The sequence below is a fragment of the Tachypleus tridentatus genome, chromosome 13 (genome assembly GCF_004210375.1).
Source record: "Tachypleus tridentatus isolate NWPU-2018 chromosome 13, ASM421037v1, whole genome shotgun sequence".
NCBI lineage: Eukaryota > Metazoa > Arthropoda > Merostomata > Xiphosura > Limulidae > Tachypleus > Tachypleus tridentatus.
In genome coordinates, this window is record NC_134837.1 from 186,387,069 (window position 1) to 186,528,642 (window position 141,574).

The window sequence follows — 141,574 nt, forward strand, 5'->3', positions numbered from 1 at the left end:
TAACAAAAATATCCCCTTTGCGTTTCTTTTTTTGAAGAGTATATGTACTGCTGGCTGGACATCTATCTTTGTTCTGGCTACATGTGTTCAGAATTAAAGACGGCTGCACTGTAACCTTAGAAGTTAAGAACAATTCTGCTAAGAGTGACCTCAAATTAGACAGCTATTGATGTTGACTGGGTGTCCTGTCTGTGGTCATTGATTCTGAAATACAGGTAGATAGGGAATAGACAGAGGTTAAAAACATAAACTATTTATTCATAAAACGACAAGTCATCGTTAGGTGACGTCATCATAACTCCTGAAATACTGAACGCTTAACCTATTTATGGACCGAAGAGAGAAAAGTTATTAGATATTAATTATTAGTGTGGACATATAGTTTTGCAGAAAGTTTCATTTTTGAAGCTATAGACTGTTTGTTCAAATGGAAATAATTTATTTAACGATGAATATTTTACTGAAAATAATATAATTTATTTACTCAGGTTATCTGACAACATTTAGGTAAGTATCTTATGTCAACATTATTAACAGTCTATAGAGGTCGTAAAAGTATCCACAATAACCTCACAAGACATGAAGATCAGTTTCAGGTACCTAACCCTTGAAACAGTACCTACACTCCGTTGACAAGGTGAAAACCATAAAATTCTTAAGAAATGTGTTCATTTGGCAACAACAAAAAAGAGAAACTAGGGGACCTTCTAGCAACAAGAGGCTCCATATTACTTGTATTTAACTAGAAAAAGGCCTAGCGATTAGACAACCCGTATTACCTGTACTCAGCAAGAAGAAAGCCAGCAATGAGATCACCCGTATTACATGTACTCAACTAGAAGGAAGACTAGCAATGAGATGGCCCGTATTACCTGTACTCACTCCGTAAACTCTAGAAGTAAACTTTTGAAAACAGTCGTTAAAAGCCCCAAGATTTAACTCATTTGTATTCGTGATACCCACTACAGCCAAGGTTCAGTAATTCATGAAATCCTGAACAGATAATGTTCAATGTTGGAGTTCACAGTGGAAATGGAAGATAAGAAACTGCCGTTCCTGGACATGGTGGAACGAAAACAAAGATATACTTTATGTACCACGACGTTTAGAAGAAACCAATAGACTTGGGACACTATCTCAACTATAAATCAAATTATCCAATCAGTGTAAATACAAAGGTCATAGAAACTACCTAGTTTCTAGAATGAAAAATTCTAATATTAAAAGGGCAAGTAGAAGGAAGAAATTGCATGTGAAGAAATATTCTTAACAATCGATAATCAGAATACTTGATAAATAAGAAGATAAACCAATGTAAATAACAATAATAAATAGGGGATAATTAAGGGCACATATTCCATTATTTGCCTGTTAACACACAAAGGACACATAAAAACAACACAAACAGACCACAACTTCAGACAATGGGATCACAGTCAGTATACAAAACAAATGATTCATGACAATAATAAACATATATAAGTTTGTAATACCAATAACTCACCATCATATCACAGAGGAAAATAAATACACAAATAATAGATGCAAACAAGTAAAGGAAACAAATAAAACTTAATACACTCAGTCAAACACACCTGCATACCTATCCAAAAACAAGCAGATTACTATACCATCTTCTGTGTTAACAAGACTCGGGAACGAATCCCACCCACAAATGTGATGCAAAACAATTTGCAGTTAATATACAAAACTTAATAAAAATTATGTAATTCATAATTAACCTACATATCATATTATAGACTAATAACCATGAAAACATAAGAGAGGTGTCACAAAATATGTACGCATACAGTCGGATACTAAAGAGACTGTATACACAATCACTTACTGTACACACATTCACTTACTGTATACACAATCACTTACTGTACACATGTTCACTTACTCTATTCACAATCACTTACTGTACACACATTCACTTACCCTATACACAATCACTTACTGTACACATGTTCACTTACCCTATACACAATCACTTGCTGTACACATGTTCACTTACTGTATACACAATCACTTACTGTACACATGTTCACTTACTCTATACACAATCACTTACTGTACACACATTCACTTACCCTATACACAATCACTTACTGTACACATGTTCACTTACCCTATACACAATCACTTGCTGTACACATGTTCACTTACTGTATACACAATCACTTACTGTACACATGTTCACTTACTCTATACACAATCACTTACTGTACACACATTCACTTACCCTATACACAATCACTTACTGTACACACATTCACTTACTGTATACGCATCACTTACTGTACACACATTCACTTACCCTATACACAATCACTTACTGTACACATGTTCACTTACAGTACACACAATCACTTACTGTACACATGTTCACTTACCCAATACACAATCACTTGCTGTACACATGTTCACTTACTGTATACACAATCACTTACTGTACACATGTTCACTTACTCTATACACAATCACTTACTGTACACACATTCACTTACTGTATACAATCACTTACTGTACACACATTCACTTACCCTATACACAATCACTTACTGTACACATGTTCACTTACAGTACACACAATCACTTACTGTACACATGTTCACTTACCCTATACACAATCACTTACTGTACACATGTTCACTTACAGTACACACAATCACTTACTGTACACATGTTCACTTACCCTATACACAATCACTTGCTGTACACATGTTCACTTACTGTATACACAATCACTTACTGTACACATGTTCACTTACTCTATACACAATCACTTACTGTACACACATTCACTTACCCTATACACAATCACTTACTGTACACACATTCACTTACTGTATACGCAATCACTTACTGTACACACATTCACTTACCCTATACACAATCACTTACTGTACACATGTTCACTTACAGTACACACAATCACTTACTGTACACATGTTCACTTACCCAATACACAATCACTTACTGTACACATGTTCACTTACAGTATACACAATCACTTACTGTACACATGTTCACTTACCCCATACACAATCACTTACTGTACACATGTTCACTTACCCCATACACAATCACTTACTGTACACATGTTCACTTACAGTACACACAATCACTTCCTAAAACCATCTATACTTTACAGAGGAAAACACTGTATTACACTGGTATTATACATATTGGTGTATTTTATGGTAAAGAAGACTGTATTACACTGGTTTTATACAAACTACTATTTCCTATTGTAGACAGGACTGTATTACACTGGTTGTATACAAACTACGTTTTATGGTAGACAGGACTGTATTGCACTGGTTGTATACAAACTACGTTTTATGGTAGACAGGACTGTATTGCACTGGTTGTATACAAACTACTATTTCTTATTGTAGACAGGACTGTATTACATTGGTTTTATACTAACTGCTATTTCTTATTGTAAAAAGGACTGTATTACATTGGTTTTATACTAACTATGTTTTATGGTAGACAGGACTGTATTACACCAGTTTTATACTGTGTTGTATATTAGATAGGACTGTATTACATTGGTTTTATACAAACTATGTTTTATGGTAGACAGGACTGTATTACACTGGTTTTATACAAACTACTATTTCTTATGGTAGACAGGACTGTATTATACTGGTTTCATACAAACTACTATTTCTTATTGTAGACAGGACTGTATTACACTGGTTTTATACAAACTATGTTTTATGGTAAACAGGACTGTATTACACTGGTTTTGTACAAACTGTGTTTTATGGTAGACATGGCTGTATTACACTGCTTTCATTCATAATGGCATATTTTATGGTAGAGAGGACTGTATTACACTGGTTGTATACAAACATTTATGTTTTATGGTAGACAGGACTGTATTACACTGGTTTTATACAAACTACTATTTCTTATTGTAAACAGGACTGTATTACATTGATTTTATAGTATGTTGTATGGTAGACATGACTGTATTACACTGGTTTTATTCATATTGGTGTATTTTATGGTAAAGAGGACTGTATTACACTGGTTGTATACAAACTACTATTTCTTATTGTAGACAGGACTGTATTACAATGGTTTTGTAGTAACTACGTTTTATGGCAGACAAGACTGTATTACACTGGTTTTATACAAATAATTTTGTTTTATAGTAGACAGGACTGTATTACACTGGTTGTATACAAACTGCTCTTTCTTATTGTAGACAGGACTGTATTACACTGGTTTTATACTAACTGGTTAGCTTTTTAGTAGATTGGACTGCATCGATCAAGTCAATCAGCTATATATAAATATATGTGTGTGTGTATCATATTTAGTGATGTATATTATAGTACCAAAACTGAAATATCCAATATTCACTTTCGTGATATTCAAATCCCCTTAATATTGTTTGTATCTCAAAATGTACTTGTTTTTACTAGGGCATCACATTGCTAACTCTGTCACGTAGGAGTGACGTAACCCTTGTCATGTTCACATCGCACGTGAACAATAATTGTGCCGGTATTTACTTTATGTGACGAGTGTTGGATGAGGGTTTCCGCCCCCCACATTGTTCCATCTTCAGACTTTGTTCTTGTTTTATTAACATGATATATTACCAAACCCGCAGCGCCACCATGTTGCCTCCTGTAATTGTAGTGAACCAGATGTTGCGAGGTGTCAGTGACCTCCCTTCACCTTTGCTATAACCCTTCTGTTAGGACGCTTCCAGAATGACCAATACAGTTCGTACCTGACACGTGCAGTACCAGTAGCTGTCTTTAAACAATATTAGAAAGTTATTTCAAACCCTAACCCACTTCAGAGACGCTGGGTATGTTTGTCTTCATCCCGAACACTGTGCGTGTAATACTTACATAACCAAGCGATTCTCGGTCAGGTAGGTTGTGGTTACCTAGCAACAGTTGCTTCACTAGATCGGAAGTAACCAAGGCTTCTCCTGGTATTTAAGTGGCGACCACGTGGCTTTTAACAGTCCAGAGATAGTTAGAAAGGAGTTAAAACATTGAAAGCAGAAATGGTTGAAGGAATTTCACTTTGATGTCCGCGCTATAAACCTGGTAAGTATTATAGTTTTCTTGTAGTGTTTAACAAAATAAAACAACGTATAATTTTTCCTATGTGCCGTTTTGTAAAACTGTTAATATTGAAAATCAGTGTTCAAAAAAGTTTTAAAATGATTTCCCCTAGTTTCGTTAATGCATCCCAGGTTCTCTATCTTACGGCATTCTGTATGTCAATGGACTTTCATCTTTGATCTATGAATAAACTTAACCAGAAATGGTTACACGAACAGGAAATAATAAAACCACTATCAAAGGAAACAAAAACACTTGTATTTAAGTAGTAATTTCAGCAGGAATGTTGAACGTTTTGTCTTCACCGTCTACGATAGCAACATTACAGTATAAAGTTAGGTTATTTCAACTACTTTCATAGTTTGTAGAGCATGTGTTGAACTACATTCTCCTGGACAGACTTGTTCAATCTATCTAACATTGTGATAATCTTAAAACCAACAAATTATTTTAATAATGATAAGAGATACAATGGATGATCTACATTCCGTTTATCATGTGATATCCAGCCTTGGAATTTAGTGTTGAATTTCCGCTGCCCACCCACTGAGGGCAAAACCCACAGAAATTTCAGATGTTGTTGATAAATATACTACAAGCCTTTATATTCATTTTCATTTGACTAAAAGTATTCAAATGTGAAAGTAAATGTTAGTATGCAGTGTGATAACACTGTGGTAGGCGTGGCCTTACGGTTAGCGTGCGACAAAACAAAAAACAAGCTCTGGATCAAAGAATTACAGTCATGTTCCACTAATCGATTAGTGTAGCTAGAGATGAATGCTATTTGATTAGTTGCTATCGTCTGATCTATCAATTCGTAACTAGGGACAGCTAGCGGAGGTGTTATAGCTGAGCGCGAATATATATATTTTATTTGAGGAAGGAAAACCAACAATCTTAGTACTGGAACAAACACCACTTTGTAAGATCGGGAAGCATGATGTTTGGGGAAAGTTCCGTGGTAACTTACCTGATTCACTTTTGTCACTGGTCTACACCTATGGAGAGAAAAGATACACTACAAACACATAACTAGAATATAAATATTACTTCATCTCGTACTTGTGGTTTCACTAAACTAAGGATAGTTGGGTTCTGCAAATTTATGATTTTACACAGTTACCCCACTATAGGATGTTGATATTAGTATCCGTTACTTGTGAATATCAGAGGTAAAAGAATCGGGGAGGGAGGACAATGAGGGACACGTGTCCCTAACTTTAGCATGGTAGCGAAGCATCCCTTTAATTGGGGAATAAAGATTTGTACATAATTACCACTGAAAGTCGCTATTTCACTTATGAATTAAATGGTCACTGTTACCATGGCAAATAAGGTCTTTCTAACCGGCAGTACACCCCCCTCCAATTTTGATATGCTTCATCACTTATGGTAGCTGCTAGTATCCGTTAGTTGTAGCTACTGGTGTCTGTTAGTTGTAGTTACTGATATCTGTTAATTGTAGTTATTGGTATCCGTTAGTTGTAGTTGCTAGTATCCATCAGTTGTAGTTACTAGTATTTGTCAGTTGTAGTTACTGTATCCGTTAGCTGTAGTTACTAGTATCCGTTAGTTGTAGTTACTAGTATTTGTCAGTTGTAGTTACTGTATCCGTTAGTTGTAGTTACTAGTATCCGTTTGTTGTAGTTACTGGTATCCATCAGTTGTAGTTACTAGTATTTGTCAGTTGTAGTTACTGTATCCGTTAGTTGTAGTTACTGTATCCGTTAGCTGTAGTTACTGGTATCCGTTAGTTGTAGTTACTAGTATCCGTTTGTTGTAGTTACTGTATCCATCAGTTGTAGTTACTAGTATCCGTTTGTTGTAGTTACTAGTATTTGTCAGTTGTAGTTACTGTATCCGTTAGTTGTAGTTACTAGTATCCGTTTGTTGTAGTTACTGGTATCCATCAGTTGTAGTTACTAGTATTTGTCAGTTGTAGTTGCTGTATCCGTTAGCTGTAGTTACTGGTATCCGTTAGTTGTAGTTACTGTATCCATCAGTTGTAGTTACTGTATCCGTTAGTTGTAGTTACTAGTATCCGTTTGTTGTAGTTACTGGTATACATCAGTTGTAGTTACTAGTATTTGTCAGTTGTAGTTACTGGTATCCGTTAGCTGTAGTTACTGTATCCGTTAGCTGTAGTTACTGGTATCCGTTAGTTGTAGTTACTGTATCCGTTAGTTGTAGTTACTGTATCCGTTAGTTGTAGTTACTGGTATTCGCAGAGCGACATCAAATAGCTTTTTTCTCTGTCTTTATTCGCTTTACGAAGATTTGTTAAGGTTTACATTTTTAATTGATGTCCGTTAACTGACCGATAGCTGTGAACCCTGATTCAACTTTACGTAACGTTTATCTTGTTTGAAACGCACCGCAATCTAATACATTGTCTATCTGATTATACCCCGACCCGTTTCATGACGTCACAAGTCCTATAATGGTTTTGAGTGAGTAGGTTAGCATGACGTCACAGTCCTTTACTAAAAACAATACAGGTTGAAAACCAACCATACTGAACATAATAACCCCTGAAACCCGAATTCATCTTTCTACCAAAAACGTATTTCCTCCATAATTAGAAATGAATTATCTAGATACATTCACAAAACATTTGAACAAAAGACACAAAAATACACTGTATAAACAAACTTAAAGTATGGTTAAAATATTAATAACGACCAGTCTTTAGAATACCAGTTGATTAACATATGAAAAGACTGAGAAAGGATTAATGTTATACTCATATCACAGCAGGATATTATTACCTAACAAAACGGACAACCAACAGCCACATGTCTACATTAATATTACGTCTTGGAACAATTACAAAACACATGTGTTTAGTGTTCACGAACTTCACGGCTTGTGGCTCAAAATTCCTTGCTTCGTTTTTTTGGGTCCATCGGTGCGGTGAGATTCCTTTATTTTGTCGGGCAAGAGTCCACGTTGAAGGCTGTTTACTCGCTTGCTTCCTTACTGTTATTTTAATATTAGATATTACATTAGGTTACATTATTCTAATGTGTAACATGTCCAAAGTAAACTGAACAGATGAAACGGCTTAATTTTCTAGTGGTCACTCTCTTTACGCGATAACTAAAAAAAAAAAAATCTGAAGAAAACCTCAGTATAAATTTCTAAACCTTGTGTCCTTTTCATTCAAGAAACAGTTAAAGTTCTCAGACCTGATGTTTTAAAAACTGTTTATACTTTCGACAGGAATGGAGGTAAACGGTGACTCTCAAAACACGTCTCTTACACAGTCGTTCAAAACACACTACGTGCTTGTTATCCTAGGAGCTTCACGTGTTGGGAAGACGGCTATCCTACACCAGTTTCTTTACAATACGTTCCCTGATGTCTATAAGGCCACTGTGGAAGAGTTCCATCGAAGTGAGTACAAACTGAAGGACTTTGTCTTAACCCTTGACATACTTGACACCAGCGGAAGTTACGAGTTTCCGGCGATGAAAAGATTAGCCATAAACATGGGTGATGCCTTCGTGCTGGTATATTCTATAGACGATGCCCAATCTTTCGAAGACGTGTGTAGGGAACGAGAGTACGTTCGTCAAGCAAGGTCGATAGATGTCCCTATTGTCGTCGTGGGTAACAAGTGCGACCGCGAAGACCACAGGGTAGTCGGGAAAGAACTAACCGAGAGTGTGGTGACAATGGATTGGGAGAATGGATTCGTTGAAGCATCAGCTAAGACTAATATGAATATATTTAAAATTTTTAACGAGATACTGACTCAAGCACGTGCCCCGAGCGAGCTCTCTGTCTGCATAGAACGCAGAAGGCAGAGTCTCCCCACCTTCAGTGTGACACCTAAGGTGAAATATGATCGAGACCTAAAGCGTCACAGTTGTGTGATTTCATAAATTACGTAAAAAACTTCAGAAATTTGCGATTTTATTTAAACCTTTAAAGCATGTAGTTATTATGTTTGAATAATAATATGATATATTGCTTGTTGAAGTAAATGTAATTATTTGATGAAATAAACATATTTTAATGACATCGTATAATACACACAGGTGTCCTTTGTATCAGAAACTTTCAGGATTAATTCAAAGTCCTCAAATTATGTGATAATTCACCGTTATATCATTACGTGAAAACAAATTATTCGGTTAATTTGTGAATATAACGTGTCAATATTGTCTCGATATTTCAACCATTTAAAAATATATATATCAATTTCAAACTCTATATTCACGGTTTACTAACAAACTATGAATACAGAAAACAGATAAGTACTGACAGAAACATTTATCTTCAGATTACAGGCGTTGTTTGTAAGCCAAAGAAATTATATAAAGCATATATCAAGTTTATATGTTACGCTCCGTTTAATTTCTCATAAAATACTTTAATGAACTTCAAAGATATACTAATTAACATTCCAGCAGCTACCCCTATATATTAAAAAGAGTTGTACTTAACGAATGATACGTCAATATTTTGTAATATTTTCACCGTCCATAATAGATTCTCAGCTTTATTTGACTGGAGCTGTTCTTTACAACACTCTGTGTTATCACTACTGCACTACTAGTGTGACAAAGTACAAGCCTGCCTTACCTCTCTACAATCACATCCCCCTCGCACCAAACATGCTCGCCCTTTCAGCCGTGGGGGCGTTATAATGTGATGGTAAATCCCAATATTCGTTGGTAAAAGAGTAGCCCAAGAGTTGGCGGTGGGTGGTGATGACTAGCTGCCTTCCCTCTAGTCTTACACTGCTAAATTAGGGACGGCTAGCACAGATAGCCCTCGAGTAGCTTTGTGCGAAATTCAAAAACAAAACAAACAAACAAACCTCTCTTCAAGAACAGAACTGTCACTATAGAACCATAAGACATACATTATAAACATAGGCCTGCGAATTTCAACTTTGTAAATGTCGTTTTGGTTTTAATAATGAAGTTTACATAACTTATATTTCGAAAATAATATTCTTTTTTTTTTCTATCACGTTAATATTTTTTTACAAATCAGGAAGAAAAAATCTGACTTAGATCAAATCTACCACAAACATAACCGAATATGTTTGGGTTATATATATAATCTCTTGTTGCCATAGCGAAGAATAAATAATATTGAAAGTAAAAAAATAATGTTAAAGTGCACGTACAAACAAATATGAGGCGAATATGACACGTTACGTGGCCTGTTAACTGTTTATATACTATGGGCGTGTTTCTCGTGTGTTCTAGAGCGATCGATAAGACTCACGTTACGACTGGTCTTGAGAAATCTATAGACAATGGTTGTTAAAGTTTCAAGCAAAGCAGAGTGACTCCATTTCAATAAAAATTATTCACTTAATTACATATAACGTTTTGTGATAACTCTGTACGTGATAGAGAAAACTGGATATCATCTTCGAACTCACCGTACAAGAATTATAGTACAACGTGTATAACAGTCAAGAAAATAAAACCATAGAAGGTGTGTATTATTCTTATACAGGCCTGTGTTATACAGGCTTGTGTTATCGTTATACACGACTGTGTCATTGTTATACAGGCCTGTGTTATTATTATACAGGCTTGTGTTATCGTTATACACGACTGTGTCATTGTTATACAGGCCTGTGTTATTATTATACAGGCTTGTGTTATCGTTATACACGACTGTGTCATTGTTATACAGGCCTGTGTTATTATCATACAGGCTTGTGTTATCATTATACAGGCTTGTGTTATCGTTATACACGACTGTGTCATTTATACAGGCTTGTGTTATCGTTATACACGACTGTGTCATTGTTATACAGGCCTGTGTTATTATTATACAGGCTTGTGTTATCGTTATACACGACTGTGTCATTGTTATACAGGCCTGTGTTATTATTATACAGGCTTGTGTTATCGTTATACACGACTGTGTCATTGTTATACAGGCCTGTGTTATTATTATACAGGCTTGTGTTATCGTTATACACGACTGTGTCATTGTTATACAGGCCTGTGTTATTATTATACAGGCTTGTGTTATCGTTATACACGACTGTGTCATTGTTATACAGGCCTGTGTTATTATTATACAGGCTTGTGTTATCGTTATACACGACTGTGTCATTGTAATACAGGCCTGTGTTATTATTATACAGGCTTGTGTTATAGTTATACAGGCCTGTGTCATTGTTATACAGGCTTGTGTTGTCGTTATACACGATTTGGTTATTGTTATACAAGCCTGTGTTATTGTTTAACAGGATTGTGTTGTTGTTTTAGAGATCTGTGTTATACAGGCCTGTGTTATTGTTATACACGACTGGGTTATTATTATAACGCTTGTGTTATCGTTATACACAACTGGGTTATTGTTATACAGGCTTATGTTATTATTACACAGGACTGTGCTATTGTTATACAGGCCTGTGTTATTGTTATACACGACTGCATTATTGTTATACAGGCCTGTGTTATTGTTATACACAACTGTGCTATTGTTATACAGGCCTGTGTTATTGTTATACACAACTGTGCTATTATTATACAGGCCTGTGTTATTGTTACAAATGACTGTGTTGTTGTTATACACGACTGTATTATTGTTATACAGGACTGTGTTATTGTTATACAGGCCTGTGTTATTGCTTTACAGGATTGTGTTATTGTTATACCGGGATGTGTTATTCTTATGTTTATATCTGATATTCTAAACTATCTATAGTAGAGCTGAGTTCATATCTGATATTTTACATTACCTACAGTAGAGCTGAGTTCATATCTGATATTTTACATTACCTACTGTAGAGCTGAATTCATATCTGATATTCTACATTACTTACAATAGAGCCGAGTTCATATCTGATATTTTACATTACCTACAGTAGAGCTGAATTCATATCTGATATTCTACATTACTTAGAGTAGAGCTGAGTTAATATCTGATATTTTACATTACTTACAAGAGAGCCGAGTTCATATCTGATACTTTACATTACCTACAGTAGAGCAGAGTTCATATCTGATATTCTACATTACCTACAGTAGAGCAGAGTTCATATCTGATATTCTACATTACCTACAGTAGAGCAAAATTCATATCTGATAATAATATTACTTACAGTAGAGCTGAGTTCTTATCTGATATTCTATGATATACTACCTACAGTGAATTGATACAGTAGCATATATAAATTCCTACGTATGTTCCTCAGTCAATGAGTTTGAAATCTCGTCTAAATTTTGTTACACAGATATAAATGTTGGTTCAGTCACATGAACTTAAAGTTAAGTTATTTGTGTTAGAAATTCACAGTTTGATATTTTCAACGTTTACTTATATTTCTTTCTATTACAAAAGCACACTGTTTCTCATAAAACACATGTGTAACTCAGATAGTAGTCATGTCTGCACACATGACGTAACATTTTCATTTTTTTGCTCAATCCAAATAGGAAAGTTTAAATCTAGCGACTGGTCAGCGGTTCGTATTAGATAAAACATTATTCTCGTCTGTCTGAGGCACGTGCTATTTACGCATTCGACTTCCAGAATAACAACACGGAATAATAACATCAAATACACCACGCAATGTCTAAGGTTTCTGTCTCGAAATGTTGTCTCAATAGCAGTAAACTATAAATAAGGTTAAACGAAAATATTTACATTTTACGAAGCTCGTAAGAAAAACAAATGTTAATTTCACGTGTCGACATTGAATTTGAAAACTACTAGAATTTTAGGTAATAGTTGGACAAATTGTATACTTCCACACGTCACTGATACAAACCAGTCACTTTTGGTGAAAGGGGAAAAAAATCTGTACTTAAAAACTGTCTACATAATTCTAGTTACATTTCATCATATTAGCACATTGGTGAAAAATAAACCAACATGTTTATTTCGTCAGTACCTTATATTGACACAATTCAATATTAATTGTGATTGTCCTGCTTCTGTCAGTTTGTTTGTTTGTTTTGGAATTTCGCACAAAGCTACTCGAGGGATATCGGTGCTAGCCGTCCCTAATTTAGCAGTGTAAGACTAGAGGGAAGGCAGCTAGTCATCACCACCCACCGCCAATTCTTGGGCTACTCTTTTACCAACGACTAGTGGGATTGAACGTAACATTATAACGCACCCACGGCTAAAAGGGCGAGCATGTTTGGCGCGACGGGGATGCGAACCCGCGACCCTCAGATTACGAGTCGCACGCCTTAACACGCTTGGCCATGCCGGGCCTCTTCTGTCAGACACATGTAGTTGTAACTGTCGGGACATGTTGGGTGATATGTTGTTGTAACTGTCAGGACGTGTTAGGTGATATGTGATTGTAACTGTAAAAACGTGTTAGGTGACATATAGATGTAACTGTAAGAACGTGTTAGGTGACATCAGGATGTAACTGTAAAAACGGATCAAGGGATATGTAGTTGTAACTGAAAGAACGTGTTAGGTGATATCTGGATGTAACTGTAAGAACGTGTTAGGTGATATCTGGAGGTAACTGTAAGAATGTGTTAGGTGACATGTAGATGTAACTGTAAGAACGTGTTAAGTGACATGTTCTCACTGTAAGGAAGTGTTAGGCGACATATAGTTGTAACTGTAAAAATGGGTTAGATGACATGTTGTAACTGCCAGGATGGGTCAGATGATATGTAACTATAACAATCCGTATAGAGGTACAGGTAACTTACAACTATAATGGACAGGTCGAGGGATACCACATCTGTATTTATGATGGAGGAGGCGTGATAGCTGGTTAACTTTATTTATGGTTTCAAAGCTCACTTGCATGATGTGGAACCTACTTTTCAACTGTTTCTTCTATTCTGATTTATTGCGCTGAACGTAAACATTCAACTTTCACTCTGTCCATTAATCGATGGGAAGTGTCAGCTGATCATAAACTTAATTTATAATATTTATTATTCAACAGAAATTGTGTTCGATAATTACTGTTGGTTAATTTCTGATATATGTTTGTATCTTCTAAAGATATTTAAGTTACAGAATGAAGTCATAAATCGATCGTTTTCCAGTGATTTATGGGTAAATTTGAGTCTTAAAACACTTATAAACTTGGGTTTCGATGACCGCATTCGAAGCAGATAACCTATTGCGTAACTTTGTGCTTAATAACGTACACTCTCACCAAGGAAAACAATGATCAAGTTTCTCACGTTGTATCGAATAACCCATGTTGTTGTTTTAAATACTGTTATTAAGTTTGGTATTTGTAACATTAAGTAGTTAAACTAAAAACAGACCTGGATAGTATGAAGTGAAGTAAGCTGTGTGTTAGGTATAACAAAAAATAAACAGTGGGAAAAATAGACCACGAAGGTATGAAGTGAAGTGAGCTGTGTGTTAGGTAAAACAATAAATAAACAGTGGGAAAAAATAGACCACGAAGGTATGAAGTGAAGTAAGCTGTGTGTTACGTGAACCAAAAAATAGACTAGGAAGTTGTGAAGTGAAGTGAGCTGTGTGTTAGGGAGAAAAAAAAATAACAGTGGGAAAAATAGGCCACGAAGGTATGAAGTGGAGTGAGCTGTGTGTTAGGGAAAACAAAAAACAGTGGGAAAAATAGATCAGGAAGCTATGAACATCCATAACAATATCTATCTGGAATTTTAACAAGGTATCATAATTGAGCTGAATTGGCACCTCAGTGATGTGTAAATAGAAGCTTTTATTTTCTATTTTGCCTACCGATTTAATCGTTTGAATATATAACATCTGCAAGTATCGAATACTTTTAAAATTTTTAGTATCCAAGTTTTCTCACAATTAGGTATAGAATAATGTGCACACATTTCAAGTACCACACTACAACAAAGCTTAATCATAAGTAGAGATTTGGAATAGTACAGTACAATTACTTTCAAAATAAATTGTTCAAGTGAATTTCACCTGGTACTCTTTAGTTGCTAGGGCGTTCGTCCCGCAATCTGCGGGTTCGAAATCCATAATGAAATATGCAAGTCATTTTATATGTAGTGGCATTGTAGTGTTACGGTTTGTTTGTTGCACGGCACACATGTAAATGTTGCAACTGTGTTGTGCTACCAACGATTTCGAAATCCATTTTTTAGTTTTTTAAACCTTTAGAATTTCCACTGAGCCACTGGGGATATAATGTAACGGTCTATCCCATTATTTATTGTTAAAACTTAACCTAAGAGATGGTGTTGGTTAGCTTCATTCCTTCAAAGCTATCACTTCTAAATTAGGAATGACTAACAATAAAATCAAGTGAATATCCGAGTAATTAAAGTGTAGCATCACTGAATCGGTTGACAAAAACAGTATCATTTTGGATTAAGGTTTATTGTTGTCTCTGTGAGAAAATATAGTTTACAGCTACAGTACTGTGTGGTTACAACATAGTGTTTAAAATATAGTTTACAGCTACAGTACTGTGTGGTTACAACACAGTGTTTAAAATATAGTTTACAGCTACAGTACTGTGTGGTTACAACATAGTGTTTTACTTATTTCACTATTTGTATACTGTATTCAAATAGTGTAATTATTCTGTTCTGAATTTCGCACAAACCTATACGAGGGCTGTCTGCGTCCCTAATTTAGTAGTATAAGACTGGAGAGAAGACAGCTAGTCATCACCACCCACCGCCAACTCTTGGGCAACTCTTTTACTGACGAATAGTGGGAGTTGCCGTCACATTACAACATCTCCACGACTGAAAGGGCGAGCATGATTCGAACCCGCAACCCTCGGATTACGAGTCGAGTGCCTTAACCACCTAGCCATGCAAAACGAATTCTACAAGTATGTGGCATAACACATTGTTAACACCAGATTAAATGGCCCAGCATGGCTAAGTGGTTAAGGCCATTTATTCTGGTGTTAACAATGTGTTTTGCCACATACTTGTAAAATTCTTTTTGTATGTCTATTCAATTTAACAGAGCAAATTTAAAGTGTGTTAAAAATATTAACGATAAATAGTTGTAATCATACTAAGGTTGTTAAACGTCAGTGTCTATATTTGGAAAGGAACAGTGTGATGAAAGTGTCTCCATGAAGTTAACATCGAAACGTACCAGATAATTAAAACTGCAAATACTGATACATTTTATTATCAGAAGCTGTGAATAAAAACACCAAGATCAATATGATTATAAATAAATAAATATTTTTTTACGTTTGAAAATTGTAAATTTTTGAGTCTGTGGTTCGATGAAAAGAGGTTACAGTTTTATTAAAGTTAATTATTTATGAAAAGAGTTATTAAAAACAGTAATTATTGTTTAAAATCTGTTTTACTGCATAAAATTAAAATAATGGATAATAAAATATTAAAATACAAGTATAAAAAGGAATATTTAACAAATTGACCTTCACTGTCCAATTGAACACATTTTATACTAAATTTCTTTAACTCTTTACAGGCTTTAGGCATGCTCCAAATATACAACAAAATATAAACACCCTAAAAGTGTTTTTTATACACTTGAACTTGTTAGGCCTAGAACTTTAATAATCTTCCTTCAAAGTTACTAGGCGGCGCTATTTTGAGATAATTAATAAGTTATGATTAGCGACTAGACGCTATTGTGAAGATATGTACGACACACACAAAGTTTCTTTACTTTAGCATATAGAAACCATTCTTTATAAAATAAAAATCAAATTATATAACTATAATTACAGTGTTAAACTAATCATAGCTTTTTAAGCTTAAAGGTGTCATAACTTGTAAAATTTGCTATATGTTTGTAAGCACACCCGTTTATAGTTGGATATGTTTATTACAACATTTAAAGGATTTCGAAAATGTCATAAATACGAATGACTAAAAGTCAGTAGATGAGGCATTGAAATTTTAATTTAAAAATATTAAACCTTTCTATCACGATTACACATTAATACAAGGTGAGAAACAGAAGTTCAGCGCATAAAATAAATAAATGAGCTAATATCATAATACGTAATAATAAAAAAATTGATGTAAAATATTACATTATAAGACATACTTTAATAACAAATAAATAAGTGACTTCATAATTATAGTTATGTGTATAGGAACATTTGTTGTAAATATTTACTGTTCTAAAGCAATTTAAATCCAAAAAATTTTCTTTCCCCCTCCAATTTATTTAATTATGTATATATATACAGGAACTAACCAGTAGCATTAGAAATGTAAAAAAGAGTCAACTAGCATTTAACAACTAGTCGTATGCATAATGCTGAACAAATTACTTTATAAAGAAGCCCAAAAGTATTTGCACATTTTAAAAATATAACAACAACAACAATATAGAAACTTATTTGCAATATTATAAGATCAAGCAAACAGTTGGCCACATAGCGGTGAGCAAAAGTATGTTGAAGGTAATACATAAAATTTATTCGTAATTAATAAGAAACAGGTAGCGGTGGCGTTCAACAACTAATTCTATATGTAACCCTAATAAGTCGCTTTAGAAGTAGGCCTAGAAATATTTGCACATTTTAACAACAATAAATATCCTCTATAAATACATCGATTCAATTTGAACAACATTTTCTGCTGTAGCCGTAATTCCTTTATAAAAGCATCTTCTATCACAGTTTAAGTATTTCAGGTTGTAACATTCAATATACACATTATACAGTTCGGACAATATATTTTCACTGACCTTGTTGAGCAGACAACCACAATTCTGCTATTATGTTTGAGTATAACTAAAACAATAAACACAAGATGGATATACAAATACATCAGTATAATACAATAAATCAATGAAATATACCATTCTGAAAAACAAACAACAAGAATATGTCTCTACACGTTTTAAACACTGAAATAGCTGTATAAAATATTCCTTTGTCCCGTAATTTGAATCACGTAATACCTAAGCAACCTTAACACAGATATGGAGTTACTACGTGATTTACAAACAAAGAAATTACTGGTTATCGACTGAATTTCAAAAATGGCCGTGCATTTATATAGTTGACACAACATAGTTCTCTTTAACATTATATTTAAAATATTTTATGCACTTCACCATATATTGTTTTCTTTCGCACCATAATCAAATTATTGTATACCCTTGGCCTTACAATGTTTTTCTTTACATTATAATAAAAAAATATCATAACATAGACTTTTTAAGTCAAAGATTTTTAAGGTCAACTGGACAAAAAGTACTCAGTTTAAAAAACTATTAAATTTGAAGTTTGTTTTAATTCATTTAAAATATTAATATGTTATATAAAATATTGGTACCTAATTAAATTTCACTTTACCATAATTTCAAACCATTATCTTGTTGTGCATTCTGTCCAAAAATATAATACTTAAATCGTTAGGTTTTCGATGTTAACGTATATATCACATTAGTTTATACTATGTATCCACACAAACTTAAGTTCAGAAAACTAAAATAACCAAGTCAACTTAATGTAATAATAATAATTAAACAGTCGTACTCAGTAGATCTTATGGCCAGACAATTCGTTGAAATCAAACTTTTTATATATATAATATACAATTTGTTTCAAAACATACGAAACTCTAACATTTGCTATAAAGAAAACAGTGCATAGTAAAATATCTATATTCACCAATCTTGTTTTAGTTTAAAACACGGATCTTTGTCGACTAAAATAGACAAGGTTTGAACTGTTTCCATTTTTATTTGCGTTTTTACTCGTTTTTGATATTTGATATTTATATTTTTATGATGTATATTTGTTTCTATAAAAGGCACACGGGTTAATTGTATTGAGGTTTACCACTGGTTAACTTACTGTAATAAGGCTTGCCATTGGTTGACCTCTCGTGAAGGAAATTTACAATATGATACTTGGTACAAACTTTACCGTAGTTCAATACGGTCTTACAGGCCTAACGAGTAAGTGCAGAGATGTATTGCTACGCTATTCTGTGCATAAATGTTCCATGAGAAACAAGTAAAAATGTTCGTTCAAAACTTCTGAGACCTAACTACCACTAAACACATGTGATTTATTGCAAATTCAAAATTTTATTCCGTGAAGACCATGGGCATATTTTCACACATACTATGAAAACAACTGATGACTAAGCAAATAGAAAATCTAGAATAAGCTTAGTTAAATTAAGCTTAAGGTCAGCAGATGGCGCTAAAATTCAACAGGAGCAGGTTTTGTGTTGTCGGCTCTCTCCTCAAAACTGTCCCCGTCTAGTTTCAACTCTTTTTGTTTGAGTCGTTCTCGCTGTGAAGGAAAATGCATAAATGAACAAAACTGATCGTAAAACTAATATACATAACACATATAATAATAATTAAATAATTTAATCCCTAGTTATATTTATGTGTTTATATACTATAGAAGCATTTGTTGTAAATATTTACTCTTGCAGTGTAATTTAAGTCAAATAAATGACATGGTTGCTTCTCCCTCCAGAATTATGTAATTTAAAAGGAAAAATAGACGGAAACAAAAATAAATTTACGACAAAACTTACTAATGACGAAGGAGGGCGTGGTGTCTTGCTAATTTCTGAATCTGTTGGAGGGCGATATACTGGGGTTGGGGGAACATTTCCATGCCCATCGATATCATAAACACCAACATTACTCCTAGTGGTGTAAAAGATAGATTCTTCATGCTGTTTACCACAGTAAGTAGGTTGGTTACTGGAAGCCTAAAATATGGGAAGTATTGAGAATTTCTGTATTTTATTTCGTCTAATAATATTTAATCTGAGGAAATGCATCCAGTTATTGCTTTTAGGTTCATGGTAAAATATTTTAATATACAATTTTTAAAACGGCATTTACTAATATCTCTAATACAATTGGAGGAAAATTAATATTTAGGCTAAGGTGACAATGTTATGCGCAAATAACTAGTTTAAATGAAATTAGAAATAAATTGTGATACTTGCATCTACAGGTTTTACACGACAGGTGACTCTGTTCATTTGCTTTACTATTACAGCTGTCAGGATAATAAGAACAACCATTAAGACGAAAACTCCTATTAGAATACCCATGATAATAGGGGTGAAATCCAAAGAAATACCTATAAAGAATATCAGAAGAGTTGAGAATGTTTGTTGTAAATAACATTTTAAAGTTGTTTTTGTATTGGTGTACGATTATTTAAAGGTACTATAAATACAACCAAAATATAGAACTTAATCATTCCTGTATAAGAACAACTGAGGCACTAAATCAATGTAAGACCAGTTGAGATACTGAAACCTTGTTAGTTAGTGTTGTACAAATTCAACTAAGCTACCGAAATACTGACAACCAATGAAGTATAGAAATAATGAAATGAATTATTTGGAGACACTGATCAAATATGGACATTTTTAAAGATACCTTTTAAAATACTCAAGATAAACATATCCCTTATAGAAAGAAAAGTGTAGCTGCAAGTAAAAAATCAGGTTGGTTCACAAAGTGAAAGAGATAAAATTAAAGAAAAGCATCACATATACAAGAAATTTAAATTAACTGGTGTGACTCAGAATATTATAGACTATCAAGAAAGTTGGTGAAAATTACGACATCAAAAAGGAAGTGTGAGAAAATGTTGACTAGAAATTAACACTAAGGATTTCTTTCAGTTTATGAAGGGTAAATAAAATGTTAAGGTATGGTTAAGAACGTTAAAGGATGAAAAAAGAACGCTTGTATCTGATGGTTATGAAATGGTTAACTTATTAAATTTGACTTTTATTCAGTTTTTACTAATGAAGTCTGACGTTGTATTCTACTTCTTTAACATTTGATAAATGTAAACGAGTGTGTTTGTGTGTGTATTTTTCTTATAGCAAAGCCACATCAGGCTATCTGCTGAGCCCACCGAGGGGAATCGAACCCCTGATTTTAGCGTTGTAAATCCGTAGACATACCGCTGTACTAGAGGGGGACAAATGGAAACGATATCAAACAAGATAAGTGCATTAATTCTGAGCTGGTAAAGAAAAATTTGGGAAGTTTAAAAAAACAATAAGTCTCCTGGAACAGATAATATTTACCCAAGGGTTTTGAATGAAGTTAAAGACTGAATATGTGAGTCATTTACCACTATTTTTTGTCAGTTCTCTGATAGTAAGTAGACACCAGAGGACTGGATGTTAGCTAACGTAACTCCTCTTTTGAGGTGATAAAAACTGTTCCAGTAATTACATACCCCTTAGTGTTATATCAGATGTGGGAAAAGTTCAGTAATATCTGTTAAAAGTTGTTTTGCAAAGTTTTTAACAAAGTTTATAATTTTATTGGATAATCAACACAGTTTCATTAAGGAAAAATCTTGTCTAACAAATCGTTTGAGATTCTTTGAAAAGGTTACTGGATATATATATATGAGGGTAAGGAGTTAAGATTTGGTGTACCTGAATTTTCAGAAAGCATTTGTGAGGGTACCACATAAAAGGGTTTCAAAACATTATATTTATAGGTGAGAGGATTATTTAATCAAACTAGATTAATGTCCTGTGTGGGATAACACAAAGCTCAGTGTTCGAGCTTTTTCTCAGAAAAAGATGAAAAAATGGTCTATAAATTACTTAAATCTGCAAATGATATTAAGGACTTAGACATAGTGTTTGGGCAAAATAGGTGGGTTTTAATTATAATAAATACAATATAATTTATGTGGGTTATCATAATTTGAATTATAATTTCAATTCTATGTTATGAAAGAAAGAAAGGGATCTGGTGTAATGGTTGATCAGTTTCTTAAGCCACTCAAGCAGTGTGCTGTTACTAGGGGTGAGGCAAATAAGATATTTAGGTTATATCAATAGAAATATTGAATACATCTACAAAGAGGTAATAATTTCATTGCACAGGTCACTGGTTGGACCACATTTGGAATGTTGTGTTCAATCTTAGACTCCATACCTTATGAAGGGTTATTAGAATGGTGCCTGGTATGGTGGAGTTGTCATCTGAGGAAAGATAAAATCTTTCAAATTGTTTTCTCTGAAAAATTGGGTTATGGAGTATCTGATTGAAGTGTCTAAGATTGTAAATGTAATTAATGGGGTTGATGTATCATCTTTCTTTTATATTTAACAGTGATAAAAGCAGGACTAGGTGACACAAACATGTTTTGGCAGAGTAGGAGTCATCTTCGGCTAAGGTGGTGTTATTTTTCTAACAGGGTGATTAGCCTTTGGAACGAGTTCCTTCAGATGTTGTAGAGGCAGTAAATTTAAGTGAGGTTGAGAGAAAGCTTGATAACTAAATGAATTATAAGAGCTGGCTTTGAGGTTTATTTTTACTTTTATGTTTTTCATTTATTAGTTTTAGTTTAGTTTATAGAATAGATTAGCCTAGATGAACAGGTAGGCCTCTTATTGCTCTTAATGTTTATGTTATGTAATGTTAACCAATGTTGTATAAAACACAATTGAGATTCTGAAATTTTGTTTACCAATACAGCACAAGCACTGAAAACTTGTTAAGCAGCGCTCTATATGAGCAACTGAAATACCAAATTCTGATAACAGTAAAAAGAGATACTGCACACAAACTATAATCCTACTTCATGCTAAGCAGGATACATCTGAATACATCTTCACCGAGACTCATCAATTACTTTAAGATAACTTAAAACATGATCCTATTACTCAAATATTATTACATGAAGTCCACAAACCTTAAACAAAATTTTGTTTATAAAACATCACTGCAGTATTTTAAAATTCTAAATATTCTCAAATATTGAAATTACCAGCCTTTTGTGTTTTTATTTTTGTTCTTCATACATCTATTTTACACAATACATTTATAAATGAAGATAAAACAACAAAAACATTCAAGATATTTTCGAAAGATCTTACCAGATGGCAGTGGAGTAGTGGTGACAATTGGAGACAATTGAACGACTCTTAATTGATTTCCATTCAAATCCGTTAGTTTCAGTTCTCCACTGTTGACTTTTTGCATAAGTTGGCTTGTTGCATCATGCAAGCCTGCTTCATCAATAATGGTAACACTGTCATTGTATGGAATTAGTCCAAATTTTACGTCGATACTTCCTATTGTGGAAAGGAAGAAACGTCGAAGTGATTATGCACGAAATAAACGCTCAGATGTGGCAAGTTAGGCTTAATTTTACGTCGGCCTGTTGTGTTTTAAATCAGTAATTTGTTAGGTTTAATGTTACGTTTCATATACGTCTAGCAGTATTATCAATAGTATAGTAATATGGTTTAAATTGGTGATCGGTTAGTTTTAATGTTACGTTTGGTTGACGTCTAGCAGTAGTACAATTATACAAAATTATGTATTAAAAATCATTGATGTGTTTAGGTTTAATGTTACGTCGGTACACGTACAGCAATAACATAACTAATAAAATAATATTTCTAAAGTGAAATTATCAAAAGTTTAATGGTTTGTTTGTACGCACAACTGGCTGACGTCGTTCACTATCTCAATCACGTAACACCGTTATACGAGCAAGAAGATTTAGCGTTGTAAACAAACACTATTATTATTTTATATGTGGGAGTATTACAACACAACCTTACCAGCGTAGCCAACTTTTAGGAACATATTTCATTAAGACTTTTGAAAAGTTGAAATTTTTACACGCAGTAAAATGCTAGAGGGCTTGGGGCAGTTGTATTCTACCAAGGTCAAGTGGTATGCTCCTCTGAAAGCGTTTTATCCAACCGGTCAACCAAACATAATGCGTTATAGGTTGGTGCCACCAATAAGTAAAGAAGATATTATGCAACCCAGGATTAAGGCATGGGCTTCTCTGGCTGAAGCCCAGGGCCTCACACTAATTAGGGGTCCTCAAGCTATGATTACAAATGTATTGCACGTAGAGATTCTGTCTCGAGGGGTCTCTATAAGTTGATAAGCCTTGGGCCAATAAAACCCTTAATCTGGCCTTGAATGCATGTCCGTAAGAATAAGTAAGGGTTTACATCTCACGCTCAACACGCATGAATAGAATATATGCCACCCTTTTGATTGTGCGGAGTGGCGAACATAATACATCGGTGAAGACACGACTGTAAGAATATTTAATTCCCATAGCTGAACCATAAAAACGTTAAGTAAAAGCCGAGAAAAAGTATAATATAAATAAGATAAAAACATATTTCCCACTATTTCATGTAATATTAAAACAGGAGGTTGTTACGCAGGCCTTTGTCACAAGTCACTGATGTGTGTCTTTCACGAATAACATTTTAGTATAAATAGGGTCCCTAGGCCTACAACACGAGTTAAGTCTGGGTATCATCAGATGAGTCCTAGGACACGAAGAAACCAAAGCCAATTTTATCTCTTTCGCAAGTGAGCTCTTTATGACTTTATGTACTTTACTGCATGTTTGAAACATTTAGTATCAACTACTTTTCTTGACCAATTAGTTTTGAAAGGCACGTAAAAATACTGGACGATGATAAAAACAGGAGGTTAAACTATCCCGGGTCCAACGAGGATACTTGCTAAATGTATTTAACCTGGTTGTTGTTAACAAAAAGCGATCTCTAAAACCAAGGATCACATTCCTTTTTTGTAAAATTGTGCTTTGAGGTTGTTGGTATATTAAAAACATACTACTGTTCGAATACAGTAAGCTTAAGATTTCGCGGTGGATATTATAAACTGGCTACTCTATCTACCAGTCTAAAACATTACAACTATTAGAGATAATTTTTGGGTAGGTTTGTGTGAATGTATTGCACTATACTCTCTAACACAGCACATCTATACACGTTTAACTTTGATTTGTGTTACAATAATTATGAACTATTAACACAAATCCTCAATAAAATAAACTACAGCACACATCGTTAAGGAAAATTGACTTCCACTTCAACAAATGCTATGTAGAATATATCTTGTGTTCAAGAGCATAAGGTTTATTAATGAATAGAATGTGGCAAAAACACGAAGTTTATCATTGTAAGTCTACTAAAGTACCACTAACACGAATTATGTTTCAAATATTTTATTTCGCTTTATAACAGTTGCAAGTTAACCTAACAAAAATTTTAACCAGAAAATTATAATCAGATAAAACGAGCACGACCTCCATCTGCCTTTGTTACATCCGGATTTGTGATGTATTTATTATACTTTCATGACAAAATATCCACAAGAGAAAATTGTATACATCGTGTACACTTACCTGGGGAGATGTTGAAATAATAAAAACAGGACAAAGGTAACCTCATCACGATGGCGAGCTGATAGAGAAGGTGAGATGAAAACTCATTCTGTTGGCTTCCAACTACGGAGGCGAAATCTTCAACAAGTTTAAAAAACACCTCAATAGGGGTAATAGGAGTGAAGGTTGTCGACGAAGGACTTTTAGCAGTCGAACTTTTGGAGAGTATTTGAACTGAGGTAGTTGTTGGCGAATAAGGAACTTTACCATCAGTTTCTGTTTTTCTAGTTTCTATTGCAGTCTCCGTAGTTTGTTCCATAGTTGTTTCTGATGTAGGATGTAGAGATATATTAGATCTAGGAATGGTTGGAGGTAAGTCTACACCAGTAGAAGCAGATATTAACTCTGCTGTACTTTGTCTAGCTGTTGTTGTGGATAGCTCTTCTGCAGTTGGTCCACCTGTTGCTGTGGATAACTCTCCTGCAGTTAGTCCACCTGTTGCTGTGGATAACTCTGCTGAAGTTTGTCCAGCTGTTGTTGTGGGTAGCTCCCTTGAAATAAGTTCAACTGTTGTTGTAAATAACTCTGCTGTAGTTTGTTCAACTGTTCTTGTGGATAACTCAGCTGTAGTTTGTTCAACTGTTGTTGTAGATAACTCTACTGTAGTTTGTCCAGCTGTTATTGTGGATAGCTCTGCTGTATTTGATTCAGATGTTGTTGTGGGTAGCTCTCTTGTAATTGGTTCAATTGTTGTTGTGGATAACTCTGCTGTAGTTTGATCAACTGTTGTTGTAGATAACTCTGCTGTAGTTTGTCCAGCTGTTATTGTGGATAGCTCTGCTGTATTTGATTCAGATGTTGTTGTGGGTAGCTCTCTTGTAGTTGGTCTAGCTGTTGTTGTGGATAACTCTCCTGCAGTTGGTCCAGCTGTTGCTGTGGATAACTCTGCTGTAGTTGGTCCAGTTGTTGTTGTAGATAACTCTGCGGAAGTTTGTCCAGCTGTTGTTGTGGGTAGCTCCCTTGTAATTGGTTCAACTGTTCTTGTGGATAACTCAGCTGTAGTTTGTTCAACTGTTGTTGTAGATAACTCTGCTGTAGTTTGTTCAACTGTTGTTGTAGATAACTCTGCTGTGGTTTGTCCAGCTGTTATTGTGGATAGCTCTGCTGTATTTGATTCAGATGTTGTTGTGGGTAGCTCCCTTGTAATTGGTTCAATTGTTGTTGTGGATAACTCTGCTGTAGTTTGTTCAACTGTTGTTGTGGATAACTCTCCAGCAGTTGGTCCAGCTGTTGCTGTGGATAACTCTGTGGTAGTTGGTCCAGATGTTGTTGTAGATAACTCTGCTGAAGTTTGTCCAGCTGTTGTTGTGGGTAGCTCCCTTGTAATTGGTTCAATTGTTCTTGTGGATAACTCAGCTGTAGTTTGTTCAACTGTTGTTGTAGATAACTCTGCTGTTGTTTGTTCAACTGTTCTTGTGGATAACTCAGCTGTAGTTTGTTCAACTGTTGTTGTAGATAACTCTGCTGTAGTTTGTCCAGCTGTTATTGTGGATAGCTCTGCTGTATTTGATTCAGATGTTGTTGTGGGTAGCTCTCTTGTAATTGGTTCAATTGTTGTTGTGGATAACTCTGCTGTAGTTTGTTCAATTGTTGTTGTAGATAGCTCTGCTGTATTTGATTCAGATGTTGTTGTGGGTAGCTCTCTTGTAATTGGTTCAATTGTTGTTGTGGATAACTCTGCTGTAGTTTGTTCAACTGTTGTTGTAGATAGCTCTGCTGTATTTGATTCAGATGTTGTTGTGGGTAGTTCTCTTGTAGTTGGTCTAGCTGTTGTTGTGGATAACTCTCCTGCAGTTGGTCCAGCTGTTGCTGTGGATAACTCTCCTGCAGTTGGTCCAGCTGTTGCTGTGGATAACTCTCCTGCAGTTGGTCCAGCTGTTGCTGTGGGTAGATCCCTTGTAATTGGTTCAACTGTTCTTGTGGATAACTCTGCTGCTGTTTGTTCAACTGTTCTTGTGGATAACTCAGCTGTAGTTTGTTCAACTGTTGTTGTAGATAACTCAGCTGTAGTTTGTTCAACTGTTGTTGTGGATAGCTCTCTTGTAATTGGTTCAATTGTTGTTGTGGATAACTCTGCCGTCGTTTGTCCAGCTGTTATTGTGGATAGCTCTGCTGTATTTGATTCAGATGTTGTTGTGGGTAGCTCTCTTGTAGTTGGTCCAGCTATTGCTGTGGATAACTCTGCTGAAGTTTGTCCAGCTGTTGTTGTGGGTAGCTCCCTTGTAATTGGTTCAACTGTTGTTGTGGGTAGCTCCCTTGTAATTGGTTCAACTGTTCTTGTGGATAACTCAGCTGTAGTTTGTTCAACTGTTGTTGTGGATAACTCAGCTGTAGTTTGTTCAACTGTTGTTGTAGATAACTCTGCTGTAGTTTGTTCAACTATTGTTGTAGATAACTCTGCTGTAGTTTGTTCAACTGTTGTTGTAGATAACTCTGCTGTAGTTTGTTCAACTGTTGTTGTGGATAACTCAGCTGTAGTTTGTTCAACTGTTGTTGTAGATAACTCTGCTGTAGTTTGTTCAACTGTTGTTGTAGATAACTCAGCTGTAGTTTGTTCAACTGTTGTTGTAGATAACTCTGCTGCAGTTTGTCCAGCTGTTATTGTGGATAGCTCTGCTGTATTTGATTCAGATGTTGTTGTGGGTAGCTCTCTTGTAGTTGGTCCAGCTGTTGCTGTGGATAACTCTGCTGCAGTTGGTCCAGTTGTTGCTGTGGATAACTCTGCTGTAGTTTGTCCAGCTGTTGTTGTGGATAACTCTGCGCTAGTTTGTTGAACTGTTGTTGTGGATAACTCTGCTGTAGTTTGTTCAACTATTGTTGTGAATAACTCTGCTGTAGTTTTTCCAACTATTGTTGTGGATAATTCTGCTGCAGTTTGTTCTACTGTTGATGTGGATAACTCTTCTGTAGTTTGTTCAACTGTTGATGTGGATAACTCTGCTGTATTTGATTCAGATGTTGTTGTGGGTAGCTCTCTTGTAGTTGGTCTAGTCGTTGTTGTGGATAAATCTCCTGCAGTTGGTCCAACTGTTGCTGTGGATAACTCTCCTGCAGTTGGTCCAGCTGTTGCTGTGGATAACTCTGCTGTAGTTGGTCCAGTTGTTGTTGTAGATAACTCTGCTGTAGTTGGTCCAGTTGTTGTTGTAGATAACTCTGCTGCAGTTTGTCCAGCTGTTATTGTGGATAGCTCTGCTGTATTTGATTCAGATGTTGTTGTGGGTAGCTCTCTTGTAATTGGTTCAATTGTTGTTGTGGATAACTCTGCTGTAGTTTGTTCAACTGTTGTTGTAGATAGCTCTGCTGTATTTGATTCAGATGTTGTTGTGGGTAGTTCTCTTGTAGTTGGTCTAGCTGTTGTTGTGGATAACTCTCCTGCAGTTGGTCCAGCTGTTGCTGTGGATAACTCTCCTGCAGTTGGTCCAGCTGTTGCTGTGGATAACTCTCCTGCAGTTGGTCCAGCTGTTGCTGTGGGTAGATCCCTTGTAATTGGTTCAACTGTTCTTGTGGATAACTCTGCTGCTGTTTGTTCAACTGTTCTTGTGGATAACTCAGCTGTAGTTTGTTCAACTGTTGTTGTAGATAACTCAGCTGTAGTTTGTTCAACTGTTGTTGTGGATAGCTCTCTTGTAATTGGTTCAACTGTTGTTGTAGATAACTCTGCTGCAGTTTGTCCAGCTGTTATTGTGGATAGCTCTGCTGTATTTGATTCAGATGTTGTTGTGGGTAGCTCTCTTGTAGTTGGTCTAGCTGTTCTTGTGGATAACTCTGCTGCTGTTTGTTCAACTGTTCTTGTGGATAACTCAGCTGTAGTTTGTTCAACTGTTTTTGTAGATAACTCTGCTGAAGTTTGTCCAGCTGTTGTTGTGGGTAGCTCCATTGTAATTGGTTCAACTGTTATTGTGGATAACTCTGCTGTGGTTTGTGCAACTTTTGTTGTGGATAGCTTTTCTGTATTTGGTTCAACTGTTGTTGTGGATAGCTTTTCTGTATTTGGTTCAACTGTTGTTGTGGATAACTCTGCTGAATTTAATTTAGCTGATGTTGTGGATAACTCTGATGTATTTAATTCAGCTGCTGTTGTGGGTAGCTCTTCTGCAGTTGGTCCAGCTGTTGCTGTGGATAACTCTGCTGTAGTTGGTCCAGCTGTTGTTGGGGATAACTCTGTTGTAGTTTGTTGAACTGTCGTTGTGGATAACTCTGCGCTAGTTTGTTGAACTGTTGTTGTGGATAACTCTCCTGCAGTGGGTCCAGTTGTTGCCGTGGATAACTCTGCTGTAGTTTGTCCAGCTGTTGTTGTTGATAATTCTCCTGCAGTTGGTCCAGCTGTTGTTGTTGATAATTCTCCTGCAGTTGGTCCAGCTGTTGCTGTGGATAATTCTCCTGCAGTTGGTCCAGCTGTTGCTGTGGATAACTCTGCTGCAGTTGGTCCAGTTGTTGCTGTGGATAACTCTGCTGTAGTTTGTCCAGCTGTTGTTGTGGATAACTCTGCTGTAGTTGGTCCAGCTGTTGCTGTGGATAACTCTGCTGTAGTTGGTCCAGCTGTTGTTGTGGATAACTCTGTTGTAGTTTGTTGAACTGTCGTTGTGGATAACTCTGCGCTAGTTTGTTGAACTGTTGTTGTGGATAACTCTGCTGTAGTTTGTTCAACTATTGTTGTGGATAACTCTGTAGCAGTTGGTTCAACTGTTGTTGTGGGTAGCTCTCTTGTGGATAACTCTGCTGTAGTTTGTCCAACTGTTGTTGTGGATAATTCTGCTGCAGTTTGTTCTACTGTTGATGTGGATAACTCTTCTGTAGTTTGTTCAACTGTTGATGTGGATAACTCTGCTGTAGTTTGTTCAACTACTTTTGTGGTTAGCTCTCTTGTTGTGGATAACTCAGCTGTAGTTGGTCCAGCTGTTTCTGTGGATAATTCAGCTGTAGTTGGTCTAGCTGTTTCTGTGAATATCTCTGATAGAGTTTGTCCAGCTGTTGTTGTGGTGTATAGCTCTGCTGTATTTGATTCAGCTGCTGTTGTGGGCAACTTTCTTGTAGTTTGTCCAGCTGTTTCTGTGGATAGCTCTACTAAATTTGATGCAGCTATTGTTATGGATAACTTTGCTGAAGATTGTTCAGCTATTGTTGTTGATAACTCTGCTGTAGTTGGTCCAGCTGTTGCTGTGGATAACTCTGCTGTAGTTGGTCCATCTGTTGCTGTGGATAACTTTCTTGCAGTTGGCCCAGCTGTTGCTGTGGATAACTTTCTTGCAGTTGGCCCAACTGTTGTTGTACGCAACTCTGCTGTAGTTGGTCCTACTGTTGTTGTATGCAACTCTGCTGTAGTTGGTCCTACTGTTGTTGTATGCAACTCTGCTGTAGTTGGTCCGACTGTTGTTGTATGCAACTCTGCTGTAGTTGGTCCGACTGTTGTTGTACGCAACTCTGCTGTAGTTGGTCCAACTGTTGTTGTACGCAACTCTGCTGTAGTTGGTCCAACTGTTGTTGTAGACAACTCTCTAGTTGTAAGTTCTGTTCTTGTCTTCATCTCCGTGTTATTAAGTTCATATTCTAATGTTGATAGCACTGTATATGCATTTGTTGTTGGCTGGGTGTCTACATCAAAAACAAGCTCTTCACTTGTAAACTTAGTTGTTGAAATATGTTGAAGTATGGCCCTGAAAACGAAAATAAAGCGTGTACAAAGTAATGGATTTAACTAAAATATCAAATATGTATTACTTTAAAAACTCAGTCTGAGAATAATGATATGCTTAGAAAGAAAACCAACACTTACCCTATATAACCAAGGGCAGTGCATTCACAAGTTAAGAATCCGGAATTCATGTCAATTCTGGTGGTAATACAAAGATCAGTGTTCCAACTTTTGGTAGGGGGGTCGAACATTCCACACTTTAAGAATAACATATAATAAAGAATATATTTATGAAATTATACTAGGTTTAGTTAATTGTAAAAAATACGTCTGTAAAATATCCACTTTACCCAGGAATATATTACCAGAGTTAAAAGATAAACTATAATATTTTAATAAATATTATTGGATGTAAAAGGAACATGGTAAATTAATTCCCCATTTTAGTTTTTAGTGAACGTTCCACAAAATACTGAATCATGCATATGAAATAAATGCAATCCATGAGTTTACTATTACTAAAATAGACTGTTACTTTATAATGTACCCACAGTTTAAAGTAGAAGGCACAGTTTGTGGTATTCCACAAACCAGAAGCCTGCACATCAATGATAGGATGAAGATTTATCCTCTACCTTTCTTCTTAATGAAGATTGGTATGTTAAGTTCAATGAACCTTCTCAACCAAGAATATATATAAATAATCTTGCAGTTTGGTTTACATATAAATATATTTCAAAAGCCACTGAACGATAAATTAAATTAGTTATATATCCTACAATTCAGTTAATAAACTATACATGGAAGAAGCAATAATGATTAAAATAAACATAAATAAAAATTTAAAATATTTTATTCAATAAGCCCCCAGTGGTACGTCTGTGGATATACATCACAAGAAACTGGGTTTTAGTACAGACAGTTGGCAGAGCACACATAGTTCATTGTGTAGCTTTGTGCTTGACTTCAAAAAAGCAATTAATATAATAAATTTTAAAATTATTATAGAAATGTTCATAATATCATATCACAATAACTGTTTAGCTACCTTTCAAAAAGGTTTATTCAAGTAAGTGATTCAATCTCATAAAATTATGTATCTATTTAATCTCATAAAATACTTTATGTATCTATTAAAACTTTAAATACTCACTTGCTCATTTTTATTTAAATATTTACATTGAATAAAAAATAAACTTTATTAACTTAGCTTCATTTTTTATTTTATATTTGTAATTTTAACAATACTTTTAACTTGTTTATTCATTTACTTTTCAATATATCTATTTAGAGTTTAAATATTTTTTTCCATTCAATAACTACTCATTGTAACTGAATTTTTATATATTTAATTTTACTAACGAATGTTAATATATATATTTGTGTAGATATAAATATGTCTATATATATATAGATACAATTAAATTCATTAAAACCATATGCATCTAAAATTAATAACAATAGAAACTTAAAAGTGAATCATATTTTCTTAATATTATAATTGTTTTCCTTCTAATTTTTTCTAACTAACAGAAGTTCCTGGTTTTCTTACAATAATTCTTTAGATAAAATACCAAGGTAACTTACATTTTCAACTGTTTCTATATTAATTTTGTATACTTGCAATTTGGCATTTTTAATTTGATTTACACTTCTTTTGGGAATATTATTCCTCCTATGAAAAATAATAAACTTTGTCTTTTCAGGATTCAAATAGATTTTCCATAACTCTAAATCTGTTGAGGATAATTTCAGATTTTCTAATATTATTGGAACTGAATGATTAATTACCCATTAAGTAATGCATTCAGCACAATGTTCAATATCAATAAAAACCGTTGTTAGTTATTGGACACGGTATATCACTTGTATACATACTGAAAAGTAGTGGATTTAGTACTATTGCTTGTGTCACACCCAATTCTGTTGCTTATGTGTGTGAAAACCTATTATTTTATCTTATTCTTCCCATTTTTAACAAAATTGTGTAACTTAAAAGTAATAAATTAATTTATAGATCAAAACATTTTACCAGATTTTAACTATTTTTTTTCAACATTCAGTACAACAGCTCCATTAAGATTTATAATTAAACCCATTTATTATTAATTCTGTTAATCTAATAAAGTTATCAGTTGTTTATGATTTTTCTTGAGCTTATCTGACATGAATTTAACATTTTATTGCTTTCAAGAAACTTCAAACAGACAACTTGTCAAGTTAATTAAAATCTGGTCATATTCATCATTTATGGAAAACGACCAGATTTTAATTATATGTTTGCTAATTTTTTATAAACAGTTTTATTACAATTCTTAAGCATCATATTTTGAACCTCATCAAATCTGTTGGATATATTTTTATCAATGCTTTTAAAAATTTTAATTATTTTATTTATTTCATTATTTTGAACATTAAAGTATTTTCACTTCCATTTACAACAGAAAAATTTGATTTTAACCTGTTAACTTTATTTATTTTTTCATTCACCTAAACATAGCATTCTACAATGAAACTGAATCATTATTTTCTTTGGTAATCTCACGAATTGCATTAAAAAATGATTTTTAACAGTTTCAGAAAATATTTTACTCTTCACCAGCTGAGGGAAATTATTTTTGTTTTCATTAATATCATTTTTTAATTTCTTCCAAAAATTGTCTGCATTTTTTAAAATCTAAATTATATCAAGAATAATCAGTTATTAATTTTTTATTGGTTAATCAAATCGTTAGCTATCCTTTGTTTTTGTGTTTTTTTTCAAAATGCAAATTAGTATTTTACATATACAGTGGTACCTCGGTTCTCGAACGACTCCCTTCTCGAACGATTCGGTTTCCGAACATATTGTTTGAGAAAAAATGTCTCGGTTGTCGAATATAAACTCGGTTCTAGAACCAAGCTGTCATGACCCGAACAACCATTCAACTATTTTCGGCCCATACAAAGCTTGCCCAAAACATTTTACCCGCACCTGTCGCTCAGTCCACACCCCCGCTAAAATCTGCTGTGAATGTTCTCGTTTTTCTTTTTGTTTTTGTTGTTTTTCTAAATATTCTGATTAAATAAACCATCATTGGGTCAAAGAAAGATAATGAAAGCAGCAAACCAAAAAGAAAAGTTGTTAGAGCCACAATAGAGGTGAAAAAAGATCTCATAGCGAAGTATGAGAGTGGTGTTCGTGTGTCTGACCTTACTACACAGTTTGGTATGGCTAAGTCTACAGTCTGCACTATACTGAAAAATAAAGAGGTCATCAAAGGAGTGACAGTGCTTACGAAACAAAGATCACAAACAATAGAAGAGGTAGAAAAACTGTTGTTAATTTGGGTAAACGAAAAACAGTTAGCTGGTGATAGCATTTCTGATACCATCATTTGTGAGAAAGCAAAGTAGTTGCATGCTGACCTCCTGAGAAACACCCCTGGAATGAGTGCTGATACAAGTGATGCCTTTAAGGCTGGTAGGGGTGGTTTGAAAAATTTAGGAAGAGAAGTGGCATACATAGTGTGGTGAGACACGGGGAGAGTGCCAGGCAGAAATAAACCTCATTAGACAATATTTTAGTGAGAAATAGGTCCAGTGAGTCTCAAGCAGGTTGTAGCAGTGCAAAGAGACAGAAAAGAGAAAGAGCCCCAGAAGGAGAGATACCTGACGTTTTTATGGAAGGTGACTCCCATTCCAAACAGTAATAACCCTCCTACTCTCCACGTTCCTCACCACCTTTCACTTATGCCATCAGCTCTCCTCAGCACAGGTAAAGTGCAGTTAAATTTTCATTTATTGTTTTTTATTGTGTTTATAGTTTTTGTGGTTGACTTTATGCATGTAAGTATTATTATACAGGTATAAATAAGCAATATTTTTACTTAAAATGCTTCATAATACGTAATTTTGGGAGGTGTGTAACGAATTAATTTCATTTACAGTATTTCTTATGGGAAAAATTGATTCGATTTTCGAACAAGTCAGTTTTCGAACAGCTTTCTGGAAGGAATTAAGTTCGAGAACCGAGGTACCACTGTATAATATTCCAGCGTTTCTCTTTTTTTTTTATTTTATTTAATAGCAATCTCAATTTCTTTAGTGAAACTCGAACCTGGTTTTTTGACATATATTTTGATATACTTTTAGCTACTGCCAATGTAAGTGTTTTATTTGTTTTCCAACTGATCTTCATTCTCCAAAGTTTAATGAAATTGATTCCAATTTGCATTTAAAAAATTTATACTTATTTGTATCTATTATTTCACCAACTCCAAAATTCAGGAGTTCTACCACAGGGCCATGCCCACGATACAGTGAGAAAGCCAATAAAATCAATTTCAATGTCTTGAGATAGTGACTTGTTTTTTAAAACTTACATATTGTGTAAGCTAGAGATCTTTATATAATATCAAAATAACATTTTAAATACACAGTTGTAGCTATGTAAACTGGTCAAAATATTATATGTCATTTGTAAGTTACTGGTTAATGTTTAATATTATTTTGACACATTTAAAAGGTTATGTTTTTCAACATAAAAAGGGCTAATATAGTCAAAAAGTTCTTTGTGATAATAAACATTTATTCAGTAGCTCACTTGACAGATTTTTATCTTACCACAAGTGTCTGACCACTCCTAATTTGTGATTTCTCCACACGAACCGTGGAAGTCACTGGGAACAAGAGTTCGTCTACTAGCAGTTGCTGACCAGTGATGGGATTAAACAGTTGAATTTGTGATAGAGAACCAACAAGAACATCTCCTCCTATAACACTAGCAGCCTGAAGTGCAATTTCTGCTGACCCAAGACATGCACCATAATACACAGTTGCTTCTGAATACCACATCCGGTATGTGTTGGTCAGGTCGTTCCCAAGAACCACCTAGAAAAAGATCAAAGAGATCTAGGATAAAATCAAGAAGACAAAATGCACTATTTCCTGTTAATGATAAATAACAAAAGGTTTTATAAGATTATGATTTACAAGTAAAGACCTACATTAACAAGGGTTGTAGCTTCATATCAAAGGAGTTGTTTGTTTTTTTACTATATTTTTTAATCCAAAGCAGAAAACTTTATTAATGACCTTTTATGAATCTATGTAGCATTTAAAACAAATAAAAGTAGCTGATGATAAATGGACAGAAATGAGGGTAATGTTCATCACAAGAGTAAGTAAATTTATAAGTCAGCTTCTTACATATGTACAATCCATGTGCAATATGTACAATGTAGATTGTAGATCTCAGTTGAAGATCTGACCCACACAGTGGGCTTGAAAAATTGAAGAATGAAAATACTGTTTCCTCTTTGAATTTTATTGTTACAATTACATGATCTAAAACAGTGAGCCTAATTATGAGGTTCCATTTACCTAATTTTATTACAACAGTTTTTGTTGCAAAAAAGGAAACAAAACAATTAAGCACCCACTGAGTGGTTATTGTGACCATTGTCCAGAGAAGCTAAGGTTAGTCCATCCACTCTGTCAAACTCCATCTTTTCAACACGGATAGCAGCAAGAGAGGTCCAGATGGTGACTGGATCTTCTCCTACTACCAGATACTGACAGATTCCACTCAGATACAGATTTATAGATTGAAACAGAAGTTCTACAGCAGATGTAGTGGGATAAGCTGTGGTTGTCAAAGCATTCATACCCAGCATGACGTTCACCTGTATGCCAAAATGATAGAGAAGGTATTATAGTGGAGAATATTCTTAGAGTGTGTATATTCAGATGTTTTTACCAGGTATTTTTAAATACATTTCTTTATTAAGAAAAAAGCATGGAATACAGTTTCATAAATCATTAATAACCAAGAAGTACAGATATATAGATTTTTACATGTTGTTACAGTGAAAATACTTCTGTAATAACAGTAAAAAACTGATAACAGAAAAGACTGAAACAGCTTATATTTACCATGTAATTTATCCTTCTACTCAAAGGTCAAGAACATATTACATTTGTACTTAATTTAATAATCATGTAATTTTAATTCTAACCACGAAAAGGAATGTTTATATTACTGTGTCGTGTCACCCTTCTTTCTGGTAAGATTACCGGATCAGGTAATCCGGTAAACATTCATTCCCGGTTGATTTCTCCAAGCCAGTTCCATTGGCTGTGGTTTTGCTAGATAGTAGATAGGGACAGTGGGAATCTCGTTAATCCTTTCATGCGCTTCACTAATTAGATGACGAGGCATTTGGCTATCGATATTATACAATTACCCAATTTTACGTCGACGATATCGACAGATGCCGATAGTGAAGACGCATAAAGAAATCAATTCATTTGCGCATTATACCTACATTGGTCAAACGACAAGAGGCTGTTCAAATTTCGTCATGTATTGTGGGCGGTAATTCCTTACCAGGCGAGGTGGTTTTCATTGTTCGCCTTCTACAATACATCTAGGGTGTAAAGCATCGCACGTCGGCACAAGAACTCTTCAAAATATTTAGATCTTATATCCAGGTCCGCCAGTACTTCCGTGTTTCTCGGATACCAGGCACCGCGGGCACCAATTGGTAAACCGTGGAAAACAATAGAAGTTGCACCAGTTAGATCTTTAATTTGTGGTGCGAGCTCTTCATAGCGGGCGACCTTGGAATTATATGCTTCCTCTAGGGAGCTATACATGAGTTCGTATCGGACCGTCACATCAACAACCACCGCTTTTTCCTCACGATGGAAGATCAGATCCGGTCTCCGACGCTCACCATTGTCTGTCTCAATGGTGGGTTCTACGAGTACTTTCCACCCTTTACTTACACATTCTTTAACTAAATGGTCACAAATCTTGTTGTGACGCCGTGTCCTCATAGATTTTAATTTGGGACATTGACCACTTAGATGGCATATGGTCTCTCTCGGAGGGGAGCAGCCCCGACATTTCGCAACTTCTTTGTTAGTACTCAAATTCCCTCGACTGAGGGCTTCCCTTGTGGGATATACATTTGCCCTCAAAGCAAGACACTTCACCCAGTGGTGGTCCTTCATACCCACCGGTTTAGGTAACCAGTGGTTGGCAGATCTTGAACCTTTGAAGAGACTTACACCGTGCCCTTGCAGGGCAAGACCTTCCCAACGCTTCCTTTCCATATCCCTCCAATTAGAATGATATGTTCCGGAAGTCTGTTCGGGCTTAGGGATCGGAAGTCCCGCCTTTAAAGCAATTCCTTGGATGTTATCGAATACGTTATCAGTTTCGGCTAGATATCTAATAGTTTTGCCCGATGAATGGACATGCCTTAATCCTGTCTTGATCTTAAGAGTTGGAATCAGAGATTCCAACTTGACAAGTGCTTGGCCACTGTCTCTATAACGGGAATAGAGTAACTCGTCGGTCGTGCAAGGCGGAAGATGACACCAGCTCTTCACGGCCTTTTTTAATTAGATTGTCCATTTCTCTCAATAACTTACCACTCGATGCTCCCAATTCGAGTTGGTAAAGGAGCCGGGGTACCGCAAATCGGTTGAGAATCTCAACCCGTTGGTGTGGTTTTAGCGGTACCCTCGAGATGTTATCTATCCACTTCTCGAGGAGAGGAAGTACAGGCTCGCTGTACACCCCGGTCCATGGACAAACATTGGCCCCTAAGTAACGGTAAGATTGTTAGGGTCCGATCATCGGGAGCCCTTCACCATTAACTGTCCAAGGAGAACAATTATTGACGGTAAAGGTCTTACTGGACCCCCTAATCAGCATTCCGGCACTCTTCGAGATGTTCAGTGAGAGGCCGTTACCCAAACAGTAATCGTTCACGGTGTTCAACATTTCCTGTAAGCTAGCATGGTCTTTTGCCAGCACTGCCATATCATCAGCATACGCCAAAGTAGAAACTGGATCCAGCTTCTTGTTTAGCGATATGCCTCGGCCAACCTCTTCGATCTTACGGATGAGAGGATCCAGGGCAATGTTGAACAAAATAGGAGACATGGGGTCCCCTTGTTTTACGCCTCTGAGGAGGCGAATAGGTTTGGTATTCTCGATACCAACCCTAAATGTCGTTACACCATCTTGATACATGTCCCCTACAAGTCGGACGAAATGCGGGTGGACATGAAATCTGGCAAGGCTGGCTAGAAGATGTTGGTGGCCAACCGTATCAAAGGCTTTACACAGGTCTAAAAAAGGCCATAGCTAGAGTCCCATGTCGCTTGGCTTTCTTCATGATGGAACGGAGCAGGAAGATGTTGTCTCTGCAACCCGCTTGAGGAATAAAACCACGCTGTCTGGGATTTATCTGCACGGCCTGCTCGAGGCGACGGGCCATAATCCTGGAATATAACCTAAGCACGATAGAGGATATCGTGATAGGTCTCCAGTTTTTGACCTCGTGCAGATTACTCGATCCTTTCGGAAGGAGCACCGACTTATTGACCTTCATGCATTCAGGAATGCGGCCCGTGAATAACCAGATGTTATACAGACTTGCCAAGGAGGCGTCGATACCATACTTAAGGCGGTAGAGTAAGAAAGGAAGAGTGATCTTATCGGGACCGGGGGCCCCTCTCTTCATGCCTCGAAGTGCCTGACTCACTTCGGATGATGTTTTTGGTTCCAGAATATTAGTGTTGTCTGTCCTGGGTGGAAATGGACAGCCGTCAAAATTGACGTTATTATTAGCAACACCGTAGACCTGATCGTAATGGTCTTTCACCTGATCTTTACTGAGTGGACATCTGACAGCATCCCGGCCGTCTAATATCTCCTCAGCTAGGCGTTTACGTTCGAAATCGAACATTCTCTGGAACCTTTTAAAGCGTTCTACCCTGTGGAACCGCCTCTTGTATGGCCTTCGAGCAGGATTAATGACTTTAAGAGCCTGCGTCGAAGTTCTCTCGTTTCTCCATGTTGTCTGAGAATGGGCGATCTCGTCAACCCATGTTTTGGTCACAACTTCGACCTCCTGCCAGGTTGCTTCGTCGAGTCCCTTCTGATCTCTCAGCTGACATATGTACGAACAGAACTTAGAACTCCGGTCGGGGATATTAATCCCTTCCCAGTCGAGCTCCTCGTGCTGAACGACGACAGCAGGATCTCCACGACTCTTGATGGTGTGTGAAGCAGTGCAGACGGGCGGTTTTTGTTTATTGAGATCTCGCCGTTTGTCAGAGATCTGTTTTGGAGTTTTGCCGGGTAGATGTTCTGCACAGAGAACATTGATGTTCTTTTGGCCCGAGTATACTACTACCATCTCTCGGAGGGTTCGTACTTCTTCCTCGGACCAGACTACATGGCGTGGGCGCTCCGACGGTGTCCGAACTCCAGACATTTGAATGCGCTCGGCATTCCGGATCCTTGGATGTTTATGTCTCTTATGCTGAGACACGCCTGATTTGGTCTTAAATTTCAGGTCGCAGACTTCACAGCCGAAGCTGGAAGACTGATTGGCGAACGCCACGGAACGCCGATAGGGACATTTCGGTATATGACATGCGATAGCATGATGGTGGCTATCGTCTTTTCCACAAAACATACATTTCGCTTGTGCCACCGAGTTATGAATATTTGCCAGATGGTCCGCAAATCTAGGAAAACTCGTGAACTCGAGTGGGCACTGGTCGCAAGCCAAAAGTTTATTCTTATAGGGTAGGTTAACAAATACTGTCCTCCCTACCCTTTCAACCGTCAATTCCTTGTCACAGTTCGGTAAATTTGTCCTTTGTCCCTTGATGACTGTGGGACTGTAACTTAAGCCGTCCACCTCTGTGGTTCAGCTGTTTAAAGACTCTAGTTCTTCATTTTCAGAGGATTCATAACTTAGGCCGTCCACCTCAGTGGTTCGGCATCTGCCTCCCCTGGCAGTCTGACTAGTTGCAAACAAAACACCTTGGATATGTGTCTGGTTGTTGGAATAGGTTTCATTCAATACCTCTATTCTGGATCTTAGGCTTTCCTCTCCCTCGACGCCGGGGAATCGCTCGGAAGCTACCATCCCCGGGCGGTGCCAAGTAGCATGGGTTTGGCGTCGCCCTGGCACCCCACGAACGCCAAACCATAGCTTTTATCATTAATATTACTTTCCATATTTATTACAACCAGCTCTGATGTATGGTAGGTCAGTCCCTACAAAATGCTAATACAGAGCAGGGCTGCAACCTCCTACCGGGCACCCATATAGCTAGCGAATTCGGTGAGTCCTCGCTACGGTTTAAAAGGTTTTCCTTCCTTTGTCTGGAGCTGACTGCCCCTGCCTTTGGACATATGATGGTCGGCGAGCCCATCATACGGGTTCTTAGTGTTCTCCTTCACGTGTGGAGGATTCAGTTACAGGGGACCCTGTATCCAGCCGCACCGCTGGGAGGTACCTCCATGGGCAGTACTTTGGCAATGTTCTATGGCTCTATAGAGAGTCAATCCGTCACTATTTAGATGACGAAGCATTTGGCTACTCAAAGGAGTCAATCCGTCACTATTTAGATGACGAAGCATTTGGCTACCCAAAGGAGTCAATCCGTCACTACTAAGATGACGAAGCATTTGGCTACCCAAAGGAGTCTTAAGAGAGTCATAGTTACTCCCGCCGTTTACCCGCGCTTGGTTGAATTTCTTCACTTTGACATTCAGAGCACTGGGCAGAAATGGTGACAATTATCGTGTTACCCTTCTCTCCGGTAAGTATGAACGGATATATTACTGTATCACCCTTCATTCCGGTAAAGACGAATGGATGTATTACTGTGTCACCCTTCATTCCGGTAAAGACGAATGGATGTATTGCTGTGTCACCCTTCCTTCCGGTAAAGACGAATGGATGTATTGCTGTGTCACCCTTCATTCCGGTAAAGACGAATGGATGTATTGCTGTGTCACCCTTCATTCCGGTAAAGACGAATGGATGTATTGCTGTGTCACCCTTCATTCCGGTAAAGACGAATGGATGTATTGCTGTGTCACCCTTCATTCCGGTAAAGACGAATGGATGTATTGCTGTGTCACCCTTCATTCCGGTAAAGACGAATGGATGTATTTCTGTGTCACCCTTCATTCCGGTAAAGACGAATGGATGTATTTCTGTGTCACCCATCATTCCGGTAAAGACGAATGGATGTATTGCTGTGTCACCCTTCATTCCGGTAAAGACGAATGGATGTATTGCTGTGTAACCCTTCATTCCGGTAAAGACGAATGGATGTATTGCTGTGTAACCCTTCATTCCGGTAAAGACGAATGGATGTATTGCTGTGTAACCCTTCATTCCGGTAAAGACGAATGGATGTATTGCTGTGTAACCCTTCATTCCGGTAAAGACGAATGGATGTATTGCTGTGTAACCCTTCATTCCGGTAAAGACGAATGGATGTATTGCTGTGTCACCCTTCATTCCGGTAAAGACGAATGGATGTATTGCTGTGTCACCCTTCATTCCGGTAAAGACGAATGGATGTATTGCTGTGTCACCCTTCATTCCGATAAAGACGAATGGATGTATTGCTGTGTCACCCTTCCTTCCGGTAAAAACGAATGGATGTATTACTGTGTCACCCTTCATTCCGATAAAAACGAATGGATGTGTTACTGTGTCACCCTTCATTCCGGTAAATATGAACCAGTAATGAACTGTGTCCAGTATGAATTCAAAACATAACATGTTTCTTATCATTTTGAAAACTATTGTGTCAACGTATTCATTTCATAAGTAGTAGACAAGTCACATAGCTGTCTTTTAGTACAAGGTGATAATTAACTTTTCAGACGTCTAAGATGTATTAAAAAGCTAAATAAACAATCTTATTTTGAAAACATATTTAAAAATGGTAAAGTCAAAAGTTTTTTGTATAGTTAAATGTATACAGTAGACATAAAGATTACAAAAATATAAATAAAATATTTTATTTTATGTACATGTAAAAAACTTATAACAACACTTTGTTTTGTTCGGACATGTTCTAAAACAGTCACACCTTAACAGAATTATTACGCTTTCAAACTCAATCATATTGTTCCTTTCCATACCAAACTGAGCAAACTAATCAATAGATATTAGGGCATTTCTCTGATATAGTTTTCAAATAAAATATAATACATTAGTAACTGTTGGACTTATAGTAGTACGCCACTGTTCAGAACAGAATATGGAGTCGGTACAGGCACTGATTTATAATACATGTTCAAAATTACACCTTATCACATGTCCTATCTTTGGAGTTCTGTCTACACCTGTAATCTTGTGAATGTTCAGAGTTTAGCTGTTTGTCTATACCTTCTATAATCTTGTGAATGTTCACAGCATAAATGCTTGTCTACACCTTCTATAATCTTGTGAATGTTCACAGTATAAATGCTTGTCTACACCTTCTGTAATCTTGTGAATGTTCACAGTATAAATGCTTGTCTACACCTTCTATAATCTTGTGAATGTTCACAGTATAAATGCTTGTCTACACCCTCTGTAATCTTGTGAATGTTCACAGTTTAACTGTTTTTCTACACCTTCTGTAATCTTGTGAATGTTCACAGTATAAATGCTTGTCTACACCTTCTGTAATCTTGTGAATGTTCACAGTTTAACTGTTTGTCTGCACCTTCTGTAATCTTGTGAATGTTCACAGTTTAACTGTTTGTCTACACCTTCTGTAATCTTGTGAGTGTTCACAGTTTAACTGTTTGTCTACACCTTCTGTAATCTTGTGAGTGTTCACAGTTCAACTGTTTGTCTACACCTTCTGTAATCTTGTGAGTGTTTAGAGTTCAACTGTTTTTCTACACCTTCTGTAATCTTGTAAATGTTCACAGTTTAACTGTTTGTCTACACCTTCTGTAATCTTGTGAGTGTTCACAGTTTAACTGTTTGTCTACACCTTCTGTAATCTTGTGAGTGTTCACAGTTTAACTGTTTGTCTACACCTTCTGTAATCTTGTGAGTGTTCACAGTTTAACTGTTTGTCTACACCTTCTGTAATCTTGTGAGTGTTCACAGTTTAACTGTTTGTCTACACCTTCTGTAATCTTGTGAGTGTTCACAGTTCAACTGTTTGTCTACACCTTCTGTAATCTTGCGAGTGTTTAGAGTTTAACTGTTTGTCTACACCTTCTGTAATCTTGCGAGTGTTTAGAGTTTAACTGTTTGTCTACACCTTCTGTAATCTTGCGAGTGTTTAGAGTTTAACTGTTTGTCTACACCTTCTGTAATCTTGCGAGTGTTTATAGTTTAACTGTTTGTCTACACCTTCTGTAATCTTGTGAGTGTTTATAGTTTAACTGTTTGTCTACACCTTCTGGAATCTTGTAAATGTTCACAGTATAAATGCTTGTCTACACCTCTTGTAATCTTCGCTTCTTCTATTTGGGTAGGTTAATTTTTGAATACCCAGGAGGGTCAGGTGCACGAGACCTCTTCCTCCATACTTAACTTTCATGTCGTCTACTAATTGGAGTGTGTCATTGGGCCAAAGTATTACCCAGTACTCAGGCCCTTTTCACGGCAATGTCCATGTATTGTCTTGATTTGCCCTTTTTTTCATTATTTAAAGTTTTTTTTCAATATTTCTATTCGTTTTTTTTGTTTTTTCTTCACTTTTATGTATATACTGTTTTTTCATATATATTTATCGGTGAAATACTGATAATACAATAAAAGAAAAGAAAGAAGGGGAAAATAAATAAAATAAATATATGAATAAAAATAAAATAAGGTAAAATAAAATAAAACTAGTTTTAAGCGTCTAGTGCGTGGTGGCCAGCTTGTTTTATATTTCTTAAATATATATTTATAGGAAAGAGGTACTTAGGTTTTGTAATCTTTTGAATGTTCACAGTTTAACTGTTAGTCTACACCTTCTGTAATATTGTGCTCCAGGCGATTAAGATACCCGTATGAAAAATATAGTTCAGTACTAAAGAAATGTCACGTACCACAAACACACCTGTATTCGTGCTTTAACTCACCGTTGCTGGACTAATAGGTGCTACAGATTGACGCTTTCTTCGATGACTTCCTTCGTCATTTAACAGAAGCCTTCTCATCGTTTCTGCTGTGGAATAACGTGGACACAACATCAGATACTGGGGAATGTTTGTACTGTAAATACACTAGAACCTTATTGAAGTAACTAAAGTATTGCGAGTTTTTTAGTTTTAGAATCAAAATTAATATGTTGTGTTCCAAACGTGTGACGCCGAGAAAAATGTTAGAACATAAAATGAATATAATGCTGTGAGAACACCTCTTTCACATGAAGATATAACTTTTTTGTTCCTAAGTACTTCAGAGAATAATACAGTTATGTGAAAAGATTAGAACAGCCAATGAAAGGCCTGTGTATTTTTGTAACATTTTTGGATATATAGATATTTAATCTCAATTTTAACAATACTGAGAGATTATAGGAATATAATTAAACAATTAAAACTGAAGAAAAGACTTTTTATGATCTTCTATAAATGTAATTCTATAAAAATGCATATTCTAACTGAGGAAAAAGTTAGGACACCCTACCCCCTAATAGCTAGTGTTACCCCCTTTGGCTGAAATAACTGCAGTGAGACGCTTCTTGTAGCCATCTACCAGTCTCTGTCATCGGTCTGAAGAAAGTTTGCCCCACTCCTCAATGCAGAATTCTTTCAGCTGCGAGATGTTTGAGGGGTTTCTTGTATGTACAGCCCGTTTCAAGTCAACCCACAGCATCTCAATGGGATTAAGATCTGGGCTTTGACTCGGCCATTCCAGGACTCTCCATTTCTTACTTTTCAGCCAGTCCTTGGTAGATTTAGTCGTATGTTTTGGGTCATTGTCGTGTTGCAGGGTCCAGTTTCGCTTCAGATTTAATTTTCTTACAGCTGGTCTCACATGATCCTCAAGTACCCTCTGATACACAGTAGAATTCATGGTGGATTCTATGATTGTGAGCTGTCCAGTCCTGCTGCAGCAAAACATCCCCAAACCATGACACTTCCACCTCCATGCTTCACAGTTGGAATGAGGTTTTTTTCCTGGAATGCTGTATTTGGTTTACGCCAAACATGTCCTCTGTTCTTGTGTCCAAATAATTCAATTTTGTACTAATCTGTCCAAAGGACATTATTCCAGGAGTCCTGGTCTTTGTCTACATTCTCTCTGGCAAACTTCAGTCTGGCCTTGATGTTTCTCTCAGAGAGCAAAGGTTTCCTTTTTGCACACCTCCCATGCAAGTTAAACTTGTGCAGTCTCTTTCTGATTATAGAGGCATGCATTTTTACATCAACAGTAGCCATAGCCTGCTGTAGGTCTCGTGATGACAGGGTGTTTGGAGACCTTTTTTAGTATCTTGCGGTCTGCTTTCGGGGTGAACTTGTTTGGACGACCATACCTGGGCATGTTGGCGGTTGTTTTGAAAGCACTCCACTTGTTGACTATTTTCCTGACAGTGGAATGGCTGATTTCAAAATCTTTTGAGATCTTTTTAAATCCCTTACCAGAGTCATAAGCTGCTACAATTTTCTTTCTGAAGGCCTCAGACAGCTCTTTTGCTCTCACCATGGTGCTCAGTCTCACTTCAACAGTCAGGACACAACACACCAAACTAAATGTCTGAGGTTTAAATAGGGCAAGCCTCATTCAAAATGCTGAGTAACGATTTTTTAATCACGTGCACCTGGTGTTATACACCCGTGTGTGAGTTGGGGCATTTTAAGTGGGAATAAATGTGGGGGTGTCCTAACTTTTTTCTCAGTTAGAATATGCATTTTTGTAGAATTACATTTACAGAAGATCTTGAAATGTCTTTTCTTCAGTTTTAATTGTTTAGTGATATTCCTATAATATCTCAGTATTGTTAAAATTGAGATTAAATATATATATATTCAAAATTGTTACATATATACATAGGCTTTCATAGGGTGTCCTAATTTTTTCACATGACTGTATATGAAATCAATAATGATATTTTAACACTATAAGTACTTTAAATATATAATAATATCTTAAATCCATAGTGATCGTTAAATTCTTCTATGGTCTGCTTGTGTATTCTAGCGAAATCACTTACCAATATCACACGTGATAGAACCTTGTTTCTACTGAAATCACCAATATCACACGTGATAGAACCTTGTTTCTACTGAAATCACTTACCAATATCACACGTGACAAACAATTTCGGTAGAAAACCATGTTATTATTTGTGTATAAAATAATTTTCTTATAAAATGACATTAAGATTATGTCTTTATTTTAGCAACTAGTAAAACGACAAGGAAAACACTGGCTAATTTTACGTCACACGTGACATATTCTTCAGTGTGTATCCGGAGGGTCACGAAACAGAGATTTCATGTCAGCATCCAGCAGCGATTTAAGAACGACTGTCAAGTGATACAAGAGTTGGTGGTGGGTGATGTTAACCATCTCTCTTTTCTTTAAATAAGGTTTAGCTGGAATCATTTATTATACATAACATTGAAAATCGAATTTGTTAAACCTGGAATTATCTGTATCGATTCATAACCTAGTGCTTTCCCACCAATTGTAGAGGATTAAATATTTAATGATATAAAGAAAGAACGAAACGAGATTGATAGATGATTACAACTTGTTGATGTAGGCCCAGCTAAAGTATCTACAAGAGATGATGTCAGGTCCGCTAGATTCTTCTTGGTGATGTCACGAAGAGAACCAGGTTGAATGGTCAGCTGGGTGATTGATAGAACACTGAGAATATCATTGGTCAGTACACTACTCGTAGGCCCCGCCTCCAGTCTGTAAGAAATGTAATAATTTGTAGACTTATGACAAGGCTTACTGTATTTCAGTATCTAAATCTACCACAAACTAAAACAAATTTCGTTAGTTATTCATTTATTATTCTGAATTATTTACCAAAATATACAAAATAAAAAATATTTTTCCGTTAATTTAGATTTATTTAATTTTAAAATTGATTGTATGAAAGAAACTCACACTAGAAGGTAACTTTTCGCCATCTTGTCTACAACTTCTTGGAACAATATCTGTGACCTTTCACCTAAATCACCATACTGGTCGTTATTTAGTGTAAGAGCTACAGCCCTTGCTGTGGACAGAGCGCGAGTTTCTTCTCCTAAAGAAGACATGTTGATTAAAATATATATATCATTGTGTTCAGTGTCTCGTTTGTTAACTGAAGAAACTTTACCCCGAAGTTATCACGTAACCTGTCAAACCCTTCCGTTTCATTTCTATTTCATAAACAAATATTAAAAAAAAACGTTACTATGTAACGATAACAAGACGTGTAACTATAGGAACATTATTATTCAATTTGTGCCGTTACTTGGGAAGTAATTATAATGTAGTGTAGGATATCTATACTGATCGTAATGTATTTTTTAAAGTATTTTAATAACTGGTATAAAACCTTAAGTTTTACAGAACTGAATGGTAGAAACTGATTTCTGTAGAATACTACAACACCAAAACCTCAGTGTAAAATGTCATAAAAATACCACTGACAATAATATAATTACTGGTGTTTTTTTTCTGCTGTTCATGCTCCCTGTTGGCGAAAATTAATGAACTGTAATTTCAGTGACTCTTTTTCGACATTAACAAACACTAAATAAGTAGCAATTTAATCCTAAAATAACAAATCCCGTCCGCTAAAAGATGAGCGAATTATCTCATTTGTTTGAAATGGTTCTTTACACAAAGTTTGGTTGCAAATAAACATTAATCAATGTGTGGACCTTACCGATAATGGATGATATGCAAGTAAATCAATCAATGAAAGGTGTACATAAGGAGTTAATAGTTTTGTTTAGAAGATTAAAAGTGACAATATAGAAATTTTTTTTTTGGAGTTTTGAAATACGTTAATAGCACATAGAACTTCAGTACAGATTTTGACATACTCGATTGGAATATTCTTTCAAGTTTCGATAGTTGTTTTAGGTACTAACCCTGATTCAGGTACTGAAGGACTGTTATATTTAAAATATCGAAGTCGTCTGACGAGAAGGAAGACGACGTTTGAGTGGAGACGATATTCTCGACGGTGGTACATGTGTTTAATGTATCACATACTTTGACTTGAACGATAATCCCTGTGGTCTGGCCTGGAACTGTGAAGATAAAATAAAATTAGGCGGTTAACTAATTATACATAAGGCAATAGATGGCAGAGAACTAACACGAAATAAATAAATTTTCAGCCTCTTGCTCGGAACATGGCTTTGGATACGAAAACACAATATATATTCATTGGAAAGAAATTAATTTCTATTGAAGACTGAATGGTGTATTTAAGGTTTAGATTTACCATATGTGCAAACACATTACTGACAATTTAAAAGATAGTTGATGTCGTACAATATGGATAAAATTAGTCATATAATATATACCTTTTGTTGTTTCTGATAATCTATAATTAGCAGTCCAAACTTTGAAGAGATGGACTACAGAGAAGGTAACTTTTCAATAGCACATGCCTCTGACTCTAAGGTTACTCTTGTGTGGCCGAATAGTAGGATATTTCTGTTACTCTTATAACGTATACACGCGGTCCCGAAGTGTGTTGCTAGATGTTACGGAAATAGGACACACATCTTGGTCTATCACGTTAATTAACAAGCCACCCCAACCCTATTGATTTTTCTTAAAATATTTAAAATAACACTACACGACACTAAATCGTCAAACTGTTTTGCCTTTACACTTATGTACTTAAACTTATGAAACTAGTTCTTCAGATCATAATCACCATATACGAGTGGGTATTTGTCTTTGTTAAAAGTTATTATACATTCAACCGGAACCTTATTGTCAGTTTTACTTCTTCGAGTATCCCAAGGCCCACTAACACGAAGAAAACTTGCTTCTTGATATTACCATAATTTTCTTTCTGTTAAAGTTTGTTAGAGCTTATATTGTTTATAAAACTATCAGGTGAAAAGAATTTTCTATAAAAATATTCTTAAATTACAAGTGATTTTTTTCCAGTGCTAACATGTTTTAACTTTGTAAATATTACCTAATGGTAAGCAGCTATCATGTTTCTGAGATGGCCCGGCATGGCCAGGTGGGTTAAGGCGTAATTTGAGGGTCGCGGGTTCGAATCCCCGTCGCACCAAACATGCTTGCCCTTTCAGCCGTGGGGGCGTTATAATGACGGCAAATCCCACTATTCGTTGGTAAAAGAGTAGCCAAGAGTTGGCGGTAGGTGGTGATGACTTCCTTCTAGTCTTACACTGCTAAATTAGGGACGGCTAGCACAGATGGCCCTCGAGTAGCTTTGTGCGAAATTCAAAAACAACAATGTTTCTGACATTTCATTATTTTAAAACTACGAAACCTTCTTTTTCTTAGGAGCAAAATCTAAGAAAAACATTGATCAATAACAGGATAACAAATAGATCGGGCTGAGGATTCATGGTTCACTTCCAGTTCACGTGAAACGCTGTGGTCGTTGTCGTGCTGTAAGAGCTATAATTGAATTTTACTATTTGACCTGAGAAGAGTAGGTCAAGATCTATTCTATCAATTTAAAATTAAGAACGACGAGATAGCGACGTGTCTGAGGATTCTATAAATACATAAACATTATTTACCTCCAGGAAGGACAACGTTTTCTACTCGAGGTGGTATTCCAATAGTAGTTGCAACACGAGTGTCAACATCTTTATCAGTAAGACGAACAGAGAAGGTGTAGGTGAGGGGGTATTCTCGAGGGAAGTCCCTCCATCCTTCTGTAGCATCCAATGTAAACTGTGTTTTTAATGCGATACCTGACACTGGCTCCACCTATAAGATATCAACATAACCAGGAGATATCAAGTGGTCAGTTCAACTTGGTTTTTTCTTCTCTGTAGAAAGTATCACAAGTCTCCTGGCTAGGTCTTCTAAACATGTTTTGATTTCTATGGTTGGAATGTACCTAGGTGCTATTGCGAAGTTGAGTCCTTTGTTAAGTAGATGTTTCTCGTCTGTGTTTAATTGACGGTCGGATCTGTTAATTATGAGGTTAGTCAACGGTTTGTCGTTTTGGTGTCTTTTCTGTTGTTTGCATCTTAGTTTTTCTAGTTTTTTGTTGTGGCAAATCTTTTTGTCTCTGTCGTTCTTAGTATTGATTTGGTTTATGTTTCGTTGTATAAGTCCGTAAATCTCTGGTTTAATGCAGCATGCCAGTTGATGGTCTAGGTTCATTTTTTGTTTTTGTAAGTCATGTAGTTCTTTGTATTTTGTGTTCAACATGGCTTTAAGTAGTTTTTTCTGTAAATTTTGGATAATGTTTGTGTATGTATTAAAATTTTTTGAAAGTTTTACCTTTACAAAATTAGGGGGTTAGTTGTTCTTTTCTACATTGTTGAACAAAATAAATGTCATTTCTTCTGTTAATAATTCGTTGGTTTAAATTTCTTAGTTTCTTAACGATCGTGTGAGCGTGTACTGTTAATAGTGGTGTACGGTATGCAAGTTCAGACATAATGGTAACAGGTAAGTACAAATACACTGAGAAAAACATAAAATTTACAACACAATCGCCGTTGAGAAATAATAATCAGTGATGAAAACACTTGTTGAGAAATTTATATGCAAAAACGGCTCGTTTGGGTTGAGAAAATATTTTACATAGAAGAGCGAACAACAGAAACACCTAAAAACAACATCTTAAACGATTTTTTCAAAGAATTTTCTCACAAAACCATCAACATAATTTCACAAAACAGAAAACTAAAAAACAACCTTACAAAAAGAGACATTAATTCCATTAAAACCAAAACAAGACAAAACATAAAAATTCTAAAAGCAGATAAAGGTAACGCTATAGTCATAATGAACACGAATGAATACATCCAAAAATGAATAACATCCTATCAGACACGAACAAATTTAAACCAATACACACAAATCCAACAAAGACACACGAGACGCAACTGAACAAATTACTACTACAAATGAAAAAAGCCAACACAATTTCACAAACACTTTATTCCTACCTACGTAAAACCGATTCACGCACACCGCAAATATACGGCATCCCCAAACCTCATAAACCAGATTGTCCATTACGACCAATAATGTCCACATATGAATCGTTTAATTACAATCTTGGTAAATACATAGCATGGGCATTCTCCAAATATGTAACATCAGCCAGCTCATTCATCAAAGACTCTTTTAATTTCAAGTCTAATCTAAATCAACTTAATCATAAAGCCTTAATGGCCAGTTTCGATGTTATATCCTCTTTACAGAAGTTCCAAACACTGAAGCCTGCAAGATAGCCTTAGAACTCTATATCCGAGACCCTAACCCAACTATAGAAATTCCCAGTAACCAGTTAGCAACCCTCATAGAATTCACCACGATAAAGACAAACTTCATGTTCAACAACCAAAACTATATACAAACAAATGGCCTAAGCATGGGCAACCCAGTATCACCAGTTCTAGCCAATATTTTTATGACACAAGTTGAAACACAAGCAATTAACACAGCATTACATCCACCACTATACTGGTACAGATATGTAGATGACACGGTTGCCTGGATTCAAATCTACAGAACACATACTTAATTTTTTCAATCACATTAACTCTATACATCCCAACATTAACTTCACATGTGAACAGGAAGAAAGCAATCAAATATCATTTCTTAACCTCAAAATTACAAGAACTGACACACAATTCAAAACAGAAATCCACCGAAAAATCACCCATACTGGACTATACATTCCTTGGGACTCAGCACATGAAACAAAACAAAAACTCAACATACTAAGAAACCAAATAAACACAGCCATAAAACTATGCTCACCAGATAAAATTAACGATGAATTAGACAAAATAAAACAATACTTCATCAACATCAATAAGTTTCCTCCACAAACCGTAGAAAACATTATACGCACACACCTAGACAGAAAGCAAAATCAACCAACTAAAGTAAATACAGCTCACGAATAAAAAAAAACCACGAAACCATATACTGCTGTATACCATATATTCCTGACATCAGCAAACAAATAACCAACATTTGGCAAAAATTAGTAACAAAATATGACATTCCAGTCAATACCAAATTTATTCAAAAACCAGGCACAAAACTGAGGTCTATACTATGTAAAAACTACACTGACAAACACCACACCAACATTATTTATAAAATACAATGTGATAACTGCCACGACTTCTATATTGGAGAAACAAGTAGAAAAAATGGAAATCAGATTCAAAGAACATAAAAAGTCACCTTCACACGTTTTCGAACACTGCAAGTCAAATAAACACAACATAACCATAGAAAACACTCAAATACTAAATACTTTATTTAACATAACAAACATAAACAAACGCAAAATTAAAGAAGCCTTACTTATACAACTACTTAAAATCAAAATAAACCAATATAAAGGAACACCTTTATACCTATATTAATATAATAAAATAAATAAAATTATATATTCAAACATCTAATACCGCCCTCTACATTTCGACACACAGTTACACAACCCCTTTCAAACATGTGGTCAGCTTCCGGTCAGTTACCTCTTTCTTTGTGAACCTGACGATGACCGAAGAAGGTCGAAACGTTGTTCGCTCTTCTATGTAAAATATTTTCTCAACCCAAACGAGCCGTTTTTGCATATAAATTTCTCAACAAGTGGGTTTCTCGACATCACTGTAGTGTAACATTGTTAATCCACTTTCAGCGTTTCTTCAAGTGTTTCTGTGTGACATTTAATAAACAACTAGTAACAGTGTCTAATGTAGCGTAACATTGTTAGTCCACTTTCAGCGTTTCTTCAAGTGTTTCTGTGTGACAGTTAATAAACAACTAGTAACAATATCTAATGTAGCGTAACATTGTTAGTTCACCTTCTGTGTGTCTTCAAGTGTTTCTATGTGATAGTTAAAAAACAACTAGTAACAGTGTCAATGTCATTGTTAGTTCAAGTTATAGCTAGTAACAATATCTAATGTAGTGTAACATTGTTAGTTCACCTTCTGTGTGTCTTCATGTGTTTCTGTGTGACAGTTAATAAACAACTAGTAACAATATCTAATGTAGTGTAACATTGTTAATCCACTTTCAGCGTTTCTTCAAGTGTTTCTGTGTGACAGTTAATAAACAACTATTAACAATATCTAATGTAGCGTAACATTGTTAGTTTACCTTCTGTGTGTCTTCAACTATTTCTGTGCGACAGATAATAAACAACTAGTAACAATATCTAATGTAATGTAACATTGTTAGCTCACCTTCAGCATGCCTCCACGTGGGGGATTATTGGTCTCTATGACAACGTCTGCGTAACCTGGTTCTCCACCATCCAATGGTTCTGCTGTTAATCGAAACTTGTAGAGGGCGCCACCTAGAAGGCCCTTCCAACGGTGACTTGCTGCTGGGACATACAATGGAAACGGAAAATTTTCCAAAGAGAAACTGTAACTTTTTGGAACTACTGATGGCGTCACTCCATCAAGGGATGTACCAGCATAATCTGAAAAGGTAAAGTAACAGAGGAAGTCACAAAGGTGTTGAATTTCTATATTTTGGTTATCAAGGTCTGTCCTCCCTAGTTTAGTACATAAACATCGAAGAAGATATTACGTAAATGTCAGCTGTTGAAACTTTAGAAACATTTATAATTCATCTTTTAACGAAGAATACTTGAACCTAACAAAACCAGAATATTCTAACTAATTAACATTAATGGGGCAAATTTATAGAGATTCAAATAAAGGGAAGATGTAACCTGTTATTTATATAGATTGAACAAAAAGTGGTGTTGTAGCTTGCTATTTATATAGATTGAACAAAAAGTGGTGTTGTAGCTTGCTATTTACATAGATTGAACAAAAAGTGGTGTTGTAACTTGCTATTTATATAGATTGAACAAAAAGTGGTGTTGTATCTTGCTATTTATATAGATTGAACAAAAAGTGGTGTTGTAGCTTGCTATTTATATAGATTGAACAAAAAGTGGTGTTGTAGCTTGCTATTTACATAGATTGAACAAAAAGTGGTGTTGTAACTTGCTATTTATATAGATTGAACAAAAAGTGGTGTTGTATCTTGTTATTTATATAGATTGAACAAAAAGTGGTGTTGTAGCTTGTTATTTATATAGATTGACCAATAACTGATGTTGTAGCTTGTTATTTATATAGATTGAACAAAAAGTGGTGTTGTAGCTTGCTATTTATATAGATTGAACAAAAAGTGGTGTTGTAGCTTGCTATTTACATAGATTGAACAAAAAGTGGTGTTGTAACTTGCTATTTATATAGATTGAACAAAAAGTGGTGTTGTAGCTTGCTATTTATATAGATTGAACAAAAAGTGGTGTTGTAGCTTGCTATTTACATAGATTGAACAAAAAGTGGTGTTGTAACTTGCTATTTATATAGATTGAACAAAAAGTGGTGTTGTATCTTGTTATTTATATAGATTGAACAAAAAGTGGTGTTGTAGCTTGCTATTTACATAGATTGAACAAAAAGTGGTGTTGTAGCTTGTTATTTATATAGATTGACCAATAACTGATGTTGTAGCTTGTTATTTATATAGATTGAACAAAAAGTGGTGTTGTAGCTTGTTATTTATATAGATTGACCAATAACTGATGTTGTAACTTAATAGCTTATTTTCTCACCCACTTTCTTCCATCCGCTTCACCACTCACCAGTTTCTCTCCTGACCTCCCAACGAAGTGTTACATTGACACGGCTAGTAACGTATCCATCCACTATAAACCTCTCGTTAGGGTTAATCGATCCAGCTTTTCGTTTCTTGAGATATACAACAGGTAGCTCCCCCTTGCGGACAGTTACTACAGTTCGACCTTCACTCTCACGTGTATCTTTGAATACTTTATATGTAATAAGATATCTACGTTGAAATGGAATACAAAATCATAATTAACATGAACACTGGGGGTTCACAATCTGTTACGATCAAAACGGCTCGATTGTTTCATGTATTTCTTCCAGGTTTATGAAATTGTAATTTCCCATGACAGTTTTATGGTTTTAACATATATTTGTGGCAAATAATAAAATTATTATATTCAGTTACAAAGCTTGAAAAAAAAACAAGCAAGTAAATAGTTCGGGTCGACACAGACTACAAACATTCATCACTCTCAAATAATGTAGAACTAGGTGTTAGGGCACTTTGATATGTATATTCAAATTGATTTTGAGTTTTGACCTTGTGATTCACCTAAAGGTGACAATGACCTTCATTCATCAAAAGCTAGTAAACAAGTTTTTTTGTTTTACATCAAATAACACTATGTAACAAAAATTTTGTTCTTGGATAGTATGTGTTATTTCTCTAATTGCTTATGTTGTAAAAGTATAGAAAATGGCCATTATTACCTTCAAACTTTGCTTTTGTGACCTGGATAATAAAATTTACAAACTAACCTAATTTTTATGTAAAAACGGGCAAATTTGCACATTTTCATTGACATAAGGTCTGAATAAAACAACATATGAATCACGATTTACATGTATTTATACTAAAGTTATACAAAAATGTTTAGAAGTGAGTAGTTTTTCGAAATTTGCATCTGTAATGTAAACCACTTTCACGTATCAGCCCCCAAATATAGTCTCCCACCATGTTTTCGTTATACGCTCTTTGGTAGCGGCGTTTAAATTCCAGTATATTTTGATGGAAGCACTCGCTTTGCTCCTCTAAGTATGTTTTCATGTTTTCCTTGAATTTATCAAGATGAGCGTCAAGGATATGGACTTTCAGGGACATCCTGCAGCCCATTTTGCCGTAGTTCTTCACCAGGGCCTCAACCAGTTCCACATAATTTTCGGTCTTGTGATTGCCCAAGAAGCCCCGAACCACTGTGACAAAGCTACTCTAAGTTTTTTCTTTCCCACTGAGCTTCTTGGAAAGAAGCTTGGAAAGAAAATTTTGTGGGCTCCAGGATCTTCTTTATTTGCGGTCCAACGAAGACACCAGCTTTGACCTTTGCCTCAGACAGCTTAGGGAAGAAGACTCCTTATCAAGAGCTGTGACAAATTGTTTCATAAGACCCAATTTTATGTGCAATGGTGGGAGCAACACCTTCTGGAGGTCCACTAGTGGCTCACACTTGACATTGTGCCTCCTAACAGAGAACTCGGTCCATTGTGGCCAGTGCTTCCTGTTGTAGTGCGCTGTAGTGTCCCTGCTGTCCCAAAGGCAAAAATAACAGGGAAATTTGGTAAAGCCTCCTTGGAGACCCATCAGGAATGCCACCATTATGAAGTCTCCGACAACCTCCCAACCATACTCATCATACTTCAAGGCTTCTAGCAAGATCTTGACACTGTTGTGTTCCTCTTTAAGGTGCACCGAATGAGCGAGGGGAACAATTCTACAACATTCTTGAAAATTCTTGTAAGTTCAAGAAAATTCTCTATCAGCTACTCAGCACCGAATCTAGCTGGAATGTTCTGGAAAATGGATGAATTTGAAAATTTTATTACTCAGGTCACAAAAGCAAAGTTTGAAGAGAAAAATAGGTCTTTTCCATTTACTTTAAGCATAAGCAATTGGGAAATAACACTTTTTGCCCAGTTACAACAAAAGAGTAGAAATTTTGTTGCATAGTGTAATGTAGCTTGCATAATGAGATTTCGTGAAATGTATCTACCTAACAAGCCTTACTTGACACAACGATTCATACTGCTGCGATAGAAGACTGAATCGTGATCTCCAAAGACGTGGATGAAACTTTTAAGATGAATGCCTCACTTTATTGTTGTTTCTGCAATCTGGTCCCCTTTGGCGTCAGTCAATGGAAAATTAAAATTGTCTTTTCCAAAAGACCCCCAGTGGCACAGTAGTATGCCTGCGGACTCACAGCACTAGAAACCGGGTTTCTACACCCTTGGTGGAAGACCACAGATAGCCCATTGTGCAGCTTTGTTGCTTAACTTGCAACAAAACAAGTTATCTTTTCCAATAGATTTCCAGAAAGCACAGATACCTTACTTTATGTATACTTAAGTTAACCAGTAAATATATTTATTATTTACCATTAGGTAAGTGATTAGAATTCTGCAGTTTTCGATAATATTTGTTTGAATTTCGCGCATTTACAAGAGGGCTATCTGAACTAACCACTTCTAATTTAGCAGTATAAGACTAAAGAGAAGGCAGCTAGTCATTAACACCCACCACCAGCTCCATGGTTAATCTTTTACCAACAAAGTTGGATTGATCGTCACGTTATAACGCCCTCACACCTGAAAAGGTGAACGTGTTTGGTGGAACCAAAACTCAAAACCGTGACTCTTATATTGTGAGTCAAACACCCTAACTACCGAGCTATGCCAGGCCAGTTTACAGTAGACCATTTAAAAACAAGTTATACGATGAAAAATGTACTGGTAAAAATTGATATTTATTCGGTTGTTAGTGATATTACATCAAAATAAAACTAGAAACAACTTTTCACCACCTCTGTCTATAATAATATAATGCGAGTTGCCAGTAATAATGGTTTACAATACTATTTCAACGGTATATTTTGCCATTATATACTATTTTTAATGGAGGAAACCTTTATGAAGACAGTAAAGAAATAGATACATAGTAAATATTAGTACCATTCTTATTGTCATATAACACTACATATAACAAACAGGCAACACTTACGTGTTAGGAAGGAGTACTCCTGCTGGTACTGTGAGGATTTGGTCATTAATCAGCATGCTGTCTCCAAAACAGGATGTCGCAGATGTCATTTGGTCAGTGCAAGACCATAAAAACTGGAGTTCACCAGCAGAGTTACTTGGATCAGAAACTAGAGCGCCATCTAATTTGAAGGATGTCTGGTCTCCAACAACAAGGTTTGATGAACTAATAACAGCTTCTAGGTTCATTCTATTAACCTTAATGGTTTGGGTTATGTTACTCCATTGACTTCGATTACTAGTTACAGAAACTGAAAAAAGAAAAGAAACACCATATTAAATGCTAGCTTTCTATCCACAGATAAAATAAAATATAGGCTTAGCTATTATCCTTTTAATAATAAAAATGAAAATAATTCAGTTCTTACTATAAATTCCATCTGACTATAAATGTAGCACTTAAACACTTCAATTCTCTGTAAGACTCACCATTCACTGAAATAACGTAATCACTCCCATAGTTAAAATATCCTTTAGGGATAATGGACGTTCTACTAGTGAATACACTCAAGTCGACGACTGGAGGGGAAATTGACCATGCGAACTGAAAATAAAATCACAGAATTAGCCATTAAACAACCAAACATGCAAATTAAACAAGTGCACATGATCGAACATTAATTGGGTTTTACAAGTCGCCTTCGCTCTTTCCAATAAGCATCCAGCTTAAGTTATAATCTGACATTATAGATAAACATTTTAGTTAAGTGTATAATATTTGTGCACTATGTGTGTTCTAGAATAGTCCGTATAAAACAAATAATTTACAATCTTACATTAGTATTTTATTTAAAGATACTTATAAATTATGATATATTTTCTACACAAAGGTCCCGTATGTTAACTCGAAAGGAAAACATCGTTAGTAAAATTATCGTAAACACAAGACATTGTAAGTCACAGAAGATTATCAAGACAATGCAGTATAATAACCAGGAAATGAAGCTCCATTAGAAACAGATCTGGTTGTATAGATGTCTCTACAATCTGGTTTTCCAATAGAAGTTGTTCATGATGCGAATAAAACAAATATAATCAGTGATCTGATTACTTCATCCAGTAATAACAAAAAACTCTACTATTCAAAATTTTTAATTTTTTATGAAAGAGAACTTCAACTTACCTGAAGGTTTGATGATGTCATATTGTACTTTCCACACAGGTAAGTCATAACTGTAAAGATGGCATCGTGTTGAGCGTCAATGATAGTAGGAACTAGCAATGTAAGAGCCAATGGTTTGGTTACACGTCTTACGCGGTGAATGGATGGCAAAAATGATCCTAAACTAAAGCGATTTATCGCTGAAACCATCAACACGTAGTCTACGTTCTCCTTTAGCTTGAGTGAGAAAAAAATATAATAATATCTGTAGCTAAAACAGTTTCAAACTTCCTAACTATGATCATGTCTGCAGTTAAAATCGGTTCAGTCTTTCTAAATATGGTAATGTCTGCAGCTAAACCTGGTTCAAAATGTACGCTAATCATCATATCACTGATACCACAGATCTCCAGTCCTGTACGTGACCATCAGGTCACTGATAATACTGACCACAAGTCTGCCTTATCAGTGTCTAATTTTTTAAAGTTTAAATTAGATAAAAATGTTCCACTAAGTAAGTTTATAACCATTTATAAGAAACTAGATGGGGAATTTATTAATGGTAAAATAATTAACTTATGTTATTAACACTGCCAGTTTCACGTACTTACTTCAGAGTCTTGTGAATTACTGAAACACGCAGTGTTCAAATGTTTCGTATAGTGTACCCTTGATCAACAAAAACTGATGCGTAATTCTAGCTTTGAGAACCTTCACTGAATTGCATTACTACTATTGTGCATAGTATGATTGTTTACACTTTCTGATTGGATAGATGATAAAGAGCCATAATATAAACAATAAACATGTGACTGCACCCTGGTGCAGTTAATTTTCGCCATAAGAAAAGGTAAAATTCTTGTAATATTTATCTTTTATGTTTTTTAACGCACGCAAACACACATACATGTGTGTGTGTCAAAATGCGAAGATACATTGAACACATAATAGATCAATTACAGAAGAATAGTTAGAATACTGAAGCTTGATAGTAAAGTAGTTCATGCGTTATAATAAACAGATTCCAAAGCAATATTTTATTAATGTTTTCTACTTTCGAAATATTCTTTAAAAAATGTGATGTAAAATATTCCACAATTAGCCTGAGTGGAAAATATTCCAATATAAATGGCACGTTGAAGTATTTTAACAATAAATCTGACATACAAGTGTTCTAACAAATTTAATTTTTAAATTTTAATAAGAATTTAGATTATATTTTATTTTGCATAAGTCATAAAAACTAACCTGATGACTTGAAAACGATAAAGGTTTCGTGTTTCCAACGCTGTTCTGTCCTGAGATATCTTTTTGTAGTGCATGAAGATCGTAATATATTGTTGGGTCTTCAAAAAAATAAATAATGTTATCCGCAAAAAGAAACTGAAATCGAAATAAATCAAAGAACAACCTAATAGTTCAGGTAAAGGAACGTACGAATATTTTTCTAAAATCGTAGTCAATTAACAATATTCTATGATCAGTAAATCATCTGAATTACAGCACTGAAATAACTACACGGTGTAGAGGGCGCGACTAAAGAGGGAGAACGTTGAAAAGTTATACTGTTATAGAATTTTGAAAAGTATTTAATAGTAATATCATAATTTTTAGTAATTTGGGTTAAATAACACGATAATTACTAGATATAGTACTTTTGTTAAATAAAAGTGAGAAGATTAAAGTTTTGAATTGAAGTTTAGTGGTGTAAATTTTAGTGTAATCTTAATACAGGTTCAAAATGTCTAACGGTACATTAGGCTTACGTATATTTCAACTTACTGGTAAATCGTAAAACAAGATAAAGACACTGTTTTATCAAATACATACAATGTAAAAAAAATATTTATTGTATCTTGGCATTTTAAGAGTTAACTCATCAAGTTATTTTCCTTTAAGTTCTATTAGAGTCAAGATAAACTAATACTTTAAAGTGGTAAAAATATAATTGCTTCTTAATCGTTAGGCTTAACAGTAACAGAGGATACTGATATTTGGTATTTATTTTCAGGCTGTAGGTATAAATACAATGGTTAAGGCTAATGTAGGGGTTAAGCATTCACAGCTTATTAGGTGTAATGGGTGCACTGAGTAGGTTTTATTTGGGAACTCGAGATTGGCATGTACTTTTAAGTAAGCTAGTAATGAACGTGCACTTTTTATGTGTGGATTATGTAGGCGGGAAGTACAAGTTGGAGGTTATAATAAAGTAGAGACAGTAGATGAATAGAAGGGTAGAGTGTGGGAAATAGTAGCAGGATTTATAGAATGATTTAAGGTTTTACATGTAATAGATACATCAATTACAAAGACATTCAGGAAGTTAAAAAGAGTAGTATTAGGGTTATAAGTAGTGGATTTAGTTATAAATAGCCTATTCTATTGAGCAACATATTTCAGTCCTTGGCTTCTGCAGATGAGAAACTGTTGGAGGGAAGAAAAACGAAAGAGTCAGAGAAGGATTTTGATGATAAATAGGTTATAGTTATAACTGATTCCTTGACAGGACAGTGGATAGAATACTTAGTGAGGTAAACAGGAGAAAAGAATCAGATTGTTACTCAGGGGTACAGGTGAAGGATATAATTGACAGACTAAGAGATACAATAAAGGGGACTAGCAGACATGCAGATTTTGTAGTGATGTATGTGATAATAATGTGGTGAAAAGTAAGTAAGAGGAGCTGATTTATAAGTACAAGAGGTTGATAAAAGCATTTAAAGTAAAAAAAAAGCAAAATGCCATAACTTAATTTTTGCAGGGGCACTACCCATACTTAACTGTGAGAATAAAGTTATAAGTAGATAACTAGGACTAAATTCTAAGCTTAGATTAGTATGTAAGGATGACTAGATAGGCAGTTGAACTTGTGAGATCAGTTTGGTGGAAGAAAAAAGCTTTTGGAATGGATGGTTTACATTAAATAGGGGATGGCTTGTTTTCTAAGGCTATTAACTCAGCTGTAAGGGAAGGTTTAGACAAGGACTAGATAAGGGTGAGGGCCAGAAAAAACAAAATGCAAAAAAGAAAGAGAGGCAAAGAAAAGTTTAGCATAGTAAATGAGTATAGAAGTAGTTTTACATATAGACTTATTGTTACTGTCATAATGCTACAAGTTTCAAAATGAAACAAATAACTTTATAGCACTGATAGGAATGGAGGATTTTGATATAATGGGAATAACTGAAACATGGTTAAATGTAGATGCTTTTGATGACAGAAATTTCTTTGAAATACAAGGTTACAGGTTATTTAACAGGGATAGAGTTCTAAAGGTGGGGGTGGCTTTATATGTAAAATGTGAGTTGCATCCTACTGAAATTGAGGATATTAAAGATAATAACAAGGAGATTGAATCCTTTTGAGTTTCTGTTAGAGGATGTAAAGGAAAATGGCTTTTAGATGGAATTTGTTACAGACCACCAGATTGTTCTGATGAAATTAGTGAGAAATTTTACTACGAGATTAAGATTTTAACTTTTAGTGAAGTTAATGAAACATGAAATTACAACATGATAAAGGATGTATGAAACAGGTTGGCTGAAATGTAAAAATTAGCAGTTAGGATTTCTTTAAGTACATTAAGGGTAAATAAAATGTTATAATGAGGGTAAGGTCCTTGAGGGATGACAAAGGAAGATTGGTATCCAATGATTATAATATGGTGGAGTTATTAGATTTTGGTTTTTCTTCAGTTTTTTACTAACAAAGATTTGAGCAGTATTCCATATCTTGAGCAGTTGATACATGTAAATGAGATCAAACAAGATAACTGCATTAATTCTGAGATGTAAAGAAAAATTTGGGAAGTTTAAAGAACGATAAGGCTCCTGGCCAGATAATATATACTGGAGGATTTTGAAGATTGGATATGTGAGCCACTTACTACTATTTTTAGTCAGTCCTTGAACAGTAGGCAGGTACCAGAGGACTAGAAGGTAGCTAATGTAACTCCTCCTTTTCAAGGGAGGTGATAAGAATTATGTAAGTAATTATAGATCCATTAGTCTAACATTTTTTGGATGGTCGATGAGGTTTCACTAAGGGAAAATATTGCCTTACAAATCTTTCCATATTCTTTGAAAAGATTAATGCTTATGTGGATGAGGGTTAGGGTATAGATTTGGTGTATCTACATTTCCAGAAATAATTTAACAAGGTGTCACATAAATGGCTTGTAAAAAAAACAATATTTCTATAAGCTTGGGAGAAAAGTTAGCAAATTTGATAGAAGAGCAGCTGGATGGAAGAAAGTAGAGGGTTTTTAAGTATGGAGCTCAGTCAAACTGGACTAATGTCACAAGTGGGGTACATCAGGGCTCAGACTTAGGACTTTTGTACCGTTTGAGTTACAAGTTACATCAATAACATATATGAAGAAATGGTCAATAAATTACTTACATTTGTGGATGATATTATGGTCTTAGGTGTTGCTGGATGTGAAAAGAATGTTGCTGATTTGCAAAATGATTTAGATAATTTAGCGAGTTGGGCAAATAAATGATAGATTGTTTTAATTATAATAAATGCAATATAATGCTTGTGGGTTATCATAACTTGAATTTATATATAATTTTCATGGAAATAATATTAACAGTGTCATGAAAGAAAGAGATCTTGGTTTAATAGTTGACCCAGTCTCCAAAGCCATCCAAACAGTGGGATGTTGCTAGTTATAGGGCAAATAGGATTTTGTGTCATATCTACAGAAATATTGAATACAAGTCTAAAGAGGTTATAATTTCATTGTACAGGTCACTGGTTAGGCCACATTTGAAATATTAATTGTGTTCAGTCTTGAGCTCCATACCTTATGGAAGATTTTGAACTGTTGGAAAGTGTTCAGAGAAGGGTTATTAGAATGGTGCCTGGGATGAAGGAGTTTTTATTCAAAGAGAGACTGAAATCTCTAAAAAATGTTTTCTCTGGGAAAAGAAAGGTTAAGAAGTTCTTGATTGAAGTTTTTAAGATTGTAAAGGGAATTAATAGTGTTGATGTATCATCGTTTTTCATATTTAACAGTAAGAACAGTTGGACTTAGGGACACAAGTATAAATTTTGGTAGGGTAGAAGTCATCTTCAGTTAAGCCAGTTTTATTTTTCTAGATGGTTGTTGGCCTTTGGAATGCTGTGGAAACAGAAAATTTAAGCGAATTTAAGAAAATCTTGTAAATTATATTAGGGCTGGTTTTAAGATTTATTTATTTACTTTTAATTATTTAGTTTAAAGGATGGAACAGCCGGGATGGACGAACAAGTTCCATGTTGTTCAAAAACGTTATGCCATAAAAGAATGTCCCGGCATGGCCAAGCGTGTTAAGGCGTGCGACTCGTAATCTGAGGGTCGCGGGTTTGCATCCAAACATACTCGCCCTATCAGCCGTGGGGACGTTATAATTTTACGGCCAATCCCACTATTCGTTGGTAAAAGAGTAGCCCAAGAGTTGGCGGTGGGTGGTGATGACTAGCTGCCTTCCCTCTAGTCTTACACTGCTAAATTAGGGACGGCTAGCACAGATAGCCCTCGAGTAGCTTTGTGCGAAAATAAAAAAACAAACAAACAAACGAAATCGTGCTGAAAGCCATTGCCTTCACCAGAAACAATAGTGCTACCATCTGTCGAAAGTTACTGTAACTATGTTATTTAAGTAATCGACGGGTTATTCTTGTCTTTTCTCTATACATATATTGCATTTTAAAGCATAAACAAAAGTCACGTTAAAGATATCAATTGCATCGTTTTAACAATGGATTAATAAATAACGTCTTAAAATATTTTATAGCGATTTCAGAAATATTTGTTATGATCGTATGTTTATATATGGTTTACTTTGGTCAGAAATTAATATTAATAACGTATTCAAAGGGCATTTATCTAATTACTATAACTTATACCACAACATTTTTTTTTGTAATTTATAATAATTTCTCTTAAAATTTTCGAAAATTTCACGTAATATATTATCAGAAACACTCTGGAAATATCTGAATATCATCTATAAACTTTTGAAGGTATCACCTGATGTATCAGTTGGAAAAATACTCCAGAAATAGTCCATTTCAGAACAAGCGTCACCTGTGACGTCAACAACTGTGACATTTACATGACCTTCACAGACTTCTCTCGGACCGTATAGTTCGAAGTACGGTGTAAACTGTAAAAGGAATGTATCATGACTAATAGCGATGTAAACATGAATCACAAGTTTTAAGCCTAAGTTTGGAAATTCATAAAACAGTGGCAAATATTTTCAGTACATATTCATGAGACAACATTAAACAGTAAAATATAGATTTGTGATATAAAAATATTTTGTCAAGTAACTTTTATAATATTGTCTCATCAGTTCTAAACTAATTATCATAATTTTAGACCTCACTGTTTATTGATGGTGAAAAAAATACTTCTGACAACATGCAACTGTTGTTATTTCATTATTAAAATAAAACAATAAATGTATTTTAATCATTCTTAAGTATGAGTCGTGAGAAAACAAAATGATGTCCCTAAAATTACCTCTTAAAAAACCACATTTAAAATGTCAGAATATTAACAATAACTATTTCACAGTACCAGCTGAATAAAAACGAAACTTACTGTCCTTATAACGTTGCATAGATCACTATATTCATGTTTATGAAGTGAATTAAAAATAGTGATTTACCAGACCAACACTGTCCTATACCACTACTAACATTACTTACCAGACCAACACTGTCCTATACCACTACTAACATTACTTACCAGACCAACACTGTCCTATACCACTACTAATATTACTTACCAGACCAACACTGTCCTATACCACTACTAACATTACTTACCAGACCAACACTGTCCTATACCATTATTAACATTATTTACCATACCAACACTTTCCTATACCACTGCTAATATTACTTACCGGACTAGTAGCTTCTTCTACTGTAACTGTTCCGGTGACCTCTAACCCTAATTCAGGAGACACGTCTCTGTTGTAGAGTCCATTACCAGACAGAAAGGTCAGTGAATCTTCGGGTATAAGATCAGGTTCTCGTCCGAGCTGTATTGTAAGGGTGTTTGCTATACTGACACATCTGGGATCTGCAAAGAATATAAAATCTATATAGAGAACAACGTGTGTTGTAGTAATCATTAGTTTTTAACACCTGTGAACTTTAATACGTTTCTATCTTAAGCTTGTTTTTGTTCGAATGGAACATATCAAGGAACAGTAATAAAAACGTGCTTTATTTTTGAACATGAATTTTAACGTTAATAACAACCCTCCTGCCGTAACCATACATAATAGAACACGTGCCAATAACTGTACATCTGTTCCAAACAAACCTATATAATATAACGACATGCAATAATATGGTAGTGGTAATATGTTGTTCTTTCTTACAGGTTCTAAAACAGTGTGCTCTCATAAGTATTTTTACAAAACACTTGCTACAAATTATCATTTTCTTTGGTTTGTTTATTTCTTTGTTACGGATATTCTTACAATACTGTTGAAAGGTTTTACACTGTCGTAAATGTAATAGCAGAGCGTAGAATACAGGTTACGTACAAAAGTATCCAAGGTCGACCCTTGACAGCCCAACGTAATTCGAACGGGTTAGCTACGGAGAAGGGAGGTACTTTAATGACAACATCACCACCTCTTGGACTACTCTATTCGAATACTGTAATTTTACCACCACACTTACAACATTACTGAAGCCATAACGCGAATTTATGTGATGATGGGACGCGAACACTAGACAATCGAATACACGTTACGACACATTAACCACTATGGCATGCCGACCCACATTTCTCAATGTTTCAATCTGAGCTCACGTAATTTAGTTTAAGAAAACAGAGCAACGTTATCTATTGATATATATTTATGAGTTTGTACGTAATACAAGGAGTGAGGATCATATAATAGCTTTAAAATTTACCTTCACCCAGTAATTCCAGACTTGTCTGGTTGAATACGTCACTACAGTTGACCAATCCCTCAGGACCAAGACTGTCAGACAGAGTTACAATGACGTTGTCAAGGCTGTCAGCAAATCGAGCTGTGATTAGCTGTGGAGCTGCTGGTGGTTGTATAGTTGTTGTGGTTAGCTATGACATTCAAATATAAAACAAGTTACCTAATAATGATAGTTTGTTTAATGATGGTTGTATAGTTGTTAGTTATATTCAAATATGAAACAAGTTACCTAACAATGATAGTTTAATTAATGGTGGTTAAACTCATTTTGTAAGAAATATGTCTAAATAGTGATGCAATAACTTATCGCCACAGATGTATTTGGTGACGTAGTGATTTGTTGCCACACATGTATATCTTTGGTTTATGGGGAATCACAAGCTATTTTGTAGCAGCATGCCACTAGTAAAGGATTTAGGCTCTATTCATATTAAACACTCGTTTTTAAAGAAATATATATTTTTAGAAAGATTAGTAAATGATTTGAAGCAAATACAAATAATATTTCAAATTAATGTTCTCTATGGAAGCTTGTGCTATAGACTCTTAAGCCATAATTGATTATCGTCTGCAGTACAGCTTTCTGTGGTAAAATGATAGCAATTGTTACGAAAGAGAAACTTTGAACATAGAAGTCACTAAAGCTTAAAATATTTAGTCAACAATAAGCTACTTAAGGAATTTTGATTGTGGACAAGTTTCCAGCACCACCTCAAAATATGTTATTGTTTTACATAAGAAAGATAGTCCGGATGGAAATATGGTAATCCTGTGTAACGTAATACATAACAGATGACGTAGCTTCCATCGATTAGTCTATATAAGCTAATATCCATATGCAGTAGATAATTCAGAGCAAGATGTGTGGTTTAAGACTGACATCATTTCCTACCATAGAAAGTGCAGTATCCAATACATTCATGTAACCACGGCCATCAGATATATGTTGTACGACCATGGAATATTTCTGGAGGTCTTCACATAGAGACTAAACGACCATGGTGTAGTTTCAACGGCCATCAGATAAAGGCCAACTGACCATGGAGTAATTCCAATGGCCATTGGATAGAAGCCAACCGACCATGGAGTAGTACTAGTGCCCATCAGATAGAAGCCAACCGACCATGGAGTAGTACTAGTGCCCATTAAATAGAGGCCAATTGACCATGGAGTAGTTCCGAAAGCCATTAGATAGAAGTCAACTGACCATGGAGTAGTTCCAATGGCCATTGGGTAGAGGCTGATTGACCATGGAGTATTTCCAATGGAAGCATGAGACACAAACATAATCCTTATAACATGATATCAACCACTATGTAGTGGTTGTTAAGTAAATTTCAGTGGGAAAATAAAATTATCTTAAGGTGTACAATAAAAACACTATTGCAAAACTACTTAGATAAATACTGTCTAACACTCCACGGAGTGTACAATTACATTATCATCAAAATACCTGCCATTTCAGATGCTATTGAAGCTATATATGGATAATATAGATGATTTATTATTAAAAAAATCATTGAACACTTCAGATGTTGGTGACTATGGAGATTATATATAGTTCATTTATCATAGAAATATCAACTATCTTAGAAGTTATTGAAACTTTAATACATATGGTGTAACTACTTTGTATAAAAGAAACAACTAAATAGCTAATTAAAGTAAAAACACCTACCACTTCAGACATTGTTAATGTTGCAAGCAGTTTTTCAAACTCTTGAGAATTAGTTGTGTAGTTGTGATGTAGTTATACATCACATATTCTACATCTAATATATTTCCAACCGGATCATACAAAGTTAACGTTCCTTCTTTATGCTTCAGGATTAGATTTTCCACAGCATTCCTCAATTCCTGTTGTGCAGCCTCACTTGGATCTTCTTCACTCCATAAAGTGAAGGAAAACATGGTCCCTCCTTCACCTGTAAAGAAAGACATGGTCCTACCCTCACCTGTTTAATAGGTAATAAAAGTAGTGAAAGACACTGTCCTTCCTTCAACTGTTAAAAGGTAGTAAGAGTAAAGAAAAACATTCTCCTTCCTTCAGTTGTTAACAGGTATTAAAAATAAAAAAAGACATTGTCCTTCCTTCAACTGTTAATAGGTAATAAAAATAAAGAAAAACATTCTCCTTCCTTCAGTTGTTAATAGGTGTTAAAAATAAAGAAAGACACTGTCCTTCCTTCAACTGTTAATAAGTAGTAAAAGTAAAGAAAAACTAAAAGTAAAAAAAAGACATTGTACAACTTTCAAGTAATGATATATTTAGTTACTGTTTATGAGTGTAATTAATGGTCTGTTAACCCATTAGTATGATTCTAGTATTTCACATTTTAAACTCCTCACAGTAGGAGAAGCCCTAGCTGAAGTATTCCTCCACCTAATATGAAGTCCTCTATAACTGTAACGTTTCTTGAAAGAACAAGAAGTTTTACCTCCTCGGAGAGCTGGGATCAATAGTTTCCAAAATATTGTAATACAACTGATTGTGTGTGCCTTAAATAATTTCGTTCTAAAATATTTTGATCTCAATAAATATCATTATTTGCCTCTGTGTATTTTTCTTAGTCAACTGTCTTTATTACTTATATAGCAATTATTGTGTTGGTTAACTTACAGTCATATGAAAAAAAATAGCTGAGTGGTTACTGTGTAAATTAACTTAATGTCATATAAAAATAGATAGTTGAGTGGTTACTGTGTTGATTAACTTACAGTCATATACAAAGATTATGATTTAACTAGCACACATTATTAGTGTATTCCTGTCCTTTGTTAGGTTTATGATGGTTATTGTGTAAAAATACTGGATATCTTAGTTTATCCACTAAACACACCTGACCAAACTGATGTCTCATGCATTCTTCTAAGTGACGTTCGAAGGATTATGGCCAATTGTCTCACAATGTGGTCAATGAAAGAACTTTCTTTTCCTTCTACTAGTGTTGCATAGGTATGATTTATCTTGATGAGAACTGGAAGAACCAGTCTGAAAGGTACTATCATTGTAGCTGTATCAACTGTTGTTGTGGTTATTTCAGTAGTTGTAGGTTCTTCAGTAGTGGTAGGTTCTACAGCTGTTGTTGGTTCTTCAGTAGTGGTAAGTTCTACAGTTGTTGTTGGTTTTTCAGTAGTGGTAAGTTCTACAGTTGTTGGTTTCTCAGTAGTAGCCGGTTCTACAGTTGTTGGTTTCTCAGTAGTAGCCGGTTCTACAGCTGTTGTTGGTTTGTCAGCAGTAGCCGGTTCTACAGCTGTTGTTGGTTGTTCGGTAGTAGTGGGTTCTACAGCCGTTGTTGGTTGTTCGGTAGTAGTGGGTTCTACAGCCGTTGTTGGTTGTTCGGTAGTAGTGGGTTCTACAGCTGTTGTTGGTTGATTGGTAGTACTGGGTTCTACAGCTGTTGTTGGTTCTTCAGTAGTGGTAAGTTCTACAGTTGTTGTTGGTTTCTCAGTAGTGGTAAGTTCTACAGTTGTTGGTTTCTCAGTAGTGGTAAGTTCTACAGTTGTTGGTTTCTCAGTAGTAACCGGTTCTACAGCTGTTGTTGGTTGTTCGGTAGTAGTGGGTTCTACAGCTGTTGTTGGTTGTTCGGTAGTAATGGGTTCTACAGCTGTTGTTGATTGTTCGGTAGTAGTGGGTTCTACAGCTGTTGTTGGTTGTTCAGTAGTAGCCGGTTCTACAGCTGTTGTTGGTTGTTCAGTAGTAGCTGGTTCTACAGCTGTTGTTGGTTGTTCGGTAGTAGTTGGTTCTACAGCTGTTGTTGGTTGATCGGTAGTACTGGGTTCTACAGCCATTGTTGGTTTTTCGGTAGTAGTGGGTTCTACAGCCGTTGTTGGTTGTTCAGTAGTAGTGGGTTCTACAGCTGTTGTTGGTTGATTGGTAGTACTGGGTTCTACAGCTGTTGTTGGTTCTTCAGTAGTGGTAAGTTCTACAGTTGTTGTTGGTTTTTCAGTAGTGGTAAGTTCTACAGTTGTTGGTTTCTCAGTAGTGGTAAGTTCTACAGTTGTTGGTTTCTCAGTAGTAACCGGTCCCACAGCCGTTGTTGGTTTGTTCGGTAGTAGTGGGTCCTACAGCCGTGTTGCTGATTGTTCGGCAGCAGTGGGTCCCACAGCTGTTGTTGGTTTTTCAGTAGTAGTGGGTTCTGCAGTTGTTGTTGGTTTTTCAGTAGTAGTGGGTTCTACAATTGTTGTTGGTTGTTCGGTAGTAGTGGGTTCTACAGCTGTTGTTGGTTGTTCGGTAGTAGTGGGTCCTACAGCCGTTGTTGGTTGTCCGGCAGCAGTGGGTCCTACAGCCGTTGTTGGTTGTCCGGCAGCAGTGGGTCCTACAGCTGTTGTTGGTTGTTCGGCAGTAGTGGGTCCCACAGCCGTTGCTGGTTGTCCGGCAGCAGTGGGTCCTACACAGCTGTTGTTGGTTGTTTGGTAGTAGTGGGTTCTACAGCTGTTGTTGGTTGTTCGGTAGTAGTGGGTTCTACAGCTGTTGTTGGTTGTTCGATAGTAGTGGGTTCTACAGCTGTTGTTGGTTGTTCGGTAGTAGTGGGTTCTACAGCTGTTGTTGGTTGTTCAGTAGTAGTGGGTTCTACAGCTGTTGTTGGTTGTTCAGTAGTAGTGGGTTCTACAGCTGTTGTTGGTTTTTCAGAAGTAGTGGGTTCTACAGTTGTTGTTGGTTTTTCAGTAGTAGTGGGTTCTACAGTTGTTGCTGATACTTTAGTAGTTGTAGGTTCTACAGTTACTCTTGGTATTTCAGTAATATTAAGTTCCACAGTTGTTGTTGGTATTTCAGTGGTATTAGGTTCTACAGTTGTTGTTGCTACTTCTTCCTCCACAAGTATAGCCCTAAAAGTGAATAAATCAAATATCAAAGTTCGTGAGATTAAATAGATATATCTTGACAGCTATTAAACTAACTCATTCATTGAAAATGCTGTGAAAAACAAAGAGAAAACTGGATGTTTAATTTGATATGACGTATGATTATACACTACACTGAATATTAAAGACGTAAAAACTTACCCAACATAACCTAGTGCAGAGCACTCACACGTTAATAGTGCAGTACTTATATTCAGAATGGTTGAAACACATACTTCAGTATTCCAGCTTCTAGATGTCAGATCGAAGATTCCACACTGTGGGCAAAAATACGACTCGTTAAACAGCTAAAAAGATAGTAAAATTAATAAACACATGGTTTACTTATTGTAATAATTTCAATGTCAATGATAATCCATATAAATAATAATCACAGTTACATCCTTTTAATCAGGTTACACTGGGTATTTTCAAACAATTTTCATTTCCACACTCCTGGCACATTTCAGGTAGCTCACTTTCTCAATTAACTCCATACTATTCAAATACGCTATAATCTAGAATAATGTATGTACTACAGACATGTAGTGTATTGTATGTGCTACAGACATGTTATAATCTGGGATATTGTATGTACCAGACATGTTGTAATCCAGAATACTGTATGTACTACAGATATATTGTCATCTAGGATACTGTATGTACTACAGATATGTTGTAATCTAGGATACTGTATGTACTACAGATATGTTGTAATCTAGGATACTGTATTTGCTGCGATATTTAATGTACTAGGAACACAATAAAATAACCTGAAACCTACACTCTATGTGACAAAAAATTTCATATACATGTATATAAAAAACAGAAAAATCATTCAATAATGGTGTCTGATCCTTCCTGTATTTCGGGGAAATTTTCATACAATTTTCCTAGAGTTGTTGTTCAACACAACGTGTCTAATACTAACCTGTATAGCTTGTCCATTTCCTATTTCAACATATTTAACTGGTATTTTTATAGTCACTGGTGATGTGAGACCTTCTACAATCATCGGTTGACCTGACTTTGGATTAAAAAGTTGGATTTGTGTCAAAGGTCCCAAAAGAACCCTTCCTCCAATTACAGCTGCTGTGACTAGGGTGACCTCTGCTGAACCAATACATGCACCGTAGCACGTGCCCAATTCACATGACCATGTACGGTAGGTATGGATGATGTCGTTTCCAAGTGTCTAAAATCAAACAGTGGAATCTTGTATTAAATTATTTCAAGTAATTCAACCAGATACTATCTTTATGAATGAGTAAGTGAAACATAAATTATAAATTTTTATTACAATATGCTCAAACCCTTTCTCCAAAATCGGTTATTATTTTCACACTGGACATTAATTTTAATATTTTTCTTAACGGTTTTGAAATGCAAATTGTATGTATAAATACCGTTAAGTTTTCTGACGTAACGACATGATAGTTCTAGAAGTCCATTAATACCATATCGTCAATGTTTAGGCCTACAGTAACGCTCGCAAAGCTGCAAGACAAAATTATTTAATTCAGTTTAGTTGACCTTCATATGAAGAGATAAAACGAGAATGTCTCTCCTCCATAACTGTGTTTGTTCTTTACTCACCAGTTCATCATTGCTAGGTTAAGAACACCAGTTGTTTTGTCAGACCAAGGTATTTTTTAACAAATTAACAAAATATGGTGATATAGAGGGCAAACAATGTTAACCAGTTTGATTTTTATTACTGCTAATGACATAAAAAATTTCATGTTTCAAATTGGAACTAATATATACACAAATATACACACAATCATAAAAAAATCAAATATTTCCAAGAACTTTGTGTGCTTTATCTTTGGACTTGTGAAGTTTTTTTTTTAATATCTTGCAAAGCTATTCGAAGGCTATCATTACTAGTTACCCCTAACTTAAAGGCGAAAGACTAGAGGAAGTGCAGCTAGTCAACATCATCCATCGTCAACTCTTGAGCTATTTTTTATCAATGACCAGTGGAATTCATTCTGATATTATAACATTGATATGGAACAATGTTATAAAAAGGTTATTAGAGTATAACTAAAAACACCTACCAACTGCCTACTTTGGTCATTGTCCAGAGAAGCTAAAGGCAGTCGCTGGCCATCAAGGGTGTCAAACTCCATCTTTTCAACACGGATAGCAGTAAGAGAGGTCCAGATGGTAACCGGATCTTCTCCTACTACCAGATACTGACAGATTCCACTCAGATACAGATTTATAGAATGAAACAGGAGTTCTATAGCTGATGTAGTGGGATGAGCTGTAATTACCATAGCATTTATACCCAGCATGACGTTCACCTGCAAAAACAGAAAATATACAAAACAAAATGGTACACAATTACGCCACATTTTTTCAATATACATTACTTAATAACACATTCATTTTAAAACGAACTCAGGTTAGAGACTTGTCATATATACTCTCTGATTACATAGTATGTCAAAATTAAGGAATAAGCAAGAAATCAAAGAGTACAATATTGTTTTAGAACAAATTGTCCATTATGTCACTTATTAGATCTGTACACAATCAGGTTTATTTTGGGTTTTATTGTTATCAAGCTCCCCTCGGTGTGGATTCCTGTACGTGTGAGGGTACCTCCCAGGGAAGATTCTGTTCTTTTAGTTTACCTCCTCTGGGATCTAAACATCCACCCATGTGTTTGCCGTGCGTAGCAACCTATGAAGAGGAGGAGAGGATCCTGGTGGTTGAAGAGTCCAACCCTAACACATCACTTTAGCCTTGAATTCCTTTAGATGGTCGGCCTTTGGGTGTCCCCCCCCTTGGGTCAGTCAGTGTTGGATGTTCTCAACAGGTGTTGTGGACATTGTATCTAATGCTGGTGTTTGGGTATAGTGCTCAAAAAACCCTGGCGTTGCTGCAGTGTCCTTGTTTGACAGTGTAGTGCGTCCCCTCGTAGGGTTCCATGGTGGGTAGGGTCAGTGGGCACCGAAATTTCCCTTTCTTTATTATGGATACTCCAATTAAAAATCTTCATAAAATAGTGATAAAACAGTCTATAGGTAAATGACGTCTTGAAGATTCTGAGCAGCAATCCTCACCATCTGTACCAACTGTTGTAATTCATTTTCTTATATTGCATTCACTTTCGAACAAACCTTTAGGGCAAATGTCTCCATTTTTCATTCAGAAAGGAGTAGAAGAACTTGCTGGCTCTCCAAAGTCAGTAAAGAAGCTTCGATCTGGTGACATATTGGTGTAAACATCCACATCTCAACACAGTGAACTCCTCTTGCATTCAAAGGCAATTGGGGATATACCTATAGAGGTTGCACCTCATGCTACTTTGAATTCATCACGAGGAGTTACTGTTGAAAGGGATTTGAAGAACATCCCAGAGTCGGAGATTCTCGTTGGTTCTTCCATCCAAGGAGTTTCTGCAGTGAAGCATATCTCCAAATGCAAAGATGGAATCATGATGCCAACCAATGTTGTCATTCTCACATTTACGTCAACACGTCCGCCTGCCACCATCGAGGCAAATTATCTTAATTGCAGAGTACGGCTATACATTCCAAACCCTCTCTGATGTTTCCAATGTCAGCAGTTTGATTACTCGAAGATGTCATGTCGTGGTTCCTTGATGTGTGCTCGTTGCGGTGGTAAGGACCATGATGCTTATGAGTGTGAAATGGACCCTCATTGCATCAATTACAATGGCTCTTACCCGTCCTACTTTCATTCTTGCCCTAAATGGTTGGAAAAAGAAGAGGTGCAGCTTTTGAAAATGATTCATAACATTACTTATCCTGAGACTCGAAAATTGCTGTCTACCACCTCATCTTGGACGTATGCTGCTGCACTTCTTTCCACAACTACAGTGAGAGTGCAGACAGATCTCTTTGTGCCCCCAAAAGAATCGTTCTCCAAACAAATAAAAAGTATTTTGATCTCCATGGTTAAAAAGTTGATGAATCAACTTATACACCTATCTCTGTCCCTTACATACATTCCAACAAACCCCAAGATCCACATCCTTTGGTTTCAGGTATAGGCATTTCCTCGGATACATCTTATTCTCCCATCCCCAAGATGCAAAACAATCATTCGTTCACGTCCTCAGTCACTGGAATCCCCTTCCAACAGCAAAGACCTGCCAAATCGACTCATGGCAGGATCCATGAAGAACGATAAACCTCCTTCGAATAAGGACAGTAAAGAAAAAACACGTAGTCGTAAACATAAGGGTTCTCCACCCACTTCGCCTACATATGAACATAAATGGCCACCCTGATACAAAGGAACTGTCGAAGTTTACGTTTTAGTCTGGATAACATCAAAACACTGATTGTTTCCTACCATCCTGTATGTCTTTCCTTACAGGAAACATTTCTGAAACTTGTCAATACAGTCACCTTTCGGCGGTTTTCTTTTTACAGAAATAACAGGCTGTGTGATGGACGAGTGCATGGAAGGGTGGCACTGTTGGTTGATCAGCATGTACCCACCCTATCTTTGCCACTCGACACACCCTTGGAGGCCGTAGCCACCCGTATTTCCTTGGTTCATACCATCACTGTTTGTTCTCTCTACCTGTCACCTGGAGAGACATATGATCAATCAGACCTTGATGTTCTCATTGAACAGTTGCCATCTCGCTTTTTAATCTTGGGGACTTTAAGGAATATCATCCCCTCTGAGGAAGTGCTGCTGACATTCATAGGAGGGGTCGCTCTGTAGAGCATATGCTCTCTGACCACAACCATTCTCTTTTCAATACTGGTTCTTCTACTTATTTCCATGTGCTTAGTCCATCCTATACCGCTATTGATCTCTCTATTTGCTCCCCTTCATTATCCTTCATTTTTCATGAGGGGTCGCTCTGTAGAGCATATGCTCTCTGACCACAACCATTCTCTTTTCAATACTGGTTCTTCTACTTATTTCCATGTGCTTAGTCCATCCTATACCGCTATTGATCTCTCTATTTGCTCCCCTTCATTATCCTTCATTTTCATGGAAGGTTGACAATAATCCACGAGGCAGTGATCATGTTCCTATAATTTTGAGAGAGCCTGGCAGTAGTCGATGCCACCGGACCCGCGTGCCCCAGTGGGAGCTGGATCAGTCAAACTGGCCCTCTTTCACTGCTCTCGCAGAACTTGATCCTGCCATCGTCTGTCAGCCATCAATAGATAACTGTGTGGCAGCAGTAACTGACTGTATTTTACAAGCAGCTGCTCAATGTATTCTTGAAACCTCGACACGTTTTCCACTATATTCTCGTCCATGGTGGAATCCTGCCTGCCATATGGCATGGAAGGCTCAAAAAGGGGCCTGGGATACTTTCCGTAGATATCCCACACTCTCGAACCACATCGCTTTCCAGCGGGCCCGTGCACATGCTCAGTGGGTAAGACGCCAAAGCCAGAAGGAATCTTGAATTAAGTTCACAACTGGCATATCCTCCACTACCAGTTCCAAAGTCATATGGGACAAGATTCGAAAGGTCAGTGGGCAATATAATTCTGTCCCCCTCTCGATATTGCTCTCTGATGACAGGAAGAAGATGATACCCAGAGCATTGCCGATACTCTAGGTGAAAGCTTTTGCCAGATATCTAGCACTTCTGCTTCTTCTTCTATATTCTTGGCCATCAAGACTCGGGCAGAGCAATCACCTCTTTCCTTTCGAGCTGATTGTCTCTATGACTATAATCGTCCCTTTACACCAGTGGAACTCAAACTGGCCCTTCATCGGTCTGGCAGTACATCGGTTAGATCTGATGATGTACAATATGACATCCTGTACCAACTATCTCCTGCTTCTTTTGCTATTCTTTTGATTGTTTTTAACCGGATCTGTCAGGAAAATGTTTTTCCTGATGCCTGGCGCAGGCTATTCTCCTACCTTTCTCTAAGCCTGGGAAAGATCCCAAGATCCCTTCAAATTATCGTCCAATTGCTTTGACAAGCTGTCTCTGTAAAACCTTAGAGAGGATGGTTAATACTCGTCGTGTTTGGTTCCTCGAATCAAACAACCTCCTCTCTCCCACCCAGTGTGGGTTCTGATGACAGTGCTCCACCATGGACCACCTGATTCGACTTGAAACGTCAACCAGAGAAGCCTTTCTCAAATGACAATATATTGTATCAATATTCTTTGACATTGAGAAGGCTTATGATACAACATGGAGGTACGGCATTTTGCGAGACTTCCATATATATATATATATGTTACGTGGCCATTTGCCCATTTTTATTAAAACTTTTTAATAGACAGGAGATTTTAAGTTCGTGTGGGTTTGAACTTTCCAATTCTTTTCTATAGGAACTTGGAGTTCCTCAAGGCTGTGTTTTGAGTGTCACACTTTTCAGTATAAAAATTAATGTTACCACTGAACAACTCCCTCTCACTGTTGCAAACAAGTTCTATGTCGACGACTTTCACATCTCGTGTCATTCGTCTTACATGAGGTATATTGAGCAGCAGCTATAGACTGTCCTCAATCGTTTACTGAAGTGGACCACAGCAAACGGCTTTAACTTCTCTCTCTCTAAAACAGTTTGCATGCACTTTTGCCGCCAACGGCGTATTCACCCTGATCCTGAACTCCGTATCGGTGAAGTTGTGCTGCCTATGGTTCCTGAGACAAAGTTCTTGGGGCTTATCTTTGACCGTAAGCTGACCTTTATACCACACACCAAGCAGCTAGAGGTCAAATGTAAAGAAGCACTAAACATCCTCCGTGCCCTCTCTTCCACCACTTGGGGAGCGGATCGACGTTCTATACTAAAGATATATCGTGCTCTTATTCGATCGGAACTCGACTATGGATCGCTGGTCTATGGCTCTGCCAGACCATTGGCCTTAAAGATGCTGGACCTTATTCATCATCAAGGACTTTGACTCTGCACTGGGTCTTTCTGCACTTCCCCAGTTCAGAGCTTACACATAGAGTCTCATGAACCTTCTTTGCACCTCCGTCGTTTCCAACTGTCTTTACTATATGCTTCAAAAGTTTGTTCCTTACCAAAGCATCCACCTGGGATTGTGTTTTTCTTCCTTGGTGAGCCACACTTTTTCACAACAGAGGGTCTGCCATTGCTCCTTTTGGTCTTTGTATCCAGGTGCAGTTAGATGAATTGGGTCTGTCCTTGGATTACATTGCTGTATCCAATGGTCAGCCCATCACACCATGGCTTCTTACAGTCCCAAACTGTGGCCTATTTTTAAGTCATCTTAGAAAAGTAGACACTCCTGATTGGAAATACTGTCTGCTATTTGCTGAACATCTTTCGAACCATACTTCCATTCCTGTTTATACAGATGGTTCGAAATCAGGTGACTGTGTGAGCTCTGCCATGGTTTGTTGTGGTTTGGTGGTTGTATGCAGAATCCCCTCTACAGCTTCTGTGTTCACTGCTGAACTGTACGTCATTTCTCTTACCCTGGATCACACAGACGCTAGGCAGTACTCAAACTGCACTATTTATACTGACTCACTTAGTTCTCTACTGGCCCTAGAATCGCTTCACGTTGGTTCACACCCTGTTCTCACCGATATTCAAAATCGATTGGCTCATTTCTCTTTAACATCTACTTCTATCCAGTTTTTCTGGATACCGAGCCACGTTGCTATTCGTGGGAACGAGCTCGCCGACACTGCAGCTAAGTCTATCCGCTCTGGCACTACCACCGCTGTGCTTGTCCCATTCATGGACTATGGTCCTGTATTCAAGGCTCGGTTCCATGCCAGCTGGTAGTCAACTTGGAGCGAGCAACGTGAAAACAAGCTTTTCCAAATAAAACCCTATATTGGACTTTGGCCGTCTTGCTTCCGTAAAGATCAGAAAGAGGAAGATGTTCTAACTAGACTACGCATTGGTCACAGTTTTTTAACTCATCGTTTTATTTTATCCGGAAATGATCCACCAAATCACGATAAGTCACATATTACTTTCTTGCCGTCGTTATTACTCTCAACGACGGCACCATATTAAACATGTTCTGTCCCAAGGTTTCTCCATAACGTTACACAGTATTATTGGTAATGGTGACACTGCCCACCTTGATCATGTTTTTAGTTTTTTAAAGGACATTAATCTTTTTATGACATTTAAGTTTTTAATTTATACATTGGATCTTTTTTAATGTGGCTCCCATTTAAAATCACAGTTCATCTAGTTCAATTTGAAATGAGAAACTGGCTGTAACATTAAATAACACGCAACCAGGACTGGAAAGGCCAACTTCAGGTGACTATCCATTTGAACTATCCGTTAGTCATCTTGGTTAGTTATTATTATAATTTTGCTACATGTCTTTTAAAACCTTTTCTTACTTTCCTTTTTGAAAATAAACATTACATCAAATACAGTGGGGCGCCGTTAAGCCGCGGTATTTGGGGGGTCAACCTGCTTAACCGCGGCTTAAAACCTTTGTGACTGAAAATCCGAAGTCGCCAATAGCTCCGCCGAGGAGTCTCATCCGGGCCATTGCGTGATCATTATATCGGATTATCGAATTGAAAATAATACTTTAATTATTGATCACTTTTTTCACGGATTTACCGCGGATTAACTTTAATGTATGGAGAGGTGTGATTCGGTAACAATGGCGGCCTCCATAAAGCTGACATAGAGAGCGGATAAGGTAGATTAACGGTCGATTTCTATTGTAATATATTTTATTTATTTCCCAAATTAAAGCAAATCCTTTTTAAATATCCCCTTGAAGTTATAAAGCCAGGATTAAATTCGTAAGCCGCGTTTTTACACGTTTGAGCCGCGATAATACTCGCTCACAAGACTTGCTACAGCGGCTTAAGCGATTTCGCGGTTTAATGGCGCTCCACTGTAACTCAGAACCAGAACTGGAAAGGCCAACTTCAAGTGACTGACGGTGGTTTTTGTACTGACCTGTTAATCTTCTTTGTGAGTTATGATTATTGCAGTTATGTTACAGAAAGTCCTTTACAACGTGAATTACTGTAGTTTTTCTCTTAACGTTGTAGACTAGATGTAAACTTTGGTTTTATGCTATTTACGTTTTTTTTTAAACTTTGTTTTGTTTTACCTTAATTTTCTTTTATGAATTTTACTAAATTTACTTTTTACTGGATGTTTGGCGCAGATAGCCTGGCTGCTTTGTGCCATAAAACACTAAATCAACCAACCAAGCACAAAGCTACACAATGGGTTATCTATGTTCTGCTTATCACAGGTATCGAAACCCACCTTTTAGCATCATAGGCCTGCATACTTATCAATAGTACCGTATATTAGGAACACAGAATTGTATTTTGTGACATTTTGCTGATCTAATGATACAGACGTGCATCTGATATTGACACACACAAAATGTTACTATTCTAAAACTAATGATTTTATACCTTAATGTTCTGTAAGTAAGTCAGTAAACTAAAATTATGTTAAAAGAAATAATAAAAATAAAACTGTTGTTAGCTATTATACAAAATATTCATTAAGACTGCTTGTGAAACTCACCACCTCAGGACTAATGGGCAACACATGAGTCAGGGTCTGACGTTTTGTTCGAGATGTAAGAAGTCTTCTCATTGGTCCTGCTGCAATTTACGAAACGAAATATTAGTTAATTATTTCATTACAATAGAACGAACAAAAATATATATTTAGATATCTAGATAGCTTAAAAAATGAAACTTTATCATCTTAGAATCTTCAGTGTTCAGTACTCCACCCCCTTTTATCTTTGTGATACATGACAGTTAATTTCCCTTCCTATCTTTAAGATATTTGATAAGGTTTATCCCTTCTTCTATCCCTAAGATATTTGATAAGCTTAATCCCTTTTTCTATCCTTAAAATATTTGACAATGTTAATCCCCCTTCTCTTCCTAAGATATTTAATAAGGTTAATCCCTTCTTCTATCCCTAAGATATTTGATAAGCTTAATCCCTTCTCCTATCCCTAAGATATTTGATAAGTTCAATCCCTCCTCTTATCCCTAAGATATTTGATAAGTTCAATCCCTCCTCTTATCCCTAAGATATTTGATAAGGTTAATCCCTCCTTCTATCCCTAAGATATTTGATAAGGTTAATCCCTCCTTCTATCCCTAAGATATTTGATAAGGCTAATCCCTCCTTCCATCCTTAAGATATTTGATAAAGTTATTTTTCCCTTATGAACCACTACTATATTTGTTGAATACCAGTCAGCCTGGTGATCTTTGGTATTGGCTCTGGTCATTACAGAGATATTCCGGCCCGGCATAGCCAAGCGTGTTAAGGCGTGCGACTCGTAATCTGAGGGTCGCGGGTTCGCATCCCCGTTGCGCCAAATATGCTCGCCCTTTCAGCTGTGGGGGCGTTATAATGTGACGGGCAATCCCACTATTCGTTGGTAAAAGAGTAGCCCAAGAGTTGGCGGTGGATGCTGAAGACTAGCTGCCTTCCCTCTAGTCTTACACTGCTAAATTAGGGACGGCTAGCACTGATAGTCCTCGAGTAGCTTTGTGCGAAATTCAAAACAAACAAACAAACATACAAAGATATTCCTCTTTACTTAGGACTAATGCTTAGTAATACATTTATGTACTTATTTATTTCGATAACTCTTGAATATGGCAGTTGTTACAGTAAAATATTATTTATAAAAACTAGAAGAAATATTTACAAGCTTTGATTTCCAATGTTTCACTACCTTATGTGATCCTAAACCGTCTTTTCAGTTTAAGGCTTTGTTAACCTTAATTTTCGATTTTTCTTTCAACTGTGCATGATTTTCAAAGTTTCTCATTACTAGTTGGTAACTGAAGAATACAGGAAAAGTGTTACAGTTCCTTACATACAAGAAACATTATACAAAATACGTTAATATGCAAAACTTAGTAAAAAACAATAAGAACCATTGGAGGTAAGACATTCCATAAATGGACACAAGTGAAAAAACTTACTAATGTATTCTATATATGTAAAAGCGGCTGGTATGAATAGAGAAAACTCTATGTAGAGGAGCGGACAACGTTTCAACCTTCTTCGGTAATCGTCAGGTTCACAAAGAAAGAAAGAGGTAACTGACCGATAGCTGACCACATGTTTGAAGGGGATTGTGTAACTGAGAGTAGGAATGTAAATGGCGTGCTTAGATGTTTGATTATATTTATAAATATAGGTATAAAGGTGTTCCTTTGTATTGGTGTATTTTGGGCTTGAGTTGTTATATAAGTAAGGCTTCTTTAATTTTGTGCTTGTTTATGTTTGTTTCTCTATTTAGTATTTGGGTTTTTCTATGGTTATGTTGTGTTTATTTGATTTGCAGTGTTCGAAAATGTGTGAAGGTGACTTTGTGTTCTTTTAATCTGGTTTCCATTTTTCAACTTGTTTCTCCAATATAGAAGTCGTGGCAGTTATCACATTGTATTTTATAAATAATGTTGGTGTGGTGTTTGTCAGTGTAGTTTTTACATAGTATAGACCTCAGTTTTGTGCCTGGTTTTGAATAAATTTGGTATTAACTGGAATGTCATATTTTGTTTCCAGTTTTGTCAAATGTTGGTTATTCTTCTGCTGATGTCGAGAATATATGGTGTGCAGCAGTATGTGATTTCGTGTTTATTTAATTCGTGAGATATATTTATTTTTGTTAGTTGATTTTGCTTTTGTCTAGGTGCGTGCGTATAATGTTTTCTACTGTTTGTAGAGGACACTTATTGATGTTGATGAAGTATTGTTTTATTTTGTCCAATTCATCGTTAATTTTATCTGGTGAGCACAGTTTTATGACTGTGTTTAGTTGGTTTCTTAATATGTCGAGTTTTTGTTTTGTTTCATGTGCTGAGTCCCAAGTGTATAGACCAGTATGGGTGATTTTTCGGTGGATTTCTATTTTAAATTGTGTATCGGTTCTTGTAATTTTGAGGTTAAGAAATGGTATTTGATTGCTTTTTTCCTGTTCACATGTGAAGTTAATGTTGGGATGTATAGCGTTAATGTGATTGAAAAAATTCAGTGTGTGTTCTGTAGATGTGAATCCCGCAATCGTGTGGTCCACATATCTGTACCAGTAGAGTGGTGGATGTAATGCTGTGTTAATTGCTTGTGTCATAAAAATATTGGCTAGAACTGGTGATACTAGATTGCTCATGCTTACACCATTTGTTTGTTGAACATGAAGTTTGTCTTCGTGATGAATTCTATGAGGGTTGCTAATTGGTTGCTGGGAATGTTTATTGATGGGTTAGGATCTCGGATATGGAGTTCTAAGGCTATCTTGCAGGCTTCAGCGGTTAGGACTTCTGTAAAAAGGGATATAACATCGAAACTGCCCATTAAGGTTTTATGATTATGTTGATTATGTTGGACTTGAAATTAAAATAGTATTTGATGAATGAGCGGGCTGATGTTACATATTTGGTGAATGCCCATGCTATGTACTTACCAAGATTGTAATTAAACGATTCATATGTGGACATTATTGGTCGTAGTAGACAATCTGGTTTATGAGGTTTAGGGATGCCGTATATTTCTTGTGTGCGTGAGTCGGTCCTGCGTGAGGAATAAAGTGTTTTTGAAATTGTGTTGGCTTTTTCATTTTTAGTAGTATTTTGTTTAGTTGCATTTCGTGTGTCTTTGTTGGATTTGTGTGTATTGGTATAAATTTGTTTGCGTCTGATAGGATGTTCTTCATTTTTTGGATGTATTCATTAGTGTTTATTATGACTATAGCGTTACCTTTATTTGCTTTTAGAATTTTAATGTTTTTGTCTTGTTTTAGGTTTTTAATGGAATTAATGTCTCTTTTTGTATGATTGTTTTTTAGCTTTCTGTTTTTTGAAAATATGTTGATGGTTTTGTGAGAAAATTCTTTGAAAAAATCGTTTAAGATGTTGTTTTTAGGTGTTTCTAGAAAATATAAATTTTTAATTTTTCCTGGGAAGTTTGGCTGTTGGATGTCAATAGAATTGTCGAAGTTGTCTTCTTTCTGTTGGTTATTTTCGGTTGTTTTCTTGTTTTTGTTTTCTGTGGAAAGTATCTCAAGTCTCCTGGCTAGGTCTTCTAAACATGTTTTAATTTCTAAGGTTGGAATGTACCTAGGTGCTATTGCAAAGTTAAATCCTTTCTTAAGTAAATGTATCTCGTCTGTGTTTAATTGTCGGTCGGATCTGTTATGAGGTTAGTCAACGGTTTGTCATGTTGATGTCTTTTCTGTTATTTACATCTTAGTTTTTCTAGTTTTTTGTTGTGGCAGATCTTTTTGTCCCTGTCATTCCTAGCGTTGATTTGTACAATGTTTCGTTGTACAAGTCCGTAAATCTCTGGTTTAATGCAGCATGCCTACACTCAATTATACAACCGCCTTAAAACATGTGGTCAGCTATCGGTCAATTACCTCTTTCTTTCTTTGCGAACCTAATGATGACCGAAGAAGGTCGAAACGTTGTTTGCTCCTCTACATAGAGTTTTTCTCTACCCACACCAGCCGTTTTTACACATATATTTTTCTCTATTCGTCATCACGGATTACTAATGTAATCTGGAACAAAAGGATCACAAACTCAGTAATGATTCATTACATCTGTAATAGCTGGTGACTACTGTAATCGTTATTTACTGAAGTACATAGATAGATAGATAGATGCTTACAATCTATTAGAGGAGACCCAGCTAAAGTATCTACAAGAGATGACGCCAGGTCCGCTAAGTTCTTTTGGGTGACGTCACGAAGAGAACCAGGTTGAATGGTCAGCTGGGTGATTGACAGAAGACTGAGAATATCAGTGGTCAGTACGCTACTGGTAGGTCCCACCTCTAGTCTGTAAGAAATTTTATAATTTGTAGGTTTAAGAGAGTAAGAATATCATTGGTCAGTACAAAACTGGTAGACCCCACCCGAAGTGTATAAAATGAAAATTGTAATCACAATGAAATCGCGTGAATTTCATTATAATTACTCTATAAAATCCACAACAATAAATACAGGCCTAATGCCATCATTTTATATAAACACACAAGAAATACAAACATATAACATTTGGCATTTTTAGATAGTTTGTCTAATATCCTTAGTTGTAATATTTAAAATACTTTTCAATATTATTAAACTCCTATGCTGACTGATTCTTGTAAAATATTATTGGGATTATGGCCGAAAACGTTGTTAACACCGAGGATAACCAACTGATGATTCAGTGTATTCTAATGATTTATAGGTGTTACTTTATTTATGTTAGTATGAACGTTTACTAAATTGTTAAATATGCAGTTTATTTAATTAGTTTATGAGTTATTTTAACTTATGATATTTTTTTATTAATTTATATGTTTTGATTGAATACCATGAAACCCAGCAAGAACTATGCACAACTGAATTCCTTCTTTTACCCCTTGGTGACTTAGCAGTAAGCTTGTAGACTTATAATGTTAAAAAATCAAAATTCTATACTCACAGTGGGCACAATGCAGAAAGCACACTATATACCTTTGTGCTAAAACACCAAATAAACTAATTCATTTGTAAAGTGGATAAACTTGGTTAAATAATATTGTGTATCATAAGTATTAATAACATACCAACATTACATCATATGTGAAATAATTCATGTTCCATACATCTTAAAAATGTCATTTTTAGTGTTTGGAAATCACAGTAAAAACCCACCCTATTAGGAAACTTCCGATCATACTGTCTATAACATCCTGAAACAAGATGTTTGACTGGTCAGCTAAGTCACTGTTTTTGTCATTGTTTAGTGTCACAGCTACCGCCCTAGCGATGGACAAAGCTCGGACTTGGTCACCTGAAAAGTGAAGTAAAACGTAAACTCTAGAAGACATTAAAGACAAAAGCTGCACAGTTTAACCACTGAAAAACTATAGTAAAAATATTTAGTCCCATGTCGTCATTATTACTACAAACAATGTTTTTAACTCTGTGGAACACTTAGTCCCAGTTTTAAAATTGGTTATTATCGGTTTCAACTTAAACAGTTGAATAACTAAATACTAACTATGTTCAGATAATGTTTAAGTGAGTTTAAGTTTAAGTGAGTATGTGATATGTATAATTGCTTTTGAATATAATTAATTTAAATTCATATCTCAATATTCTGTTAATTAAATCACCCATCATTTCTGTACTCGTGTTGCACAATACATCACCCATGAGTTCTGTACTCGTGTTGCACAATACATCACCCATGAGTTCTGTACTCGTGTTGCACAATACATCACCCATGAGTTCTGTACTCGTGTTGTACAATACATCGCCCATGAGTTCTGTATTCGTGTTGTACAATACATCGCCCATGAGTTCTGTACTCGTATTGTAGAATACATCACCCATGAGTTCTGTACTCGTGTTGTACAATACATCACCCATCACTTCTATACTCGTGTTGTACAATACATCACCCATGAGTTCTGTACTCGTGTTGTACAATACATCACCCATGAGTTCTGTACTCGTGTTGTACAATACATCACCCATGAGTTCTGTACTCGTGTTGTACAATACATCATCCATCACTCCTGTACTCGTGTTGTACAATACATCACCCATCACTTCTATACTCGTGTTGTACAACACATCATCCATCACTTCTATACTCAATATTTAACAAAGTACCACCCTTCACTTCTATGTTCATGTTTTACAATATGCCAGAATTATAGTCACTGAGTGAAGTGTTCTAACTTTTGTAATAAAACGTTTTCTTGAAAAATATTAACGTAATTTTGTGCAAACCTCAGCTGTTTTTTTTTCGACACTGCGGGTAAGAAACTATAGTGAAATTAATAAAGAATCGCCAGAATTGTTTTTTTACCTCGGTTTAGATATTGATGGACTGTCTTATTCAAATGTTCGAAGTCAAATAATGAGAAAGATGGTGAAGGCTCCGTGGAAACGGTTCTCTCGGTCGTGGTGCACGAGTTCCAAGTGTCACACACTTTAAGTCGTACTATAACATTGGTGGTCTGGTTTGGAGCTGTGGAAACATTAAGAAAACATAAGTGTGTGAGCTCAACTGTTTGTAGTGAAAACTAATTATAGACAGGAAAAACTTAAATTCAGAAGATTAAGAAAGCTCCGATACTAAATACATCAAATACTGGATATTAGGAAATAAGGAAAAGGATTTACACAAGAGAGGGTATATAACAGGGGCCTAGATCCTGGGGGTATGGGGGGTATATATCTCCCTTCATTTTAGGTATCCACAGTTTTGTGTGTTTCATGTGACATCCACAGCGTTGTATGTTTTGTGTTTAGTGAGATATTCTACGAATAACTTATACAATTTTAAACAAGTTACAAAGCTGATTTAACATAATACAAACTTGATATCATATAAGTATCCTATAAGATTCATTACGTTATATTTTTCATCAAACAATATATCGGACATGGCACAACTACATGGTACAACAACATGATACAACTACATGGTACCTTTTATTCTTTATTAGTATTTAGAAGAAGAACCTCACTGTTCTCATACAAAAATAGGACTAACATCAAAGGTAAGCCTAAAATAAAAAATTACGTATAAATCTAACACCAAAGTTTACTCACTAATATATTAAATTTTGATTACTAATGTTTGATAAATGGTATTCAATCAAGTATGTTTATTATCAACTTTTCAGATGTTCATTTCTGCATTAAGAAAAGCATTTTCTTATCTAAGGGATAACTAATGATTCTTATACAGTTTCCTAAAGAACAGGTTTATCTCTCTGTAAGAATAAAATGGCATGTCTATGAGTATATGTGTGTGTAACTGTCATAACTGCAAGAGGAAAGAACATAGATTCCCAACATTTTGCACACATACTAAGTGGACACTGAGGATGTGAATCTGGGTAGTATTACTCATCTACGTAGGTGCGTGCGCGTATGCACATCTTTTTATTAGGCAGGTAGTGAAGAACCACATAAAAAAGAATATGTGATCACTGCTCCAAAAGCAGAGAACCTAGAAATCTGTAATATTCACCCATAATAGTGGAACCTGACAGTGTGCAGTTGGGTATTATTACTTGTCCATATGCGCATCTTTTGATGAGGGAAACTAGTGAGAAACCACATTGGAAAGTAATAGTTCTCTATATTACAGAAATCAAGACATGCACTTATGTGTATGCATGCGCACGTGCGTGTCCGCGTAGGTGTGACCACTATAGCTCAAAGATGAAAGAACCGAGAAACTTGAAATTTTGCACACATACAATGTTGTATGTCTGAGGGTGTGCACATGGGTATTATTACTTAGCTTATCCATGTGCGTGCGCATCTTGTTAACGAGGCAATATAGTGAAAAACAAAATAGAAAATAAATGGTTCTTTATATAACAACTTCTAATACACATATAGCAAAGTCAGCGCGCCTGGTAACTACATTCCAACAACGGGTTTCATGTGATATTGTTTAACAGCAACCGTATATAAGTTATACTTTTATGCTAAAATAGGTTTACAATACACACACTACCAACATAATAACCCAAGCAAAGACGATTACTTTCACTAGCAACAAAAGCAAATAACCCACAAACCTAAAATTTTGCACCCACACTAAATGGACATAATACTCAGTTGCACATCTAAGGGTTTGAAACTGGGTATTATTACTTATCAACGTGGTTGCGTGTACGCATCTTTTCATGCAAAAATCCACATATAAAAGAAATTTAACTGCCATAGCTCCATGAGTAAAAAACCTAGAAACCTGAAATTTTACACGCGTATTAAGTGGATCCTGAAGGTGTGCACTTTGGTATTATTACTCATTTTACCCATGAACGTGTACGCAGGCGCATCTTTTTAATGAGGTAAGATAACGAAAACCACACGAAAAGAAGTAGTTCTTTATAAAACAACTTCTAATATATAAAAAACCAGTGAGTTTCGGTTATAATTAGTTCCAAGGTTGGCTTTTGTGCTATGTTGTTTACCAACAAAAGTATATAGGTTATACTTTTATGTTAAAAGTCAAGTACTTTTGCTAATATACAATAAATAACTTCATGTGAAAATGCTCATTGACATTTAGGGTATTAACGCTTCTTCAAAAGTTTACTTCAATACTTAATGTACATAAAATACTTAAAGAAGTAGCTACCTCCTGGAAGAACAACATTTTCTACAGTAGGTGGCGCTCCTGTAGCACTACTGATAGGAGTGTTTATGTCATTATTGTTGAGCAGATAATAAAAGGTATATGTCAGTGAATAGTCTTGTGGAGAATCACGCCATCCTGGTGTAGCATCCAGAGTAAAGTTAGTGGTTAGAGCGTTTCCATATGGTGGCTCCACCTAGAAGTCACCAGGATGAATAACGAAGATATTTAGTAAAATAAAGGATGTTTTCTTCATCATCAAATGAACGGCTACTTTTTATTTGAGTACAAAAAATATGATATTAACTAGACCTCAAATTTTTAATTCTATATCATTTTTAATATGTATCTTGGGTGACACACACACATATATATATATATATACACACACACGTTTAGTACCTCTGAACTTTCACATGTACTCTGAAGGACATAACAATATACAGGGTGAGCCAAAAGTAGGTGGACAGCATTTGGAATAGGTTTATGTATCGGTTATATTAATGCAATTGTATATAATAACTATGTTGCAACTATATTATTTGTGTTATATAATTACAATTTTATAATTACATTTGTTTTAATTTAATCTGTTTTCTTTTTTTTTTTAGATTGTTAATAGAACCCATAATGAAATATTTGATACTCCAGCTCCAAAAAGACAAACCATTTACCGTATCCGTGACAAATTCGACGCCACTGGCTCAATCCTTAATGCTGCTAAAACTGGTCGACCCAAAACAGTCTGTACAGAGAATAATAAGCAACGTGTTGCCGATGCATTTGTTCAAAGTCCAAAAAAATCCACCAGAAGAGCTTCTATGGAATTGAACATACCACAAACCTCTATTAGGCGAATTATAACGCAAATTGGGTTGAAACCCTATCGACCACAACTAATTCATGGCTTATTGGAGGATGATCCAGACAGGCGACTGCAATTTAGTGAAATTATGCTGAACAAGATTGAAGAAAACCCAGGAATTTTAGATAACATTGTGTGGAGTGATGAAGCTTCTTTTAAATTATCCGGTCATGTCAATAGGCATAATTGTGTTTACTGGTATAGTGAGAACATGCATTTAACATTAGAACAACAGCTAAATCAGCCTGGTGTCAATGTTTGGGGTGGTATTTCAAGTTCTGGTGTTTATGGACCATTTTTTTTGGACGGAACAATTACAGGAGATAAGTATCTCGAAATTCTAAGGAATCAAGTTGTTCCCCAGTTACAGCAACAACCTAATTTACATGACTTTTATTTTCAACAAGATGGGGCCCCTCCACATTATTCCAAAGGAGTTCGTGAGTATCTTGATGAAACATTTCCATTGAAATGGATTGGTCGAAGAGGTCCAATCGATTGGCCGGCACGTTCACCGGACTTGACCCCTATGGATTTTTTCTTTTGGGGATACTCAAGGAAAAAGTTTATAGTCAAAAACCAAGAAGTGTCGGTGATTTAAAAAATTACATAAGAGATGCATTTCAAGAAATTAATGCCCAGAGTGACTTGTGCAAAAATGGTTGTCGAAGCATAAGAGGTAGACTTCAAAGCTGTGTAAATCAAGAAGGAAAACAATTTGAGCATTTGCGTTAATAAATAACATTTTATTTTCATTAATATAATTGTCTTATTACATATAGTTGTACGTATACGTGATCTCTAAATAAATGTTTTTTTACTGTCCACCTACTTTTGGCTCACCCTGTATATACATATATGCCTGCTGGTATTGTATATCGGAGTTAGTTTTTACAATTCACCTCAAGTCCACCCTTGATTGGAGGACTATTTGTCTCAATGATGACGTCAGCATAACCTGATTCTCCACCGTCCATTGGTTCGGCCGTTAGCCGATACTTGTAGAGGGCACCACCCAAAAGTCCCGACCATCGTTCGTTAAGACCTGGGATCAAGAGATGAAATGGGCGATCGACCAAAAGAAAGTTATAACTTCTTGGAATTACTGATGGTGTCACTCCGTTTAGCATAGCATAAGCATACTCTACAAGAGAAAAAAATAGTTAATAATCTTTATATTTGTTTTCTAATATTCTGTAGTTTAATATCTTATCAACAAAGGTGTATCGTGTTGTAAATTTAAGAGAATTATTCACATACAGCGATATTTGTTAAGGAAACAAATCTAGTTGAAAACAACTTTGCTATATCACCTGGCATGGATTATAGCTTCTTGTTACTAGAGGGTTCTCACCATTACATTATGATAATAAATTGAAAGAATGGATTTTTCCATCACATTACTTTCTTATCGTTACGATAACATCTTGAATGGTTGTGAGGTAAGACAACACAGTGGTTACAATAGGGTACGGCTAACACAGATATCGTAGTTGTACTATGTCAGAGGTAAGAAGACACAGTGGTTGGTATGTCAGGGTCAACGCAGAAATCACAGTTTTACGATATTAGAGGTAAGAAAACACAGTGGTTATACTACGTCAGGGCTAACACAGACATCGTAGTTGTAAAATGTGAGAGGTAAGAAAACAGTGGTTACAGTATGTAAGGGTTAACACACAAATTGTAAAGAATATTAAGATAAGTGCTGCCACCTGTAGTTAGAATTAACTTTATTTTCTGTACATGTGCTCTCAATGAATAAACACGTATTAATAGCTTATGAGCCCAGAAATGCTCTAAAAGTGCTTAAACAAATGAAACTGTTTTAAAATTGTTAGTACAAGTAATCCAGGAGATACTGAGGATTACTGTAGAACAGTTTTGGATGACAATTTTTGTTGGATGGCACAAGATTTACATGGATACTTCATCACAAGTGCTGGGTGATTCGTTCCTTTGTCTGGAAGCCATTGTGAAATACCAAGATAAACTGTAAGTAAAATATTGATTGACACTCTATTTTCTCAAGTCATATAAAGGGAGAAATAGATCTAAATCAAAGAAAGGAATATTATAGTTGTGGTTGAAATAGTTTGACAATGGAAGATAAAATATCAATTGATAAGTTGGGAGAAATAATTGGGCCATGTGGAAATTTCAAATGGAACATTTATTGAGAGGAAAAGGCCTATGAGGCCATGTGACTGAAACAGAGGTATTGGCAGAGACAGCCAATGATCAAACAAGGGCAGATTTCAACAGGAAAAGGGAAATAACATTTTCAACAATTGTTCTGAATATTTAAGGTGCACAACTCTATCTTGTCACCTCATGCACAACTCCTAAAGAAGCATGGAATGTACTGCGTGCTCACTTTGATAGGAACACACTAGCCAAAAAAACTATTCCTGATAAAAAGTATTTTCGATGTGAGATGAAAGAAAGCATGATGGTCCAGGGACATTTGAAACAAATGAAGGAATTAACGGATCAGCTTGCTGCAGTTGGGGCAGAAATAGCAGAAGAAGATCAGATTGTTACCTTACTTGGTAGTCTGCTAGCCAGCTATGATACAATTGTAACCACCATGGAAACCAAAATTGATGATATCTCATTAGAATTTGTGCAACAGGTACTGATTAATGAAGAACAAAAGAAGAAAAAGGCCACATCGAATGAAACATCATCAACTGCATTAGGCACTCGCAGCAACTTCAAACCACATGGAACACAAGAAACAAAGAAAAGGGGTAACAGCTTCAAGTGTTGCAAGTGTGGCAGAGAGGGACATATGAAACACAATTGTCCAACACTGAATGAAATGGTCCACAAAGCTAAGAATGTGGATATTAATGTGGCAGAAGATTATACTGATGGAAACAATGGTGTTGCTTTTGTAACAAACCAGGATAAAGGAATAGGAACTGGGGAATGGTTGATGGATTCTGGTGCATCTCGGCATATGACACACCAGAGGAACATATTATCAAATTATCACAAGTTTAGCACACCTCAGCAAGTAAGGATTGGTGATGGAAGAACTGTTGAAGCTCTTGGAGTTAGAAACTGTAAACTAGAAATGACATTTAAAGTCAGTAATTCAAAGCATGTCACAATGCAGAGTATCCTAACAATCTATTTTCAGTAGGAGCTGCTACTGAAAAAGGAAATATTGTGCAGTTTGGAGTTAATCGCTGTTACATCCGAGGTAAATCAGGGCAACTCCATGGCATGGGTACAAGAAAGGATGATGATCAATACAAACTGGACTGTTAGACCAGTGTTATTGAGAATGCCTCAGTAGCCTCAAACAGAAGTATGAATGGCTTGGATACATGGCATCAACGACTTGGACATATCAGTGTTTCACAGTTACAGAAGCTTGTCAGGAGTGGAAATGCATGTGGAATCAAATTCCAGAAGTCTGATGAAGCCAGTTTCTATGAGGGATGCACTGAAGGTAAAATGCACAGGAAGCCATTTAAGCCAGTGGGAGAAATCAGATCAAAGAGAAGACTGCAACTGGTACCCAGCGATGTCTGTGGTCCTATGCAATCTCCATCTATTGGTGGTAGCAAGTACTTTGTTACATTTATTGATGATTACTCAAGATGCTGCAAAATGTATTTCTTGAAACAAATCATGAACAAATGATGGAACTGGAATTTGTTCAGAGCTCAGCAGATCCATGTGTATACATAAGGAAGGGTGAAAATCTAGCAATAGTTGCAGTACATGTGGATGATATAATTTTGGTTGCTGATAGTGATGATGAAATAACTATAATCACATGAAAGACCTTGGAAAGCTCCATTACATCTTTGGACTCAGTGTTGTTCAGGATGAAAAGAATGGCTGTGTATGGTTAAATCAAAGACAGTATATCCAAACTATGCTGGTGAAATTTAGAATAACTAAGATTGTTGACAGTAACTGCAAGTTTGTGTAAAACTTAAAATTAAGTGGGAGTGTTAAGAATACTAAGATAAGTGCTGTCACCTGTAGTTAGGAATAACTTTTTTCCTGTACATGTGCTCTCAATGAATAAACACGTATCAACACAAATCACAACTGTACAATGTCAGGGGTGAGACAACACAATGATTACACTATGTTAGGGCTAACACAGACATCGTAGTTGTACAATGTGAAAGGTAAGACAACACAGTGCTTACATTGTCTGTTGGATATAAAAGCTGTTTCGTTTAACAGGTATTAATTAATTCATTTAATGAGTTAATATTTAATGATTATTTAATTTTATAACAAGTGTGTTAAAAGTTAATTATTTTAAAAGCGACGGTTATAATTTCGTTACGTAACTCGGTGAGAATCGTACAAATTAAATCCCCATTTGTTACTCCTTTATTTACTTTTGGTTTTATATTTCTTTTTACCTTATTTTGTTTGAAATTCGTTTTTTATTTTCTTTCTATTTTCATCTACTTTTATCGCTCTGTCGCTTTGTGTTTGTCCTTCTTTCCATCACACGTAGCCCTTTCTCTGCTTCTTCTCGTACCCGTGTTGTCATTGTGAAGTTTAATTACAGTTTTGTTTTATTTTCATCAAAATGGTTCTACCTTTGTTCTAACGTTTTCTATTGTTTGATGAAATCTTTCCGAGATGTATTACACCTGACAACAACAAACTGAATTACTCGATTTTTGTTACGTTTCCTACAGCCACGCTCAATTAGAGGCCTAACTTCAAATACGAAACATTTCAAAATAAACCACTGCAGCCCTAGTACATTAATAAAGTTTCAGAGAACACCTCCTAGTGACATAGCGATATGTGAATTTTCCATACTTTGATAAGAACCATAAGAATAACTGATTACTTCATGGTAACCTGAATAAATTTATTCAATCAACAGCTTAACCAATCTTTTCTCAGTCACCTTTCCTACTTACACTGATCTGTCACTACACCGACTAGCGTAAGGTTATAAATTATAGGGCTTCTTTCATCAAAATTATTAGCAGCCCCCTCTAGAAAACAGCTAAATTACAACGAGGAGAATAAGGCCTACAACAATATGCAAGGTGGCCCGTAAGTCCCTACCCATCCATATATCTTATGTATCCAGTGTATCTGTGTGCTGTCCTTCATTCTCGCTGCATAATATTATGCGACGCCATGTCACAATACGCTCTTCAAGTGTAAATGGGCTTACATCGGCCATATTTCTCCGAAAAAAAACGAAACAAATTTATAATACATGCGTAATTGAATATAACATAATAACATATGGATGGGTAGGGACTTACGGGCCACCCTGTATATTTATATAGTTAAACATCACGATTTATCTAAACGCTAGTATTACATAATAACTGCTATTACAGACAGCTCGGAACGTAAAAAAATATTTGGGGTGGTCGAAAATTAATAAAAATAACATTTTCTCTAATAAAAATCGTATATTGTTTAAACAAAACACAATTAAATCATTTACGCAACTGTGAGTCATACAAACAATAAAACTGTTTATTGCCAAAGTCGGTTAGAACAATATTTAGAATTAAACAACACTGTAGATGGAAGGAAGTCTTACTAACAATAACGTACATCTCCTACGGCTCAACATTTTAAACGTTGTTCAAACTAGGTTTTTAATAAGAATCTCAACAATAATAATGTTTTACATTTTTAATAACCAGTATACACACATTTTAAACAGTTTCGTAAACATTACTAACAGTGTAATGTTCAGAATATATCAAGACATTGTACTTTAAACACGTGGGAAAATAGTAACTAAATAAAATATTATGTCGGTGGTGCGTAGTGGTCTCGTTATGTAATATTACTTCATTGAAAGTAACTAAATAAAACATTATGGTGGTGGTGCGTAGTGGTCTCGTTATGTAATATTACTTCATTAAGAGTAACTAAATAAAATATTATGGTGGTGGTGCGTAGTGGTCTCGTTATGTAATATTACTCATTGAAAGTAACTAAATAAAACATTATGGTGGTGGTGCGTAGTGGTCTCGTTATGTAATATTACTCATTAAGAGTAACCAAATAAAATATTATGGTGGTGGTGCGTAGTGGTCTCGTTATGTAATATTACTCATTGAGAGTAACTAAATAAAACATTATGGGGTGGTGCGTAGTGGTCTCGTTATGTAATATTACTCATTAAGAGTAACTAAATAAAATATTATGGTGGTGGTGCGTAGTGGTCTCGTTATGTAATATTACTTCATTAAGAGTAACTAAATAAAATATTATGGTGGTGGTGCGTAGTGGTCCTCGTTATGTAATATTACTTCATTAAGAGTAACCAAATAAAATATTATGGTGGTGGTGCGTAGTGGTCTCGTTATGTAATATTACTCATTAAGAGTAACTAAATAAAATATTATGGTGGTGGTGCGTAGTGGTCTCGTTATGTAATATTACTTCATTAAGAGTAACTAAATAAAATATTATGGTGGTGGTGCGTAGTGGTCTCGTTATGTAATATTACTTCATTAAGAGTAACTAAACAAAACATTATGGGGGTGGTGCGTAGTGGTCTCGTTATGTAATATTACTTCATTAAGAGTAACTAAATAAAATATTATGGTGGTGGTGCGTAGTGGTCTCGTTATGTAATATTACTTCATTGAGAGTAACTAAACAAAACATTATGGGGGTGGTGCGTAGTGGTCTCGTTATGTAATATTACTTCATTAAGAGTAACTAAATAAAATATTATGGTGGTGTTGCGTAGTGGTCTCGTTATGTAATATTACTTTATTAAGAGTAACTAAATAAAACCTTATGGGGGTGATGCGTAGTGGTCTCGTTAAGTAATATTACTTCATTAAGAGTAACAAAATAAAATATTATGGGGGTGGTGCGTAGTGGTCTCGTTATGTAATATTACTTCATTAAGAGTAACTAAATAAAACCTTATGGGGGTGATGCGTAGTGGTCTCGTTATGTAATATACTTCATTAAGAGTAACTAAATAAAACCTTATAGGGTGGTGCGTAGTGGTCTCGTTATGTAATATTACTTCATTAAGAGTAACTAAATAAAACATTATGGGGTGGTGCGTAGTGGTCTCGTTATGTAATATTACTTCATTAATAAATTACTTACCCTTCTCTGTAACAACTTCCCAGTGAAGCGTTACGTTGGCTCGACTGCTCACGTAACCTTCAACAATAAGTCTCTCGTCAGGGTTAATTCGGCCTGTTTTACGTTTAATGACGTAGACAACAGGCAATTCCCCCTGGCGTATGGTGACCAGAGTGTGGCTTTCAGAACTTCGAATATCTTTCGAAACTTTAAGTGTAATTAGATACCTATCCAAACGTCAAACAAACACATTTGTTAGTACACAAAAGGAACTTTGACTTTATAAGGTATCTCTAGTTTGGTATATTATTATAATATTTTGAAAGACGAACAAGATAAATTAGTATATATGTTTGCTTGCTCGTTTTAATTTAGTTGAAAGATACTCGAGGGCTATCTATATTGATCGTCCCTCATCTTCAAAGATGCGCTGGAGGAGAAACACCTACTCAACATGAGCGACCGCCAATTCTTTGGATACTCTTCATCAACGAAAAGTAGGATTGATTGCGACATAATTCACCCACGGCTGAAAAGACTATTTTTTTCGGAGACAGATATCGAATTTGCAACTATGCGATGCCCCACTAAGAAACATTTTACCACAAAGGTGATGGTAACTGCAACGACAAGTTTTGTGATTGAAGAAGAAACGTGTAATAATCCCAACTATTCAATTAGTTATTCAACTCATTGACAAAATGACCTGGTCAGAGACCACTGAAGTAGAGTCGTTTGTTGTATAGAACTGATGGCCAAAGAAAGGGTAATAAGACAATAGTACCCATCACCAAATAGCAGAACTAGCCATCACATTTATAACGACCCCACATTGAGAGGCTCAAATCTTGGACCCCCCACACCTCAGCCCGAAACGTTAACCAGAAAGGCCATGTGTGAACAATATTTTCACCGTGCTGTCTCCCAAAATTTATAGCAAACAAATCATTCACATCTGTATTGTACTGGACGACAAACTAAAAAAAACGCTACAGTCCACAGCTAGAACTAATGCACTATTTTATAACGTTTATTAGTTACATGTGATAGATGAAGACATCCTGAAAGCGACATCTGGCTGAAAATTAGGTAATCCACAGATTCATTTGGTACAAAAAGGCAGAAATGTGTAACCGTTTTTGTCAGTAGCAGGTTTCCAATACCCAAATAGAGAATGCTTGGTAACTTATTTGTCGTCTCGCCTAATTGTACTAACTTAAAATACTTTTTAAATATTTTATTTATAGTTTCAGGGTACGTTTTGGCTATTCATCGGTAAGTTTGAGGTTTTAATCTTAAAATTCGTTTCAAATTTAACATTCCATTTTATTTATTAATGTACGATTGTGGATTACTATTCCAAGCTCCAATATTCTACTCACAATAAAACATTTATGTGGCCACCTATTTTTAAGGTTCTAAGTTTTTATCTAAGCCTATACAGTATTGAACTTGTATATATGTAAAAACGGCTCGTTTGGGTTGAGAAAATATTTTACGTAGAAGAGCGAACAACGTTTCGACCTTCTTCGGTCATCGTCAGGTTCACAACGAGCCGTTTTACATATATATTTCTCTACAAGTGGGTTTTCTCGACATCACTGAGTATTGAACTTGATACAAGCCAAACTACATTCATGAGTGTTCCATCTGGCCGTTTACTTTCAAAGTATCGTTTCACCACGTTTTCTGTATATTTCGGATCTTCGTCTAATTGGAAGATGGATCCCTGTTTGTCGAATCGTGCTTCCAAGGGTTCACAACCTACATGTACATATCAGTAGACAGGTTGCCTTCAATACCAGTATAAAAATTGTCACTGATTCCTGATTCTTGGTGAATAGTCTCCAGTGTAGATCACCATACTCTATATAGGTTCGATAGTAATTTCACCTTTTGATTTCCTCATCAATGGTTTTAGGACAGGAACACATTCAGTGAAGATTACTTCGTGCTAATGGCTCGGCGTGGCCAGGTGGGTTACCTGAGTGTCGCGGTTTCGAATATTCATCGCACCAATCATGCTCGCCCTTTCAGCCGTAGGGGGTGTTATAATGTAACAGTCGGTCCCACTATTTGTTGGTAAAAGAGTAGCCAAAAAGTTAGCAGTGGGTGGTATGACTAGTTGCTTTTCCTCTAGTCTTACACTGCTAAATTAGGGACGGCTAGCGCAGATAATCCTCGTATAGCTTTGCGCGAAATTCAAAAACAAACAATCACTTCGTGATAATCTGTTCTCGAAGCAACATTACTGTTCGTAATTACAACAAGTCGTCGAAGAAAGCGCAATGACACCTGGATTAGCCACATTTCATACTACCACGTTTCTTTCTCTTAACACTGCAAGTAATTTAATGAAACATAATATTTTGGGATAACAAGGAACCTATTGGTACATCTAGACTGTTCCATCTTCTATTGAATAAAAAAACAAACAAAGTCAATACCAGTCTTTGTCATTCACATAATTATCAGGCTATTTCTTAAACACACTTAACTTACTTCCTCCACAATATCTCAACCACCCTATTAGAAAAATAAAACTGTCTTGAGAAGATTATTTCTACTCTGCCAAAATTTATTTGTCTTCTACTGTTCTCACTGTGAAATATAAAAAAAAGATGATCCTTTGTTTGTTTGTTTTTGAATCTCGCACAAAGCTACTCGAGGGCTATCTGTGCTAGCCGTCCCTAATTTAGCAGTGTAAGACTAAAGGGAAGGCAGCTAGTCATCACCACCCACTGCCAACTCTTGGGCTACTCTTTTACCAACGAATAGTGGGATTGACCGTCACATTATAACGCCCCCACGGCTAAAAGGGCGAGCATGTTTGGCGCGACGGGGATGCGAACCCGTGACCCTCAGATTACGAGTCGCACGCCTTAACACGCTTGGCCATGCCGGGCCCAAAGATGATCCATCAACATCATTAATTCTTTTTATAATTTTAAACACCTCAACGAGATCTTTCTAACTTTTCCCTCTTTAAGAGAAAACAATTTCGGAGATCTTAACCAACCTCTTAGGACAACCCCTACATCCCAAGGGCGATTCTGGTAACCCATTTGGACCTATTTCAAACAAATCAATGTCCTCTCTAAGGTAAGGAGCCCAAGACTGAACACAATACCTCAAATGTAGTCTAACCAGTGACCTACATAATGTAATTATAACCTATTTAGACTTGTATTCAATATATTTCTGTCGATACAACTTAAAATCCTATTTTCTCTACCTCTAGCATCCTCTTCACAGCTAACATCCAAGACTTTAATATTATCTACAAGTTTATGTAATTTATTGATAAGTCCTTCATCTGAATCACTTATGCAAATTAAAAAGAGCAATGATCCTAAGACTGAGCTCTAAAGTACCACACTTGTGACTTTAATCCAGTTTGATTGAACTCCATTTGTAACAACCCCTTTTTTTTCCTTCCATCCAGCCACTCTTCTATCCAATTTACTAATGTATCCCTCATACCTCTAGAGATCAGTTTTCTTGTTAAATGCTTTCTGAAAATCCAGATACACTAAATCTTTACCTTCATCTATATAAACAGTAATCTTTTCAAAGAATGTCAAAAGATTTGTAAGGCAAGATTTTCCCTTAGTGAAACCATGTTGATTATCCAATAAATTTCTAAACTTCATTAAATAACTTTGCAAAGTATCTTTGAACAGAATTTCCTAAACTGTTCTCACAACTAATGGAATACTAATGTGTCTATAATTACTGGGACAGTTTTTATCATTTCAAAAGAGGAGTTACATTAGCTAATATCCAATCCTCTGGTACCTGACCACTATTTAAGAACTGACATCAAACTGTAGCAAGTGGCTCACATATCCAATCTTTTATCTCCTTCAAAACTGTTGGTTAAATATCATTCTTTAAAATTTCCAGTTTTTTAAGCAGCAACATACAGTATTGAATCAACAATATTAAATACCGTGAAGTTTGATAAATAACAAAATATTTTGAAATGTCCAAGTTAAACTTATCATATGAACAATTCTGGATAATGAAGAAATAAGGGAACACTTACACGTTTGGTAAAAGTGCCCTTGCAGGTAAAGTAAGTATCTTGTCGTTGATCACTATATTGTTTTCAAAACAGGAAGAAATGGAGGTCATCTGGTCAATGCAAGACCACAAAAATTGGAGTTCACCAGCAGCATTACTTGGATCAAAAGAAAGAGCGCCATCTAGTTTGAAAGGTGTCTGATTTCCAACAACAAGGTTTGAGGAACTAATAACAGGTTGCAGATTCATTCTCTTAACCCTAATGGTTTGGGTTACGTCACTCCATTGACTCTGATCACTGGTTAGAGACACTAAAATAGTCAAAATGAAACAATGTTTTATCTAAAAAACAGTGCTTTACTTATCTATTTGTTTCCTGTTTTGAACAACCTATTTACTTGTGTGCACAACGTTTTACCCAATTGTGTATTTATTGATCAATTTATCTGTTAACATACCTTCTACTGACACATTATAAGAGTTAGCATGCTGAAGATATCCTTTAGGGACCGTTGCTGTAATTCCAGTAAAACCACTTAGGTCAATGATTGGAGGAAAAAGAGACCACGTGAACTGAAAAACAATAAAACAACAACTTATATTAACAAATCAAGCAGACAGATTGGATAAATAGCATTATATAAAATTTTATTTTATTATTCAACATTTCAATGTCATCTGGTTAGAACTGTGGCTGGAGAAATGAATCACAGCCCTTTCCAATGAAAAATATTTGTGTAGCAAGATAGTTAAATGGTATAGAGACAAATAACAAATCATTTTATAGAAATGATCCTTTAATAAATAATGTTAAACAGTAAAGGTATTGCAGCAAAGTAATCAAGAAAACATTGACTTCCTTGCATACACCTCATAATTCTATAGATTCAAGTCCACAATTAAAACAGAGAGCATTCTGATCTTAAACTTCATTATGATAAAACTGAATGTATCTATGGTTCTTGTTATAAATGGAATAAATGGGGATATAAAGTTGGCAAAGGATCATACAACTTCAGCTACCCCTGTAAATCAAGGGTAAGAAAACGGTTTATGAAACTTTAATCATAACAGTCTCACTTCAGCCTGATATCTATGAAGTTTTGGGTGAGGCATAAATACATTTTTTGTATTTAGCTCCATTAAAATTATTATCAGGCATTCTGGAATGGTTTTACTAAGCATGTGATGAGAGATCTTATGAGCTGAGCAAAAACTTATTACAAGTGAAATTGCAGTTTACAGAATAATACACAACCATGGCCACCAGAGTGAGCAGGAGTAATCATGAACAAATGAACAAAATTACAGTACAGGAGAAAAACATAAGCTGTGAATAACTCTCAGTTCTAACTGGAATAGTAAAATGAAAAAAACATTGGACGACTTAATACAGAACTAATTACAGATACCATATATTATATAATGATCACTCTGCTTCAGGGTTAGTATTTCATTAAAACGTGCTTTCATATGATACTTTTCATTAAAGAAACTAAAAATGCTGTGTTACAATGCAATGATCTATATAAAAATACTTAAAAACAATAAATCAAAAAACATAAGTGAAGCTACACTGATTATGTTGTATGAAACACTGTTTTCAGTATTAGCTTCCAGTATTGACACTGTTGTAAGAAACACTGTTTTCAGAATTAGCTTCCAGTATTGACACTGTTGTATGAAACACTGTTTTCAGTATTAGCTTCTAGTAATAACTCTGTTGTATGAAACACTGTTTTCAGTATTAGCTTCTACTATTGACTCTATTGTATGAAACACTGTTTTCAGTATTAGCGTCTAGTATTGACTCTGTTGTACAAAACACTGTTTTCAATAGTAGCTTCCAATATTGACTCTGTTGTATGAAACACTGTTTTCAGTATTAGCTTCTAGTATTGACACTGTTGTATGAAACACTGTTTTCAGTATTAGTTTCTAGTATTCACTCTGTTGTATGAAACACTGTTTTCAGTATTAGTTTCTAGAATTCATTCTGTTGTATGAAACACTGTTTTCAGTATTAACTTCCAGTATTAATTCTGTTGTATGAAACACTGTTTTCAGTATTAGCTTCTAATATTGACTCTGTTGTACAAAACACTGTTTTCAGTATTAGCTTCAATATTGACTCTGTTGTATGAAACACTGTTTTTAATGTTAGGTTCTATAATTGACTCTGTTGCATAAAACACTGTTTTCAGTATTAGTTTCTGGTATTGACTTTGTTGCATAAAACACTGTTTTCAGTATTAGTTTCCAGTATTGAGTATGTTGTATGAAAAACTGTTTTCAGTATTAGGTTCTAGTATTCTGTTGTATGAAACACTGTTCTCAGTACTAGCTTAAAGTATTCACTCTGTTGCATGGAACATTTTCAGTATTAGTTTCCAGTATTGATTCTGTTGTATCAAACACTGTTTTCAGTATTAGCTTCTAGTATTGACTGTTGTATGAAACACTGTTTTCAGTATTAGCTTCTAGTATTCACTGTGTTGTATGGAACATTGTTTTCAGTATTAGCTTCTAGTATTGACTCTGTTGTATGAAACACTGTTTTCAGTATTAGCTTCTAATATTGACTCTGTTGTATGAAACACTGTTTGAGTATTAGTTTCCAGTATTGACTCTGTCGAATGAAACACTGTTTTCAGTATTGACTTTGTTGAATGAAACACTGTTTTCAGTATTAGTTTCCAGTATTGACTCTGTTGTATGAAACACTGTTTTCAGAATTAGCTTCTAGTATTCTGTTGTATGAAACACTGTTTTCAGTATTAGCTTCTAGTATTCTGTTGTATGAAACACTGTTTTCAGAATTAGCTTCTAGTATTCTGTTGTATGAAACACTGTCTTCAGTATTAGCTTCTAGTATTCTGTTGTATGAAACACTGTTTTCAGTATTAGCTTCTAGTATTCTGTTGTATGAAACACTGTTCTCAGTTCTAGCTTCTATTATTGACTCTGTTGTACAAAACACTATTTTTTAGTATCAATATCCAGTATTGACTCTCTTGTGTGAAACACTGTTTTCAATATAAGATTCTCGCATTGACTCTGATGTGGGAAACACTATTTTCAGTATTAGATTCTAATATTGACTCTGTTGCATCAAATACTGTTTTCAGTATTGACTTCGTTTATGAAACACTGTTTGAGTATTAGTTTCCAGTATTGACTCTGATGTGGGAAACACTATTTTCAGTATTAGATTCTAGTATTGACTTTGTTGTATTAAACACTGTTTTCAGTATTACCTTCAAGCATTGACTCTGTTGTACAAAACACTGATTTCAGTATTAGCTTCCAGTATTGACACTGCTGTATGAAACACTGTTTTCAGTATTAGCTTCTAGTATTGACTCTGTTGTATGAAACACTGTTTTCAGTATTATTTTTCAGTATTGACTTTGTTTATGAAACACTGTTTTCAAAATTAGCTTCCAATATTGACTCTGTTGTATGAAACACTGTTTTCATAAAAGCTTCTAGTATTGACTCTGTTGTATGTAACACTGTTTTTAATATTAGGATCTATATTGACTCTGTTGCATAAAACACTGTTTTCAGTATTACTTTCTGGTATTGACTTTGTTGTATGAAACACTGTTTTCAGTATTAGTTTCTAGTATTCACTCTGTTGTATGAAACACTGTTTTCAGTATTAGCTTCTACTATTGACTCTATTGTATGAAACACTGTTTTCAGTATTAGCGTCTAGTATTGACTCTGTTGTACAAAACACTGTTTTCAATAGTAGCTTCCAATATTGACTCTGTTGTATGAAACACTGTTTTCAGTATTAGCTTCTAGTATTGACTCTGTTGTATGAAACACTGTTTTCAGTATTAGTTTCTAGTATTGACTCTGTTGTATGAAACACTGTTTTCAGTATTAGTTTCTAGTATTGATTCTGTTGTATGAAACACTGTTTTCAGTATTAGCTTCCAGTATTAATTCTGTTGTATGAAACACTGTTTTCAGTATTAGCTTCTAATATTGACTCTGTTGTATGAAACACTGTTTTCAGTATTAGCTTCCAATATTGACTCTGTTGTATGAAACACTGTTTTCAGTATTAGCTTCTAGTATTGACTCTGTTGTATGAAACACTGTTTTCAGTATTAGTTTCTGCTATTGACTCTGTTGTATGAAACACTGTTTTCAGTATTATTTTTCAGTATTGACTTTGTTTATGAAACACTGTTTTCAGTATTAGCTTCTCGTATTGACTTTGTTGTATGAAACACTGTTTTCAGTATTAGCTTCCAGTATAGACACTGTTGTATGAAACACTCTTTTCAGTATTAGCTTCTAGTATTGACTCTGTTGCATGGAACATTTTAAGTATTAGTTTCCAGTATTGACACTGTTGTATGAAACACTGTTTTCAGTATTAGCTTCTAGTATTGACTCTGTTGTATGAAACACTGTTTTCAGTATTAGTTTCTGGTATTGACTCTGTTGTATGAAACACTGTTTTCAGTATTATTTTTCAGTATTGACTTTGTTTATGAAACACTGTTTTCAGTATTAGCTTCTCGTATTGACTTTGTTGTATGAAACACTGTTTTCAGTATTAGCTTCCAGTATAGACACTGTTGTATGAAACACTGTTTTCAGTATTAGCTTCTAGTATTGACTCTGTTGCATGGAACATTTTAAGTATTAGTTTCCAGTATTGACTCTGTTGTGTGAAACACTGTTTTCAGTATTAGCTTCTCGTATTGACTCTGATGTTGGAAACACTGTTTTCAGTATTAGCTTCTAGTATTAACTCTGTTGTAGGAAACACTGTTTTCAGTATTAGATTCTAGTATTAAACACTGTTTGCAGTATTAGCTTCAAGTATTCACTCTGTTGTATGGAACACTGTTTTCAGTATTAGTTTCCAGTATTGATTCTGTTGTATCAAACACTGTTTTCAGTATTAGCTTCTAGTATTGACGTTGATGTAGGAAACACTGTTTTCAGTATTGACTCTGTTGAATGAAACACTGTTTTCAGTATTAGCTTCTAAAATTGACTCTGTTGCATAAAACACTGTTTTCAGTATTAGTTCCCAGTATTGACTCTGTTGTATGAAACACTGTTTTCAGTATTAGTTTTCAGTATTGACTTTCTTTATGAAACACTGTTTGAGTATTAGTTTCCAGTATTGACTCTGTTGTGTGAAACACTGTTTTCAGTATTAGCTTCTAGTATTGACGCTGATGTAGGAAACACTATTTTCAGTATTAGCTTCTAGTATTCACTGTGTTGCATGGAACATTGTTCTCAGTATTAGCTTCTAGTATTGACTCGGTTGTATGAAACACTGTTTTCAGTATTAGGTTATAATATTGACTCTGTTGCATAAAACACTGTTTTCAGTATTAGCTTCTAAAATTGACTCTGCTGCATAAAACACTGTTTTCAGTATTAGTTCCCAGTATTGACTCTGTTGTATGAAACACTGTTTTCAGTATTAGCTTCTAATATTGACTCTGTTGTACAAAACACTGTTTTCAATATTAGCTTCCAATATTGACTCTCTTGTATGAAACACTGTTTTCATTAGAGCTTCTAGTATTGACTCTGTTGTATGAAACACTGTTTTCAGTATTAGCTTCTAGTATTCACTCTGTTGTATGAAACACTGTTTTCAGTATTAGTTTCTAGTATTCACTCTGTTGTATGAAACACTGTTTTCAGTATTAGCTTCCAGTATTGACTCTGTTGTATGAAACACTGTTTTCAGTATTAGCTTCTAGTATTGACTCTGTTGTGGGAAACACTGTTTTCAGTATTAGCTTCTCGTATTGACTCTGTTGTAGGAAACACTATTTTCAGTATTAGATTCTAGTATTGACTTTGTTGTATTAAACACTGTTTTCAGTATTACCTTCAAGTATTGACTCTGTTGTATGAAACACTGTTTTCAGTATTAGCTTCCAGTATTGACTCTGTTGTATGAAACACTGTTTTCAGTATTAGCTTCAAGTATTCACTCTGTTGTATGGAACATTTTCAGTATTAGTTTCCAGTATTGACTCTGTTGTATGAAACACTGTTTTCAGTATTAGCTTCTAGTATTGACTCTGTTGTAGGAAACACTGTTTTCAGTATTAGCTTCTAGTATTGACTCTGTTGTATGGAACATTGTTTTCAGTATTAGCTTCTAGTATTGACTCTGTTGCATAAAACACTGTTTTCAGTATTAGTTCCCAGTATTGACTCTGTTGTATGAAACACTGTTTTCAGTATTAGTTTCTAGTATTGACTTTGTTTATGAAACACTGTTTGAGTATTAGTTTCCAGTATTGACTCTGTTGTGTGAAACACTGTTTTCAGTATTAGGTTATAATATTGACCCTGTTGCATAAAATACTGTTTTCAGTATTAGTTCCCAGTATTGACTCTGTCGTATGAAACACTGTTTTCAGTATTGACTCTATTGAATGAAACACTGTTTTCAGTATTAGCTTCTAAAATTGACTCTGTTGCATAAAACACTGTTTTCAGTATTAGTTTCTAGTATTGACTCTGTTGTATGAAACACTGTTTTCAGTATTAGTTTCTAGTATTCACTCTGTTGTATGAAACACTGTTTTCAGTATTAGTTTCTAGTATTCACTCTGTTGTATGAAACACTGTTTTCAGTATTAACTTCCAGTATTGACTCTGTTGCATGAAACACTGTTTTCAGTATTAGCTTCTAATATTGACTCTGTTGCATAAAACACTGTTTTCAGTATTAGTTCCCAGTATTGACTCTGTTGTATGAAACACTATTTTTAGTATTAGTTTTCAGTATTGACTCTGTTTATGAAACACTGTTTTCAGTATTAGTTTCCAGTATTGATTCTGTTTATGAAACACTGTTTTCAGTATTAGTTTCCAGTATTGACTCTGTTGTATGAAACACTGTTTTCAGTATTAGCTTCTAGTATTCTGTTGTATGAAACACTGTTCTCAGTATTAGCTTCTAGTATTGACTCTGTTGTATGAAACACTGTTTTCAGTATTAGTTTCAGTATTGACTCTGTTGTATGAAACACTGTTTTCAGTATCAATATCCAGTATTGACCCTGTTGTGTGAAACACTGTTTTCAGTATTAGTTTCTAGTATTGACTCTGTTGTATAAACACTGTTCTCAGTATTAGCTTCTAGGATTGACTCTGTTGTATGAAACACTGTTTTCAGTATTAGCTTCTAACATTGACTCTGTTGCATAAAACACTGTTTTCAGTATTACTTCCAGTATTGACTCTGTTGTATGAAACACTGTTTTCAGTATTAGTTTCCAGTATTGACTCTGTTGTGTGAAACACTGTTTTCAGTATAACTTTTCGCATTGACTCTGTTGTAGGAAACACTGTTTTCAGTATTAGCTTCTTGTATTGACTCTGTTGTAGGAAACACTGTTTTCAGTATTAGATTCTAGTATTGACTTCTGTTGTATTAAACACTGTTTTCAGTATTAGTTTCTGTATTGACTCTGTTGTATGAAACACTGTTTTCAGTATTATTTTCAGTATTGACTTTGTTTATGAAACACTGTTTTCAGTATTAGCTTCTCGTATTGACTTTGTTGTATGAAACACTGTTTTCAGTATTAGCTTCCAGTATAGACACTGTTGTATGAAACACTCTTTTCAGTATTAGCTTCAAGTATTGACTCTGTTGCATGGAACATTTTAAGTATTAGTTTCCAGTATTGACTTCGTTGTATTAAACACTGTTTTCAGTATTAGTTTCTGGTATTGACTCTGTTGTATGAAACACTGTTTTCAGTATTATTTTTCAGTATTGACTTTGTTTATGAAACACTGTTTTCAGTATTAGCTTCTCGTATTGACTTTGTTGTATGAAACACTGTTTTCAGTATTAGTTTTCAGTATTGACTTTTTTTATGAAACACTGTTTGAGTATTAGTTTCCAGTATTGACTCTGTTGTGTGAAACACTGTTTTCAGTATTAGCTTCTAGTATTGACTCTGTTGTAGGAAACACTGTTTTCAGTATTAGCTTCTAGTATTCACTGTGTTGTATGGAACACTGTTTTCAGTATTAGCTTCTAGTATTGACTCGGTTGTATGAAACACTGTTTTCAGTATTAGGTTATAATATTGACTTTGTTGTATTAAACACTGTTTTCAGTATTACCTTCAAGCATTGACTCTGTTGTACGACACACTGATTTCAGTATTAGCTTCCAGTATTGACACTGTTGTATGAAACACTGTTTTCAGTATTAGCTTCAAGTATTCACCCTGTTGCATGGAACATTTTCAGTATTAGTTTCCAGTATTGACTCTGTTGTATCAAACACTGTTTTCAGTATTAGCTTCTAGTATTGACGCTGATGTAGGAAACACTGTTTTCAGTATTAGCTTCTAGTATTCACTGTGTTGCATGGAACATTGTTCTCAGTATTAGCTTCTAGTATTGACTCTGTTGCATAAAATACTGTTTTCAGTATTAGTTTTCAGTATTGACTTTGTTTATGAAACACTGTTTGAGTATTAGTTTCCAGTATTGACTCTGTTGTGTGAAACACTGTTTTCAGTATTAGGTTATAATATTGACCCTGTTGCATAAAACACTGTTTTCAGTATTAGTTCCAGTATTGACTCTGTTGTATGAAACACTGTTTTCAGTATTGACTCTATTGAATGAAACACTGTTTTCAGTATTAGCTTCTAAAATTGACTCTGTTGTATAAAACACAGTTTTCAGTATTAGTTTCTAGTATTGACTCTGTTGTATGAAACACTATTTTCAGAATTAGTTTCTAGTATTCACTCTGTTGTATGAAACACTGTTTTCAGTATTAGTTTCTAGTATTCACTCTGTTGTATGAAACACTGTTTTCAGTATTAACTTCCAGTATTGACTCTGATGCATGAAACACTGTTTTCAGTATTAGCTTCTAATATTGACTCTGTTGCATAAAACACTGTTTTCAGTATTAGTTCCCAGTATTGACTCTGTTGTATGAAACACTATTTTTAGTATTAGTTTTCAGTATTGACTCTGTTTATGAAACACTGTTTTCAGTATTAGTTTCCAGTATTGATTCTGTTTATGAAACACTGTTTTCAGTATTAGTTTCCAGTATTGACTCTGTTGTATGAAACACTGTTTTCAGTATTAGCTTCTAGTATTCTGTTGTATGAAACACTGTTCTCAGTACTAGCTTCTATTATTGACTCTGTTGTATGAAACACTGTTCTCAGTACTAGCTTCTATTATTGACTCTGTTGTATGAAACACTGTTTTCAGTATTAGTTTCCAGTATTGACTCTGTTGTATGAAACACTGTTTTTAGTATTAATATCCAGTATTGACCCTGTTGTGTGAAACACTGTTTTCAGTATTAGTTTCTAGTATTCACTCTGTTGTATAAACACTGTTTTCAGTATTAGCTTCTAGTATTGACTCTGTTGTATGAAACACTGTTTTCAGTATTAGCTTCTAACATTGACTCTGTTGTATAAAACACTGTTTTCAGTATTACTTCCAGTATTGACTCTGTTGTATGAAACACTGTTTTCAGTATTAGTTTCCAGTATTGACTCTGTTGTGTGAAACACTGTTTTCAGTATAACTTTTCGCATTGACTCTGTTGTAGGAAACACTGTTTTCAGTATTAGCTTCTTGTATTGACTCTGTTGTATGAAACACTGTTTTCAGTATTAGATTCTAGTATTGACTTCTGTTGTATTAAACACTGTTTTCAGTATTAGTTTCTGGTATTGACTCTGTTGTATGAAACACTGTTTTCAGTATTATTTTTCAGTATTGACTTTGTTTATGAAACACTGTTTTCAGTATTAGCTTCTCGTATTGACTTTGTTGTATGAAACACTGTTTTCAGTATTAGCTTCCGGTATAGACACTGTTGTATGAAACACTCTTTTCAGTATTAGCTTCAAGTATTGACTCTGTTGCATGGAACATTTTAAGTATTAGTTTCCAGTATTGACTTCGTTGTATTAAACACTGTTTTCAGTATTAGTTTCTGGTATTGACTCTGTTGTATGAAACACTGTTTTCAGTATTATTTTTCAGTATTCACTTTGTTTATGAAACACTGTTTTCAGTATTAGCTTCTCAGTATTGACTTTGTTGTATGAAACACTGTTTTCAGTATTAGCTTCCAGTATAGACACTGTTGTATGAAACACTCTTTTCAGTATTAGCTTCAAGTATTGACTCTGTTGCATGGAACATTTTAAGTATTAGTTTCCAGTATTGACACTGTTGTATCAAACACTGTTTTCAGTATTAGCTTCTAGTATTGACTCTGTTGTATGAAACACTGTTTTCAGTATTAGTTTCTGGTATTGACTCTGTTGTATGAAACACTGTTTTCAGTATTATTTTTCAGTATTGACTTTGTTTATGAAACACTGTTTTCAGTATTAGCTTCTCGTATTGACTTTGTTGTATGAAACACTGTTTTCAGTATTAGCTTCCAGTATAGACACTGTTGTATGAAACACTGTTTTCAGTATTAGCTTCTAGTATTGACTCTGTTGCATGGAACATTTTAAGTATTAGTTTCCAGTATTGACTCTGTTGTGTGAAACACTGTTTTCAGTGTTAGCTTCTCGCATTGACTCTGATGTTGGAAACACTGTTTTCAGTATTAGCTTCCCGTATTAACTCTGATGTAGGAAACACTATTTTCAGTATTAGATTCTAGTATTAAACACTGTTTGCAGTATTAGCTTCAAGTATTCACTCTGTTGCATGGAACATTGTTTTCAGTATTAGTTTCCAGTATTGATTCTGTTGTATCAAACACTGTTTTCAGTATTAGCTTCTAGTATTGACGTTGATGTAGGAAACACTGTTTTCAGTATTGACTCTGTTGAATGAAACACTGTTTTCAGTATTAGCTTCTAAAATTGACTCTGTTGCATAAAACACTGTTTTCAGTATTAGTTCCCAGTATTGACTCTGTTGTATGAAACACTGTTTTCAGTATTAGTTTTCAGTATTGACTTTCTTTATGAAACACTGTTTGAGTATTAGTTTCCAGTATTGACTCTGTTGTATGAAACACTGTTTTCAGTATTAGCTTCTAGTATTGACTCTGATGTAGGAAACACTGTTTTCAGTATTAGCTTCTAGTATTCACTGTGTTGTATGGAACATTGTTTTCAGTATTAGCTTCTAGTATTGACTCTGTTGTATGAAACACTGTTTTCAGTATTAGGTTATAATATTGACTCTGTTGTATAAAACACTGTTTTCAGTATTAGCTTCTAAAATTGACTCTGCTGCATAAAACACTGTTTTCAGTATTAGTTCCCAGTATTGACTCTGTTGTATGAAACACTGTTTTAAGTATTAGATTTCAGTATTGACTGTGTTTATGAAACACTGTTTTCAATATTAGCTTCTCGCATTGACTTTGATGTAGGATACACTGTTTTCAGTATTAGCTTCTCGTATTTACTCTGATGTAGGAAACACTGTTTTCAGTATTAGATTCTAGTATTGACTTTGTTGTATGAAACACTGTTTTCAGTATTAGCTTCTAGTATTGACGCTGATGTAGGAAACACTGTTATCAGTATTAGTTTCTGGTATTGACTCTGTTGTATGAAACACTGTTTTCATAAAAGCTTCTAGTATTGACTCTGTTGTATGAAACACTGTTTTAATATTAGGATCTATAATTGACTCTGTTGCATAAAACACTGTTTCTGTATTAGTTTCTGGTATTGACTTTGTTGTATGAAACACTGTTTTCAGTATTAGTTTCTAGTATTCACTCTGTTGTATGAAACACTGTTTTCAGTATTAGTTTCTAGTATTCACTCTGTTGTATGAAACACTGTTTTCAGTATTAGTTTCTAGTATTGACTCTGTTGTATGAAACTCTGTTTTCAGTATTAACTTTCAGTATTGATTCTGTTGTATGAAACACTGTTTTCAGTATAGCTTCTAGTATTGACTCTGTTGTATGAAACACTGTTTTTAATGTTAGGTTCTATAATTGACTCTGTTGCAAAAAACACTGTTTTCAGTATTAGTTTCTGGTATTGACTTTGTTGCATAAAACACTGTTTTCAGTATTAGTTTCCAGTATTGACTCTGTTGTATGAAACACTGTTTTCAGTATTAGGTTCTAGTATTCTGTTGTATGAAACAATGTTCTCAGTATTAGCTTCTATTATTGACTCTGTTGTATGAAACACTGTTTTCAGTATTAGTTTCCATATTGACTCTGTTGTATGAAACACTGTTTTAGTATCAATATCCAGTATTGACCCTGTTGTGTGAAACACTGTTTTCAGTATTAGTTTCTAGTATTCACTCTGTTGTATAAACACTGTTCTCAGTACTAGCTTCTAGGATTGACTCTGTTGTATGAAACACTGTTTTCAGTATTAGCTTCTAACATTGACTCTGTTGCATAAAACACTGTTTTCAGTATTACTTCCAGTATTGACTCTGTTGTATGAAACACTGTTTTCAGTATTAGTTTCCAGTATTGACTCTGTTGTATGAAACACTGTTTTCAGTATAACTTTTCGCATCGACTCCGATGTAGGAAACACTGTTTTCAGTATTAGCTTCTTGTATTGACTCTGATGTAGGAAACACTATTTTCAGTATTAGATTCTAGTATTGACTTTGTTGTATTAAACACTGTTTTCAGTATTACCTTCAAGCATTGACTCTGTTGTACGACACACTGATTTCAGTATTAGCTTCCAGTATTGACACTGTTGTATGAAACACTGTTTTCAGTATTAGCTTCTAGTATTGACTCTGTTGTATGAAACACTGTTTTCAGTATTAGTTTCTGGTATTGACTCTGTTGTATGAAACACTGTTTTCAGTATTATTTTTCAGTATTGACTTTGTTTATGAAACACTGTTTTCAGTATTAGCTTCTAGTATTGACTCTGTTGCATGGAACATTTTAAGTATTAATTTCCAGTATTGACACTGTTGTATGAAACACTGTTTTCAGTATTAGCTTCTAGTATTGACTCTGTTGTATGAAACACTGTTTTCAGTATTAGTTTCTGGTATTGACTCTGTTGTATGAAACACTGTTTTCAGTATTATTTTTCAGTATTGACTTTGTTTATGAAACACTGTTTTCAGTATTAGCATCTCGTATTGACTTTGTTGTATGAAACACTGTTTTCAGTATTAGCTTCCAGTATAGACACTGTTGTATGAAACACTGTTTTCAGTATTAGCTTCTAGTATTGACTCTGTTGCATGGAACATTTTAAGTATTAGTTTCCAGTATTGACTCTGTTGTGTGAAACACTGTTTTCAGTGTTAGCTTCTCGCATTGACTCTGATGTTGGAAACACTGTTTTCAGTATTAGCTTCCCGTATTAACTCTGATGTAGGAAACACTATTTTCAGTATTCGATTCTAGTATTAAACACTGTTTGCAGTATTAGCTTCAAGTATTCACTCTGTTGCATGGAACATTGTTTTCAGTATTAGTTTCCAGTATTGATTCTGTTGTATCAAACACTGTTTTCAGTATTAGCTTCTAGTATTGACGTTGATGTAGGAAACACTGTTTTCAGTATTGACTCTGTTGAATGAAACACTGTTTTCAGTATTAGCTTCTAAAATTGACTCTGTTGCATAAAACACTGTTTTCAGTATTAGTTCCCAGTATTGACTCTGTTGTATGAAACACTGTTTTCAGTATTAGTTTTCAGTATTGACTTTCTTTATGAAACACTGTTTGAGTATTAGTTTCCAGTATTGACTCTGTTGTGTGAAACACTGTTTTCAGTATTAGCTTCTAGTATTGACGCTGATGTAGGAAACACTATTTTCAGTATTAGCTTCTAGTATTCACTGTGTTGCATGGAACATTGTTCTCAGTATTAGCTTCTAGTATTGACTCGGTTGTATGAAACACTGTTTTCAGTATTAGGTTATAATATTGACTCTGTTGCATAAAATACTGTTTTCAGTATTAGCTTCTAAAATTGACTCTGCTGCATAAAACACTGTTTTCAGTATTAGTTCCCAGTATTGACTCTGTTGTATGAAACACTGTTTTCAGTATTAGCTTCTAATATTGACTCTGTTGTATGAAACACTGTTTTCAATATTAGCTTCCAATATTGATTCTGTTGTATGAAACACTGTTTTCATTAGAGCTTCTAGTATTGACTCTGTTGTGAAACACTGTTTTCAGTATTAGCTTCTCGTATTGACTCTGATGTGGGAAACACTATTTTCAGTATTAGCTTCTCGTATTGACTCTGATGTAGGAAACACTATTTTCAGTATTAGATTCTAGTATTGACTTTGTTGTATTAAACACTGTTTTCAGTATTACCTTCAAGCATTGACTCTGTTGTATGAAACACTGTTTTCAGTATTAGCTTCCAGTATTGACACTGTTGTATGAAACACTGTTTTCAGTATTAGCTTCAAGTATTCACCCTGTTGCATGGAACATTTTCAGTATTAGTTTCCAGTATTGACTCTGTTGTATCAAACACTGTTTTCAGTATTAGCTTCTAGTATTGACTCTGTTGTAGGAAACACTGTTTTCAGTATTAGCTTCTAGTATTCACTGTGTTGCATGGAACATTGTTCTCAGTATTAGCTTCTAGTATTGACTCTGTTGCATAAAATACTGTTTTCAGTATTAGTTCCCAGTATTGACTCTGTTGTATGAAACACTGTTTTCAGTATTAGTTTCCAGTATTGACTCTGTTGTGTGAAACACTGTTTTCAGTATTAGGTTATAATATTGACCCTGTTGCATAAAATACTGTTTTCAGTATTAGTTCCCAGTATTGACTCTGTCGTATGAAACACTGTTTTCAGTATTGACTCTATTGAATGAAACACTGTTTTCAGAATTAGCTTCTAAAATTGACTCTGTTGCATAAAACACTGTTTTCAGTATTAGTTTCTAGTATTGACTCTGTTGTATGAAACACTATTTTCAGAATTAGTTTCTAGTATTCACTCTGTTGTATGAAACACTGTTTTCAGTATTAGTTTCTAGTATTCACTCTGTTGTATGAAACACTGTTTTCAGTATTAACTTCCAGTATTGACTCTGATGCATGAAACACTGTTTTCAGTATTAGCTTCTAATATTGACTCTGTTGCATAAAACACTGTTTTCAGTATTAGTTCCCAGTATTGACTCTGTTGTATGAAACACTATTTTTAGTATTAGTTTTCAGTATTGACTCTGTTTATGAAACACTGTTTTCAGTATTAGTTTCCAGTATTGATTCTGTTTATGAAACACTGTTTTCAGTATTAGTTTCCAGTATTGACTCTGTTGTATGAAACACTGTTTTCAGTATTAGCTTCTAGTATTCTGTTGTATGAAACACTGTTCTCAGTACTAGCTTCTATTATTGACTCTGTTGTATGAAACACTGTTTTCAGTATTAGTTTCCAGTATTGACTCTGTTGTATGAAACACTGTTTTTAGTATCAATATCCAGTATTGACCCTGTTGTGTGAAACACTGTTTTCAGTATTAGTTTCTAGTATTCACTCTGTTGTATAAACACTGTTCTCAGTACTAGCTTCTAGGATTGACTCTGTTGTATGAAACACTGTTTTCAGTATTAGCTTCTAACATTGACTCTGTTGCATAAAACACTGTTTTCAGTATTACTTCCCAGTATTGACTCTGTTGTATGAAACACTGTTTTCAGTATTAGTTTCCAGTATTGACTCTGTTGTGTGAAACACTGTTTTCAGTATAACTTTTCGCATCGACTCCGATGTAGGAAACACTGTTTTCAGTATTAGCTTCTTGTATTGACTCTGATGTAGGAAACACTATTTTCAGTATTAGATTCTAGTATTGACTTCGTTGTATTAAACACTGTTTTCAGTATTAGTTTCTGGTATTGACTCTGTTGTATGAAACACTGTTTTCAGTATTATTTTTCAGTATTGACTTTGTTTATGAAACACTGTTTTCAGTATTAGCTTCTCGTATTGACTTTGTTGTATGAAACACTGTTTTCAGTATTAGCTTCCGGTATAGACACTGTTGTATGAAACACTCTTTTCAGTATTAGCTTCAAGTATTGACTCTGTTGCATGGAACATTTTAAGTATTAGTTTCCAGTATTGACTTCGTTGTATTAAACACTGTTTTCAGTATTAGTTTCTGGTATTGACTCTGTTGTATGAAACACTGTTTTCAGTATTATTTTTCAGTATTGACTTTGTTTATGAAACACTGTTTTCAGTATTAGCTTCTCGTATTGACTTTGTTGTATGAAACACTGTTTTCAGTATTAGCTTCCGGTATTGACTCTGTTGTATGAAACACTCTTTTCAGTATTAGCTTCAAGTATTGACTCTGTTGCATGGAACATTTTAAGTATTAGTTTCCAGTATTGACTCTGTTGTATGAAACACTGTTTTCAGTATTAGTTTCTGGTATTGACTCTGTTGTATGAAACACTGTTTTCAGTATTATTTTCAGTATTGACTTTGTTTATGAAACACTGTTTTCAGTATTAGCTTCTCGTATTGACTTTGTTGTATGAAACACTGTTTTCAGTATTAGCTTCCAGTATAGACACTGTTGTATGAAACACTCTTTTCAGTATTAGCTTCAAGTATTGACTCTGTTGCATGGAACATTTTAAGTATTAGTTTCCAGTATTGACACTGTTGTATGAAACACTGTTTTCAGTATTAGCTTCTAGTATTGACTCTGTTGTATGAAACACTGTTTTCAGTATTAGTTTCTGGTATTGACTCTGTTGTATGAAACACTGTTTTCAGTATTATTTTTCAGTATTGACTTTGTTTATGAAACACTGTTTTCAGTATTAGCTTCTCGTATTGACTTTGTTGTATGAAACACTGTTTTCAGTATTAGCTTCCAGTATTGACACTGTTGTATGAAACACTGTTTTCAGTATTAGCTTCTAGTATTGACTCTGTTGCATGGAACATTTTAAGTATTAGTTTCCAGTATTGACTCTGTTGTGTGAAACACTGTTTTCAGTATTAGCTTCTCGCATTGACTCTGATGTTGGAAACACTGTTTTCAGTATTAGCTTCCCGTATTAACTCTGATGTAGGAAACACTATTTTCAGTATTAGATTCTAGTATTAAACACTGTTTGCAGTATTAGCTTCAAGTATTCACTCTGTTGCATGGAACACTGTTTTCAGTATTAGTTTCAGTATTGATTCTGTTGTATCAAACACTGTTTTCAGTATTAGCTTCTAGTATTGACGTTGATGTAGGAAACACTGTTTTCAGTATTGACTCTGTTGAATGAAACACTGTTTTCAGTATTAGCTTCTAAAATTGACTCTGTTGCATAAAACACTGTTTTCAGTATTAGTTCCCAGTATTGACTCTGTTGTATGAAACACTGTTTTCAGTATTAGTTTTCAGTATTGACTTTCTTTATGAAACACTGTTTTCAGTATTAGTTTCCAGTATTGACTCTGTTGTATGAAACACTGTTTTCAGTATTAGCTTCTAGTATTGACGCTGATGTAGGAAACACTGTTTTCAGTATTAGCTTCTAGTATTCACTGTGTTGCATGGAACATTGTTCTCAGTATTAGCTTCTAGTATTGACTCGGTTGTATGAAACACTGTTTTCAGTATTAGGTTATAATATTGACTCTGTTGCATAAAATACTGTTTTCAGTATTAGCTTCTAAAATTGACTCTGTTGCATAAAACACTGTTTTCAGTATTAGTTCCAGTATTGACTCTGTTGTATGAAACACTGTTTTCAGTATTAGATTTCAGTATTGACTGTGTTTATGAAACACTGTTTTCAATATTAGCTTCTCGCATTGACTTTGATGTAGGATACACTGTTTTCAGTATTAGCTTCTCGTATTTACTCTGATGTAGGAAACACTGTTTTCAGTATTAGATTCTAGTATTGACTTTGTTGTATGAAACACTGTTTTCAGTATTAGCTTCTAGTATTGACGCTGATGTAGGAAACACTGTTATCAGTATTAGTTTCTGGTATTGACTCTGTTGTATGAAACACTGTTTTCATAAAAGCTTCTAGTATTGACTCTGTTGTATGTAACACTGTTTTTAATATTAGGATCTATAATTGACTCTGTTGCATAAAACACTGTTTCAGTATTAGTTTCTGGTATTGACTTTGTTGTATGAAACACTGTTTTCAGTATTAGTTTCTAGTATTCACTCTGTTGTATGAAACACTGTTTTCAGTATTAGTTTCTAGTATTCACTCTGTTGTATGAAACACTGTTTTCAGTATTAGTTTCTAGTATTGACTCTGTTGTATGAAACTCTGTTTTCAGTATTAACTTTCAGTATTAATTCTGTTGTATGAAACACTGTTTTCATTATAGCTTCTAGTATTGACTCTGTTGTATGAAACACTGTTTTTAATGTTAGGTTCTATAATTGACTCTGTTGCAAAAAACACTGTTTTCAGTATTAGTTTCTGGTATTGACTTTGTTGCATAAAACACTGTTTTCAGTATTAGTTTCAGTATTGACTCTGTTGTATGAAACACTGTTTTCAGTATTAGGTTCTAGTATTCTGTTGTATGAAACACTGTTTTCAGTATTAGCTTCTATTATTGACTCTGTTGTATGAAACACTGTTTTCAGTATTAGTTTCCAATATTGACTCTGTTGTATGAAACACTGTTTTAGTATCAATATCCAGTATTGACCCTGTTGTGTGAAACACTGTTTTCAGTATTAGTTTCTAGTATTGACTCTGTTGTATAAACACTGTTTTCAGTATTAGCTTCTAGTATTGACTCTGTTGTATGAAACACTGTTTTCAGTATTAGCTTCTAACATTGACTCTGTTGCATAAAACACTGTTTTCAGTATTACTTCCAGTATTGACTCTGTTGTATGAAACACTGTTTTCAGTATTAGTTTCCAGTATTGACTCTGTTGTGTGAAACACTGTTTTCAGTATAACTTTTCGCATCGACTCCGATGTAGGAAACACTGTTTTCAGTATTAGCTTCTTGTATTGACTCTGATGTAGGAAACACTATTTTCAGTATTAGATTCTAGTATTGACTTTGTTGTATTAAACACTGTTTTCAGTATTACCTTCAAGCATTGACTCTGTTGTATGAAACACTGTTTTCAGTATTAGCTTCCAGTATTGACTCTGTTGTATGAAACACTGTTTTCAGTATTAGCTTCTAGTATTGACTCTGTTGTATGAAACACTGTTTTCAGTATTAGTTTCTGGTATTGACTCTGTTGTATGAAACACTGTTTTCAGTATTATTTTTCAGTATTGACTTTGTTTATGAAACACTGTTTTCAGTATTAGCTTCTAGTATTGACTCTGTTGCATGGAACATTTTAAGTATTAATTTCCAGTATTGACTCTGTTGTATGAAACACTGTTTTCAGTATTAGCTTCTAGTATTGACTCTGTTGTATGAAACACTGTTTTCAGTATTAGTTTCTGGTATTGACTCTGTTGTATGAAACACTGTTTTCAGTATTATTTTTCAGTATTGACTTTGTTTATGAAACACTGTTTTCAGTATTAGCATCTCGTATTGACTTTGTTGTATGAAACACTGTTTTCAGTATTAGCTTCCAGTATTGACACTGTTGTATGAAACACTGTTTTCAGTATTAGCTTCTAGTATTGACTCTGTTGCATGGAACATTTTAAGTATTAGTTTCCAGTATTGACTCTGTTGTATGAAACACTGTTTTCAGTATTAGCTTCTCGCATTGACTCTGATGTTGGAAACACTGTTTTCAGTATTAGCTTCCCGTATTGACTCTGATGTAGGAAACACTATTTTCAGTATTCGATTCTAGTATTAAACACTGTTTGCAGTATTAGCTTCAAGTATTGACTCTGTTGTATGGAACACTGTTTTCAGTATTAGTTTCAGTATTGATTCTGTTGTATCAAACACTGTTTTCAGTATTAGCTTCTAGTATTGACTTGATGTAGGAAACACTGTTTTCAGTATTGACTCTGTTGAATGAAACACTGTTTTCAGTATTAGCTTCTAAAATTGACTCTGTTGCATAAAACACTGTTTTCAGTATTAGTTCCCAGTATTGACTCTGTTGTATGAAACACTGTTTTCAGTATTAGTTTTCAGTATTGACTTTCTTTATGAAACACTGTTTTCAGTATTAGTTTCAGTATTGACTCTGTTGTATGAAACACTGTTTTCAGTATTAGCTTCTAGTATTGACTCTGTTGTAGGAAACACTGTTTTCAGTATTAGCTTCTAGTATTCACTGTGTTGTATGGAACACTGTTTTCAGTATTAGCTTCTAGTATTGACTCGGTTGTATGAAACACTGTTTTCAGTATTAGTTTCCAGTATTGACTCTGTTGTATGAAACACTGTTTTCAGTATTAGGTTCTAGTATTCTGTTGTATGAAACAATGTTCTCAGTACTAGCTTCTATTATTGACTCTGTTGTATGAAACACTGTTTTCAGTATTAGTTTCCAATATTGACTCTGTTGTATGAAACACTGTTTTTAGTATCAATATCCAGTATTGACCCTGTTGTGTGAAACACTGTTTTCAGTATTAGTTTCTAGTATTCACTCTGTTGTATAAACACTGTTCTCAGTACTAGCTTCTAGGATTGACTCTGTTGTATGAAACACTGTTTTCAGTATTAGCTTCTAACATTGACTCTGTTGCATAAAACACTGTTTTCAGTATTACTTCCAGTATTGACTCTGTTGTATGACACACTGTTTTCAGTATTAGTTTCCAGTATTGACTCTGTTGTGTGAAACACTGTTTTCAGTATAACTTTTCGCATCGACTCCGATGTAGGAAACACTGTTTTCAGTATTAGCTTCTTGTATTGACTCTGATGTAGGAAACACTATTTTCAGTATTAGATTCTAGTATTGACTTTGTTGTATTAAACACTGTTTTCAGTATTACCTTCAAGCATTGACTCTGTTGTACGACACACTGATTTCAGTATTAGCTTCCAGTATTGACACTGTTGTATGAAACACTGTTTTCAGTATTAGCTTCTAGTATTGACTCTGTTGTATGAAACACTGTTTTCAGTATTAGTTTCTGGTATTGACTCTGTTGTATGAAACACTGTTTTCAGTATTATTTTCAGTATTGACTTTGTTTATGAAACACTGTTTTCAGTATTAGCTTCTAGTATTGACTCTGTTGCATGGAACATTTTAAGTATTAATTTCCAGTATTGACACTGTTGTATGAAACACTGTTTTCAGTATTAGCTTCTAGTATTGACTCTGTTGTATGAAACACTGTTTTCAGTATTAGTTTCTGGTATTGACTCTGTTGTATGAAACACTGTTTTCAGTATTATTTTTCAGTATTGACTTTGTTTATGAAACACTGTTTTCAGTATTAGCTTCTCGTATTGACTTTGTTGTATGAAACACTGTTTTCAGTATTAGCTTCCAGTATAGACACTGTTGTATGAAACACTGTTTTCAGTATTAGCTTCTAGTATTGACTCTGTTGTATGGAACATTTTAAGTATTAGTTTCCAGTATTGACTCTGTTGTGTGAAACACTGTTTTCAGTGTTAGCTTCTCGCATTGACTCTGATGTTGGAAACACTGTTTTCAGTATTAGCTTCCTGTATTAACTCTGATGTAGGAAACACTATTTTCAGTATTCGATTCTAGTATTAAACACTGTTTGCAGTATTAGCTTCAAGTATTCACTCTGTTGCATGGAACATTGTTTTCAGTATTAGTTTCCAGTATTGATTCTGTTGTATCAAACACTGTTTTCAGTATTAGCTTCTAGTATTGACGTTGATGTAGGAAACACTGTTTTCAGTATTGACTCTGTTGAATGAAACACTGTTTTCAGTATTAGCTTCTAAAATTGACTCTGTTGCATAAAACACTGTTTTCAGTATTAGTTCCCAGTATTGACTCTGTTGTATGAAACACTGTTTTCAGTATTAGTTTTCAGTATTGACTTTCTTTATGAAACACTGTTTGAGTATTAGTTTCCAGTATTGACTCTGTTGTGTGAAACACTGTTTTCAGTATTAGCTTCTAGTATTGACGCTGATGTAGGAAACACTATTTTCAGTATTAGCTTCTAGTATTCACTGTGTTGCATGGAACATTGTTCTCAGTATTAGCTTCTAGTATTGACTCGGTTGTATGAAACACTGTTTTCAGTATTAGGTTATAATATTGACTCTGTTGCATAAAATACTGTTTTCAGTATTAGCTTCTAAAATTGACTCTGTTGCATAAAACACTGTTTTCAGTATTAGTTCCCAGTATTGACTCTGTTGTATGAAACACTGTTTTCAGTATTAGCTTCTAATATTGACTCTGTTGTACAAAACACTGTTTTCAATATTAGCTTCCAATATTGATTCTCTTGTATGAAACACTGTTTTCATTAGAGCTTCTAGTATTGACTCTGTTGTGTGAAACACTGTTTTCAGTATTAGCTTCTCGTATTGACTCTGATGTGGGAAACACTATTTTCAGTATTAGCTTCTCGTATTGACTCTGATGTAGGAAACACTATTTTCAGTATTAGATTCTAGTATTGACTTTGTTGTATTAAACACTGTTTTCAGTATTACCTTCAAGCATTGACTCTGTTGTACGACACACTGATTTCAGTATTAGCTTCCAGTATTGACACTGTTGTATGAAACACTGTTTTCAGTATTAGCTTCAAGTATTCACCCTGTTGCATGGAACATTTTCAGTATTAGTTTCCAGTATTGACTCTGTTGTATCAAACACTGTTTTCAGTATTAGCTTCTAGTATTGACGCTGATGTAGGAAACACTGTTTTCAGTATTAGCTTCTAGTATTCACTGTGTTGCATGGAACATTGTTCTCAGTATTAGCTTCTAGTATTGACTCTGTTGCATAAAATACTGTTTTCAGTATTAGTTCCCAGTATTGACTCTGTTGTATGAAACACTGTTTTCAGTATTAGTTTTCAGTATTGACTTTGTTTATGAAACACTGTTTGAGTATTAGTTTCCAGTATTGACTCTGTTGTGTGAAACACTGTTTTCAGTATTAGGTTATAATATTGACCCTGTTGCATAAAATACTGTTTTCAGTATTAGTTCCCAGTATTGACTCTGTCGTATGAAACACTGTTTTCAGTATTGACTCTATTGAATGAAACACTGTTTTCAGAATTAGCTTCTAAAATTGACTCTGTTGCATAAAACACTGTTTTCAGTATTAGTTTCTAGTATTGACTCTGTTGTATGAAACACTATTTTCAGAATTAGTTTCTAGTATTCACTCTGTTGTATGAAACACTGTTTTCAGTATTAGTTTCTAGTATTCACTCTGTTGTATGAAACACTGTTTTCAGTATTAACTTCCAGTATTGACTCTGATGCATGAAACACTGTTTTCAGTATTAGCTTCTAATATTGACTCTGTTGCATAAAACACTGTTTTCAGTATTAGTTCTAGTATTGACTCTGTTGTATGAAACACTGTTTTTAGTATTAGTTTTCAGTATTGACTCTGTTTATGAAACACTGTTTTCAGTATTAGTTTCCAGTATTGATTCTGTTTATGAAACACTGTTTTCAGTATTAGTTTCCAGTATTGACTCTGTTGTATGAAACACTGTTTTCAGTATTAGCTTCTAGTATTCTGTTGTATGAAACACTGTTCTCAGTACTAGCTTCTATTATTGACTCTGTTGTATGAAACACTGTTTTCAGTATTAGTTTCCAGTATTGACTCTGTTGTATGAAACACTGTTTTTTAGTATCAATATCCAGTATTGACCCTGTTGTGTGAAACACTGTTTTCAGTATTAGTTTCTAGTATTCACTCTGTTGTATAAACACTGTTCTCAGTACTAGCTTCTAGGATTGACTCTGTTGTATGAAACACTGTTTTCAGTATTAGCTTCTAACATTGACTCTGTTGCATAAAACACTGTTTTCAGTATTACTTCCCAGTATTGACTCTGTTGTATGACACACTGTTTTCAGTATTAGTTTCCAGTATTGACTCTGTTGTGTGAAACACTGTTTTCAGTATAACTTTTCGCATCGACTCCGATGTAGGAAACACTGTTTTCAGTATTAGCTTCTTGTATTGACTCTGATGTAGGAAACACTATTTTCAGTATTAGATTCTAGTATTGACTTCGTTGTATTAAACACTGTTTTCAGTATTAGTTTCTGGTATTGACTCTGTTGTATGAAACACTGTTTTCAGTATTATTTTTCAGTATTGACTTTGTTTATGAAACACTGTTTTCAGTATTAGCTTCTCGTATTGACTTTGTTGTATGAAACACTGTTTTCAGTATTAGCTTCCGGTATAGACACTGTTGTATGAAACACTCTTTTCAGTATTAGCTTCAAGTATTGACTCTGTTGCATGGAACATTTTAAGTATTAGTTTCCAGTATTGACTTCGTTGTATTAAACACTGTTTTCAGTATTAGTTTCTGGTATTGACTCTGTTGTATGAAACACTGTTTTCAGTATTATTTTTCAGTATTGACTTTGTTTATGAAACACTGTTTTCAGTATTAGCTTCTCGTATTGACTTTGTTGTATGAAACACTGTTTTCAGTATTAGCTTCCAGTATTGACTCTGTTGTATGAAACACTCTTTTCAGTATTAGCTTCTAGTATTGACTCTGTTGCATGGAACATTTTAAGTATTAGTTTCCAGTATTGACACTGTTGTATGAAACACTGTTTTCAGTATTAGCTTCTAGTATTGACTCTGTTGTATGAAACACTGTTTTCAGTATTAGTTTCTGGTATTGACTCTGTTGTATGAAACACTGTTTTCAGTATTATTTTTCAATATTGACTTTGTTTATGAAACACTGTTTTCAGTATTAGCTTCTCGTATTGACTTTGTTGTATGAAACACTGTTTTCAGTATTAGCTTCCAGTATTGACTCTGTTGTATGAAACACTGTTTTCAGTATTAGCTTCTAGTATTGACTCTGTTGCATGGAACATTTTCAGTATTAGTTTCAGTATTGACTCTGTTGTGTGAAACACTGTTTTCAGTATTAGCTTCTCGTATTGACTCTGATGTTGGAAACACTGTTTTCAGTATTAGCTTCCGTATTGACTCTGATGTAGGAAACACTATTTTCAGTATTAGATTCTAGTATTAAACACTGTTTGCAGTATTAGCTTCAAGTATTCACTCTGTTGCATGGAACATTGTTTTCAGTATTAGTTTCCAGTATTGATTCTGTTGTATCAAACACTGTTTTCAGTATTAGCTTCTAGTATTGACGTTGATGTAGGAAACACTGTTTTCAGTATTGACTCTGTTGAATGAAACACTGTTTTCAGTATTAGCTTCTAAAATTGACTCTGTTGCATAAAACACTGTTTTCAGTATTAGTTCCCAGTATTGACTCTGTTGTATGAAACACTGTTTTCAGTATTAGTTTTCAGTATTGACTCTGTTGTATGAAACACTGTTTTTAGTATTAGTTTTCAGTATTGACTCTGTTGTATGAAACACTGTTTTCAGTATTAATTCCAGTATTGACTCTGTTGTGTGAAACACTGTTTTCAGTATTAGTTTCTAGTATTGACTCTGTTGTATGAAACACTGTTTTCAGTATTAGTTTCTAGTATTGATTCTGTTGTATGAAACACTGTTTTCAGTATTAACTTCCAGTATTGACTCTGTTGTATGAAACACTGTTTTCAGTATTAGCTTCTAATATTGACTCTGTTGTACAAAACACTGTTTTCAATATTAGCTTCCAATATTGACTCTCTTGTATGAAACACTGTTTTCATTAGAGCTTCTAGTATTGACTCTGTTGTATGAAACACTGTTTTCAGTATTAGCTTCTAGTATTCACTCTGTTGTATGAAACACTGTTTTCAGTATTAGTTTCTAGTATTGACTCTGTTGTATGAAACACTGTTTTCAGTATTAACTTCCAGTATTGACTCTGATGTAGGAAACACTGTTTTCAGTGTTAGCTTCTCGTATTGACTCTGATGTGGGAAACACTATTTTCAGTATTAGCTTCTCGTATTGACTCTGATGTAGGAAACACTATTTTCAGTATTAGATTCTAGTATTGACTTTGTTGTATTAAACACTGTTTTCAGTATTACCTTCAAGCATTGACTCTGTTGTACGACACACTGATTTCAGTATTAGCTTCCAGTATTGACTCTGTTGTATGAAACACTGTTTTCAGTATTAGCTTCAAGTATTGACTCTGTTGTATGGAACATTTTCAGTATTAGTTTCCAGTATTGACTCTGTTGTATCAAACACTGTTTTCAGTATTAGCTTCTAGTATTGACGCTGATGTAGGAAACACTGTTTTCAGTATTAGCTTCTAGTATTGACTCTGTTGCATAAAATACTGTTTTCAGTATTAGTTCCCAGTATTGACTCTGTTGTATGAAACACTGTTTTCAGTATTAGTTTTCAGTATTGACTTTGTTTATGAAACACTGTTGAGTATTAGTTTCAGTATTGACTCTGTTGTGTGAAACACTGTTTTCAGTATTAGGTTATAATATTGACCCTGTTGCATAAAATACTGTTTTCAGTATTAGTTCCCAGTATTGACTCTGTCGTATGAAACACTGTTTTCAGTATTGACTCTATTGAATGAAACACTGTTTTCAGAATTAGCTTCTAAAATTGACTCTGTTGCATAAAACACTGTTTTCAGTATTAGTTCCCAGTATTGACTCTGTTGTATGAAACACTGTTTTCAGTATTAGTTTCCAGTATTGATTCTGATTATGAAACACTGTTTTCAGTATTAGTTTCCAGTATTGACTCTGTTGTATGAAACACTGTTTTCAGTATTAGCTTCTAGTATTCTGTTGTATGAAACACTGTTTTCAGTATTAGCTTCTAGTATTGACTCTGTTGTATGAAACACTGTTTTCAGTATTAGTTTCTAGTATTGACTCTGTTGTATGAAACACTGTTTTCAGTATTAGCTTCTAGGATTGACTCTGTTGTATGAAACACTGTTTTCAGTATTAGCTTCTAACATTTACTCTGTTGCATAAAACACTGTTTTCAGTATTACTTCCCAGTATTGACTCTGTTGTATGACACACTGTTTTCAGTATAACTTTTCGCATCGACTCCGATGTAGGAAACACTGTTTTCAGTATTAGCTTCTTGTATTGACTCTGATGTAGGAAACACTATTTTCAGTATTAGATTCTAGTATTGACTTCGTTGTATTAAACACTGTTTTCAGTATTAGTTTCTGGTATTGACTCTGTTGTATGAAACACTGTTTTCAGTATTATTTTCAGTATTGACTTTGTTTATGAAACACTGTTTTCAGTATTAGCTTCTCGTATTGACTTTGTTGTATGAAACACTGTTTTCAGTATTAGCTTCCAGTATTGACTCTGTTGTATGAAACACTGTTTTCAGTATTAGCTTCTAGTATTGACTCTGTTGTATGGAACATTTTCAGTATTAGTTTCCAGTATTGACACTGTTGTATGAAACACTGTTTTCAGTATTAGCTTCTAGTATTGACTCTGTTGTATGAAACACTGTTTTCAGTATTAGTTTCTGGTATTGACTCTGTTGTATGAAACACTGTTTTCAGTATTATTTTTCAGTATTGACTTTGTTTATGAAACACTGTTTTCAGTATTAGCTTCTCGTATTGACTTTGTTGTATGAAACACTGTTTTCAGTATTAGCTTCCAGTATAGACACTGTTGTATGAAACACTGTTTTCAGTATTAGCTTCTAGTATTGACTCTGTTGCATGGAACATTTTAAGTATTAGTTTCCAGTATTGACTCTGTTGTGTGAAACACTGTTTTCAGTGTTAGCTTCTCGCATTGACTCTGATGTTGGAAACACTGTTTTCAGTATTAGCTTCCCGTATTAACTCTGATGTAGGAAACACTATTTTCAGTATTAGATTCTAGTATTAAACACTGTTTGCAGTATTAGCTTCAAGTATTCACTCTGTTGCATGGAACATTGTTTTCAGTATTAGTTTCCAGTATTGATTCTGTTGTATCAAACACTGTTTTCAGTATTAGTTTCTAAAATTGACTCTGTTGCATAAAACACTGTTTTCAGTATTAGTTCCCAGTTTGACTCTGTTGTATGAAACACTGTTTTCAGTATTAGTTTTCAGTATTGACTTTCTTTATGAAACACTGTTTGAGTATTAGTTTCCAGTATTGACTCTGTTATATGAAACACTGTTTTCAGTATTAACTTCCAGTATTAATTCTGTTGTATGAAACACTGTTTTCAGTATTAGCTTCTAATATTGACTCTGTTGTACAAAACACTGTTTTCAATATTAGCTTCCAATATTGACTCTCTTGTATGAAACACTGTTTTCATTAGAGCTTCTAGTATTGACTCTGTTGTATGAAACACTGTTTTCAGTATTAGCTTCTAGTATTCACTCTGTTGTATGAAACACTGTTTTCAGTATTAGTTTCTAGTATTCACTCTGTTGTATGAAACACTGTTTTCAGTATTAACTTCCAGTATTGACTCTGATGTAGGAAACACTGTTTTCAGTGTTAGCTTCTCGTATTGACTCTGATGTGGGAAACACTATTTTCAGTATTAGATTCTAGTATTGACTTTGTTGTATGAAACACTGTTTTCAGTATTAGCTTCTAGTATTGACGCTGATGTAGGAAACACTGTTATCAGTATTAGTTTCTGGTATTGACTCTGTTGTATGAAACACTGTTTTCATAAAAGCTTCTAGTATTGACTCTGTTGTATGTAACACTGTTTTTAATATTAGGATCTATAATTGACTCTGTTGCATAAAACACTGTTTCAGTATTAGTTTCTGGTATTGACTTTGTTGTATGAAACACTGTTTTCAGTATTAGTTTCTAGTATTCACTCTGTTGTATGAAACATTGTTTTCAGTATTAGTTTCTAGTATTCACTCTGTTGTATGAAACACTGTTTTCAGTATTAGTTTCTAGTATTGACTCTGTTGTATGAAACTCTGTTTTCATTATTAACTTTCAGTATTAATTCTGTTGTATGAAACACTGTTTTCATTATAGCTTCTAGTATTGACTCTGTTGTATGAAACACTGTTTTTAATGTTAGGTTCTATAATTGACTCTGTTGCAAAAAATACTGTTTTCAGTATTAGTTTCTGGTATTGACTTTGTTGCATAAAACACTGTTTTCAGTATTATTTTCCAGTATTGACTCTGTTGTATGAAACTCTGTTTTCAGTATTAACTTTCAGTATTGAATCTGATGTATGAAACACTGTTTTCAGTATTAGCTTCTAATATTGACTCTGTTGCATAAAACACTGTTTTCAGTATTAGTTTCTAGTATTGACTCTGTTGTATGAAACACTGTTTTCAGTAGTAACTTCCAGTATTGTCTCTGATGTATGAAACACTGTTTTTAATGTTAGGTTCTATAATTGACTCTGTTGCAAAAAACACTGTTTTCAGTATTAGTTTCTAGTATTCACTCTGTTGTATGAAACACTGTTTTCAGTATTAGTTTCTAGTATTGACTCTGTTGTATGAAACTCTGTTTTCAGTATTAACTTTCAGTATTAATTCTGTTGTATGAAACACTGTTTTCAGTATTAGTTTCTGGTATTGACTCTGTTGTATGAAACACTGTTTTCAGTATTATTTTTCAGTATTGACTTTGTTTATGAAACACTGTTTTCAGTATTAGCTTCTAGTATTGACTCTGTTGCATGGAACATTTTAAGTATTAGTTTCCAGTATTGACTCTGTTGTGTGAAACACTGTTTTCAGTGTTAGCTTCTCGCATTGACTCTGATGTTGGAAACACTGTTTTCTTTATTAGCTTCCCGTATTAACTCTGATGTAGGAAACACTATTTTCAGTATTAGATTCTAGTATTAAACACTGTTTGCAGTATTAGCTTCAAGTATTCACTCTGTTGCATGGAACATTGTTTTCAGTATTAGTTTCCAGTATTGATTCTGTTGTATCAAACACTGTTTTCAGTATTAGCTTCTAGTATAGACGTTGATGTAGGAAACACTGTTTTCAGTATTGACTCTGTTGAATGAAACACTGTTTTCAGTATTAGCTTCTAAAATTGACTCTGTTGCATAAAACACTGTTTTCAGTATTAGTTCCAGTATTGACTCTGTTGTATGAAACACTGTTTTCAGTATTAGTTTTCAGTATTGACTTTCTTTATGAAACACTGTTTGAGTATTAGTTTCCAGTATTGACTCTGTTGTGTGAAACACTGTTTTCAGTATTAGCTTCTAGTATTGACGCTGATGTAGGAAACACTATTTTCAGTATTAGCTTCTAGTATTCACTGTGTTGCATGGAACATTGTTCTCAGTATTAGCTTCTAGTATTGACTCGGTTGCATAAAATACTGTTTTCAGTATTAGCTTCTAAAATTGACTCTGCTGCATAAAACACTGTTTTCAGTATTAGTTCCTAGTATTGACTCTGTTGTATGAAACACTGTTTTCAGTATTAGATTTCAGTATTGACTGTGTTTATGAAACACTGTTTTCAATATTAGCTTCTCGCATTGACTTTGATGTAGGATACACTGTTTTCAGTATTAGCTTCTCGTATTTACTCTGATGTAGGAAACACTGTTTTCAGTATTAGATTCTAGTATTGACTTTGTTGTATGAAACACTGTTTTCAGTATTAGCTTCTAGTATTGACGCTGATGTAGGAAACACTGTTATCAGTATTAGTTTCTGGTATTGACTCTGTTGTATGAAACACTGTTTTCAGTATTAGCTTCTAGTATTAACTCTGTTGTATGAATAACTGTTTTCAGTATTAGCTTCTAGTATTAACTCTGTTGTATGAATAACTGTTTTCAGTATTAGCTTCTACTATTGACTCTATTGTACAAAACACTGTTTTCAATATTAGCTTCCAATATTGACTCTCTTGTATGAAACACTGTTTTCATCAGAGCTTCTAGTATTGACTTTGTTTATGAAACACTGTTTGAGTATTAGTTTCCAGTATTGACTCTGTTGCATAAAATACTGTTTTCAGTATTAGTTCCCAGTATTTACTCTGTCGTATGAAACACTGTTTTCAGTATTAACTTCCAGTATTGAATCTGATGTATGAAACACTGTTTTCAGTATTAGCTTCTAATATTGACTCTGTTGCATAAAACACTGTTTTCAGTATTAGTTTCTAGTATTGACTCTGTTGTATGAAACACTGTTTTCAGTAGTAACTTCCAGTATTGACTCTGATGTATGAAACACTGTTTTCAGTATTAGCTTCTAATATTTACTCTGTTGCATAAAACACTGTTTTCAGTATTAGTTCCCAGTATTGACTCTGTTGTATGAAACACTGTTTTCAGTATTAGTTTTCAGTATTGACTCTGTTTATTAAACACTGTTTTCAGTATTAGTTTCCAGTATTGACTCTGTTGTATGAAACACTGTTTTCAGTATCAGCTTCTAGTATTCTGTTGCATGAAACCCTGTTCTCAGTTCTATCTTCTATTATTGACTCTGTTGCATAAAACACTGTTTTCAATATTAGCTTCTCGCATTGACTTTGATGTAGGATACTGTTTTCAGTATTAGCTTCTCGTATTGACTCTGATGTAGAAAACACTGTTTTCAGTGCTAGCTTCTCGTATTGACTCTGATGTAGGAAACACTATTTTCAGTATTAGCTTCTAGTATTGACGCTGATGTAGGAAACACTGTTTTCAGTATTAGTTTCTGGTATTGACTCTGTTGTATGAAACACTGTTCTCAGTACTAGCTTCCAGTATTGACTTTGTTGTGTGAAACACTCTTTTCAGTATTAGCTTCTATTATTGACTCTGATGTCGGAAACACTGTTTTCAGTATTAGTTTCCAGTATTGATTCTGATGTGTGAAACACTGTTTTCAGTATTAGCTTCTCGTATTGACTCTGTTGTAGGAAACACTGTTTTCAGTATTAGGTTCTAATATTGACTCTGTTGCATCAAATACTGTTTTCAGTATTGACTTTGTTTATGAAACACTGTTTGAGTATTAGTTTCCAGTATTGACTCTGTTGCATAAAATACTGTTTTCAGTATTAGTTCCCAGTATTGACTCTGTCGTATGAAACACTGTTTTCAGTATTAGCTTCTAATATTGACTTTGTTGCATAAAACACTGTTTTCAGTATTAGTTTCTAGTATTGACTCTGTTGTATGAAACACTGTTTTCAGTATTAGTTTCTAGTATTCACTCTGTTGTATGAAACACTGTTTTCAGTATTAGTTTCTAGTATTCACTCTCTTGTATGAAACACTGTTTTCAGTATTAACTTCCAGTATTGACTCTGATGTATGAAACACTGTTTTCAGTATTAGCTTCTAATATTGACTCTGTTGCATAAAACACTGTTTTCAGTATTAGTTCCCAGTATTGACTCTGTTGTATGAAACACTGTTTTCAGTATTAGTTTTCAGTATTGACTCTGTTGTATGAAACACTGTTTTCAGTATTAATTCCAGTATTGACTCTGTTGTATGAAACACTGTTTTCAGTATTAGTTTCTAGTATTGACTCTGTTGTATGAAACACTGTTTTCAGTATTAGTTTCTAGTATTGATTCTGTTATATGAAACACTGTTTTCAGTATTAACTTCCAGTATTAATTCTGTTGTATGAAACACTGTTTTCAGTATTAGCTTCTAATATTGACTCTGTTGTACAAAACACTGTTTTCAATATTAGCTTCCAATATTGACTCTCTTGTATGAAACACTGTTTTCATTAGAGCTTCTAGTATTGACTCTGTTGTATGAAACACTGTTTTCAGTATTAGCTTCTAGTATTCACTCTGTTGTATGAAACACTGTTTTCAGTATTAGTTTCTAGTATTCACTCTGTTGTATGAAACACTGTTTTCAGTATTAACTTCCAGTATTGACTCTGATGTAGGAAACACTGTTTTCAGTGTTAGCTTCTCGTATTGACTCTGATGTGGGAAACACTGTTTTCAGTATTAGCTTCTCGTATTGACTCTGTTGTATGAAACACTATTTTCAGTATTAGATTCTAGTATTGACTTTGTTGTATTAAACACTGTTTTCAGTATTACCTTCAAGTATTGACTCTGTTGTATGAAACACTGATTTCAGTATTAGCTTCCAGTATTGACTCTGTTGTATGAAACACTGTTTTCAGTATTAGCTTCAAGTATTGACCCTGTTGTATGGAACATTTTCAGTATTAGTTTCCAGTATTGACTCTGTTGTATGAAACACTGTTTTCAGTATTAGCTTTTAGTATTGACGCTGATGTAGGAAACACTGTTTTCAGTATTAGCTTCTAGTATTCACTGTGTTGCATGGAACATTGTTCTCAGTATTAGCTTCTAGTATTGACTCTGTTGCATAAAATACTGTTTTCAGTATTAGTTCCCAGTATTGACTCTGTTGTGTGAAACACTGTTTTCAGTATTAGGTTATAATATTGACCCTGTTGCATAAAATACTGTTTTCAGTATTAGTTCCAGTATTGACTCTGTCGTATGAAACACTGTTTTCAGTATTGACTCTATTGAATGAAACACTGTTTTCAGTATTAGCTTCTAAAATTGACTCTGTTGCATAAAACACTGTTTTCAGTATTAGTTTCTAGTATTGACTCTGTTGTATGAAACACTGTTTTCAGTATTAGTTTCTAGTATTCACTCTGTTGTATGAAACACTGTTTTCAGTATTAGTTTCTAGTATTCACTCTGTTGTATGAAACACTGTTTTCAGTATTAACTTCCAGTATTGACTCTGATGCATGAAACACTGTTTTCAGTATTAGCTTCTAATATTGACTCTGTTGCATAAAACACTGTTTTCAGTATTAGTTCCCAGTATTGACTCTGTTGTATGAAACACTGTTTTTAGTATTAGTTTTCAGTATTGACTCTGTTTATGAAACACTGTTTTCAGTATTAGTTTCCAGTATTGATTCTGTTTATGAAACACTGTTTTCAGTATTAGTTTCCAGTATTGACTCTGTTGTATGAAACACTGTTTTCAGTATTAGCTTCTAGTATTCTGTTGTATGAAACACTGTTCTCAGTAATAGCTTCTATTATTGACTCTGTTGTACAAAACACTGTTTTTAGTATCAATATCCAGTATTGACTCTGTTGTATGAAACACTGTTTTTAGTATCAATATCCAGTATTGACCCTGTTGTGTGAAACACTGTTTTTAGTATTAGCTTCTCGTATTGACTCTGATGTAGGAAACACTATTTTCAGTATTAGATTCTAGTATTGACTCTGATGTAGGAAACACTATTTTCAGTATTAGATTCTAGTATTGACTTTGTTGTAGGAAACACTGTTTTCAGTATTACCTTCTAGCATTGACTCTGTTGTACGAAACACTGATTTCAGTATTAGCTTCCAGTATTGACACTGTTGTATGAAACACTGTTTTCAATATTAGCTTCTAGTATTGACTCTGTTGTATGAAACACTGTTTTCAATATTAGCTTCTAGTATTGACTCTGTTGTATGAAACACTGTTTTCCGTTTTAGTTTCTGGTATTGACTCTGTTGTATGAAACACTGTTTTCAGTATTATTTTTCAGTATTTACTTTGTTTATGAAACACTGTTTTCAGTATTATTTTTCAGTATTGACTTTGTTTATGAAACACTGTTTTCAGTATTAGCTTCCAATATTGACTCTGTTGTATGAAACACTGTTTTCACTATTAGCTTCTAGTATTGACTCTGTTGTACAAAACACTGTTTTGACTATTAGCTTCTAGTATTGACTCTGTTGTACAAAACACTGTTTTGAATAGTAGCTTCTAGTATTGACTCTGTTGTACAAAACACTGTTTTGAATAGTAGCTTCGAATATTGACTCTGTTGTATGAAACACTGTTTTCAGTATTACTTCCCAGTATTGACTCTGTTGTATGAAACACTGTTTTCAGTATTAGCTTCTAGTATTCTGTTGTATGAAACACTGTTCTCAGTACTAGCTTCTATTATTGACTTTTGTGTAAAACACTGTTTTTAGTATCAATATCCAGTATTGACTCTGTTGTATGAAACACTGTTTTCAGTATTAGTTTCCAGTATTGACTCTGTTGTATGAAACACTGTTTTCTGTGTTAGCTTCTGGTATTGACTCTGTTGTATGAAACACTGTTTTCACTATTAGTTCCCAGTATTGACTCTGTTGTATGAAACACTGTTTTCAGTGTTAGCTTCCAGTATTGACTCTTTTGTATGAAACAGTTTTTTCACTATTAGTTCCCAGTATTGACTCTGTTGCATGAAACACTGTTTTCAGTAGTAGGCTCTACATAAACTCCTGGCTGGTAATAAAGTGTTTTAATTTAAATGTAGTACATGAATACCTTGCTGGTAATTGTGTGTTTTACTTTAATGTAGTATATGAACACCTGGCTAGAAATTATGTGTTTTTAATATATGTCGTGTTAGTTACTTTATGAAATCAACTATAAAAGTAATACCATTAAACACAATAGAGTAACACCTGATTGGTGGCTATGTTTAAGTACATCTCAGTTTTACAAAATAAGAGAAAAGAGCAGACGTCACGACCTCGCAACTGTATGGAATTGAAAGTCGATCTGACAACAACAGTGAATATAACGTCATAATCTCTAAAGCTATATCATGACATTAGTTATACATATTTCCAAATATAGCATGAACTTTACACGTGACTTACTTGTAGATTTGATGTCATCATGTCCAACTCTCTACACACGTCAACACTAACAGTATATGTGACGTCATGTTGAGGATCAACAATATTTGGGCCTAGCAGTGTAAGAGCCAATGATTTCGTTACACGTCTAACACGATGAGTGGATGGAATGTATGATTCACCACCAAAACGATTTATTGCCGTGATTATTATTACATACTCAAGGTTCTCTCTGAGCTGAAGTAAAAAATATTAATAAATCAAAAATAAATTTACTAAAAACGTATAAAATAATTGTATTTCTTTTTTGTAAAATTTCAGATAAATCATAACTTTCAGTTTTGTTTCACAAAAGATTACAAATCTTACTAAAAAGAAGCAGTGTTGTAGAGTTCCAAAAGACATGCTGTTTGGTTGATTTTCAACAACAAAGTTAGGCTAACAAATGACTAATTAAAAATGTGGAATAAATTCAACTCTGTTTAAAAATGTAATATACAAAACAAAAAATAAAACTTTACTCTATTATATTCAAAATTCAGAAAGGAAGAAACATTAATGCTCCAATTATTAGAATTATGAACTTACGTAAGAACTAATAATAGGTTCTTTGAATATAAAGTATTACAAAGTTTATATCTAGAATGTTGTGCTATAGCCAGTTATATTTTCACATTTTTTATGCTTGGACGGTTAAAAATAAAACAATTCAAACTTATGATTTTGATTTTACGTTAAGGTTATTTATTATGGTAAGTACTGATACATACAGTTGTTGAATGGTAAACAGTAGCAGTGAAAACAAATTACCTGATCACTTGGAAAAGACAATCGTTTTGGATCCCCAGCAACGCCCTCTTGTGAGACTATCTTTTGTAAGTTGTGAAGGTCATAGTAGATTGTCGGATCTTTCACAAAAACAGTAAATAAAGAAAAAATATAAACAAACACGTTAATTTCCATGTGATATAACAATACAAAACTTCAAATACAGATAATAAAATAACATATTTTAATATATACATTCAACGCTAGCACAAACGAAACTCAAACTGACGTATGAAATATTCTTTGCACAATATCACCCTCAGAAACAAGCGTTTTAAAATCAGCCTCACAGAGCCACAAAGCCTAAATAATTACAAGTATCTGACGTATTAAGAACATTACTTAAAACCTTTACCTTAATTTGTTTTAAATTTCTCGTAAAGCTACACGAGGGCTATCTGCGCCAGCCGTCCCTCATTTAGCAGTGTAAGACAAGAGGAAAGGCAGCTAGTCATCACCACCCAACGCCAACTATTAAGCTACTCTTTTAACAACGAATAGTGGGATTGACCATCACATTATAACGCCCCCATGGCTGAAAGGGAGAGCATGTTTGGTGTGATGGGGATTCCAACCCGCGACCATCGAATTACGAGTGAAGTGCCTTAACCACCTAGCCATGCCGAACCAAAACTTTTACATAACGAGGACATAAGAGTATCTTTACCTGATGTGTCCATTGGAAATATCGTCCTGAAGTAGTCCATTTCATGACGTGCGTCTGCTGTGACGTCAATCACCGTGACATTTACGGTTCCTCTACAAACTTCTCTCGGACCAAATAGTTCAAAGTATGGAGTAAACTGTCCAAAATTATTATTTTTACTTACATCGGTTCTTGTATGAATTAAATGTAATTGTTGAATAAAAATTAGTTTAAAAAATTATTCAATTGAAAGGAACACACAAATAGAACAATTATAAAACTATGAAACTGTTGTGGTGCTCATTCGTAAATAAAACCAAATCAGAGAATAAGGTACAGCAGATAGTAAGAATGTTTTATACGTTCAAAGCTTCACATGTTGTTATAGTTGAAATACTTAAAAGTTTGTTTGTCTAATACATTTTAGAATTTCGGGCAAAGCTATTCGAGAGCTATCTATATTATTCGTCTCAATACAAAAGAAACAGATTTAGTAAAGACAACTAATTAGTGAACACCATCCACTGCGAACTATTTTATAAACTAAAATAAGATTGAAGGTAACATGAAAACAAATGAAACAGCAAACATTGGTAGTAAAAGGATTCGATCTCGTTAGTTAAAGTAACCTATCTAACATACATAGTCTTCTAAACAACTGATATTATATCCAGGTTTGATCCTTTCCTGTACCACGTCTGGCACTACCTACTTCAGTGATCGTGCCCTTCATCACTTTATTTATCAAAGTGATCCCAGGTTGTAAAATGATTAACATTTCTTCCCGGACTACCAATGTCCTTTCTGTGTCCATTACTTACCGGATTGATAGGTTCTTCTACTGTAACTGTTCCGGTGACCTCTAACCCTAATTCAGGAGTCACGTCCCTGTTGTAGAGTCCATTACTAGACAGAAAGGTCAGTGAATCATCGGGTATTAGATCAGGTTCTCGTCCGAGCTGTATTGTGAGGGTGTTTGCTATACTGATACACCTGGGATCTGTAATATATACATAAAGCAAAGGTGTTTTAAAATGGATTTAGTATCTCTTTATTTGTGTTATCTTAATTTAACAAGGTCTATCCATTGTGTTATCTTAGTATAACATGGTTGATCTGCACAGTGTTATATTAATTTAACATGGTTGATCTGCAGTGTTATATTAATTTAGCATGGCTGATCCACTGTGTTATATTAATTTAACATGGCTTATACCCTATTCGTCACCAGTATAGCACTACAGACAATAACCATAGTTTTGACGTGGAAGTTTAGATTATATATTACTTTATTGATATGTTGTTCTGTGCAGCTCTCGACCATAGTTCGAACGAACTTCTCACGTACTTGTTTCATTATTTTTCAATATATGCTGATAGAATTTTTATAGAAAGAAATACACAAATATTTCACATAATACTTTAATGTCTTTGCTGCTGATAAAATATTTAACTAAACCTTGTACTCGAAGAGTAAGATATGTTTAGCATTACAGCCAATCTACTTACTTCCCAAATATTATAATAAAGCCTCTGTTTAGGCTTAGAAGGTAGTTAACATAACTGCAATTAATAAAAAGTATTATTTATAATACAAGGATAGAATTATAATAACAATGATAAATCCTTTCTTTAGGCTTAGAAAGTTAACGTGAAAACTGTATTCTTTATAATAGGGATACTACAAAAAATTCTTTGTTCAAAAGCAGTAAATTCCAAGAATGTACTTGATCAACTCTGATGTTTGATACATTTAGATAAATACTATAAAAATTAATAGTCAGTTATCCTTAAGAAAGTTCTAGTACACCACATATCGTTAACGTTATATGACAGTTACTACAAAATATACATTTCAAAATTTTGGAAAAATAAAATAAACCAACAAATGAAACTGCAATCGTATCCTCACTTTCTCCCAGTAATTCCAGACTTGTCTGGTTGAACAGATCACTACAGTTCACCAATCCCTCAGGACCAAG

General features: G+C 34.8%; 3 protein-coding genes across 3 annotated transcripts; 1 reads left to right on the forward strand and 2 right to left on the reverse strand.

Moving 5' to 3' along the window:
• Positions 1 to 4,741: 4,741 nt before the first annotated feature.
• LOC143238362 (dexamethasone-induced Ras-related protein 1-like) lies at positions 4,742 to 9,117 on the forward strand. Its single transcript, XM_076478510.1, has 2 exons — positions 4,742 to 5,090; positions 8,334 to 9,117. Exon 2 carries the CDS (start codon positions 8,336 to 8,338, stop codon positions 8,996 to 8,998), a length of 663 nt encoding a protein of 220 aa, XP_076334625.1. The 5' UTR covers positions 4,742 to 5,090; positions 8,334 to 8,335; the 3' UTR covers positions 8,999 to 9,117.
• A 9,974-nt stretch (positions 9,118 to 19,091) lies between these two features.
• On the reverse strand, positions 19,092 to 69,388 carry LOC143236405 (uncharacterized). The gene is made up of 23 exons (XM_076474666.1): positions 69,235 to 69,388; positions 67,519 to 67,687; positions 66,492 to 66,670; positions 65,606 to 65,741; positions 60,835 to 60,932; positions 59,608 to 59,823; positions 58,914 to 59,028; positions 58,447 to 58,735; positions 55,466 to 55,671; positions 54,039 to 54,280; positions 50,382 to 50,574; positions 48,735 to 48,896; positions 47,758 to 47,896; positions 47,387 to 47,556; positions 44,769 to 44,854; positions 36,298 to 36,540; positions 35,480 to 35,746; positions 31,016 to 31,131; positions 25,204 to 30,896; positions 22,892 to 23,089; positions 19,973 to 20,109; positions 19,550 to 19,729; positions 19,092 to 19,296 (listed from the first exon to the last, which is right to left on the reverse strand). The coding sequence occupies exons 1-23, from the start codon at positions 69,244 to 69,246 to the stop codon at positions 19,204 to 19,206; spliced, it is 9,339 nt and encodes a 3,112-aa protein (XP_076330781.1). The 5' UTR covers positions 69,247 to 69,388; the 3' UTR covers positions 19,092 to 19,203.
• A 2,559-nt stretch (positions 69,389 to 71,947) lies between these two features.
• On the reverse strand, positions 71,948 to 103,062 carry LOC143236406 (uncharacterized). Its single transcript, XM_076474667.1, has 13 exons — positions 102,913 to 103,062; positions 102,477 to 102,765; positions 98,450 to 98,655; positions 92,251 to 92,492; positions 90,487 to 90,679; positions 88,189 to 88,350; positions 87,024 to 87,162; positions 86,009 to 86,178; positions 81,887 to 81,966; positions 74,465 to 74,713; positions 73,333 to 73,596; positions 72,564 to 72,679; positions 71,948 to 72,386 (listed from the first exon to the last, which is right to left on the reverse strand). Exons 2-13 carry the CDS (start codon positions 102,701 to 102,703, stop codon positions 71,948 to 71,950), a joined length of 2,487 nt encoding a protein of 828 aa, XP_076330782.1. The 5' UTR covers positions 102,704 to 102,765; positions 102,913 to 103,062.
• Positions 103,063 to 141,574: the final 38,512 nt, after the last annotated feature.

Bases quoted from the DNA above. Each gene is read 5' to 3' on its own strand.
- LOC143238362 (XM_076478510.1), top strand. From the start codon at position 8,336: ATGGAGGTAAACGGTGACTCTCAAAACACGTCTCTTACACAGTCGTTC.
- LOC143236405 (XM_076474666.1), bottom strand. The intron at 60,933-65,605 runs GTGATACCTTCA...ATTTTTTTGAAG, and splicing joins TTTTCCAACTGATACATCAG to ACCCAACAATATATTACGAT. The intron at 36,541-44,768 runs GTGAGTTAAAGC...TTTGGCATACAG, and splicing joins CACCTATTAGTCCAGCAACG to GTGAACGTCATGCTGGGTAT.
- LOC143236406 (XM_076474667.1), bottom strand. From the start codon at position 102,703: ATGAATCTGCAACCTGTTATTAGTTCCTCAAACCTTGTTGTTGGAAAT. The intron at 86,179-87,023 runs GTGGGTTTTTAC...AATTTCTTACAG, and splicing joins ATCGGAAGTTTCCTAATAGG to ACTAGAGGTGGGACCTACCA. The intron at 72,387-72,563 runs GTAAGTTTTTAC...ATTCACTTTTAG, and splicing joins TCTGCACTAGGTTATGTTGG to GGCTATACTTGTGGAGGAAG.